Source organism: Arachis ipaensis, chromosome B10, assembly GCF_059453495.1.
Source record: "Arachis ipaensis isolate K30076 ecotype BB chromosome B10, ASM5945349v1, whole genome shotgun sequence".
In the NCBI taxonomy this organism is placed as follows: Eukaryota; Viridiplantae; Streptophyta; class Magnoliopsida; order Fabales; family Fabaceae; genus Arachis; species Arachis ipaensis.
The window spans coordinates 112,159,387-112,303,565 of NC_142435.1; the positions used below are offsets into that span (position 1 = coordinate 112,159,387).

Below are 144,179 nucleotides of genomic sequence, written 5' to 3' on the forward strand. Positions count from 1 at the left end.
TAGTTCTTATATTTACTTTTCTTGCCATTTTACTTTTCTGCACTTTATTGCTTTCTTTACATTCATGCAATTTACATTCCTTTGTTACTCATCATCCAAATCTGAATCGTCTAACTAGGATAATCAATCAACTATTGATTGCTTAATTCATTAATCTCTATGGGATTCGACCTCACTCTTTTGTGAGTTATTACTTGACGACAATTCGGTACACTTGCCGAAGGAAAATTTATTACGAGACAAGTTTTTTGCGTATCAGCTGGGCCAGCTCTTCCTTCATCCAGGTAACCTCTTCCTAGAGTCGCTTCTCCTTCTCTTGATAAAGGAGAATTCTCCCCTCCAGCTCCTCCACAACTCTTTGGGAAGAGGCCAAAGAACTGAGAGGAGTTTTGTCCAAAATATCAAGAAGAGCAGTACAGACTCCAGCAGTCCGAACCCCTCCCCTAACCAAGATTTAAAGATGATTCCAAAGGGAAGCATCATCCATAGCAATCTGGCTATGAGGGAAGGTGTGCTTCCGAACGAATTTAGGACCATCGAAGCCAGATTCCCCAGCAATAGAACTGGACTCCGAGGTCTTTCATTTCTTCTTCTCCAGTTCGGAAAAAGGTCGGGTTCGGGGGATAGGAGCAGGAGGAGGGAGAGAAGAAGCAGAGGCATAGGTTACCGTAATGGGGTGAGAAGAGGTCCCCAGATCGCGAGGAGGAAGAGGAGGAGGAGGAGGAGAAGGTGCGCCAGCAGCCCTCGCAGCATCAGCTCGGGCCTGAGCCTTCCTCTTGGCCTCCTGGACCTTCTGGTAGGCAGCACTGGATCCACTCTTCACCATTTCTGGAGAAAGAAAACAAAAATCATCAGTCTACAAGTTGGAAGAACATCACAAGTCGGAAATATTCAGAAACTACTAAAAAAAAAAAATAGACTACCTAGCTGGGTCTGTACGAAACTAGGAGAACCCAGAAGAAACCTTTTCGTGTCCAGATTAGGGGCTCTCCCCCAAGCTTCTCGGAAAAACCCTACTATGGCCTCCTCAACTTCATCCAAGTCATCCAGGCCATACTTCTCTACAGGAGAGGCCTCTAACCAATAGAGAGAAAATCAGGGGTTGGAATTTTCATCAAGAAAAAAGGGATGGTGACCCTCTATAGCTTGGACTTTGAAGAAAAAGTTTTTAAAATCATGGAAAGAACGTCAAAAATAGAAAAAACTTTCTGACCTTGAATGGCCCGAAAAGATACCCACTGCTGCTTATTATCCTGTCCACTAAATGGCTTGATCAGGTGAAAAAGATAGAAAAAGATCTTTGTGGAAGTCGGGAAGTCTAGCTCTCGGCTGACAAGTTGGTAAATTTTCATAAAACTCCAAGAATTGGGGTAGAGCTGAGTAGGAGCAACTCGGGAGTGACCCAAGACCTCTATTTCAAAAGTAGAAAAGGGAAAGAAAACCCCCAGACAGATAAAAAGACAGTCATACATAAAGAAAAAGTGAGGGTCAGAATTAGTAACCCTCCCAAAACAAACGCGGTCTTCAGGACCCGGGGCTACCAACTCATATTTTGGTTCATCAACTTCATCGCTACAAATCCTATGATGGGTACGAAGGTCGGTGATATAGTCAGTATCTACTAAAGGACTTTTCTCTAGTACTGTATCGTCTACCCATCTCGAAAGGGATTCAGGGATATGGGAAGACATCTTTCCAATAAAAGTAGGTATAAAATCAACAAGACTTACAAAGAAAAATAAAAAAACATCAAAAAGGGCTCCCCAAAGACAAAGCAGACCTTCCTCAAAAAAGCAAAATAAAAGAACCACCAACACAACAACCGACTTAAGAACATTACAAGCAAGGGAATAGTAAAAGCATGAAAAATCCTCTATCATGCAAACTAATAGTAGAGGATATAGAAAGGACTAACCTTTAGTTGTAGAAGCAAAGAGGAACAACCACAGTAGCAACGAAGCACTCTGAGAAGGAAGGCTAAAGAATTTTTCTTTGGAAAGAACAAGATATGTAAGCAAGAAAGCTTCAAAAAGACGAAAGAAAACAGAGAAAAGAGAGGAAAAGGTATTTATAACACGCTAGGGGCATGATTGTAAAACGATGCGATCATTAAAGAAACGTGCCGTTACCAATGTAACAGCTCCTAAAGTGTAAATACGAAATCCTAACGGACACGACATTTGATCAGACACGACAGTTGAAAAATTTAAAATCACGTCAGTTTTTAAAATCACGTCTGCTACAAACCCGTGTTCAATACTCGAATCCAACTCATAAGCGAAAGAGATCAGACTCGAGTAGGGGCACTGTTCATACCCTGGCCTAATACTATAGCCCAGGTCCAAATAAACTAAAAGGCCCAAAGATTGGCCTTCGTTACCCACCGACCTCCTCAGTAGAGGTCGGATTCGACATAGACTCCTTCCCAAAGAAGTTGGGTTCGATGGATAGCTGGCAGATAACTCTTATTCAAATAAGTAACTGTCCCTAAAATCTCTCAACCCACTTCCAGGAGCCATATCTCAACTACCCTAAGATAAAGGGACGGTTATCCACCTTGAAAAGTGGAACTACTACAACGGTGGTTATTAGATCACCACTATAAATACACTGACACCCCTCAGGTATCTCTAAATTTCGATACTCTCTAAAAACCTGCTTAACCCCTTGCTGACTTAGGTATCAGAGTGTCTTTGCAGGTACCACCCCCATTCTTTCACATACACAAATCGGACGGCGGCTCCCAGACACGAACCAAGTTGGAGACCACCTCCTTTTGACGCTTGGGCCAATCCTTCGAGCCCAATCCACCTATCTCAGGTTACCTACGTAACAAAAATAAACTTCGTATAAGATATAAACACAGTGCATAAAAAAGAAAAAAATAGAATTCATATGAACAAGAAATAATAAGAATACCATAAAAAAATTAATAATTTACCCGAGAGATTAGAACACTGAAAAAAATAATGTAAAAAAGGTCAATGATAAAAATAAGTAAAAAATAAAAAAGAACAAAGTTAAATAAAAATAAAAAAGACACTTTACATATTAAACATAAAGAACAGTAAATGATAAAAAAAATTCATATGAACTAAAAAACAATAAGAAATAAAAATATGAAAGAGAGTACTATACATTTTATAATTTATTTTAGTACCGTTAGTACTCTTTAATTTAGTATCATTTTGGACTATAAATTTTAATTATTTATGACTCTTTTGTTACTTATAATTAATATATAATAAAAACAAAAATAAAGTACAATAAAAAGTATAATAAAAACAAAAAACAAAAACAAAAAAATTCATACAAACATAGTATATAATAATTACAACCATCAACATATATCATATGAACAAAAAAATTATAATAAAAAATGAATAAAATTCATATGAATAAAATCAGATAAAAAAAATTTTATACACAACATAAATATAGTACAATAAAGAATAAAAAAATAATTTATATAAACAAAAAATAATAAAAATATCATAAAATTAATAAAAATAAAATTTATATCAAAATAGTTGTCATATAAATAAAAAAAATAATAAAAATATAACAATAGAAAACTAAAAAAATAACATAAGAACACTAAAAAATAATATGAAAAATATTTATCTTATAAATAAAAAAATACAATGAAAAACATAAAAATCAAAATATGAAATAAAGAATTAAAAATAATAAAAAAAATTAAAATCTTTACCTTGGCAGTGATGAAAACAAATCTGAAAGAGTTTGATGGAAAAAAAATCCGTAACAAAGAACATACAGAGAACTACGGTGAAATTATGTGGTTATGTGCATCCTTTTTATAGAAGAAATGAAGGGTATAGTTGGTAGATATGGAATAAATTTCTTACCTAATTCCTTCAACGGTAATTAACCTTCCCAACGTAAATGCAGAAGGTAGAATTTTTAGCTTCACATGAAGGTACGTTCAGAGGTGAAAGCACTTCTGGGTTAGGGGTTCTAAAAACTTGCCAAACGTAACAATGGAACGTTCAAGACGCTCAAACGGGTTTTTCTATTCCCCAACGTCAACCCCAAACACACCCTAATTTGTTGGAAAATATTACATAAAAAGCATTAAAAAATATAAGTAATAATTTTTTTAAAATTTTCACCAAATTTAATAACAGTTAATTTTAACGAGATGAAATTGACTTAAGTCTCGAAATAATTTTTAAATTTTTACACAAATTTTAAATGAGTTCGTAAATTTTTAATTACTTCAATTCAGATTGATTTTCATTCGATGATTCACGGTTAATCCTTTAATATTTTCTACTAACATGTCAATGTGACATATTAATTAATAACATGTTAAAATATGGTTCAATTACTTGTAATATGATGAAAAATATTAAAAGGACTAAAATAAAAATTTAGGAATCAAATAAAGGTAATTTAAAATTCAAACACTAAATTAAAATTTGAATAAAAATTTATAACTACTTCAAAGCTTAATTCATTCAGATGTTTAAAAAATAAGTACAAAAATAATAAAAAAATATAAATTACATGTTAGTTAAATATATGTTTGTTAGCTTCAAAATTTTATTTTTTTATTTGTTATTTGTAACATGTGAACTCTAAAATGAAAATATTTAAAAAACAATAAATATTAGTTTAAGTTTTAAATAATTGATTTTTACTTAAAATATTAATAAAAAAGGACAAACTTTATCTATATTTCTATATAACATATAATAGGGATATGAAAAATAGTTGATATCCATATTTGAATTTGAATTTGTCTATAAATTTTAATTTAATGTTTTTTTGATCTATTTTTTAATTCAACAAGTGTGATTAAAAATAAAATAATAAGCTTATAATTAATATAACATAATATTGGAATTAATTTAAAACATATATACACTTTTTAATTTCTTTAGGATGCACATGAATCGGGAGAAATTGGATTCGTCTTGACTCAGACCCGATCTTAAATGATGACCAGGTCTATTTTTGAAACTCGTACCCAACCCTAGACCCAATAAAATCACACCAAACTAACTCTTAAAATGTTCGAATTCGAGCTGGAACTTCGGGTCGAACCGAACCATGTACACCCCTATAATTTACATAGAATTGTTATCCGACCCAAATGTATCAATTCTCATTTGTTACATTTGAATATTTTTAAATCTCATTTTATTTAAATACGTAATTATCTTAAAAAATATATGGTCCAAAATTTTTTCATAATTCTAAAAAGTTTAGTTATAAAAATTTTTAAATTATCCAAAACCAAATTATAAATTTTTATTAAATGAATAATTTAAATTGGTCATCAATAAATTTTAAATCAGAGACGAATTAATTTTTTTACTATCTTCAGTAAAAAAATTTAATATGTATATAAAGTAAATAAATTTTAAATAAATTTTATTAAAAAATAATTTAAATAAAAAATTATTATAAGATAAGTTAATTTTCTACCATTTTGTTTGAACCAAAATATCGAATATAAAATCTTTCTTGAGAATAATTTATAATTTTCTGTAATTTGATTAAAAAGGCTAGAGACAATATTTTAAGTAAAATAAAAAATTAATCATATCAATTTAAATATAAAAAAATTGTTAATGATCTGATATTTTTCTTAAATAAATGAAAATTGCAGCATCTTCCACGAATTATATCCTGTCTTGATGTCTTCTCTGGGTAAAGCCTCTTTCGGCAAGTCCTCAATATCCAAATCCAAGCTCTAACTTCTATTCTGTATTTCCAAGACACTGATTTGAGCATCAAGATCCGGTTTTAAGAGCAAACCCACCTGTAAAAATTAGTTCTTTCTTCCCATAAATTCTGTTTTTGTAGGTTCCTCGCATCCCATAACCCCACCACTATGCAAATTCCACCAAAACCTTCAATTGAAGCACCAACATGTTTATCTCTGTGGCAGTGCTTTCAAATTTTCATCAAATCCCCTAAAATCAAAACCCATTAAGCCTATTTCAACTTTGCTGCAAGCCACTGAGTCAGACACAGATGCCCAAATTTCAATTCTTGTGGGTTCTACATTCGTTGTTTATATTGAAGAAGTTGTTAAAAAGGACTGGTCTATACTTGATTCTGTTGAGTCAAATTCTAATGTAGAATTCAAGAGAAGCATTGAACATATTGTATCTGCTGGGAATGTTGAAGAGGGTTCAAGGGTCTTAGTCTCAACTAGGTCTGAAGAGTTTGTGGATACATTGGTGGGTTTGTGTAAGTCTCTTTTTGTGGTGCACGATTCACTACGATTCACTTCTGATATTGGCTCTTATTAAAGAAAAATATGATAAGGTTAAGTGTTGGCAAGGAGAGATTGTGTATGTTCTAAAGAAATGGGCTCCTCTTGATGTTGCTTTTCTCTATTTTCTTCCTGCTTTGTCCTTCAAACTTGATGCAATTTTGGGGTCTTTAGCTAAGAAATGTTCACGTGGTAAATTTTTCTCTTGGAGTTGAAGTTTGTTCTTTTCCTTGTTACTTTGCATTTCTCTGCAAATTGTGTGTTTGATAATGGACTTGATTTTTATGCACCATGTTTTGCACACATTTCTTAAAAATCATTCAAAAGAATCCATTTATCTGGATGACAAAAAGTTTGATAGTGCCAAAATTGGTTAAAAGAAGGATGATAATGTGGATATAGTTTGGTTATTAATGATGTATTATGAGGTAGAAATAAAAATGTTTTGCAAAGTTAATTGTAACATCTACACTTCTTCACACATCTTGTCTTTCATCAAGCTTTGAATAATGTTTTGCCCCATTAAATGAAATTTCTCTAGAGAGAATGCTATTTGCATTCCAAGATTTCTACACCTATTACCAAAGCCTGGTTCTTAATTTGCTTGAACTGAAGTTTGGATAAGAGGATAGATTAAAAATGTCAAATTTCTAATACTCCTTAGGTACTAGTTTGGTATAGAAGCTAAAATTTTCAAGTGTATTAGAGCAGTACACCAAACATAGTAGCAAACTTGATAGATTTTCTTATTGCACATATATTTTAGCTCAATTGTTGTTCCCTCTTTTGAAACTTAGGTCAGGGCTCTGATACTTCTTATTCTTTCTGTAATTTTGGATTGACCTGTAGGTGGACGGGTGATTATCAGTCATCCGCAAGGGAGACTAGTGTTAGAACAACAACGAAAGCAGTATCCAAAAGTTGTAGTTTCAGACCTACCTGATAGGACAAGTTTGCAAATTGTTGCACGTGCTCATTCTTTTGATTTGGCTGAATTTGTAGATGAACCTGGCTTTTATTTGGCTATTCTAATTTTTCAGGAGCTTAAAAACTAGAGTAGAGATTCATAGTAGTAGATAATTTAGTTGGACTTTCTTTTTTATGGTTTTTGGCTTTATGATTCTTACCTTTGAATTTTTGGATGAAAAGTGAAACTATAAATCACTTCAATGTTGCTGGTACAAGAGGCTTCTCTTTCTTTTCTAAAATACATTGTCCATAATTTTGGAATTCTATACTTAATATATTTGTCCTTGTAAGTAACTTTGGTTTAGCACCTACCTACTGCTGCATATTAGGTTCTTAATTCTATATACTATTGGAAGAGTTTCAAGTGTATCAGAAACACCGGTGTTCCACTTATTTTAACCATTGATCTGAATTATAAAAAATATATATAATATATATTAATTGAAATCAACGGTTAAAATAACTGGAACACTAGTACACTTAAAATTTTTCCTATACTATTATGAAACTATAACTCCAAATCAGAGTATTTGCCCCCTATACACTGGCTTACTAAATTGAAAATTGAAACTAAGTAAATGACCTACAACTACCAGCTCCCCATAGGAATAGGATTGCAAACTTTGCATTCTCTTCATGTACTTAACACAATCTTGTAAGGATCTTTATTCAGCTTTTGATATTGTGCGATGATACCATGTGAACTGACATAATGTGTGGATCAGAGAAAAGAGATTGAAGAAGAGACAAGAAAGGAGAGAAAAGTTTCGTGATCATCAAGCAACTAAATTGGTTAGACATTCTACTTGAGTGCACATGTGATGGATATGTAGCATTTGTTAGCTGTTAGTAATTTTTATATATTAAAATTCTAAAATAATATAGCAATATCAACACATTTTAAATAATTGAACATTTTTCAAAATTCATAGCAATAAATTAAAAAGTTGTTCAGTTTAGAATACATATTTCTAAAAAGAGAAATACTTTTAACTTGAATCAAACAAACACTTCAATTAAAAAATATATATCCACTCAAAAATCCCGACACAACTTTCACTATGAAGACTACTTGGCTAAAAAGAATTGCGAAGGAAAAGCTTCATTAAAATTGGAGGGTGATATGATCTCACAACAAGAAAACAAAAACCTTCAAAATACCAGCACTCTTAATATTTCTCAATGTCGATGGAAAAAACATATTAGTCAATTGAACTAAGAACTAAGAACTTAATATGCAACAGTGGGCAGGTGCTAAACCAAAGTTACTTACAAGCACAAATATATAAGTATACAATTCCAAAATTATGGACAATGTATTTTAGAAAAGAAAGAGAAGCCTCTTGTACCAACAACATTGAAGTGATTTATAGTTTCACTTTTCATCCAAAAATTCAAAGGTAATAATCATAAAGCGAAAAACCGTAAAAAAGAAAGTCCAACTAAATTGTCTACTGCTATGAATCTCTACTCTAGTTTTTAAGCTCCTAGGCAAATAGAACAGCCAAATAAAAGCCAGGTTCATCTACAAATTCAGCCAAATCAAAAGAATGAGCATCTGCAACAATTTGCAAACTTGTCCTATCAGGTAGGTCTGAAACTACAACTTCCGGATAATGCTTTCGTTGCTGTTCTAACACTAGTCTCCCTTGCGGATGACTGATAATCACCCGTCCACCTACAGGTCAGATCCAAAATTACAAAAGGAATAAGAAGTATTCAGAGCTCTGACCTAAGTTTCAAAAGAGGGAACAATAATTGAGCTAAAATATATGTGCAATAAGAAAATCTATCAAGTTTGCTACTATGTTTGGTGCATTATTCTAATACACTTGAAAATTTTAGCTTATATACCAAAGTAGTACCTAAGGAGTATTAGAAATTTGACATTTTTAATCTATCCTCTGATTCAAACTTCAGTTCAAGCAAATTAAGAGCCAGGCTTTGGTAATAAGTGTAGAAATCTTGGAATGCAAATAGCATTCTCTCCAGAGAAATTTCATTTAATGGGGCAAAACATTATTCAAAGCTTGATAAAAGACAAGATGTGTGAAGAAGTGTAGATGTTACAATTAAAATTGCAAAACGTTTTAATTTCTACCTCATAATACATCATTAATAACCAAACTATATCCACACTATCATCCTTCTTTTAACCAATTTTGGCACTATCAAACTTTTCGTCATCCAGATAAATGGATTCTTTTGAATGATTTTTAAGAAATGTGTGTAAAACATGGTGCATAAAAATCAAGTCTATTTTCAAATACACAATTTGCAGAGAAATACAAAGTAACAAGGAAAAGAACAAACTTCAAACACGAGAAAAACTTACCAGGTGAACATTTCTTAGCCAAAGACGAATCTAGTTTCTCCCGATTCATGTATTTGGTAAAAAAAAAAGAAGACCAATCCGGTCCGGGTCACTGGGTTTTATGAAAATCTGTCGATTCAAACTGGATTCAACCGGATCCGTTGCACAACCAGTTTAACAAGTGGCTCGATTCGGCCAGGTGATCGGGTTTCTAGTCAAACCGGCTGGATTGAACCGGGTCTGATAACTATGGTTATAAGTGAATACATCACAAAATAATTAATATGACATGATATCTAATTATTGATTTTCTTCTCCTCAAATTTGGTAATGTAGATTATTTTAAGTTTTTAACATAGTTTGTAAAAACTATTCCGAGTTAACAAATGAAGTAAGCACAGTGATAAGGTTTACTTACATTCGTTTAGAAAATATCAATTAGAAAGAATTGTGTTATTTAGCATATTTTATATTAGGTAAACAATAACCTTAAAAGGCATTTATTTATTAGGATTAAGTAAGATTTTGGTCCCAAGGTAGAGGCCGAAAATTTATTTCGTCCCCGGCCTTTTTTTTTTGCTATAAAATGGTCTTCAAAGTTTCAGTTTGTTTTAAAATCATTATTTTTATCAATTTTATTTTTTATTACCAAATTACAATTCATTAAAAAATTATAAAATAAAAAAAAGAAAAAAAAAAGAAAGAAAGGCATCAGAGGAGAAAGAGAATCGGGGGAGGGGGGAGCGAGAAAGAGAAGGGTGGGGGGAGGGGAGGAAAGAAAGAGAATCCGGGGGAGAGGGGAGGGAAGGCCGCACCACCGCACCGCTGCACCGTCACACTGCCGCACCGCCGCCTAGATTTTTAGTTTTGAATTTTGTTGATGGTTTTGAGTTTTGATTGTTCTAATTTTCTGAGTTTTGATTTTCTGATGGTTGATGATTTTTCTTATTTTCAATTTTGTTGATAGTTCTTCTTCTTCTTCTGATGATGATGATGATGACCATGATGATAATGGTACGGTGGTGGTGGTGGGTTCTGGGCTTAGGCTTCTGTTCTGCTTGCTTCTGCTGAGTTTGGTTGATTTTGGGGGTGAAGAGAGAAGGGTATTTTTGTCCGAAGGACGATTTTAAAACAAAATGAAACTTTAGGGACAATTTTGTAGCGAAAAAGGTCGGGAACAAAATCAATTTTCAGCCTCTACGTTAGGGACCAAAATCATACTTAACCCTATTTATTATTATACCATATAAGCATGTGTTTTAATATTTATTCCTTATAATTTAAGATGTTAAACTATCACTTTGTTTTCAGAAAATTATTTGTACAGTTCTAAATTATTAATTTATTATGGTCGAAAAAGTTTCTAATTTTTTAAGGTGTCAAACGCACGTCAATTAACATGATGATTGGATTCTCATTACTTCACGGCTCACATGCTCCAATTCACTTAGATGAGTAATCACGTAAGTGAAAATGTAATACATGATGTCAACATTTATTTATCACAATTTTTTTATTTAAATTTAATATACAATGACAGTAAAATAATATTACACAAACAACTAATTGTATAGTTAATTTTTAGATTCATTAATTAAAAATTTATATAAACATATAAATTTAATTAGATGAATATGTAAAATTTTTTATTAAAATTAAATGATTTTTTATAATATTTTTTTAAATATGTGAATATAAACAAAAGATTTTATTATTAAAATAAAAATATAATAATGTGATTTTGTAAAAAATAAAATAAAACTAAAATTTGGTTATTCTAATAATGAATTATCTTATCGTAACGTTAAAATAACACACACCTATACACGCACACACCCGCCGACATCCACCGCCATGCCCTTACCCTTGTCCCTGCATCTTACCATAACATTAAAATAACAAGCACGTACATACACACACCCACCAACACTCACCGCACTGCTCTTGCCCTTGCCTTCGTCCTTGCATCTTATTCTTACCAAAACATTAAAATAACACGCACACCCACCCATTGGCACTCATCTCCTGTCCCTCGCCCCTGCATCTTACCATAACATTAAAATAACATGCATATTACCGTAACATTTAAAATAACATGCATGTACACACACACCCACCAACACCTACGCTACTGCCCTTACTCTCATCCCTACATCTTATTATAACATTAAAACAACATGCACGTATACACGCACATCCACCAACACTCACCCCACTGTTCTTGTTCTTGCCCTCGCTCCGGCATCTTACTTTTACCAAAATATTAAAATAACATGCACACACACCGACACTCATTCCTTGTCCTCGCCCCTGCATCTTACCATAACATTAAAATAACACGCACGCACTTATCATAGCATTAAAATGACATACATGTACACATACTCGCCAACACCTATCTCACTATTTTTGTTCTCACCCCCACATCTTATCATAATATTAAAATAACATACATGTACATAGTACACACGCACACCGACCACGCCCCGCCCCCGCCCCTGCGTGCGCACACACATATACATAGATTGACTTTTTATGTGTATATAGTTTTTTGTTCTTTTAATTAGTTACTAAGTATATGTAACAATTAATTGAATAAATAAAACATAACATTGTACGCAATAAGCCAACATGAATTTACTAAAATGAGAAAAAAAATAATAATGGAGCACATTTATCTTAGTGTAAAATATAGATACCCACTCTTTTTACTTTTATTTTTAATAGTATCCAAAATAACTAATATATACAAAAGCTGAAAGTGCAGTAAAATAAAGTGAAAATACTAATAATAAAGCAAAATAAAATAAGAATGTCTGAAATGGTCACCAAAATGAAATCCGTCGAAGACGGCGACCTCCCCACACTTAGAAGAAAGCATCATCCTCGATGCTACAACTCAGGCTGGGTGAGAGGGTCAACATTTGCAGCTGGCTGAGGCTGTGGCTGTGGTTGTGGCTCCACAGAAGTCTGTTGCGTCTCTGTGGGGGCCTGAGTCTGTGTAGGGGCCTCTGCCTGCTGAGCCTCCTCCTCCGCCTCAGACTGGTCGGAAGGAGTATCGGGCTAGAGGGCATGTCAACGACCAATGCTGCTATCATCCGTCTCAGGTGCTCATAACGTTGCTTGTTGCGACGTTCTATCTGGTCCATGCGCTCAAAGAAGCGCTGCACAAGACAGTAGGTTGGCTGGGATGATAATGGTGGTGCTGGCCTGGTGGATGCTGACGGTGTTGTCGAGGGTCCTGTTGCAGCAGATGAAGAAGCTGGCTCAGATGCTGCTGCTATGGCAGCTCGGTCTCTACGCTGGGCTGCTGGCCGGTCACCAACCCAAGTCCCCCATGGAATAACTTTCTCCTTACCGTGGACTGCTGTCGGTGACTCATCATCTGGTAGCCAAGGAACCCCAACTCGGTGAGCGAGCTGCGTGACCAAACACGGGAATGGAAGGTTGCCCATGGTATAGGCCCGTCACATGAATCGTCTGATGAGTCGAGGAAGGTACAACTTCTTCCCTTCAAGGACACACCAGATCAGGACAAGCATATCAACCGGAATCTCTGTGAAGTGAGTGCTAGGCATGACATAATGGGCCAGTATCTGCTACCATACCTTAGCCTCCTTCGTCAGATAATCAAACCTCATACCCTTGGGTTTCACTTTAGGGGAATCCATCTCCCAAGGTGCATCATAATCAAAGGTCATGCTATGCAACTCCTCCTCAGCCCTGTGGAAAGCATCCTTATCATTTATTTTAGGATGACAGTGGATGAGTCAAGGGTCGCTCTGAAGAAATTGCAATAGAACTCTTGGAGCCAAGACTCATTCACTCTCGCTAGCTCTCTGTCTAAGAAGGCCCAATCCATCTCCTCAATCTGGCGCTCAATATACTGCCTCAGATCGGAGGGGATAACTAGCTTATTCTCCAGAATGAGCTTCTGCTCCCCAAAGCACGAAAATCGGAGCTCACAATATAGATTGGTAAACTTCTCTGACTTGGTAGGAGGCGTGGCTTGATCCACCTTCTCCTTCTCAGAGAGATGCTTTTTAGATAGATGGGAGGTCACTGGTTCAGTAGATGACTGATATCTCTTCCTTTTGCTGGAGGTGGCCTTTACTTTCCCTTTACCCCTGTCGGACATCCTGAAAAACAAAAATTACAGGATACAGGATATTAAGCAAAGCAGAGGAATGGGAATCAAGTATATAAACAACAGACAGAAAAAAGGAAATAGAAGGGTATTGAGGTACATTCATGAAGTGAGCCAAAGAAACAAATTCTTGGAATGCAAGAAAAATAGAATTCAGACATCAATCAGAAACACAATCCAAGAATTCATGCAATGACAGTAAAGATGCTTTTTTGTTAAGAAACAACAATTATCATGCCTAAAAGAATATAAAAGAGTTAGTTTGAAAAACTAAAAAGAAAAAATAGAAAGTCAATTAAGTCAAAAGTTAGAAAAGCGGGTTAAAAATCAGTGGCATGATAATTACTAAACTTAAACAGGATAAAAAATGTTCAAAACAAGCATGCTCATATTCATGAAGACGATACAAGCCATTGATTATAAAATATGTTATGCACTATAAACGCAAAAAGAGGTGAGATCATCATCAACGAAGTTGGTCAATAAATTTGTAAAGATTAGTGTAAAAGAATTGAATATGCACTTGGTGCAACCAAAAGAGGGTTAAAAACAATTTCTATTTTGAAAGGTTTACACCAGTGGAAAGCACCAATTATTACAAACATAAGAACCTCAATTAAAAGTAGACAAGTTCAAGTCAAATGGCAAAATTACGGAAATAGCTTCATTGGTTAAAGAAGGTGAAAATTGAACTTGAACCAAGAAAATGAAAAGGTTTTGACTTAAGCTTGAAAGATTGAAAGCACAAAGAAGGTTCGCATTGCCTTGGTTAATCAAGGTCCTATTTGACACAGAAATTCATCAAATAGTTCTTTGATTCTATCAATTACAAATGCACATGAAAGAGAACCAAAAGAAATGCGGAAATGCTGACCGAATGAATCATGAATTGAACTTGACTATAATAAAATGTACCAAGGTAAAACAGCACCAAATTCAATTCACAATTTTCAACTTAATAGCATAAAAATTTTTGAAAATTTTGGCAGCATCTCGGCAGTAAATTGGACGTTCCTGGATATAAACAAGCAGCAAAACTCAGCCCATATGAATTCAGAACAATTAAGACAAAATCAGCAACCATAGTTTCATATGAACTAAGATGTATATTCAAACATGAGCAGCAATTTCAATCTATATGAACTTAGGATAGATTTAAACAAGAGCTAAAACACAATAAATTCATATGAGTTGAGCATTATTAAGCAAAACAACATAGCAATGATATACAGCTCAATTGAACCTCAAACAGAATGAACCAAAGTAGAACATTACAAGGCTCAAGTGAGTCAAATAAGAGCAGCACTTAATATCATGGCATTAAATACAACAAGTAAATTAGTGAGATCAAACACCAAAATCAAATACACGAATCAATGAAGCATGTACCATATCAGGCAGCAGAATTAGTAAACATTCAATCCTAAATCCACTACCAAACAACTGAAATTTCCTAACCACATGCAATCTATGCTAGCCTAATCAAACAGAAACTTAATTAACAACTAATACTAACATGGAAATTAATTAAAAGAAAATTAAAAACAGAAACAGAAATTAAAACAGAGGGAACTGGAACCTGGGAAGATGAACATGAGGAAAATGGAAGTGGCAAGAGAGATTGGAGACTGGAAGGGAAGAAGAGCAGTGCCGACCCAGAAACGGCGGCTACTGATGGTGGTGGTGACGTAGAACTGAGGCGCTGAATAGCGGCGCTGAACTCAGGTAGCAGGGGGACACCAGATTCCCATTCTGGTACAGAGATGGTGCAGAGAAGTGAGATGGAGAAGGAGGAGGAAGGGCGAGTGGTTGTGGTAGAGGGTGGAGATTGCCGGCGGCAATGAGTGGCCGCTGCGGTGGTTTGGTGGCAGTAAGGAGAAGGGACAGTGAAAGGGGGAAGAGAGGAAAAAAGAAAGAAAGAAGAGGGAAGAGAAGGGGTGGTCAGCCGCGGTTTGGTCGTCGGGATGATCGCCGGTAGTGAGAGGCAGAAGCTTGATGGTGGTGGTTATAGGGTTTCTGGTTCTTGGAGGGAGAAGAGAGACGTTAGGGATGAAAAGAAGAGGAAGGGTTGCGAAAATGAGAAGGGGTTTGTGCATCAGGGAGTTATCTCATTTAAATCCACACGTAGGCGTCATTGATGCGCGAGCGTGGAAGGAGGAAAAGAGGGTATGACGCGTACGCGTCCTCGGCGCGCATGCGTTAGGGGAGAGAAGGGAGGATGACGTGTATGTGTCAATCACGTGTACGCATGGAGCAAAATTGTGCTAAATGTACAATTTTAGCGCCCCTTTCACACAACTCTCTGGATTTTGTATGGAGCAGCATTGAGGCGTCGACGCGTATGCATTGGTCACGCATACGCGTGACGGCCCCTCTCTCTCTCTCTTTTAGAAACACTAAAACAGAGCTTAAAATTCTCTTAACACTCTCTACAACTCCAAACCAACCAAAATGAAAATTAACAATATTTTTTAGTTTTTGAGAATTTTTCACAAAATTTGAAAAAACTTGTAATTCAAGCAAAAACTCAAATTCAAAGAATCATCCTTATTCGAAGCATAAAACCAACAAACAACCTAGCAACCAAAATAAAACATACAAGAGAATAAAAGGAAAGAACTACCTAATGATGGCAACTCAATTCATTTATTAATTATATCTACAAGAGAAATGGAAAGAGTTTACCATGGTGGGGTGTCTCCCACCTAACACTTTTATTTAAAGTCCTTAAGTTGGATATTTTGGGAGCTCTAATCAAGGAGACTTGTGCTTGAATTCATCCTTAAACTTTCACCAATGCTTGGACTTCAAGTGGTTGCTAGAATTTCCAACCAAGCGCACCAACGTTTTGTGGAGTTTTTCACAAGCTCGGAGCTCCCACAATTGATCCTCCTGTATGCCGGGATCCCAAATCTTGTTTCTACACCCGTCATCTAATTAATCGTCATTACTCCACTCGGGTGGCAAGCACATGGAATTCTCCTTTAGGCACCAAACTCTCCTCCTAGATATTCTTAATTGAGTATTATGCCATCATTTGCACTTAGAGCTTGAAAATTCAACCATAGTGAACCTTGAATTGCAGTGCCAACCACTAACCAACTTTTTTCTTACTTGCCATTCCATAGAGAACTCTAAGTTGACAATCTGTTTCAAACAGACCATATTCAAGTGGGATAATAAAGCTTAGAGATAAGAGGTTTACCCACTTGCATGATGTAAGGAATGATGGTGACTTAGGAAGGGGGACCTCCCCACACTTTGACAATGCAAAGTCCACTCCCTTGTGTTCTTCTTTAAATTCTTCCACCTCTTGACAAGCATCTTCAATTTCAATTCCTTGTTTACCAACTTCTTCTACACATTCCTCATTGCTTAAGTTATGTATCGGAGGTTGTGCATTAGCCTCTTCAACATCAAATTCACAACACAATGAGGACGATTCGACAATCTCCAATAACACATTGGTTGGTGCAGAATTATCTTCAATAACAAAACTTATCACTTGCTCAACTTCTTCCAATCCTTCATTACTTAACCTATTCCTTGGAGGTTGCACATCTTCCTTAACATCGCTTTCTAGTCCAATGGAAGAAGGCTCAACAAGATCATCAAGGAGATTGATCAATGTGGACAAAAAATCACTAATAATGGAATCACTTCTTGATCAATTTCCCTCAACTCTTTATCCACTTCCTTAACATCAATGACCTCAACTTCCTCCTCTTGATGCAATTCTTGCTTTAACTCCTCTTCTTCACCTTGAAGCTTCAAACTCACTCCCTCACTATGATTTTTGGTTGATTCTCCACATTCATCAATGGGAGTACTTGGGATGCATAAGCTTAGGTGGGAGGCCATGTTGTTAATGGCTTCTGCCATGGTAGCAACCATGACTTCTAGCTTCTTTAGCTCCTTTTGCTTCTCTTCTTGTCTTTGGATATAAGAGCTAATATCTCTTCGTTGTTCTAGCATGAAGGCACTGAGAACTTCATCCATTGGAGGAGGTGGTGGAAGAGAGGGTTCATTGTTTGGAGGGAAGGTATCATAGTTGGAAGGTGGTTCATCTTGGTGAAAGCATGGAGGTGGTGTGTATGAAAGTTGTGGTCTTTGTGAATATTCGTATTGAAATGGTGGTGGCTCTAAATATGGATCATATGGTTGTTGGTATGGTGGGTATGGATTAGGATCATATGGAGGTGATTGGTGGTATAGGGCTTGTGAGTAAGGTTGTTGAGGTCTATGTTGAGGAAAAGAATTGTATGCATGTGGTGCTTGGGGTTGACAACCATAATTAGGGTCACCACATCCATTGGATTGGTAAGCATTAGGAGTTGGATTATACCCATAAGAAGCCGGAAGAGGTTGTTGCCAAGAAGGTTGTCTATATGCTTGAGGCTCCTCCTACCTTTGATTTCCAATTCCTTGATGCATATTGTCATTGTAGCTTCCATTCCCTACAACATAGTTAGAACCAAACTCATAGCCAAAGGGGTAAGAATTCATAGTAGCAAGAGCAAATGAAAAAAAAATCTAATAAGAAACAAAGAAAACAAACTCCTAAACCAAAACTAGCAAACAAACAAAAAGCAAACTATTCACAATATTCACATATGTACAATAACCAATAACAAGTACACATTGCAACTCTCCGACAACGGCGCCAAAAACTTGATGTGAGGATTTATACTGGTTCGGAATTTAACAAAATAATTTCATTGTGAGCATAGCCCGAACCGATAATCGATCCTCAAATCAAAGTTTAATTTTTGGTTGTCACAAGTCCAACCCAATAAAAATAACCGAGAGTATTAGTCCTGGATCGTCTTCTCGAGGAATTGCAGTGAGGTATGCATATTATTGGTTATAGTATCCAAGGGGTTGGGTTGGTAAAAGTGCAAGGAAATAAATGACAAGAAAATAAAGGTAACAACTAAAGAAAGCAATTACTAAAAAGAGGCATTCGTGGCAAGGATTGAGAATATAGGCTTTCTATCCTAATCACTAATCATAACATAATAATTAACAAGAATTTATCCTATTTAGTCAACTCCAACAATGGAAAAAGGTACAATGTTATCTTCACACGAGAGAAAGTCAAATAAGACTAGTTAATCCCAATCCAAAAGTCCTAATCAACTTACTAATTGAATTAGCAAGAGATTAGAGTCAATGGAAACAATATTAACTAACAACTCTAGATCACCAACATAAGTTGGGTATTCATGACTCAAGATCACCTAATTTCTCTTTCTAAGTCAAGAATGCTCAAAAAGCTACTCTAACATCCAACCAAGCATTTTGTCAAACAGTTGGAAGGCATAAAAGGAAAGCATGGTAAATTGCAAGGAATAATAAAATCTATCACTATCCAATGCAAGGGATTAACAATAACAACTAAGGAAAGCACATTAAACACGAAATACCTCAAAATTGTATTAAAGAGAATGAAAATTAACAAGGGTGCATGAACATAAGAGTAACCAAAATAAGAAATTGACAAGAAGAAATGGAAAAATCAAGACAATATGACAAGAAATTGTAAGAAAAACAAGATGGAAACAAGAAATTAAACCTAGATCTAAGAGAAATTAACCTAATCCTAACCTAATTCTAGAGAGAAGAGGGAGCTTCTCTCTCTAGAAACTAACTAAAGCATGGTCCTAAGCTAAACTAATTGCTCCCCCTTTGTCCAATCTTGAATTCTGCATCAAATAGCCTCAGAAATGAGTTGGATTTAAGTGAGTCACGTGCCGCTCAGAAATGGGCAGCTCAGAAATCTCCCCCAGCGAATTCACTTTAAGTGAGTCACGTGCCACTCGTCACGCGTGCGCGTAGACGACGCGTGCGCGTCGCTTGACAAAATTCCTTCTCACACGTACGCGTGGGTGACGCGTACGCGTGGGTGACGCATGCGCGTGGCCATGAACAACCTTCTCACGCGTACGCGTGGATGACGCGTGCGCATGGACTTCAATTCTCCAAATGCTCATTTCTTCATGAATTCTCCACTTTGCATGCTTTTCTCTTCATTTCTTCCATCCAATACTTGCCTTATGAATCTGAAATCACTCAACAAACATATTAAAGCATCAAATGGAATTAAGGTGAATTAAATTTAGCTATTTTAAGGTCTAAAAAGCATGTTTTTACACTTAAGCACAAATTTAGAAAGAATTACAAAACCATGCTATTTCATTGAATAAATGTGATATAAGTTGATAAAATCCCTAAATTAAGCACAAGATAAACCACAAAATTGGGGTTTATCAACAGTATCGGACAGACTTAAACCGGTTCGACCGGTTCGGCTGCCGGTTTGTGGTTTTACTCGGTTTTTCGTAGAAAATTAATTAACCGATTAATTAACGTAAAATGATAATAATTTAATTACCCAGAATAGGTTCAAAATTTTAGAATATTAATTTGAAAATATAAATATGATATTTGGACTCAGTAGATCTTTCTGAATTGAAAAATATAATTTTCTTCGGAAAATTGTGTAAAAACGCGTACCGGAAAATGTGCAAGAATAATAAAGGTACTAAGTAGAAAACTCAGTAGATCTTTCCGGTACTGTGCGAGAATAATAAAAATAATAGAAAACTTTAGAAAAATATTTAGAATTGAAAATCGGGCACTAATTTTAAAGGTTTGGCCCAACTGGCCAAAAACGCTAACGGGGTTGGACCGGGCCCGAGTTGGGCCCAAGCCCAACATTATATAAGTGCATTATGTGGCCAATTCAACCACTTTAACACAACACAAGCAGCAGCAACGTTGAATTGAAGAGAGGAGAGGTGAGGGTTTCCCTCCACTATTCATTCTCTTCTTCTTGGAGCCATATCTCCCTCTCCAGAGCTCCGATTCGCGTGCCATCAGTTGCCATGAAAAGCTCTCGTCAAGCTCTTCGATTTCATTTGAACAAAGCGGTATGAAACTTTCAATTTCTTGCCCAGTTCTTCCTTATATAACAGATTCGGTTTTGGCTATGGTGAATGAGTGATTCTTGTGATTTTGATTAATTAGGTACAATCTAGCAACGGGTACTTAGTGGGTTTTGTCTTAATCAACTGTGGGTAAGGAAAGCTCACCCTTATCCGTTGTAAAATTGAATAATTAAGAACCCTAGGTGCTAATTTGTTGTACATTAATGTGTATAGCTTGGAATATTGATTGTTGATGCTTGTTGGAGATTAATTGATGGCTTGATTGAGTTTGAGAACTTGTGGAAGCTTGGTTGGGGCCAATTTGGTGATTTAGTACATATTAGGAATCAGTCAAGGTATGGTTTTGGTTTCCTCTATGTAATATGTAAAATCTCTGGACACTTAGGCTAGTAGACCTTAGGATATGATTGAATTGGTTGGTAATGAATGTTGATATGTGATGATTTTGATGAAGGTATGATTTTGATGAATGTTGAAGTTAATTTATGATGTGGGATTGAAAATGATGAATTTGGATATTGATAATTATTTATGAAGTGTATTGATGTTGATAAATAATGAGAATAATAAAATGATGCTTTGAGTTGTAATAATTGAGAATTAGGGGCTTGAAAGTGGGGAATTTTGGATGGAAATGGGTGAAATTGTATATTAATAGGTTGAGGAATGATTTGAGAGTATATGCATATGGTTTAGGCTAAATTCGACGGATCATATCTTGAGCTACGGTTTTTGAAATTGAATAATTTTTATATCAAATTAAAGATAATTCAACAAGCTTTAAAATGGTTTAAATTTTGTGAAAATCCGAATTTTGTAGAAAAAGATATGATCATTGAAAGTTGGTGTTTGAAATCTGAATTCTGTGAATGCTGTAGAATTTGTGATTTCTGGTTTGTGTGCGCACGCACAGCCTTGTGTGTACGCACACACGGGGACATGGCTACTGATAGGAGTGCTAGCACGCTCTGTGCGCGCATACAACCAATGAAATTTTGCAAGCTGTGTGCACACAAAGCCCTGTGTGTACACACACGTTGGAAGATGCACTCTGTTGAGGGCGTTCGCACGCCCTGTGCGGATGAACAGAGTTGAAATTTTTACCCCTGTGCGTACATACACCTCTATGCATACGCACACATCTTGAAAATCCTCTTGGGCGTGCGCACGCACACCCTTGTGCGTACACACACTGCCCTGTTTTTCAATAAAAACCTTGTTTTCAACTATTTCACCTTCCAAACAAGCTTTTAAACTTCCGTGACACTTATATAAGGCTCTTTGGCTTATTTTCGGGTATCAAAACATAGAAAAAGGTTCTAGGAGATTTAATTTGGTAGTACCTTGAAAAGTTAGAGAACGGAGGCTTAGGTTTCTGGTGTACTGAGGATGGGTTTGGTTGAATGAGAAACCAGTGTATGGTTTTGATGATTATTGATAAGGAATTGTGAAAGTGGGAAACTGATGAGTTCTGAATGAATTGTGAAGGTGGTGAACTAATGAGTTCGGAATAGAAATTATGAATTGGCAGTGGTTGAAATGAGTCTGGGACTTGGAATGGAGTGATGGATCCATGATATATTGAAAAATGATTTCTGAAAACCACTGAATCACCTTTTATACTGAGATTGTTGAGACGCTATGCACTTGGCAGGGACGGTTTGGTTGGATCTCGCCTGTCGAGGTAGCGGTGGTGGCATAAGGGCGGTGGTTCATCCCGCTTACGTTGAGATGTGAGGCCCGTGATAATAGTATCTCGCTCACATCCCTTCGGATCACTAGAGTGTGGAGGCACAAAATCCTGGACGGTGTTCCGAGCACCATATCTCGGGGTTCCCATTATTATTCCGAAGAGCGACATCTCCATGGAGATGTGTCGGGTTGGCAGTTGAATCAACAATGTGATATCACAGCCTATAGGACAGGCATTCATCATGTGCATCTTTTATCTACTTGCTTGCTTTGCTGACTTGAATTGTATGCCTAATTATATAACATGCCTAATTGCCTATTTGAATTACTTGACATATATGCCTATACTTGTGTTTTATTTGCATTTTAATTAATTGTGCTTTCCACTGGGATTGAGGAGGCTTAGTAGGCGATGGCGATGAGATCGCATGACGGTTAGGCTAGTGAAGGCTGTGGGACAGCGGTGATATGATAGTTAGAAATCCCTTAGGATAGTTTACCCTATTTTATAAATGTTAAGCTTTAAAGTTATGGTTTTAATTTTAGTTATGCTTTAAGCTTGAATCTTGTGTTGATATGAAGCTCTAGGATTGCCTCTGGCGTCTCGGGATCTTATATCTCACAATACTGGGCACTGTTACCATACTGAGAACCTCCGGTTCTCATACCATATTCTATTGTTGTTTTTCAGATGCAGGTTGCAACCACCTCGGTGAGTTGCTTTGATGGTGACAGAGCGAGGATTCTGGATATATTTTTGGAGTCTTTTGATTTATTAGTACTCTCACTTTTGTATTTTACTTGCCTTAGAGTCTTACCTTATGAGAGATATTTTATATAAGTTGTTTTACCTTCAAAACTCTGTATGTCAGTATTTAACTAGTCGGCCTAAACTCCGCGAGCTGTGGCTAGTATCTTATGATTATTATACTCTTATATAACTACATATTTCTTGTTATCTCACATAGTGGATCTTGTCTCTTACGCTTGTAGCTTCGTGTGAACGTTTGCGCTTTGTAATTCCGTATTTGAGCTTATTTTCTTCATTGGGCTTCTAAAATTATTATTCCTTCTATATATATTTACGTATAAACCTTAGAATTATCGTAACCTATGATTAACCTTTGCTTTACGGCATGGGATAAGGCTTAGGGTAATTAGGGTGTTACACTATTGGTTTTGGCCCGCATTCTGGGTCCTCTTCCCACGAGTGCAATCCCTCGCAATGTGACCAGGAAAACCACAGTTGAAGCAACCACCTATTCCAATCTTGCAAGAGTCATTTAGATGAAATCGCCCACAACAAACACAAGTTAAATCCGAAGAAATCTTACTCTGGTTCCCTCTCCCTTTGGCATACTGAAACTGATCATAAGTGTTCTTTCTAAAGCCTCCTTGACCTTGAGGCGCATGTCCTCCTCTCTTAAAATTCTGACCCCTCGGCTGAAAGTACTTGCCACATCCCCGATTAGTGTTTACTCCACGAGTGTCCCTTGATGAGGCTACTATCTTTGCACATTCCTCAATAACTCTCGCCTTGTTCACAAGATCGGAGAAGATCTGAATCTCCAAAGGAGCCACAACAGTCATAATGTTATCCTTCAAGTTCCTTTGATACTTAATGCACTTCCAACTTTCATAGGTCTCCGGGGCACCCTGACACACCCTAGAGAACCTACAAAGCTCCTCAAATCAGCTAGTATAGTCCGCCACAGACAAAGAACCTTGCTTCAGCTATATAAGCTCCATCTCCTTCGCTTCCCTAGCAGATTCACGGAAAGTACTTCTTATAAAAAGTCGTCTGGAATACATCCCAAGGGATGTCGGCATTTTGAAGCTGCAGTAAGCGACATTCGCCTTGCCACCAATGCTGAGCCTCTCCCAAAAGCTGATACGTAGCAAACTCCACATTCTGGTTATTCGGAACATGCTGTGCTTGTAACGCACGCTCCATGGCCTGGAACCAATTATCTGCTTCTGTAGGATTGGTTGAACCTCTGAAACTTGGCGGATGAACCTTGAAAAAGGTAGCCAAGGTCATCGGAGCACCTCCCATGTTATTATTATTTCCTTCCGCATTATCATTCCCATTTCCATCACCATTTCCGTTTCCAACTGGTTGACCTAACCTCTGCACAGCTTGTAGAGTCGCTGCAGCATTCGCCTCCATGGTATTCGCAAGATTAGCCATTGCCTCCATGAACTTGGTATGGTTATCGGCCGATCGTTCATTTTCAGTCTCTCCTCGTGAACACGTACGACCTCGTCCGCGAGTAGCCATTAGGGTTCCTGTCTACACCAAACAAATGATATCAAGGTGATCAGTCTCAATATCAAAAGCCTAGTGCTTCAATTATTCTAAATAGGCACTCACAAACAAGCATGCTATGTAATATCAAATAGATAACCTAATAGCATCACAGAAAAAGACACAGAGTATGCATTGAAGCACAATCGGTCCATCTCTCAGGCTCACGAGGACGAACCGCTCTGATACCACTAAATGTAACACCCTAATTATCCTAAGCCTTACCTCGCATCGCAAAGCAAAGGTTAATCAAAGATTACGACAGTTCTAAAGCTTATACATATTATATAGAAATAAGTAATATATTCTAGAAGCCCGATGAAGGATACAGCTCAAAAATAGGATTTGAAAAGTGCAAAATGTACACATAAAAAGCTAAAAACTTAATGCACAAGATATAGATATAATATAACAAAATATAAGAGTATAATAGTATAAAGATCTAGCCACGGCTCGCGGAGTTTAAGCCGGCTAGTTATATACAGACAATACAGAATTCTGAAAGTTAAAACAGCTTATACAAGTTTTTCTCTCAAAGTAAGCCTCTAGGCAAAAATAAATACAAAAGTGAAAGAAACCAAACAAAATAATAAAAAAGACTTCAACACGGGATAGAGATCCTCCGCTCTGTCACCACCAAAGCAACTCACAGAGGTGGGTTGCGACCTGTATCTGAAAAATAACAACAGAATATGGTATGAGAACCAGAGGTTCTCAGTATGGTAACAGTGCCCAGTGATGTAAGATATAAGACTCTGGGACGTCAGAGGCAATCCTAGAACTTCATATCCATCATGAGATTCAACTTAAAGCATAACTAAAACATTAAAACATCACCATAATGATAAAAAGGGTAATCTAACTTAGTGGATTTTCTAAACTAACAATTCTCCGCTATCCCACAGCCTTCACCAACCTATCCTTCATGCGATCCCATTTTCACCGCCTTCCGAACCTCCTCAATCCCAGTAGAAAACACAATTAATACCAATGCAAAGAAAACACAAGTATAAGCATGTATATCAAGTAATTCAAATAGGCCATTAGGCCTGTTATACAATTAAGCAAACAATACAAGTCGGCAAAGCAAACAAACAGATAAAAGATGCACATGAGGAATGTCTGTCCTATTGGCTGTGATATCACATTGTCGGTTCAACAGCCAACCCGACACATCTCTATGGAGATGTCGCCCTTCGGAATCATAATGGGAACCCCGAGATATGGTGCTTGGAACACCGTCCAAGATTTTGTGCCTGCACAGTCTAGTGATCCGAAGGGATGCAAGCGGGATACTCTTGCCACAGACCTTACATCTCAACGTAAGTGGGATTAACCACCATCCTTACGTCGCTGCCGCAACCTCCACAGGCGGGATTAACCACCGTCCTTGCCAGGCGCATAACATCTCATAATTCTCAGTATAAAACAGTAATTCAGTGGTTTTCAGAAAAATCATTTTTATTCAGTACTCAGTAATTCACCACTTTCACAATTCATTCAGAACTCATTAGTTCACCACTTTCACATTTCATTCAGAACTTATTAGTTCATCACTTTCTCAATTCATTGTCAATAACCACCAATATACTATTCTTCTTTCTCACTCAATCAAACCCATCCTCAGTACACCAGAAACATAAGCCTCTGTTCTCTAACTTTTATCGAAAATACCGAAATAGTTCCACCCAAGACCTTCTCTATCTTTTAACTTCCAAAAACAAGCAAAAAAGTCTTAGATAGGTGTCACGGAAGTTTACAAGCTTGCCGGGAAGGTGAAATAGTTAAAAACAAGATTTTTATTGGAAAACAGGGCAGTGTGCGTACACATAGGGTTGTGCGTGCGCACGCCCAAGAGGATTTTCAAGATGTGTGCGTATGCATAGAGGTGTGCGTGCGCATAGGAGTAAAATTTTCCAATTTTGTTCGCTCGCACAAGGCGTGCGAACGCCCTCAACAGAATACACCTTCCGATGTGTGCGTGCGCAAAAGGCTGTGCGTGCGCACAGCTTGCAAAGCTTCGTTGGTTGTGTGTGCGCACAGAGCATGCTAATGCTCCCAGCAGTAGCCCTATCCTCGTGTATGCGTGCGCACAGGTTCAAAAATCCACAGGGTGTGCGCACACAAACCAGAAATCACAAATTCTGCAGCATTCACAGAATTCAGATTTTGACACCAAACTTTGAATGATTATAACTTCCTCTACAAAAATCTATTTCCTACAAACTTTCATTTTCCAACCAAAACCAAACCACCATCTCATCAAACTCCAAAACACATCAAATCTCACACTTTTCATACCTCAATTCACCACTTCACCTTATGCAATCATCAATCCCAATTATCAATTACATAACACTATATTCATTTCTCAACCAACACATTAATCAATTATCATTCCACCATTACGAACAATCATCATAATCAATCTCAATCTCAATCTTCAATACCATATTATCAAAATCAACATTACAATTCATCAAAATAACCCAAATCATCAAATCATCATACATCATCATACAACAATTCCAACGACTAATTTAATTCAATCCTATCCTATGGGTCACTAGCCTAAGTGTCCAAAAATATTATATATTACATAGAGAAAACCAAAACCATACCTTGGACGATTCCCAGTATACACTAAAACCCAAATTGTGTGCAATTCAAGCTTCCAACCACAACCAAGCCACCAATTCAACTCCAAGCTCTAAGTAAAAGCCAATAATCACAGCTTCAAGCTATAAATACACATAATTCATAACCAATCAACCTAGGGTTCATTTTACTCAAAATACACAAGGGTTCAAGATACTCTTACCTTGCCCAACAGTTTTGAAAGCAAAGCCCAATAGTAATCAAGTGCTAGAGTGTACCTAAACACCAAAAATCACAAAATTTCACTCAATACAAAATCCTAAAATTTCGAATTTTTGAAAGGAAGAAGTGCGAGGGATTTCGTAATTTTCTTACCAGTTTCTTGGGTGGGTTTTGTAGAGATCTCCACGGTGATCACGTGGCCACAAACGGTGCGGCGATCAGAGCTCCGTAGCTTAAGTTATGAGCTTGGGAAGTTGAAGATAAATAGTAACTATGGAACCCTCACTCTCTTCTCTTCTCTTCTCAGCTGGGTTATGTTTTGTTTGAGTATGGTGAATGAGCTTATGGCTCATTAATGAAGGTTTTATATATTGGGCTTGGGTCCAACTTGGGTCCGGTCTAATCCGTTAGCGTTTTTAACCTGTTTGGCCCAACTTTGGGCCAAACCTTTAAAATTAATGTCCAGTTTTCAATTTCTATTATTTTTTCTGAGGTTTTCTACTATTTTTAATTATTCTCGCACAGTACCAGACAGACTTAAACCGATTCGACCAGTTCGGTTGTCGGTTCGCGATTTTACTCGATTTTTCTCAGAAAAATCTACTGAGTCTAAAAATCATATTTAATTTTTCTAATTCTCATTCTAAATTTTCGAAACCTAATTTGGGCAATTTAATTATTTAATTAGAGACGGTTAATTAGTCTCGATTCTTACACTTATAGTTAAGCTACAAAATACAAGTGACTCTAGCAATCTAATGAACCCATGAAAATCAAAAATAAACAAATAAACAAATTATTGCTGGCAAACACCAAGACAGGAAGAAACTATATACACCACATAACAGATTGCATTGCATTTTTACATGAAATTAATAAAAAGAAATTATAGTGGAGTGAAGCTAACCTGAAGATACTCAAATATAGTGCTGAAAGGAAGCTTTAACAGGAGACTACTATCCACTGCCTACAATAGCATGATATTGTAGTAAGGCTATAATTAACAAAGTCAAAATGGAATTAAATAAAAAAAACAATGAAATGACAAAATCTTAGCTACAGATCATACATCATGATAATCTACGATAGCGGTATTCACTGCTTTAGAATAAGCCTCACGAACTGAAGTATATAACATCATTCAGCAAAATACAGAAAACCCATATGTTTGAATAAAACAGCAAAATAAGAAGAAATGAAGTGGGCATGAAAAATAAAATCATTCAAAATATCCAATTAAGTATCATTTTGAGTGGTCTTCATCTAAAGACAAGATTAAAAAGCAAAGAAGCTTCGCTGGCGGTGAGTGTGGCGGATTGGAAGAATATGGTGGTATTGGCAGTGAAGGTGACGACTTCTTCTACTCCTCGTCGCAGTCCTTGGCTCGCGTCTCCCTCATCTCCATCTCGGGCTTCCCTCAATGACGCAAAACTAACGGCGGCCCAAACGGCAGCGGTGACCTTGAAGCACGACGGGGGACGAGGCGTTGGTGGTGGGACAGCTCTGTTGCAGTCTCTGTCTCCCTCTCACGCATGTCATTCTCTTCCTCACATCTGACTCTCTCTCGGTCACCCCTCTTCCTTCACCTTCCCGGTGCCATCCCCTCCCTTGCTTCTCCTTCTTTTTCTCCATTTTCCCCTCGAGCTCCCCCTGTTTCTCGTTTCTTCCCTTTTCTTTCCTTGTGTGTGTGTGCGTTGTGTTTGATTTAGGGCATAAATTGGGAAAATTGGGATATTAGGGTTTAAATTAGAAATTTTTAGAATTAGGGTAAAATATACACAAATAATATAATAATTTTTATAAAATATTTGAGATCAAATAATAATTTAAGATTTGGATATAATATTGTAAAGATTATTTTCCAAGCATATAAAATTTTATTTACTAATATATCATTGAGTTCAAATAATTATTTCTAATTTAAATTATAAAATAAACATACTAATCACATTTTATAAAATACAGTTTAAACCCGAGAATATCAATTATTCAGATTATATGATATAATTTTTATTATTTTTCTATTACCAAAACTTTAATTTTAATTTGTATAAAATAATTAATTATAATAAAAATTGTACATAACTATTAATTGTCTTAAACTCAAAAGTATTTAAAAAATAATTTAATCATTTCTAACAAATTAATCTCTAAGAGTTCAATTTAATAAAATAAATCGTAATTTATTCATAATACAAATTTCTTAAATTAAATTACCTAACACTTTCATTACTGAATTTTAATTTCAAATTACATGAAATAACCAATTATAAAAATTATACAAGATTATTAATTAACTTAACTCCATATATTAATAAAACTAATTTAATTACTCTTAAAAGATTAGTTTATATAAATAAGGAGTTCAAAATAAAATAAGTTACAATTTATTTATAATAGGAGTTACTTAAATTAAAGTGTACAATTCTTTTTTATAAATTTAGTATTTATAGAAAAAATTATGTAAATTGGTATGATTATTTATAATTATTTTTATATGTATATTTTAATTTGTATAATTATTTAAATAATATTAGAAAATTATTGTTTGATAAACAATTGTTGTAATGGTTATAAAACCGTTCTTTAAAATAGTCAAAGAGAACGGTTTTATTTTGTTGCTATAACGTAATGAAAATTGAACTTCAACAACAACCTGTAAAAACTGTTGTCTAAGACCATCTAATAGAATGGTTTTAAAGTGTAGCATTTTGGCAACGATTTTTATGCGTTTCTTTTGTACAATTATTTAAACAACAATAAAAATTGTTGCTTAAAAACAAATCATGATAACGGTTATAAAACCGTTCTTTAAAATAGTTAAAGAGAACGGTTTTAATTTGTTGTTATAAAATAATGAAAAATTAAATTCAACAGTAACACTATAAAAAATCATTGTCTAAAATTATCTAAGAGAACGGTTTTAAGGCGTTGCAAAATTTGGCGTTGCTAAAGACCATATTTATTGTAGTGACATAGCCACTTGATTGCTAAAGCTCTCTAGAATGTCCTCACAATAAATAATAAATAAACTGATAGGAAGCAAAGAAAGTTAACCTTCCATAGCACATAGCCGCATACACCCAAAACATTAACGACATCAAAGTAAACATAGATACATATACCTTCCAATCCTTAAAATCCAATCTGATAGAAAGCAACATCCCCAGCATGAACTGCATTTGCAAGAAGGGCATTTCTGGGTGCTGTATAAATAAAGGATAATAAATTCTGTGAGAGCGATTGAGAGTGAGAATGTTAATACGAATATATTCGAAGTAACTCACACACTACTAATTGTGATCCAGCCTCGTTCACTTTTATTTCATCCCGCTCATCTTTGACTAAGAATGATAAAGTGAATAAATTCTCCACTGTTTGAGCGAAGGAGTTCCTATTCAAAATCAAATTCTCAAGCTTAACAACGCTATTTTTCCTTAAGATGTTAAACATCGTTAACATATTTTTATCTATATCAGCTTCCACTTCTCTTGGACCTCTGCCAAGCAGCAAAAAAATAAAAATAAAAATAAAAACAACAACCACAATGTGAAGGAAAAGGAAATTGTATCATAACTACATAATAAGCTTAGCATTATGAGCAGTACACACAATATTCTTAACTTTAATATTTTGACGTTCTACTTATAGATAAATGGGTGATAAAATGATAGAAAGAAACTTACTAGAAATTAAGACATGAAAAGTTGAAAATTAGAAGCTACACAAGTCTATTAGAGAATTTTTTATCTAGTTAAAACCTCTTGCTAACACAAATTTTTCTACCTTTGTCAATCAAAAACTTCATACATATTAAACCAGTTTATTACCTCTTCTGGCTGGGCCAATTTATTGGGCCTCACACGCTTCCTACTTCTACGTTTAACAGCTTTCCTCTGCATTGCTTTAGCATAGATGGGACCATTCCTGAAGGGAAAAAATATTGAAAAAATATATAGATGAGTATAGAACAAAGTCTTCTATGGATATCAAAATTATAGAACAAAGTCTTCTAAATGCATTGAAGTTATATTGTACAGCAGCCGGAACCCACTTTAAAAACATGTGATACTGATACTCCAACATCATTCCAGGCTATTGAGTTTCTGGTGCAACCTTTTATGCTAGTACTTGATCCACCCTGTCCTCCAAATTCTTCAAGAATGTGCGGTACAAATTCTGAAGAAGTGACTCCACCGTTAGCATGACCCTTCATAGACATTACCAAGGATTTCGTTATGTCCAACAGAGCCTTTGCATCAGCCACTTGTTCTCTTGGTTTTGTAACTAGAATTGGATAGAACAGCCAATCAGAATTGAGAAATTCATTTTAGTATCAAAAACTATTAAACATCACACACCATGTCAAGTAGTTACTCCTTGCAAAAACAAAACCACTAAATAATATTATATCCTTTAAATTTCATGTAGGAATAGTATACTATACTAAGACAATAAAGTTGCAAGGATGCATGATGAGCGGATAATTTATAAGTTTTTTGGCATTGTTTTTAGGTAGTTTTTAGTATGTTTTAGTTACTTTTTATTATATTTTTATTAGTTTTTAAATAAAAATCATATTTCTAGACTTTACTATGAGTTTGTGTATTTTTCTATGATTTCAGATATTTTCTGGCTGAAATTGAGGGACCTGAGCAAAAATCTGATTCAGAGGCTAAAAAAGGACTACAGATACTGTTGGATTCTGACCTCTCTGCACTCGAAATAGATTTTCTGGAGCTACAGAAACCTAATTGAGGCGATCTCAATTGCGTTGGAAAGTAGACATCCTGGGCTTTCTAGCAATATATAATAGTCCATACTTTGTCCGAGTTTTTATAGCGCAAACTTGCGTTTTAACGCCCACTTTCTACCCTATTCTAGCGTTAAACGCCAAAACTGGCATAAAAGCTGGAGTTAAACGCCCAAACTGGCACCAAAGCTGGCGTTTAACTCCAAGAAGAGTCTCTACATGTGAAAGCTTCAACGCTCAGCCCAGGCACACACCAAGTGGGCCTCGGAAGTGGATTTCTGCACTATCTGCACTTAGTTACTTATTTTTTGTAACCCTAGCTACTAGTTTAGTATAAAAACTACTTTTAGTGATTTATTTTATATCCTTGATCAGTTTTATACTATCATAGATCATTGTACACATTTGGAGGCTGGCCTCACGGTCATGCCTAGACCTTTCACTTATGTATTTTCAACGGTGGAGTTTCTACACCCCATAGATTAAGGTGTAGAGCTCTGCTGTTCCTCATGAATTAATGGAAAGTACTATTGTTTTTCTATTCAACTCAAGCTTATTCTTATTCTAAGATATTGATTCGCACACAAGAACATGATGAATGTGATGATCAAGTGACACTCATCACCATTCTCACTTATGAACGCGTGCCTGACAAACACTTCCGTTCTATATGAAAACAAGCTTGAATGCATATCTCTTAGCCTCCTAGTTCACGATCAGAGTCTTTGTGGTATAGGCTAGAATTATTGGCGGCCATTCCTGAGATCCAGAAAGTCTAAACCTTGTCTGTGGTATTCCGAGTAGGATCTGGGAAGGGATGACTATGACGAGCTTCAAACTCGCGAGTGTTGGGCGTAGTGACAGATACAAAAGGATCAATGGATCCTATTCCAACATGAGTGAGAACCGACAGATGATTAGCCGTGCAGTGATAGCGCATTTGGACCATTTTCATTGAGAGGACGGACGGTAGCCATTAACAACGGTGATCCCCCAACATACAGCTTGCCATGGAAAGGAGTATGAATGACTGAATGAAGACAGTAGGAAAGCAGAGGTTCAGAAGGAACAAAGCATCTTCATACGCTTATCTGAAATCCCACCAATGAATTACATAAGTATTTCTACCTTATTTTATATTTTATTTATATTTTAATTCTCAAAACCTCATAACCATTTAAATCTGCCTGACTGAGATTTACAAGATGACCATAGCTTGCTTCAAGCCGACAATCTCCGTGGGATCGACCCTTACTCGCGTAAAGTTTATTACTTGGATGACCTAATGCACTTGCTGGTTAGTTGTGCGGAGTTGTGAAAAAGAGTTGAGATTACGATTGTGCGCACCAAGTTTTTGGCGCCGTTTCAGAGATCACAATTTCGTGCACCAAGTTTTTGGCGCCGTTGCCTGGGATTGTTCGAGTTTGGACAACTGACGATTCATCTTGTTGCTCAGATTAGGTAATTTTATTTTAATTTTAAGCTTTTTGTTTTTATTTTTATTTTTGAAAAAATTTTCAAAAAAATTATAAATTATTCTATGTCTTCAGAATTTTTAAGAATGAATTCTAGAGTTTCATGATGATCTGTTGTGGTCTGGCTGGCTGTGAAGCCATGTCTAATCTTTTGGACCGAGGTTTCAACTTATCATCGCAAGAGCTTGTTGATTTCTATCAATCTTGCTGTTGAATGTAATGATCTACTAAAGCTTGGCTAGCCATTGGCCATGTCTAGTATTTTGGACTGAAGCTTTCTCTGAAAGCTTGGCTGGCTAGTAAGCCATGTCTAATTCCTGGACCGGAGTTTAGACTAACATTACATAATTCCTGGAATTCTCATTAAAAATTTTGAATTCCTTATTTTTTCTTTTTCCAATTAATTTTCGAAAAATACAAATTTTTTTTATAAAACCATAAAATAAAAAATAATTTGCATTTCTAGTTTGAGTCTAGTGTCACATTTTAAGTTTGGTGTCTTGCATATTTTTTAATTCTCTTGCATTTTTCGAATATATGCATTATGTTCTTCATTAATCTTCAAGTTGTTCTTGATAATTTATTTGGGTTTGATCTTTAAATTCTCTTGCTTTGTGTCTTTTGTTGTTTCTCATGTGTATTCTCAAGTTGTTAGTGTCTCTAATATGAAAAAATTTCTAAGTTTGGTGTCTCGCATGCATTGTTTATCTAATCTTAGTTTCCATGATTAGTTTCATTTTGTTGTTTTTCATCATTAAAAATTCAAAAAAAATTTCAAAATCTTGTCTTTTCAAGTCAATAATACAGAGAATTGAAGATTCAGAACATACAGCAGAGGAATCACAGAGGAAAAGCTGGGCGTTCAAAACGCCCAGTGAAGAAGCGAAACTGGAGTTTAAACGCCAGCTAGGGTACCTGGCTGTGTGTTAAACGCTCAAAAGGGTAGTATTTTGGGCGTTAAACGCCAGAATGGATACCATTCTAGGCGTTTAACGCCAGGATAACACAAGGGAGGTAAGTTAGTTTTTAATTCAAATCTTTTTCAAATTTTCATAATTTTTCAAAATCAAATCTTTTCCAAATCATGTTTTTTTTATCATATCTTTTTCAAAGTCAAATCCTTTACATTTTTCTCTCACTATTTTCAAAAATCCTTGCTACCAATTAATGATTTGATTCAAAAATTTCAAGTTTGTTAATTCTTTGTTAAGAAAGGTTCAATATTTGAATTTTAGAATCATATCTTTTAAATTTCTTGTTAGCCAAGTCATTAATTTTAAAAAATCAAATCTTTTTAAATTGTTTTTCAATCATATCTTCTCAATCATATCTTCTCAATCACATCTTTTTCAAAATAATTTTCAATCATATCTTTTTTATTGCCAATTTGAAAATCTTTTTCAAAATCACCTAACCACTTTCTCACTTTTAATTTTCGAAAAACCATTAACCATTTTTCAAAATTCTTTTTAATTAACTAATTGTTTTTAAATTTTAATTTTATTTTGTTTCATTTAAAAATTTTCAAAAATTTTCCCCCTCCTCACCCTCTTCTATTTAAGAACTAACACTTCTCCTCTATTAGCAATTCAAACTCTCTCCTTCTTTATATGTTCAAATTCTTTTCTCTCTACCTTATCCTTCTATTCCTATTTTCCTCTGACACATTAAGAAATCTCTATACTATGACATAGAGGATTCCGTACATTTTTTGTTTTCTTCTCTATCATATGAGCAGGAATAAAGATAAAGGCATTCTTGTTGAAGCTGATCCTAAACCTGAAAGGACTCTGAAGAGGAAGCTAAGAGAAGCTAAAGCACAAAACTCTAAAGAGAACCTGATAGAAATTTTTGAAAAGGAAGCAGACAAAACAAACATGGCCGAACCCAACAATAATGGTGGAGATGCAAGGAAGATGCTTGGTGACTTTATTGCACCCTCTTATGACTTCTGTGGAAGGAGCATCTCAATTCCTGCAATTGGAGCAAACAATTTTGAGCTTAAGCCTCAATTAGTTTCTCTAATGCAGCAGAATTGCAAGTATCATGGACTTCCATTGGAAGCTCCTCATCAGTTTTTAGCTGAGTTCTTGCAAATCTGTGACACTGTTAAGACTCATGGGGTTGACCCTGAGGTCTACAAACTTATGCTTTTCCCTTTTGCTGTAAGAGACAGAGCTAGGACATGGTTGGACTCACAACCTAAGGACAGCCTGAACTCTTGGGAAAAGCTGGCCAATGCCTTCTTGGCAAAGTTCTTTCCACCTCAAAAATTGAGTAAGCTTAGAGTGGAAGTCCAAACCTTCAGATAGAAGGAAGGCGAATCCCTCTATGAAGCTTGGGAAAGATACAAGCAATTGATCAGAAGGTGTCCTTCTGGTATGCTTTTAGAATGGAGCATCATATGCATATTCTATGATGGTCTGTTTGAACTGTCTAAGATGTCATTGGACAACTATGCTGGTGGATCTCTTCATCTGAAGAAGACGCCTGAAGAAGCCCAGAAACTCATTGAAATGGTTGCAAATAACCAGTTCATGTACACTTCTGAAAGAAATCCTATGAACAATGGGACAACTCAGAAGAAAGGAGTTCTTGAGATTGATACTCTGAATGCCATATTGGCTCAGAATAAAATATTAACTCAGCAAGTCAATATGATTTCTCAGAGTCTGAATAGATTGCAAGTTGCATGAAACAGTACTAAAGAAGCATCTTCTGAAGAAGAAGCTTATGATCTTGAGAACCCTGTAATGTCAGAGGCAAATTACATGGGAGAATCCTATGGAAACACCTATAATCCTTCATGGAGAAATCATCCTAATCTCTCATGGAAGGATCAACAGAAGCCTAATCAAGGCTTTAATAATAACAATGGTGGAAGAAACAGGTTTGGCAATAGCAAACCTTTCCATCATCTTCTCAGCAACAGACAAAGAATTCTGAACAGAGCTATTCTGGCTTGGCAACCATAGTCTCTGATCTATCCAAGACCACACTAAGTTTCATGAATGAAACAAGGTCTTCCATTAGAAATTTGGAAGCACAGGTGGGTCAGCTGAGTAAGAAGATTACTGAAACTCCTCCCAGTACTCTCCCAAGCAATACAGAAGAAAATCCCAAGAGAAAGTGCAAGGCCATAACCGTGACCAACATGGCCGAACCTGGAGAGAGTGAGGAGGACGTGAGTCCGAGTGAGAAAAGCCTCATGGGACGTCCTCTGGATAGAAAGGAGTTTCCCTTTGAGGAACCAAAGGAATCTGAGGCTCATACAGAGACCATAGAGATTCCATTGAACTTTCTTCTGCCATTCATGAGCTCTGATGAATATTCTTCCTCTGAAGAGGATGAAGACATCATTGAAGAGCAAGTTGCTAAATATCTAGAAGCAATCATGAAGCTGAATGCCAAGTTATTTGGTACTGAGACTTGGGATGATGAACCTTCCTTGTTCACCAATGAACTAAATGCATTAATGAGGCAGACATTACCTCAGAAGAAACCGGATCTCGGAAAATTCTACATGCCTTGTACCATAGGCACCATGACCTTTGAGAAGGCTCTATGTGACCTGAGGTAAGGGATAAACCTCATGCCACTCTCTGTAATGGAGAAACTGGGAATCTTTGAGGTACAAGCTGCAAGAATCTCACTAGAGATGGCAGACAAATCAATGAAACAGGCTTATGGACTAGTAGAGGACGTGCTAGTGAAGGTTGAAGGCCTTTATACCCCTGCTGATTTCATAATCCTAGACACCGGGAAGGATGAGGATGAATTCTTCATCCTTGGCAGACCCTTCCTAGCTGATGAACGGATAATTTATACGCTTTTTGGCATTATTTTTAGTATGTTTTTAGTATATTTTAGTTAGTTTTTATGATATTTTTATTAGTTTTTATTTAAAAATCACTTTTCTAGACTGTACAATGAGTTTGTGTGTTTTTCTGTGATTTCAGGTATTTTCTGGCTGAAATTGAAGGACCTGAGCAAAAAACTGATTCAGAGGCTGAGAAAAGACTGCAGATGCTGTTGGATTCTGACCTCCCTGCACTCAAAGTGGATTTTCTGGAGCTATTGAAGCCCAATTGGCACGCTCTCAATTGCGTTGGAAAGTCGACATCCTGGACTTTCCAGAAATATATAATAGTCCATACTTTGCCCAATATTTGATGGCCTAAATAGGCGTTCCAAGTCAGCTCAAGAATTCTGGCGTTTAACGCCGGAATTGGCACAAAAGCTGGAGTTAAACGCCCAAACTGGCATAAAAGCTAGCGTTTAACTCCAAGAAAAGTCTCTACACATAGAAGCTTTAATGCTCAGTCCAAGCACACACCAAGTGGGCCCGGAAGAAGATTTCTGCATTAATTACTGATTTCTATAAACCCTAGGCTACTAGTTCTCTATAAATAGGACCTTATACTATTGTATTTATATATATCTTTGGATCATCTTTGGACGTTTAGTCCCTAGACCTTGAGGGGCTGGCCATTCGGCCATGCTTACACCAGTATCACTTTTGTATTTTCAACGGTGGAGTTTCTACATACCATAGATTAAGGTGTGGAGCTCTGCTGTTCTTCATGAATTAATACAAGTACTATTGTTTTTCTATTCAACTCAAGTCTATTTCTTCTCCAAGATATTCATTCGCACCCAAGAACATGATGAATGTGATGATTATGTGACACTCATCACCATTCTCACCTATGAACGCGTGACTAACAACCACTTCCGTTCTACATGCAAATAAGCTTGAATACATATCTCTTGGGTTTCTAATCTAAGATTAGAACCTTCGTGGTATAGGCTAGAATTATTGGCGGTCATTCTTGAGATCCGGAAAGTCTAAACCTTGTCTGTGGTATTCCGAGTAGGATCTGGGAAGGGATGACTGTGACAAGCTTCAAACTCACGATTGTTGGGTGTGTGACAGACGCAAAAGGATCAATAGATCCTATTCCAACATGATCGAGAACCGACAGATGATTAGCCGTGCGGTGACAGCGCATTTGGAACATTTTCACTGAGAGGACGGGAAGTAGCCATTGACAACGGTGATGCCCAACATAAAGCTTGCCATGGAAAGGAGTATGAATGATTGGAAGAAGGCAATAGGAAAGCAGATGTTCAGGAGGAACAAAGCATCTTCATATGCTTATCTGAAATTCCAACCAAAGAATTACATAAGTATCTCTATCTTTATTTTATGTTTTATTTATCTTTTAATTATCAATTCTCCATCACCATCTGAATTCGCCTGACTAAGATTTACAAGGTGACCATAGCTTGCTTCAAGCCGACAGTCTCCGTGGGATCGACTCTTACTCACGTAAGGTTTATTACTTGGACGACCCAGTGCACTTGCTGGTTAGTTGTGCGGAATTGTGACAAAGTGTGATTCACGTTTAAGAGCTCCAAGTCCTTTGGCGCCATTGTTGATGATCACAATTTCGTGCACTACTAGCCACAGCAGAAGCTGTGATTGATGTTGACAGAGGAGAGTTGGTCCTTAAGTTGAATGAGGACTACCTTGTATTCAAGACTCAAGGTTCTCCTTCTGTAACCATGGACAGGAAGCATGAAGAGATTCTCTCAATACAGAGTCAAAAAAAACCCCCACATTCAAACTCTAAGTTTGGTATTGGGAGGCCACAACCAAACTCTAAGTTTGGTATTGAGAGGCCACAACCAAACTCTAAGTTTAGTGTTGAGAGGCTCCAACCCTGCTCTGATTATCTCTGAGGCTCCATGAGAGCTCACTGTCAAGCTATTGACATTAAAGAAGCGCTTATTGGGAGGCAACCCAATGTTATTTAATTATATCTATTTATTTTCCATTGTTATTTTATGTTTTCTTTAGGTTGATGATAATGTGAAGTCACAAAAATAACTGAAAATCAAAAATAGAATGAAAAATAGCATTAAAAACAGCTCACCCTGGAGGAAGAGCTTACTTGCTGGTTAGTTGTGCGGAATTGTGACAAAGTGTGATTCACGTTTAAGAGCTCCAAGTCCTTTGGCGCCATTGTTGATGATCACAATTTCGTGCACCAAGTTTTTGGCGCCGTTGCCGGGGATCGTTCGAGTTTGGACAACTGACGGTTCATCTTGTTGCTTAGATTAGGTACTTTTCTTTTTATTTTTAAGAATGAATTCTAGAGTTTCAAGGTGATGTTCTTATCATCACAAAAGCTGATTGATTCTCATCAATTTAGCTGCTGAATGTAATGTTCTGCTGAAGTTTGGCTAGCCATGTCTAATCTTTTTAGATTGAAGCTTTAGACTAACATTGCATGATTCCTAGAATTCTTATTAAAAGTTTTGAATCTCTTTATTCTCTTTTCCATATGATTTTCGAAAAATCACAAAAAAAAATTTATAAAATAAAAAAAATAAAAAATATTTTATGTATCTTAGTGTCAATTTTTAAGTTTGGTGTCTTGCATGCATTGTTTATTTGATCTTATTTGCATTTTTATTGTTTCTCATCATAAAAAATTGAAAAATATTTTTCAAAACTATGTCTTTTCAAGTCAATAATACAGAGAATTGAAGATTCAGAACATTCAGTAGAGGAATCAAACAGGAAAAGTTGGGCGTTCAAAACGGCCAGTGAAGAAGGAAAACTGGCGTTTAAACGTCAGCCAGGGTACCTGGCTGGGCATTTAACGCCCAAAAAGGTAGGATTTTGGGCGTTAAACGCCAGAATGGATGCCATTCTAGGTGCTTAACGCCAGGATGACACTAGAGGGAAGATTTTGTTTTTAATTTAGATCTTTTTCAAATTTTCATAATCAAATCTTTTTTCAAATCATATCTTTTCAATCATATTTCTTCAAAATCAATTTCTTTCCATTTTTTATTATTTTCGAAAATCCTTGCTATAATTAATGATTTACTTCAAAATTTTCAAGTTGTTACTTGCCTATTAAGAAAGGATCAAATTTTAAATTTTAGAATCATATCTTTTAATTTCTTGTTAGTCAAGTAATCAACTTTAATTTTAAAACTTTCTTTTTTTTTAAAATTGATTTTCAATCATATCTTCTCAATCACATCTTTTTCAAAATTAAATCTCAATCATATCTTTTTAATTTCTAATTTCAAAATCTTTTCAAAAATCACTTAATTTCTTTCCTAATCTTAATTTTTGAAAATCTCAATCAAATTTTCAAATTTCTTTTTAATTATTTCAAAATCTTTTACTTTAATTTCGAAAATTCTTCCCTTCTTCTCACATCCTTCTATTTAAGGAACTAACACTCCTCCTCAAGGTGCAATTCGAACTCTATCCCTCTTGATAAGTTCGAATTCTCTTCTATCTATCTTCTCCTTCTATTCTTCTTTTCCTCTGACACCTCAAGGAATCTCTATACTGTGACATAGAGGATTCCCTATTTTCTTGTTCTCTTCTCTTTCATATGAGCAGGAGCAAGGACAAAAGCATTCTTGTTGAGGCTGATCCTGAACCTGAAAGGACCTTGAAGCGAAAGCTAAGAGAAGCTAAAGTACAACTCTCTGTAGAGGACCTAACAGAGCTTTTCAAACAAGAAGAAGCCATGGCAGCCGAAAACAACAACAATGCCAACAATGCAAGGAAGGTGCTTGGTGACTTTACTGCACCTACTCCCGACTTCTATGGGAGAAGCATCTCAATTCCTGCCATTGGAGCAAACAACTTTGAGCTTAAGCCTCAATTAGTTTCTCTGATGCAACAGAATTGCAAGAGTCATGAACTTCCATTGGAAGATCCTCATCAGTTCTTAGCTGAATTCTCGCAAATCTATGACACTGTCAAGACCAATGGGGTTGACCCTGAAGTCTACAGACTTATGCTCTTCCCTTTTGCTGTAAGAGACAGAGCTAGGACATGGTTAGATTCACAACCCAAAGAAAGCATGAACTCTTGGGAAAAGCTAGTCAATGCCTTCTTGGCAAAGTTCTTTCCACCTCAAAAATTGAGCAAGCTTAGAGTGGAAGTCCAAACCTTCAGATAGAAGGAAGGAGAATCCCTCTATGAAGTATGGGAAAGATACAAGCAATTGATCAGAAGGTGTCCTTCTGACATGCTTTCTGAATGGAGCATCATAGGTATTTTCTATGATGGTCTGTCTGAACTATCCAAGATGTCATTGGATAGCTCTGCTGGAGGATCTCTTCATTTGAAGAAGACGCCTGCAGAAGCTCAGGAACTCATTGAAATGGTTGCAAATAACCAATTCATGTACACTTCTGAAAGGAACCCTGTGAATAATGGGACAACTCAGAAGAAAGGAGTTCTTGAGATTGATACTCTGAATGCCATATTGGCTCAGAACAAAATATTGACTCAGTAAGTCAATATGATTTCTCAAAGCCTGTCTGGAATGCAAGCTGCACCAGGCAGTACTAAAGAAGCTTCCCTTGAAGAAGAAGCTTATGATCCTGAGAACCCTGCAATGGAAGAGGTGAATTACATGGGAGAACCCTATAGAAACACCTATAACCCTTCATGGAGAAATCATCCAAACTTCTCATGGAAGGATCAACAGAGGCCTCAACAAGGCTTCAACAACAATAATGGTGGAAGAAATAGGTTTAGCAATGGCAAACCTTTTCCATCATCTTCTCAGCAACAGATAGAGAATTCTAAGCAATGCCACTCTGACTTAGCAACCATTGTCTCTGATCTAATCAAAACCACTCAAAGTTTCATGACTGAAACAAGGTCCTCCATTAGAAATTTGGAGGCACAAGTGGGTCAGCTGAGTAAGAAAATTACTGAACTCCCTCCTAGTACTCTCCCAAGCAATACAGAAGAGAATCCAAAGAGAGAGTGCAAGGCCATAAACACGTTTCACATGGCCGAACCTGGAGAGGAGGAAGAGGCAGTGATCTCCACTGAGGAAGACCTCAATGGACGTCCGCTGGCCTCCATGGAGTTCCCTGATGAGGAACCATGGGAATCTGAGGCTCACACAGAGACCATAGAGATTCCATTGAATTTACTTTTGTCATTCATGAGCTCTGATGAGTATTCTTCCTCTGAAGAGGATGAAGATGTTACTGAAGAGCAAGTTGCTAAGTACCTTGGAGCAATCATGAAGCTAAATGCCAGGTTATTTGGTAATGAGACTTGGGAGGATGAACCTCCATTGCTCATCAAAGAACTGGATGACTTGACTAGGCAGAGATTACCTCTGAAGAGACAAGATCCTGGAAAATTCTCAATACCTTGTACCATAGGCACCATGACCTTTGAAAAGGCTCTGTGTGACCTAGGGTCAAGTATAAACCTTATGCCTCTCTCTGTAATGGAAAAACTAGGGATCATTGAGGTACAAGCTGCTAGAATCTCACTAAAGATGGCAGACAATTCAAAGAAACAGGCTTATGGACTTGTAGAGGATATCTTGGTAAAGGTTGAAGACCATTACATCCCTGCTGACTTCATAATCCTAGAGACTGGGAAGTGTATGGATGAATCCATCATCCTTGGCAGACCCTTCCTAGCCACAGCAAAAGCTGTGATTGATGTTGACAGAGGAGAATTGATCATTCAAGTGAATGAAGACTCCCTTGTGTTTAAAGCTCAAGGATATCCCTCTGTAACCATGGAGAGGAAGAATGAAGAGCTTCTCTCAATACAGAGTCAAACAGAGCCCCCACAGTCAAACTATAAGTTTGGTGTTGAACCCCCACGTTCAAACTCCAAGTTTGGTGTTGGGAGGTTCCAACATTGCTCTAAACATTTGTGAGGCTCCATGAGAGCCACTGTCAAGCTATTGACATTAAAGAAGCGCTTGTTAGGAGGCAACCCAATCTTTAACTATCTATATTAAATTTCTATTTTCTTTTGTTATTTTATATTTTTCGTAGGTTGATGATTATGTGAAGTCATAAAAACAATTGAAAAAGGAAAAACAGAATGAAAAATAGAACACCCTGGTGGAGAAACTTACTGGCGTTTAAACGCCAGTAAGGGTAGCAGAATGGGCGTTAAACGCCCAGTCTGGCACCATTCTGAGCGTTTAACGCCAGAAATGGGCACCAGACTGGCGTTTAACGCCAGGAATGGGCAAGAAGCTGGCGTTAAACGTCAGAAATGGGTAGCAGCCTGGCGTTTAACGCCAGGATTGGCAGCAAGGGGCGTTTTGCACGCCGCATGGTGCAGGGATGAGAAATCCTTGACACCTCAGGATCTGTGGACCCCATAGGATCCCCACCTACCTCATCTCTCTCTCTCTCTTCTTCACCCATTAACCAATCACCTCAATACCTCTTCCCCAAAAATCCCTCACCTATCAAATCCAACCAAAAAACCCCTCACCTATCAAATCCCACCATTCTCTTCACCACTCACATCCATCCTTCATAAAACCCCACCTACCTCACCATTCAAATTCAAACCACTTTCCCATCCAAACCCACTCATAATGGCCGAACCATACCCCCCTCTCCACTCCTATATAAACCCATCTTCACTCCTTCATTTTCACACAACATACACACTACCTATCCCCCTTGGCCGAAATACTAAGCCCCCTCCATCTCCTCTATTTCTTCTTCTTCTACTCTCTTCTTTCTTCTTTTGCTCGAGGACGAGCAACCTTCTAAGTTTGGTATGGTAAAAGCTAAAGCTTTTTTTTTTTCCATAACCATTAATGGCACCAAAGGCCGGAGAAACCTCTAGAAAGAGAAAAAGGAAGGCAAAAGCTTCCACCTCCGAGTCATGGGAGATGGAGAGATTCCTCTCAAGGGTGCATCAAGACCACTTCTATGAAGTTGTAGCCAAGAAGAAGGTGATCTCCGAGGTCCCTTTTAAGCTCAAAAAGGGCGAATATCCGAAGATCCGACATGAGATCCGAAGAAGAGGTTGGAAAGTTCTCACCAACCCCATTCAACAAGTCGAAATCTTAATGGTTCAAGAGTTCTATGCCAATGCATGGATCGCCAAGAACCATGATCAAAGTGTGAACCCGGACCCCAAGAATTGGCTTACAATGGTCCGAGGGAAATACTTAGACTTTAGTCCAGAAAATGTAAGGTTGGCATTCAATTTGCCTATGATGCAAGGAGATGCACACCCATACACTAGAAGGGTCAACTTTGATCAAAGGTTGGACCAAGTCCTCATGGACATCTGTGAAGAGGGCTCTCAATGGAAGAGAGATTCAAGAGGGAAGCCGGTTCAACTAAGAAGGCATGACCTCAAGCCCGTGGCTAGGAGATGGTTGAAGTTCATCCAACGCTCAATCATTCCTACTAGCAACTGATCTGAAGTTACTATAGACCGGGCTATCATGATTCATAGCATCATGATTAGAGAGGAAGTAGAAGTTCATGAGGTTATATCCCAAGAACTCTACAAGGTGGCAGATAAGTCCTCTACTGTGGCAAGGTTAGCATTTCCTCACCTCATTTGTCACCTCTACAATTCAGTTGGAATTGACATAGAGGAAGACATCCTCATTGATGAGGACAAGCCCATCACTAAGAAAAGGAAGGAGCAAACAAGAGATCCCACTCATGGACAAGAGCATGAGGAAACTCTTCATCATGAAATCCCTGAGATGCCTCAAGGGATGCATTTTCCTCCACAAAACTATTTGGAGCAAATCAACACCTCCCTAGGAGAATTAAGTTCCAACATGGGACAACTAAGGGTGGAGCACCAAGAGCATTCCATCCTCCTCCATGAAATTAGAGAAGACCAAATAACTATGAGAGAGGAGCAACAAAGGTAAGGAAGAGACATTGAGGAGCTCAAGCACTCCATAAGATCTTCAAGAGGAAGAACAAGCCGCCATCACTAAGGTGGACCCGTTCTTTAATTTCCTTGTTCTTTATTTTCTGTTTTTCGAAAATTATGCCTTATGTCTATTTATGTTTGTGTCTTTATCACATGATCATTAGTGTCTAAGTGTCTATGCCTTAAAGCTATGAAAATGAATCCATCACCTCTCTTAAAATAAAAAATATTTTTAATTGAAAAAGAAAAAGAAGTGCATGAATTTCAAATTTTAAAACAGTTTAATTATTTTGATGTGGTGGCAATACTATTGTTTTTCTGAATGAATGCTTGAACAGTGCATATTTTTGAATTTGATTATTTATGAATGTTAAAATTGTTGGCTCTTGAAAGAATGATGGGAAAAGGAGAAATGTTATCTCATGATATGAAAAATCATAAAATTGGTTCTTGAAGCAAGAAAAAGCAGTGAAAAGCTTGCAGAAAAAAAAGAAAAAAGAAAGAGGCGAAAAAAAAAGAGAGAAAAGAAAAAAGAAAGAAAAAAAGAAAAGCAAGTAGAAAAAGCCAATACCCCTTTAAACCAAAAGACAAGGGTGATAAAAAGGATCCAAGGCTTTGAGCATCAGTGGATAGGAGGGCCCACAGGAATAAAATCCTGGCCTAAGCGGCTAAACCAAGCTTTCCCTAACCATGTGCTTGTGGCGTGAAGGTGTCAAGTGAAAACTTGAGACTGAGCGGTTAAAGTCGTGGTCCAAAAGCAAAAAGAGTGTGCTTAAGAGCTCTGGACACCTCTAATTGGGGACTCTAGCAAAATCTAAGTCACAATCTGAAAAGGTTCACCCAGTTATGTGTCTGTGGCATTTATGTATCCGGTGGTAATACTGGAAAATAAAATGCTTAGGGTCACGGCCAAGACTCATAAAGTAGCTGTGTTCAAGAATCAACATACTTAACTAGGAGAATCAATAACACTATCTGGATTCTGAGTTCCTATAGAAGCCAATCATTCTGAACTTCAAAGGATAAAGTGAGATGCCAAAACTGTTCAAAGGCAAAAAGCTAAAAGCTCCGCTCATCTAATTAATACTGATGTTCATAGATGTTTTTGGAATTCATTGTATATTCTCTTCTTTTTATCCTATTTAATTTTCAGTTGCTTGGGGACAAGCAACAATTTAAGTTTGGTGTTATGATGAGCAGATAATTTATACGCTTTTTGGCATTGTTTTTAGTATGTTTTTAGTATATTTTAGTTAGTTTTTATTATATTTTTATTAGTTTTTATTTAAAAATCACTTTTCTGGACTGTACTATGAGTTTGTGTATTTTTCTGTGATTTCAGGTATTTTCTGGCTGAAATTGAGGGACCTGAGCAAAAATCTGATTCAGAGGCTGAAAAAGGACTGCAGATGTTGTTGGATTCTGACCTCCCTGCACTCAAAGTGGATTTTCTGGAGCTACAAAAGCCCAATTAGTGTGCTCTCAATTGCGTTGGAAAGTAGACATCCTGGGCTTTCCAGAAATATATAATAGTATATACGTTGCCCAATATTTGATGGCCCAAACAGGCGTTCCAAGTTAGCTCAAGAATTCTGGCGTTTAACGCCGGAACTGGCACAAAAGCTGGAGTTAAACGCCCAAACTGGCACAAAAGCTGGCGTTTAACTCCAAGAAAAGTCTCTACACATAGAAGCTTCAATGCTCAGCCCAAGCACACACCAAGTAGGCCCGGAAGAAGATTTATGCATTAATTTCTGATTTCTGTAAACCCTAGGCTACTAGTTCTCTATAAATAGGACCTTATACTATTGTATTTATATATATCTTTGGATCATCTTTGGACGTTTAGTCCCTAGACCTTGGAGGGGCTGGTGGTGCACAAATTATGAATCACACTTTTCACAACTCGTACCACTGACCAGCAAGTGCACTGGGTCGTCCAAGTAATACCTCACGTGAGTAAGGGTCGAATCCCACGGAGATTGTTGGTTTGAAGCAATCTATGGTTATCTTGTCAATCTTAGTCAGGAAGTCAATTATGTTTATCAGTTGAATTGCAAATAAACAATAGAGCATGGATTAAAGGTTACTTGTTATGCAGTAATGGAGAATATGTTGGAGTTTTGGAGATGCTTTGTCTTCTGAATCTCTGCTTTCCTCTGTCTTCTTGTTCACGCACGCACGTCCTCCTATGGCAAGCTATGTGTTGGTGGATCACCGTTGTCAATGGCTACCTTCCATCCTTCCAGTGAAAACTATGCTCACGCGCTCTGTCACAGCACGGCTAATCACCGGTTGGTTCTCGATCCGGTTGGAATAGGATTTACTATCCTTTTGCGTCTGTCACTAACGCCCAGCCTTCAGGAGTTTGAAGCTCGTCACAGTCATTCAATCCTTGAATCCTACTCGGAATACCACAGACAAGGTTTAGACTTTCCAGATTCTCATGAATGCCGTCATCAGTTCTAGCTTATACCACGGAGATTCTGATTAAAGAATCTAAGAGATACCCATTCAATCGTATATAGAACGGAGGTGGTTGTCAGGCACACGTTCATGATTTGAGGAAGGTGATGAGTGTCACAGATCATCACCTCCATCACAGTTAAGCGCGAATGAACATCTTAGATAGGAACAAGCGTGTTTGAATGGAAAACAGAAATACTTGCATTAATTCATCGAGACACAGCAGAGCTCCTCACCCCCAACAATGGGGTTTAGAGACTCATGCCATCAGAGAATACAAAGTTTAGATCTAAAATGTCATGAGATACAAAATAAGTCTCTAAAAGTTGTTTAAATACTAAACTAGTAGCCTAGGGTTACAAAATATGAGTGGACTATGATGGATGATGCAGAGATCCACTTCTGGGGCCCACTTGGTGTGTGCTGGGCTGAGACTTAAGCAATTCACGTGCAGAGGCCATTTGTGGAGTTAAACGCCAGTTTTTATGCCAGTTTGGGCGTTCAACTCCAGCTTTTGATCCTTTTCTGGCGCTGGACGCCAGAATTGGGCAGAGAACTGGCGTTGAACGCCAGTTTACGTCATCTATCCTTGTGCAAAGTATGTACTATTATATATTTCTGGAAAGCCCTGGATGTCTACTTTCCAACGCAATTAGAAGCATGCCATTTTGAGTTCTGTAGCTCCATAAAATCCACTTTGAGTGCAGGGAGGTCAGAATCCAACAGCATCAGCAGTCCTTTTTCAGCCTGAATCAGATTTTTGCTCAGCTCCTTCAATTTCAGCCAGAAAAATACCTGAAATTACAGAAAAGCACACAACTCATAGTAAAGTCCAGAAATATGAATTTTTCCTAAAAACTAATAAAAATAGACTAAAAACTAACAAAAACATACTCAAAACTATATGAAATTATCCCCAAAAAGCGTATAAAATATCCGCTCATCACAACACCAAACTTAAACTGTTGCTTGTCCTCAAGCAACTAGATAAATAAAATAGAAGACTAATAGGTTGAGAAGCAATAATATCCCAGAGTTTTTGATTGAAGCTCAGATTCTAATTAGATGAGCGGGACTAGTAGCTTTTTGCTTCTGAACAGTTTTGGCATCTCACTTTATCCATTGAAGCTCAGAGTGATTGGCATCTATAGGAACTTAGAATTTAGATAGTGTTATTGATTTTCTTAGTTCAGTGTGATGATTCTTGAACACAGCTTCTTTATGAGTCTTGGCTGTGGCCCTAAGCACTTTGTTTTCCAGTATTACCACCGGATACATAAATGCCACAGACACATAACTGGGTGTACCTTTTCAGATTGTGACTCAGCTTTGCTAAAGTCCCCAATTAGAGGTGTCCAGAGTTCTTAAGCACACTCTTCTTTTTGCTTTGGACCTTGACTTTAACCGCTCAGTCTCAAGTTTTCACTTGACACCTTCACGCCACAAGCACATGGTTAGGGACAGCTTGGTTTAGCCGCTTAGACCAGGATTTTAGTCCTTTAGGCCCTCCTATCCACTGATGCTCAAAGCCTTGGGATCCTTTTCATTTGCCCTTGCCTTTTGGTTTTAAGGGTCATTGGCTTTTTCTGCTTGCTTTTTCTCTCTCTCTTTTTTTTTTTTGCAAGCTTTGTTCTTTGCTGCTTTTTCTTGCTTCAAGAATCATTTTCATGATTTTTCAGATTATCAATAACATGTCTCATGTTCATCATTCTTTCAAGAGCCAACATATTTAACAGTCTTAAACAACAAATTCAAAAGACATATGCACTGTTCAAGCATTCATTCAGAAGACAGAAAGCATTGCCACCACATTTAACTAATTAGAATTTCTCTTATTAAACTTGAAATTTTATTGCCTCTTATTCAAAAGATCTACTACTTTATTCATGTTTGCTGATGATGAGAAAAATAAACTATAGCTTAATTGGAGATAAAATCAAAATAGATACTACTTACTACTATATGACTTCTAAGGTAAACTTTTATAAGGACACTGTCACAGAGTTAAGGCAGAAATTGGAAATTAACAACCTTTATTCTGGGGGCACGGGGGTTCCTCTGATCCTTGGGGTGCTTGGTCCTACAAGAGAAGACTTTTGGCGCTTCAGTTCCCTTAAGTCACGCCCCTGCTCCTCTTGTTCTTTAAACACATAGGTCAGCATTTGACTGTGTTCCTTCTGTTCTTTTATTATTTGCTCCATAGCTTCCCGTATCTTGGTAACGGACATCTCAAGATACTCCCAGTATTCAGCTTGAGGGATCTCTGGGAGGAATTCCTGTGCTCTCTTCTTGATGGGATCCTCATGTGCTTGTTGTTTTTCCATTGATGCTTTGGTGATTGGCTTTTCAATTAGGATATATTCAATTATTCCCATCCTTACTCCAGCGTCCTTGCAGAGCAGAGAAATCACGCTTGGATAAGCCAACCTGACCTCTTTTGAATTTTTGTTAGCAATCTTGTAGAGTTCAGTTGAAATCAGCTGATGAACCTCCACTTCCTTTCCCATCATGATGCAATGGATCATCACTGCTCTTTTGACTGTGACTTCAGAATGATTGCTAGTAGGCAACAGAGAACGCCCAATGAAGTCCAGCCATCCTCTGGCGACTGGTTTGAGATCCTCCCTCTTGAGTTGATTTGGGACACCCTTTGTGTTGGTGGTCCACCTGGCTCCAGGGATACATATGTCCTCTAGAATCTTATCCAGGTCAATGTCTGCTCTCATCATCCTCCTGTTGAAGGAGTCTGGATCATCCTTTAGCTGAGGTAGCTTTAAGATCTCCCTGATCTTGTCAGGGGTGGTATGAACAATCTTCCCTCTGACCATGGTCCGAAATTCATAGAAGGCAGTTCCAGATAGTTTTTGCTTGTCAGTCTGTCACATATTAGCATAGAACTCCTGGACCATGTTCCTTCCTACTTTCGTTTCAGGATTAGCTAGGACTTCCCAGTTCCTGATTCGAATTTGCTCCTGGATCTCCGGATATTCATCTTCTTTTAGATCGAATCTAACTTCCGGGATCACTGATCTCAGACCCATTACTTTAAGATAATGGTCTGAATGTTCTTTAGATAAGAACTTCTCTTGATTCCAAAGTGGTTTTGGAACGCTCTCTTTCTTGCCTCTTGGAGTGGGTTGTTTTCCTTTAGGAGCCATGATCTTAGTGATCTCGGATAAACACACCAAACTTAGAGGTTTGCTTGTCCTCAAGCAAAAGAAAAGAAAGGAGAGGGATAGAAGGAGAGCTAGGTGCAATTGTTGATGGAGGAGGAGGGAAACCGAACCCAAATTTAAAGGGATGGGGGGGTGGGTTTTCGAAAAATTGGAAAAGATAAGATAAAAAGATTGAGTTGAAAAAGATAAGATAGAAGATATAGTTTAATTTTGAAAAGATATGATAGATTTTTGAAAAAGATAAATCTGAATTTTGAAAAAGATAATATGGAGATTTGAAAAAGATATGGATTAGTTGAAAAGATTTTAGAGTGAAAAAGATAGATTTGTTTTCAGAAAAGATTTGAAAAGAGTTGGATTGAATTTGGAAAGATGGATTTTTAGAAATTAAGGATTTTAGAAATCAGGGTTCTTGACATGTTCATGTAAAAATCATGCATTGAAGCATAAAATTTGAAATTAAAATGGAAATACGTGTGGAAAAAAATGAATTTGGCTCTTTCCTGCCTTCCGGGCGTTTGAACGCCCAAACACTGCCTGTTTTGGGCGTTCAGCGCCCAATTGCTGCTCTCCTGGGCGTTCAACGCCCAGCTGCTACCATTACTGGCATTCAACGCCCAGTGGGTGCCCCTTTCTGGCGTTGAATGCCCAGCTGCTACCATCACTGGCGTTCAGCGCCCAGTGGATGCCCATTTTGGGCGTTGAACGCCCAAAATGCACTTTTACTGGCGTTTTCTTGCCAGTGAGATCTTTTTCTCTGTTTTGTGTGCCGAGGTCTTCTGTAAATGATTATTTACCTTGTTATCAATGAACTCTATATAAATAAATAAAAATAAAAATAGAAATAGGGCAAAAAAGCTTAGAGGATTGTTGCCCCATGGCTGGGTTGCCTCCCAGCAAGCGCTTCTTTATTGTCTTTAGCTGGACCTTGCTGAGCTTTTAATCTAGCTTCAGCCTTGAGCATTCTTGCTCAACGTTTCCTTCAAGATAATGCTTGATTCTCTGTCCATTGACAATGAACTTCTTATCAGAATCAATATCTTGAAGCTCCACATAACCATATGGTGACACACTTGTAATCACGTATGGTCCCCTCCACCGGGATTTCAGTTTCCCGGGGAATAGCCTGAGTCTAGAGTTAAACAACAGGACCTTCTGTCCTGGTTCAAAGATTCTAGATGACAGCTTTCTGTCATGCCATTTTTTTTATTTTTCTTTATAAAGCTTGGCATTTTCGAAAGCTGTGAATCTGAATTCCTCTAGCTCATTTAGCTGGAGCAATCGTTTTTCTCCTGCTAATTTGGCATCAAAGTTTAGGAATCTGGTTGCCCAGTAGGCCTTATGTTCCAGTTCCACGGGCAGGTGACATGCCTTACCATACACGAGTTGGTATGGAGATGTCCCTATGGGGGTCTTGAATGCTGTCCTGTAAGCCCACAGAGCATCATCCAGGCTCCGTGCCCAATCCTTTCTACGGGTATTTACTGTCCGTTTCAGGATTCTCTTTAATTCTCTGTTAGAGACTTCAGCTTGCCCATTGGTTTGTGGATGATATGGAGTGGCCACTTTGTGGCGAATTCCATACCGAACCATGGCAGAGTAAAGCTGTTTATTACAGAAGTGAGTGCCCCCATCACTGATTAGTACTCTAAGGACACCAAACCTGCTAAAGATATATTTCTGGAGGAACTTCAGCACTGTTTTAGTATCATTGGTGGGTGTGGCAATAGCCTCAACCCATTTTGATACATAGTCAACTGCCACCAGAATATAAGTGTTTGAGTATGATGGTGGGAAAGGTCCCATGAAGTCAATTCCCCATACGTCAAACAACTCAATTTCCAAGATTCCTTGTTGAGGCATGGCGTAACCATGAGGCAGGTTACCAGCTCTTTGGCAATTGTCACAATTACGTACAAACTCTCGGGAATCTTTATAGAGTGTGGGCCAATAGAAGCCACATTGGAGGACCTTGGTGGCTGTTCGCTCACCTCCGAAATGGCCTCCATATTGAGATCCGTGGCAATGCCACAGAATCCTCTGTGCTTCTTCTCTAGGCACACACCTACGGATAATTCCGTCTGCACATCTCTTAAAGAGATAAGGTTCATCCCACAAGTAGTACTTTGCATCAGTAATTAATTTCTTCTTTTGTATCCTGTTGTACTCCTTGGGTATGAACCTTGCAGCTTTATAGTTTGCAATACCGGCAAACCATGGTGCTTCCAGAATGGCGAATAAATGCTCATCAGGAAACGTCTCAGAGATCTCAAGAGAAGGGAGGGACGTCCCTTCCACTGGCTCTATCCGGGACAGATGATCAGCCACTTGGTTCTCTGTCCCTTTTCTGTCTCTTATTTCTATATCAAACTCTTGCAGAAGCAATACCCATCTGATGAGCCTGGGTTTTGAATCCTGCTTTGTGAGTAGATATTTAAGAGCAGCATGGTCAGTATACACAATCACTTTTGATCCTACTAAGTATGATCTGAACTTGTCAATGGCGTAAACCACTGCAAGTAGTTCTTTTTCTGTGGTTGTGTAATTTTTCTGGGCATCATTTAGAACGCGACTGGCATAATAAATGACATGCAGAAGCTTGTCATGCCTCTGTCCCAATACTGCACCAATGGCATGATCACTGGCATCACACATTAGCTCAAATGGTAATGTCCAGTCTGGTGCAGAAATGACTGGTGCTGTGACCAGCTTAGCTTTCAGCATTTCAAACGCCTGCAGGCACTTTGTGTCAAACACAAATGGCGTGTCAGCAGCTAGCAGATTGCTTAGAGGTTTTGCGATTTTTGAAAAATCCTTTATAAACCTCCTATAGAATCCTGCGTGCCCCAGAAAGCTTCTGATTGCCTTAACATTGGCAGGTGGTGGTAATTTTTCAATTACCTCTATTTTTGCTTGATCCACCTCTATTCCCTTGTTTGAGATTTTATGCCCAAGAACAATTCCTTCAGTCACCATGAAGTGACACTTTTCCCAGTTTAAAACTAGGTTGGTTTCTTGGCATATTTTCAGAACAAGTTTCAGGTGATCAAGACAGGAGCTGAATGAGTCTCCATATACTGAGAAGTCATCCATGAAGACTTCCAGAAATTTTTCCACCATGTCAGAGAAAATAGAGAGCATGCATCTCTGGAAGGTTGCAGGCGCATTACATAGCCCAAAGGGCATCCTTCTATAAGCAAACACTCCGGATGGACATGTGAATGCTATTTTCTCTTGATCCTGGGGATCCACTGCAATCTGGTTATAGCCTGAATAGCCATCCAAAAAGCAGTAATAATCATGACCTACTAGTCTTTCTAGCATCTGGTCTATGAATGGTAAAGGAAAATGATCCTTTCTGGTGGCTATATTGAGCCTTCTGTAGTCAATACACATGCGCCACCCTGTAACTGTTCTTGTAGGAACCAGTTCATTTTTTTCATTATGAATCACTGTCATGCCTCCCTTTTTTGGGACGACTTGAACAGGGCTCACCCAGGGGCTATCAGAAATGGGATAAATAATTCCAGCCTCTAGTAATTTGGTGACCTCTTTCTGCACCACTTCCTTCATGGCTGGATTTAGCCGCCTCTGTGGTTGAACTACTGGTTTGGCATTATTCTCCAATAGAATTTTGTGCATGCATCTAGCTGGGCTTATGCCCTTAAGGTCACCTATGGACCACCCAAGAGCTGTCTTGTGTGTCCTTAGCACTTGAATAAGTGCTTCCTCTTCCTGTGAACTTAGAGCAGAGCTTATGATCACTGGAAAAGTATCACCTTCTCCTAGAAATGAATATTTCAAGGATGGTGGTAATGGCTTGAGCTCGGGTTTAGGAGGTTTTTCCTCTTTTAGAAGAAATTTCAGAGGCTCTTTCATGTCCTCTGAATCCTCCAAATCAGGCTGAACATCTTTAAAGATGTCTTCCAACTCTGATTCGAAACTCTCAGCCATGTTGATCTCTTCTACCAAGGAGTCAATAAGATCAACTTTCATGCAGTCTGTTGATGTGTTTGGATGCTGCATGGCTTTGACAGCGTTCAACTTGAACTCATCATCATTGACTCTCAGGGTTATTTCCCTTGTTGGACGTCAATAAGGGATCGTCCAGTTGCTAGGAAGGGTCTTCCTAGAATGAGAGTAGCACTCTTGTGCTCCTCCATTTCCAGCACAACAAAGTCAGTGGGAAAGGCGAATGGCCCAACCCTGACAATCATGTCTTCAATCACGCCTGATGGGTATTTAGTGGAGCCATCAGCAAGTTGAAGACATATCCGGGTTGGTTTAACTTCTTCAGTTAAACCAAGCTTTCTGATAGTGGATGCAGGTATTAGGTTGATGCTTGCCCCAAGATCGCATAAAGCTGTCTTGGTGCAATCACCTTCTAATATGCATGGTATCAGAAAACTCCCAGGGTCTTTAAGCTTTTCAGGAAAGCTTTTCAGAATGACTGCACTGCATTCTTCAGTGAGGAGAACTCTTTCTGTTTCTCTCCACTCCTTTTTATGACTCAAGATCTCTTTCATGAACTTGGCATAAGAAGGTATTTGCTCAAGTGCCTCTGCAAATGGAATCTTTATTTCAAGAGTCCTTAGATAATCTGCAAAGCGAGCAAATTGCTTATCCTGCTCCTCTTTCCGGAGTTTTTGAGGATAAGGTATCTTGGCTTTATATTCCTCAAGCGTAGTTGCTGCAGGTTTATTGCCTACAGAAGTGGTTGAAGAAGCCTTTTTAGAGGGGTTGTTATCAGCATTTGTGTGTGTCTGATCCCTCACTGGCAATTGAGTGCCAGAGTTAGAAACTGGAGTGGCGTTAGACGCCAACTCCTTGTCTGTTCCTGGCGTCTGAACGCCAGAATTGTGCCCATTTTGGGCGTTCAGCGCTAGATCTTGCCCAGTTTGGGCGTTCAACGCCAGATCCTTGCCCATTTCTGGCGTTGAACGCCAGTTTTGCCTTGTTTCTGGCGTTGAATGCCAGTTTTGGGCATGGTCTGGGCGTTCAGCGCCAGCCTTCCACCAATTTTCTGGCGTTTTAGTGCCAGAATTATTTTTCCCTGGGCTCTTACTGTCCTCAGGTGAATTTTGGGTGGTTTGCTCATTCCTTAGCTTTTTGCTGCCTTGAGGTGGGGTATTTAATATTTTCCCACTTCTTAATTGAACTGCTTGGCATTCTTCTGTTATTTGTCTTGACAGCTGCTGCTTTGTTTGCTTAAACTGTTCTTCCATATGTATATTAGCCATCCTTGTCTCTTGTAGTCTATCTTTGAATTCGGCTAATTGCTTTGTTAGGAAGTCCAATTGCTGATTGAATTCAGCAGCTTGTTTCACAGGACTGAGTTCAGCAGTTGCTGTTTTAACCTCTTCTTTCATGGAAGGGTCACTGCTTAGGTACAGATGCTGATTCCTGGCAACTGTATCAATGAGCTCTTGAGCCTCTTCAATTGTCTTTCTCATGTGGATAGATCCACCAGCTGAGTAGTCTAGAGACATCTGAGCTCCTTCTGCAAGCCCATAATAGAAGATGTCTAACTGAACCCACTCTGAAAACATTTCAGAGGGGCATTTTCGTAGCATCTCTCTGTATCTTTCCCAGGCATCATAAAGAGATTCATTATCTCCTTGTTTAAAGCCTTGGATATCCAGCCTTAGCTGTGTCATCCGTTTTGGGGGAAAGTACTGATTCAGGAATTTTTCTGTTAGCTGCTTCCATGTCCTTATGCTGGCCTTAGGTTGGTTATTCAACCACCTCTTAGCTTGATCTTTTACAGAAAATGGAAACAGTAACAGTCTGTAGACATCCTGATCTATTTCTTTATCATGTACTGTGTCAGCAATCTGTAGAAACTGTGCCAGAAACTCTGTAGGTTCTTCCTGTGGAAGACCGGAATACTGGCAACTTTGCTGCACCATGATAATGAGCTGAGGATTCAACTCAAAGCTACTGACTCCAATGGAGGGTATGCAGATGCTACTCCCATATGAAGCAGTAGAGGGGTTAGAATATGACCCCAGAGTCCTCCTGGACTGTTCATTTCCACTTAGATCCATGATGGAGAAAGGGAGATGATGTAAAATAAAAAATTTATTTTTATTTATTTATTTATTTATTTCAAAAATAAAATAAATTAAAATAAAATAAATAAAAATGGTTAAAAATTTTCGAAAAAATGAGGAGAGAGAAGGTGGTTAGGAAGTTTTGAAAAGGATATGATGATTTTGAAAAAAAGTTTTAAATTTTGAAATAAAATTCTAAATTTTAGAAATATATTTCGAAAATTTGTTTTTAAAATAGAGAGAAAAGATATTTTTTGATTTTTAAGAGGGAAGAGAAAAACAATGAAATAGCACAAGACTTAAAATTTTTAGATCTAATGCTCCCTATTTTCGAAAATTTTGGAGGGAAAACACCAAGGAACACCAAACTTAAAAATTTTAAGATCAAGTCACAAAGAAAACTCAAGAACACGAAGAAAGAACACCAAACTTAAAATTTTTAGAAAACCAAACCAAAATTTTTGAAAATCAAAGGGAAATCAACAAGAAAACACCAAACTTAAAGTTTGGCACAAAATTTAATAGAGAAAATATTATTTATGAAAAAGGTTTTGAAAAGAGTGTACCAAACTGCCACGGGCTTAGACTAACACTTTAGCCAATTGGGCAGTAAATGTAACACTTGTTTTAAAGAAGGATATTTTTAACCAAGAACAATAATAAGAGACTCTAAACCAAAAAGAAAAATTTTCCTAATCTAAGCAACAAAATAGTCCGTCAGTTGTTCAAACACGAACAATCCCCGGCAACGGCGCCAAAAACTTGGTGCATGAATTATGAATCACACTTTTCACAACTCGTACCACTGACCAGCAAGTGCACTGGGTCGTCCAAGTAATACCTCACGTGAGTAAGGGTCGAATCCCACAGAGATTGTTGGTTTGAAGCAATCTATGGTTATCTTGTCAATCTTAGTCAGGAAGTCAATTATGTTTATCAGTTGAATTGCAAATAAACAATAGAGCATGGATTAAAGGTTACTTGTTATGCAGTAATGGAGAATATGTTGGAGTTTTGGAGATGCTTTGTCTTCTGAATCTCTGCTTTCCTCTGTCTTCTTGTTCACGCACGCACGTCCTCCTATGGCAAGCTATGTGTTGGTGGATCACCATTGTCAATGGCTACCTTCCATCCTTCCAGTGAAAACTACGCTCACGCGCTCTGTCACAGCACGGCTAATCACCGGTTGGTTCTCGATCCGGTTGGAATAGGATTTACTATCCTTTTGCGTCTGTCACTAAAGCCCAGCCTTCAGGAGTTTGAAGCTCGTCACAGTCATTCAATCCTTGAATCCTACTCGGAATACCACAGACAAGGTTTAGACTTTCCAGATTCTCATGAATGCCATCATCAGTTCTAGCTTATACCACGGAGATTCTGATTAAAGAATTTAAGAGATACCCATTCAATCGTATATAGAATGGAGGTGGTTGTCAGGCACACGTTCATGATTTGAGGAAGGTGATGAGTGTCACAGATCATCACCTCCATCACAGTTAAGCGCGAATGAACATCTTAGATAGGAACAAGCGTGTTTGAATGGAAAACAGAAATACTTGCATTAATTCATCGAGACACAGCAGAGCTCCTCACCCCCAACAATGGGGTTTAGAGACTCATGCCATCAGAGAATACAAAGTTTAGATCTAAAATGTCATGAGATACAAAATAAGTCTCTAAAAGTTGTTTAAATACTAAACTAGTAGCCTAGGGTTACAAAATATGAGTGGACTATGATGGATGATGCAGAGATCCACTTCTGGGGCCCACTTGGTGTGTGCTGGGCTGAGACTTAAGCAATTCACGTGCAGAGGCCATTTGTGGAGTTGAACGCCAGTTTTTATGCCAGTTTGGGCGTTCAACTCCAGCTTTTGATCCTTTTCTGGCGCTGGACGCCAGAATTGGGCAGAGAACTGGCGTTAAACGCCAGTTTAAGTCGTCTATCCTTGTGCAAAGTATGGACTATTATATATTGCTGGAAAGCCCTGGATGTCTACTTTCCAACGCAATTGGAAGCATGCCATTTTGAGTTCTGTAGCTCCAGAAAATCCACTTTGAGTGCAGGGAGGTCAGAATCCAACAGCATCAGCAGTCCTTTTTCAGCCTGAATCAGATTTTTGCTCAGCTCCTTCAATTTCAGCCAGAAAAATACCTGAAATTACAGAAAAGCACACAACTCATAGTAAAGTCTAGAAATATGAATTTTTCCTAAAAACTAATAAAAATAGACTAAAAACTAACAAAAACATACTCAAAACTATATGAAATTATCCCCAAAAAGCGTATAAAATATCCGCTCATCAGCTGGCCATTCGGCCATGCTTACACCATTATCACTTTTGTATTTTCAACGGTAGAGTTTCTACACACCATAGATTAAGGTATGGAGCTCTGATGTTCTTCATGAATTAATACAAGTACTATTATTTTTCTATTCAACTCAAGTCTATTTCTTCTCCAAGATATTCATTCGCACCCAAGAACATGATGAATGTGATGATTATGTGACACTCATCACCATTCTCACCTATGAACCCGTGACTGACAACCACTTCTGTTCTACATGCAAACAAGCTTGAATGCATATCTCTTGGGTTTCTAATCTAAGATTGGAACCTTCGTGGTATAGGCTAGAATTATTGGCGGTCATTCTTGAGATCCGAAAAGTCTAAACCTTGTCTGTGATATTCCGAGTAGGATCTGGGAAGGGATGACTGTGATGAGCTTCAAACTCGCGATTGTTGGGCATGTGACAGACGCAAAAGGATCAATGGATCCTATTCCAACATGATCGAGAACCGACAGATGATTAACCGTGCGGTGACAGCGTATTCGAAACATTTTCACTGAGAGGACGGGAAGTAGCCATTGACAACGGTGATACCCAACATAAAGCTTGCCATGGAAAGGAGTATGAATGATTGGAAGAAGACAATAGGAAAGCAGAGGTTTAGGAGGAACAAAGCATCTTCATTCGCTTATCTAAAATTCCAACCAAAGAATTACATAAGTATCTCTATCTTTATTTTATGTTTTATTTATCTTTTAATTATCAATTCTCCATCACCATCTAAATTCGCCTGACTGAGATTTACAAGGTGACCATAGCTTGCTTCAAGCCGACAGTCTCCGTGGGATCGACCCTTACTCACGTAAGGTTTATTACTTGGACAACCCAGTGCACTTGCTGGTTAGTTGTGCGGAATTGTGACAAAGTGTGATTCACGTTTAAGAGCTCCAAGTCCTTTGGCGCCATTGTTGATGATCACAATTTCGTGCACCACTAGCCACAGCAGAAGCTGTGATTGATGTTGACAGAGGAGAGTTGGTCCTTAAGTTGAATGAGGACTACCTTGTATTCAAGACTCAAGGTTCTCCTTCTGTAACCATGGAGAGGAAGCATGAAGAGCTTCTCTCAATACAGAGTCAAATAAAACCCCCACATTCAAACTCTAAGTTTGGTGTTGGGAGGCCACAACCAAACTCTAAGTTTGGTATTGAGAGGCCACAACCAAACTCTAAGTTTGGTGTTGAGAGGCCCCAACCCTGCTCTGATTATCTCTGAGGCTCCATGAGAGCTCACTGTCAAGCTATTGACATTAAAGAAGCGCTTATTGGGAGGCAACCCAATGTTATTTAATTATATCTATTTATTTTCCATTGTTATTTTATATTTTCTTTAGGTTGATGATAATGTGAAGTCACAAAAACAACTGAAAAATCAAAAATAGAATGAAAAATAGCATTAAAAATAGCTCACCCTTGAGAAAGAACTTACTCGCGTTTAAACACCAGCAAGAGTAGCAGAATGGGCGTTAAACGCCCAGTTTGGCACCATTCTGGGCGTTTAACGCCAGAAATGGGCACCAGACTTGCATTTAACGCCAGAAACAGGCACCAGTCTGGCGTTTAACGCTAGAAAAGGGCACCAAGTTGGCGTTAAACGCCAAGAAAGGGAGAAAAGCTGGCGTTAAACACCAGAAACAAGCAGCAATCTGGCGTTTAACGCCAGAATTGCACTCTAAGGGCGTTTTGCACGCCTAAATGGAGCAGGGATGTTAAAGTCCTTGACCCCTCAGGATCTGTGGACCCCACAGGATCCCCACCTACCCCACCTCTTCTCTCCTCTTCATACCTTTCCATAACATTCTTCCCCAAATACCCTTCACCTATCAAATATTACCCTCTTCCTCAAATACCCTTCACCAATCACCTCATTCACTTTTCCCCAAAACACCACCTACCTTCAAATTCAAAACTCTTTTTCCCTCCCAAACCCAACCCCAAATACATGAACCAAGCCTCTCCACACTCCTATATATACCCCTCATCACTCCTTCAATTTCACACATCACAAACAACTTATACCCCCTTGGCCGAACTCACCCTCCCCCTCCATCTCCTCTATTTTCTTCTTCTTTTCCTTCATTCTCTCTTCTTTGCTCGAGGATGAGCAAACACTTTAAGTTTGGTGTGGTAAAAGCATTGCTTTTTATTTTTTCATAACCATTTATGACACCTAAGGCTGGAGAAACCTCTAGAAAGATCAAAGGGAAAGCAAAAACTTCCACCTCCGAGTAATGGGAGATGGAGAGATTCATCTCATAGGTCCATCAAGACCACTTCTATGAAGTTGTGGCCAAGAAGAAGGTGATCCCTGAGGTCCCTTTCAAGCACAAAAGGAGTGAGTATCTGGAGATCCGACATGAGATTAGAAGAAGAGGATGGGAAGTTCTCTCCAATCCTATTCAACAAGTCAGAATATTAATGGTTCAAGAGTTCTATGCAAACGCATGGATCACTAGGAACCATGATCAAAGTATGAACCCGAATCCAAAGAATTGGCTTACAATGGTTCGAGGGAAATACTTAGATTTCAGTCCGGAAAATGTAAGGTTAGCGTTCAACTTGCCAATGATGCAAGAAAATGCACGCCCCTACACTAGAAGGGTCAACTTTGATCAAAGGTTGGACCAAGTCCTCATGGACATATGTGTGGAAGGAGCTCAATGGAAAAGTGACTCAAGAGGCAAACCGGTTCAATTGAGAAGACCGGACCTTAAGCCTGTAGCTAGAGGATGGTTGGAATTCATCCAACGCTTTATCATTCCTACTAGCAATCGATCTGAAATAACTGTGGATCGGGCCATCATGATCCATAGTATCATGATTGGGGAGGAAGTGGAAGTTCATGAGATTATACCTCAAGAACTCTACAAGGTGGCGGACAAGTCCTCCACTTTGGCAACGTTAGCCTTTCCTCACCTCATTTGTCACCTCTGCAATTCGGCTGGGATTGTAATAGAGGGAGACATCCTCATTGAAGTGGACAAGCCCATCACTAAAAAGAGGATGGAGCAAACAAGAGAGCCCACTCATGGACCTCAACAAGAGCATGAGAAAATTCCTCATCATGAAATCCCTGAGATGCCTTAAGGGATGCACTTTCCTCCACAAAACTATTGGGAGCAAATTAACACCTCCCTAGGAGAATTAAGTTTCAACATGGGACAACTAAGGGTGGAGCACCAAGACACTCCATCATTCACCATGAGATTAAAGAAGATGAAAGAGCTATGAGGAAGGAACAACAAAGGCAAGGAAGAGACATAGAGGAGCTCAAGAGTACCATTGGTTCTTCAAGAGGAAGAAGACGCCACCCTCACTAAGGTGGACCCGTTCCTTAATCTCCTTGTCTATTTATTCTTTTTTTCTGTTTTTTGTTTCCTATACTTTATGTTCTATCTATGTTTGTGTCTTTATTACATGATCATTAGTGTCTTAGTGTCTATGCCTTAAAGCTATGAATGTCCTGTGAATCCATCACCTTTCTTAAATGAAAAATGTTTTTAATTGCAAAATAATAAGAAGTACATGAATTTTGAATTTTAAAGTAGTTTAATTATTTTGATGTGGTGGCAAGACTTTTTGTTTTCTGAATGAATGCTTGAACAGTGCATATTTTTAAATTTGTTGTTTATGAATGTTAAAATTGTTGGCTCTTGAAAGAATGATGAAAAAGGAGAAATTTTATTTGATAATCTAAAAAATCATAAAATTGATTCTTGAAGCAAGAAAAAGCAGTGAATACAAAGCTTGCAGAAAAAAATGGCGAAAAAAATAAAAGAAAAAGAAAAAGCAAGAAGAAAAAGCCAATAACCCTTTAAACCAAAAGGCAAGGGTAAAATAAAAAGGATCCAAGGCTTTGAGCATCAGTGGATAGGAGGGCCCACAGGAATAAAATCCTGGCCTAAGCGGCTAAACCAAGCTGTCCCTAACCATGTGCTTGTGGCGTGAAGGTGTCAAGTGAAAAGCTTGAGACTGAGCGGTTAAAGTCGTGGTCCAAGAAAAAAAGAGTGTGCTTAAGAGCTCTGGACACCTCTAATTAGGGACTCTAGCAAAATCTGAGTCACAATCTGAAAAGGTTCACCCAGTTATGTGTTTGTGGCATTTATGTATCCGGTGGTAATACTGGAAAACAAAATGCTTAGGGTCACGGCCAAGACTCATAAAGTAGCTGTGTTCAAGAATCAACATACTGAACTAGGAGAATCAATAACACTATCTGAATTCTGAGTTCCTATAGATGCCAATCATTCTGAACTTTAAGGGATAAAGTGAGATGCCAAAACTGTTCAGAAGCAAAAAGCTAATAGCCCCGCTCATCTAATTAAGACTGATCTTCATAGATGTTTTTGGAATTTATTATATATTCTCTTCTTTTTATCCTACTTTTTTTTTAGTTGCTTGGGGACAAGCAACAATTTAAGTTTGGTGTTGTGATGAGCGGATAATTTATACACTTTTTGGCATTATTTTTAGGTAGTTTTTAGTATGTTTTAGTTACTTTTTATTATATTTTTATTAATTTTTAAATAAAAATCACATTTCTAGACTTTACTATGAGTTTGTGTGTTTTTCGATGATTTCAGATATTTTCTGTCTGAAATTGAGGTACCTGAGCAAAAATCTGATTCAGAGGCTAAAAAAGGATTGCAGATGCTGTTGGATTCTGACCTCCCTGCACTCAAAATAGATTTTTTGGAGCTACAGAAACCCAATTGGCGCGCTCTCAATTGCGTTGAAAAGTAGACATCCTGGGCTTTCCAGAAATATATAATAGTCCATACTTTGCCCGATTTTTGATAGCGCAAACTGGCGTTTGAACGCCCACTTTCTACCCTATTCTGGCACCAAAGCTGGTGTTTAACTCCAAGAAGAGTCTCTACACGTGAAAGCTTCAACGCTCAGCCCAAGCACACACCAAGTGGGCCCCAAGAGTGGATTTTTGCACTATCTGCACTTAGTTACTTATTTTCTCTAACCCTAGCTACTAGTTTAGTATAAAAACTACTTTCAATGATTTATTTTATATCCTTGATCAGTTTTATACTATCATAGATCATTGTACACGTTTGGAGGCTAGCCTCACGACCATGCCTAGACCTTTCACTTATGTATTTTCAACGGTGGAGTCTCTACACCCCATAGATTAAGGTGTGGAGCTCTGCTGTTCCTCATGAATTAATGCAAAGTACTATTATTTTTCTATTCAACTCAAGCTTATTCTTATTCTAAGATATTGATTCACACACAAGAACATGATGAATGTGATGATCAAGTGACACTCATCACCATTCTCACTTATGAACGCGTGCCTGACAAACACTTCCGTTCTACATGAAAACAAGCTTGAATGCATATCTCTTAGCCTCCTTGTTCACGATCAGAGTCTTCGTGGTATAGGCTAGAATTATTGGCGGCCATTTCTGAGATCCGAAAAGTCTAAACCTTGTCTGTGGTATTCCGAGTAGGATCTAGGAAGGGATGACTGTGACGAGCTTCAAACTCGCGAGTGTTGGGCGTAGTGACAGACGCAAAAGGATCAATGGATCCTATTCCAACATGAGTGAGAACCGACAGATGATTAGCCGTGCAGTGATAGCGCATTTGGACCATTTTCACTGAGAGGACAGACGGTAGCCATTGACAACGGTGATCCCCCAACATACAGCTTGCCATGGAAAGGTGTATGAATGATTGAATGAAGACAGTAGGAAAGCTGAGGTTTAGAAGGAACAAAGCATCTTCATACGCTTATCTGAAATCCCACCAATGAATTACATAAGTATTTATATCTTATTTTATATTTTATTTATATTTTAATTCTCAAAACCTCATAACCATTTAAATATGCCTGACTGAGATTTACAAGATGACCATAGCTTGCTTCAAGCTGACAATCTCCGTGGGATCGACCCTTACTCACGTATGGTTTATTACTTGGACGACCCAGAGCACTTACTGGTTAGTTGTGCGGAGTTGTGAAAAAGAGTTGAGATTACGATTGTGCGCACCAAGTTTTTGGCGCCGTTTCAGAGATCACAATTTCGTGCACCAATGCACAAAAAAATTTGAGCATACAAATGGCAAACGGAAAACTTTCAGTATAAATTCTGTTACATATGTGCAAAATTTTTGAAAAGAACATCGTAATTATTATGATTGATTTAATAATTTTTCTACAGTTTGTTTAATTTCCGACCTTAACATTTAGTCAACTAGTACAGTGTTGATTACTATTGATTTCTTAAATGTTCAACAAGGCGGCCAAGCCAAACCTTACAATATAAATGCAGCACAAGAATGTGTTGCTAATAACAGAAAAATGGGCTTATATATCTAGTTGATGCAACCTCTCCATTTCACCAAATATCAACTCAAACTTCTCAGAATCAGCCCTTGCAATTTTGTCCCTTTCATCTATAAAAATACGTAAGCAAATAGATAAAAGTAAGCATGGAAACAAGTAACATCAACAACATTATTTTTCTTTTTCTAGATTTGAACTTGTAAGGATGCTATAACTTCAATTTACAAGTATTTGGTTTTTGTTTTGAAAAATGATCTATAAAAAATGAAACAATAGTAAAATAGAGCTAAAGGTTATAGAGATTGAGAAAATAAAGGTAGAGTTCACCTTTAATCATGTTGTTGAAGGCAAGGTAGCGAGAACGAAGACCTCGACGGGTTCGATAATTGGTGTCATCGTGAGATGGAGGGAGCTGACGACGGAGCTTGGTGTTGATTGCGGTGCTGTGGCAATCGGAGTGATTCAATTGGCACTTGGCCACGATGAGAGAGTAATAGTTGGTGGTTGTGACGAGTGATGCGACAGAGAGAATAAATAAGACAAGGAGGTAAGAAAGGTATAAATGTTTGAAAAACTGCAAGGTCTTAACTGCCGAGAGACACGCGAAACAGCATTCACATACCAGCTTGCGCGACACGCCGCTATTAATTTGTTGGAAAATATTACATAAAAAGCATTAAAAAATATAAGTAATAGTTTTTTTGAAATTTTCACCAAATTTAATAACAGTTAATTTTAACAAGATGGAATTGACTTAAGTCTCACAATATTTTTTAAATTTTTACACAAATTTTAAATGAGTTCGTAAATTTTTAATTACTTCAATTCAGATCGATTTTCATTCAATGATTCATGGTAATTCTTTTAATATTTTCTATTAACGACATGTCAATGTGACATATTAATTAATAATATGTGTTAAAATATGGTTCAATTACTTGTAATATGATGAAAAATATTAAAAAGACTAAAATAAAAATTTAGGAATCAAATAAAGGTAATTGAAAATTCAAACACTAAATTAAAATTTGAATAAAAATTTATAACTAGTTTGAAGCTTAACTCATTTAGATGTTTAAAAAATAAGTACAGAAATGATGAAGAAATATAAATTACATGTTAGTTAAATATATGTTTGTTAGCTTCAAAATTATATTTTTTTATTTGCTATTTGTAACATGTGAACTCTAAAATGAATATATTTGAAAAAAAATAAATATCAGTTTAAGTTTTAAATACTTGATTTTTATTTGAAATATTAATAAAAAAGGACAAACTTTATCTATATTTCTACATGACATATAATAGGGATATGAAAAATAGTTGATATCCATATTTGAATTTGATTTTGTCTATAAAATCTAATTTGATGCTTCTTTGATTTATTTTCTAATTCAACAAGTGTCATTAAAATAAAATAATAAGCTTATAATTAATATAACATAATATTAAAAATAATTTAAAATATATATATATATATATACATTTTTTAATTTCTTTAGGATGCACATGGGTCGGGTAAAACCGGATTCGTCTTGACAAAGACCCAGTATTAACTGATGACCAGGTCTATTTTTGAGATCCGTACCTGACCCTAGACTCGATAAAATCACACCAAACTAGCCCTTAAAATATTCGGATCGGGCCGGGCCGGACCATGTACACGCCTATAATTTACATAGAATTTTTATCCGACCTCAAATGTATCAATTCTCATTTGTTACATTTGGATATTTTTAAATCTCATTTTATTTAAATATGTCATTGTCTTAAAAAATATATGGTCCAAAATTTTTTCATAATTCTAAAAAGTTTGGTTATAAAAATTTTAAATTATCCAAGACCAAATTATAAATTTTTATTAAATGAGTAATTTAAATTGGTCTTCAATAAATTTTAAATCAGAGACAGATTAATTTTTTTACTGTTTTCAGTAAAAAAAATTTAATATGTATACAGAGTAAATAAATTTTACATAAATTTTATTACAAAATAATTTAAATAAAATTATTATAAGATAAGTTAATTTTCTACAATTTTGTTAGAACCAAAATATCGAATGTAAATTTTTCTTGAGAATGATTTATAATTTTCTGTAATTTGATTAAAAAGGCTAGAGACAATACTTTAAGTAAAATAAAGGGGTTAAATACTTTTTCGTCCTTAAGGTCTGAGGCCAAAATCAAAATTGTCTCCGACCTTTTTTTGTTATTAAAATCATCCTCAACATTACAAAACGTTATAAAATCGTTTTTTTTTCCATAAAAAAATATTTTTTGGATAATTTTACCCTCAAACAGAAATAATAAAAAAATCTCCATACCCTCATTATTAACTTCACAGCATCATCATTGCTTCGCATCTCCTCCCTCTCTCTTTCCTCACCACCATCACCACTGCCACCATAGCCATGACCCCTGCCATTATAACCAACACACCTTCTTTATTATCACCTACTCATTACTCCCAACACTTTTCTTTCAGTAACAACAATAGTCCCAAAATAAATCAACAGCAACATCCACAAAATAAATCAACAAAAATTTTAGATTAAACAATAATTCAATAATCATCAACAACAATTTCAGATCTAAAATCAGCAACAACATAAATTAAAAAAATTAAAAAGAGATGATGTTTATGTTCTTCAAAAATTAAAAAAAAATAAAAAGAAAGGAAGAATGAAGATAGAAATAGAGAACTCAAAAGAGGGGTGGTGTTGCTGCCATCCGTTGCCGTCGCAGTTGAGGAAAAGAGGAGGAACGACGTGTGGGAAGCTACTACTACTGGCGCTGTCACAGCTGTGGCTGAGGAAAGAAATGACGGTGATGGAGAACGACATGATGGCAGCGGCCAGAGCTGAAACCATTGGAGTAAGAAACCCAAATCGGTAGCCAGAGCTAAAACGACGCTGTTGAGGTCGATGCCGACATGATTGTCGTTGGTGGGTGGCTGAGAAAGGTGAGGATAACACCAATGGAGGAAGGGTTGAGGTTGGTGATGGAGAGAAAGAAGAAGGTGGCGAAGGAGGCAAGGGCGGAGATAGTAGGGTAGCAGAAAGGGAGATAAGAAGAATTGGAGTTGGGATTGGGGTTTGGGGGTTTCGAAGATAGGGGTATGAGGAAGGGGATGGGGAGAGAAGAAAGGAAATAGATCCGGGAATGGGGGTGCAGGTGGAGGGGGGAGGTTTTGTTTTTATTTTTTTAATATTATTTATATTAATTATTAAGGGTAATTTGATAAAAAAAAATTAAAGTAGAAAAGGACGATTTTATAATATTTTGTAACGTTGAGGATGATTTTAATAACAAAAAAAGGTCGGGGACGATTTTGATTTTGGCCTCAGACCTTAGGGACGAAAAAAGTTCTTAACCCTAAAATAAAAAATTAATCATATCAATTTAAATGGAAGATAAATATAAAAAAAATTATTAATGATCTGATATTTTTCTTAAATAAATGAAAATTGCAGCACCTCCCACGAATTATATCCTGTCTTGATGTCTTCTCTGAGTAAAACCTCTTTCGGCAAGTGATGAGCGGATATTTTATACGCTTTTTGGGGTTAATTTCATATAGTTTTGAGTGTGTTTTAGTTAGTTTTTACTCTATTTTCATTAGTTTTTAGGAAAAAATTCATATTTCAGGACTTTACTATGAGTTTTGTGTTTTTCTGTAATTTTAGGTATTTTTCTGGCTGAAATTGAAGGAGCTGAGCAAAAATCTGATTCAGGCTGAAAAAGGACTGCTGATGCTGTTGGATTCTGACCTCTCTGCACTCAAAGTGGATTTTATGGAGCTACCAAACTCAAAATGGCATGCTTCCAATTGCGTTAGAAAGTAGACATCCAGGGCTTTCCAGCAATATATAATAGTCCATACTTTGCACAAGGATAGATGACGTAAACTGGCGTTCAACGCCAGTTCTCTGCCCAATTCTGGCGTCCAGCGCCAGAAAAGGATCAAAAGCTGGAGTTGAACGCCCAAACTGGCATAAAAACTGGCGTTCAACTCCACAAATGGCCTCTGCATGTGAATTGCTTAAGTCTCAGCCCAACACGCACCAAGTGGGCCCCAGAAGTGGATCTCTGCATCATCCATCATAGTTTACTCATATTTTGTAAACCTAGGCCACTAGTTTAGTATTTAAACAACTTTTAGAGACTTATTTTGTACCTCATGACATTTTAGATCTAAACTTTGTATTCTCTGACGGCATGAGTCTCTAAACCCCATTGTTGGGGGTGAGGAGCTCTGCTGTGTCTCGATGAATTAATGCAAGTATTTCTGTTTTCCATTCAAACACGCTTGTTCCTATCTAAGATGTTCATTCGCGCTTAACTGTGATGGAGGTGATGATCTGTGACACTCATCACCTTCCTCAAATCATGAACGTGTGCCTGACAACCACCTTCGTTCTATATACGATTGAATGAGTATCTCTTGGATTCCTTAATCAAAATCTCCGTGGTATAAGCTAGAACTGATGGCGGCATTCATGAGAATCCGGAAAGTCTAAACCTTGTCTGTGGTATTCCGAGTAGGATTCAAGGATTGAATGACTGTGACAAGCTTCAAACTCCTGAAGGCTGGGCGTTAGTGACAGACACAAAAGGATAGTAAATCCTATTCCAACCGGATCGAGAACCAACCGGTGATTAGCCGTGCTGTGACAGAGCGCGTGAGCGTAGTTTTCACTGGAAGGATGGAAGGTAGCCATTGACAACGGTGATCCACCAACACACAGCTTGCCATAGGAGGACGTGCGTGCGTGAATCAGAAGACAGAGGAAAGCAGAGATTCAGAAGACAAAGCATCTCCAAAACTCCAACATATTCTCCATTACTGCATAACAAGTAACCTTTAATTTATGCTCTCTTGTTTATTTGCAAATCAACTGATAAACGTAATTGACTTCCTGACTAAGATTTACAAGATAACCATAGATTGCTTCAAACCAACAGTCTCCGTGGGATTCGACCCTTACTCACGTGAGGTATTACTTGGACGACCCAGTGCACTTGCTGGTCAGTGGTACGAGTTGTGAAAAGTGTGATTCATAATTCGTGCACCAGCAAGTCCTCAATATCCAAACCTAAGCTCTAACCTCTATTCTCAACTTCCAAGACACAAATTTGAGCATCAGCATCCGGTTTTAAGAGCAAACACACTTGTAAAAATAAATTCTTTCTTCCCATGAATTTTGTTTCTGTAGGTTCCTTCCACCCCATAACCCCACCACTATGCAAATTCCACCAAAACCTTCAATTGAAGCACCAACATGTTTATTTCTGTGGTAGTTGGTGCACGAAATTGTGATCTTCAATGGCGCCAACAACGTGGTATGCACAATTATAATCTCACTTCTTTTTTACAACTTCGCACAACTAACCAGCAAGTGCACTGGGTCGTCCAAGTAATAAACCTTACGTGAGTAAGGGTCGATCCCATGGAGATTGTCGGCTTGAAGCAAGCTATGGTCATCTTGTAAATCTCAGTCAGGCGGATTCAAATGGTTATGGAGAATTGATAATTAAAAGATGAATAAAATATAAGATAAGATAGAGATACTTATGTAATTCATTGGTGAGAATTTCAGATAAGCGTATGAAGATGCTTTGTTCCTCCTGAACTTCTGCTTTCCTATTGTCTTCATCCAATCATTCATACTCCTTTCCATGGCAAGCTGTATGTTGGGTATCACTGTTGTCAATGGCTACCTCCCATCCTCTCAGTGAAAATAGTCCAAATGCGCTGTCACCACACGGCTAATCAGCTGTTGGTTCTCGATCATGTTGGAATAGGATCCATTGATCCTTTTGCGTCTGTCACTACGCCGAACACTCGCGAGTTTGAAGCTTGTCACAGTCATCCCATCCCAGATCCTACTCGAAATACCATAGACAAGGTTTAGACTTTCCGGATCTCAGGAATGACCGCCAATAATTCTAGCTTATACCACGAAGACTCCGATCTTTTGGAATGGAGGCTAGGAGATACACACTCAAGCCATTGCAGATAGAACGGAAGTGGTTGTCAGGCACGCGTTCATAGGTGAGAATGATGATGAGTGTCACAGATCATCACATTCATCAGGTTGAAGTGCGAGTGAATATCTTGGAATAAGAATAAGCTTGAATTGAATAGAAAAACAATAGTACTTTGCATTAATTCATGAAGAACAGCAAAGATCCACACCTTAATCCATGGGGTGTAGAAAATCCACCGTTGAAAATAAAAAAGTAATGAAGGTCCAGGCATGGCCAAATGGCCAGCCCCCATAAAGGTCTAAGATAGCATAAGACTAATCAAAGATGAAAATACAATAGCAAAAGGTCCTATTTATAGAGAACTAGTAACCTAGGGTTTACAGAAATGAGTAAATGATGCAGAAATCCACTTCTCATTTTTTCGAAAATCTTCACCCATTTTTATTTATTTTATTTTAATTTATTTTGTTTTCTAAATAAATAAATAAATTAAATAAATAAAAATACTTTCTCTATTTTACATCATCTCCCTTTCTCCATCCTGGATCTAAGCGGAAATGAACAGTCCAGGAGGACTCTGGGGTCATATTCTAACCCCTCTACTGCTTCATATGGGAGTAGCATCTGCATACCCTCCATTGGAGTCAGTAGCTTTGAGTTGAATCCTCAGCTCATTATCATGGTGCAGCAAAGTTGCCAGTATTCCGGCCTTCCACAGGAAGAACCTACAGAGTTTCTGGCACAGTTTCTACAAATTGCTGACACAGTACATGATAAAGAAATAGATCAGGATGTCTACAGACTATTAGTATTTCCATTTGCTGTAAAAGACCAAGCTAAGAGGTGTTTGAATAACCAACCTAAGGCCAGCATAAAGACATGGAAACAGCTGACAGAAAAATTCCTGAATCAATATTTCCCTCCAAAAAGGATGACACAGCTAAGGCTGGACATCCAAGGCTTTAAACAAGGAGATAATGAATCTCTTTATGATGCCTGGGAGAGATAGATACAGAGAGATGCTACGAAAATGTCCCTCTGAAATGTTTTCAGAGTGGGTTCAGTTAGACATCTACTATGGGCTTGCAGAAGGAGCTCAGATGTCTCTAGATTACTCCGCTGGTGGATCTATCCACATGAGAAAGACAATTGAAGAGGCTCAAGAGCTCATTGATACAGTTGCCAGGAATCAGCATCTGTACCTAAGCAGCAACCCTTCCATGAATGAAGAGGTTAAAACAGTAACTGCTGAACTCAGTCCTGTAAAACAAGCTGTTGAATTCAATCAGCAATTGGATTTTCTAACAAAGCAGCTAGCCGAATTTAAGGACAGGTTACAAGAGACAAGGATAGCTAATATACATATGGACGAACAGTTTAAGCAAACAAAGCAACAGCTATCAAGGCAAATAGCAGAAGAATGCCAAGTAGTTCAATTAAGAAGTGGGAAAACATTAAATACCCCACCTCAAGGCATCAAAAAGTCAAGAAATGAGCAACCCACCAAAGATTCACCTGAGGACAGTAAGAGCCCAGGAAAAAATAATTCTGGCGCTAAAACGCCAGAAAATTGGTGGCAGGCTAGCGCTGAGTGCCCAGACCATGCCCAAAACTGGCGTTCAACGCCAGAAACAAGGCAGGATTGGCGTTCAACGCCAGAAATGGGCAAGAATCTGGCGTTGAACGCCCAAATGGGGCAGGATCCAGCGTTGAACGCCCAAAATGGGCACAGTTTTGGCGTTCAGACGCCAGGAACAGACAATGAGCTGGCATCTAACGTCACTCCAGCTTCTAACTCTGGAACTCAATTGCTAGTGAGGGATCAGACACACACAAATGCCGATAACAATCCCTCTAAAAAGGCTTCTTCAACCACTTCTATAGGCAATAAACCTGCAGCAACTAAGGTTGAAGAATATAAAGCCAAGATACCTTATCCTCAAAAACTCTAGAAAGAGGAGCAGGATAAGCAATTTGCTCGCTTTGCAGATTATCTCATGACTCTTGAAATAAAGATTCCATTTGCAGAAGCACTTGAGCAAATACCTTCTTATGCCAAGTTCATGAAAGAGATCTTGAGTCATAAGAAGGATTGGAGAGAAACAGAAAGAGTTCTCCTCACTGAAGAATGCAGTGCAGTCATTCTGAAAAGCTTTCCTGAAAAGCTTAAAGACCTTGGGAGTTTTCTGATACCATGCATATTAGAAGGTAATTGCACCAAGACAGCTTTATGCGATCTTGGGGCAAGCATCAACCTAATACCTGCATCCACTATCAGAAAGCTTGGCTTAACTGAAAAAGTTAAACCAACCCGGATATGTCTCCAACTTGCTGATGGTTCTACTAAATACCCATCAGGCGTGATTGAAGACATGATTGTTAGAGTTGGGCCATTCGCCTTTCCCACTGATTTTGTTGTGCTGGAAATGGAGGAGCACAAGAGTGCTACTCTCATTCTTGGAAGACCCTTCCTAGCAACTGGACGATCTCTCATTGACGTCCAACAGGGGGAAATAACCCTGAGAGTCAATGATGATGAGTTTAAGTTGAATGCTGTCAAAGCCATGCAGCATCCAGACACATCAACAGACTGCATGAAAGTTGATCTTATTGACTCTTTGGTAGAAGAGATCAACATGGCTGAGAGTCTCGAATCAGAGTTGGAAGACATCTTTAAAGATGTTCAGCCTGATTTGGAGGATTCAGAGGACATGAAAGAGCCTCTGAACTTTCTTCTGAAAGAGGAAAAACCTCCTAAACCCGAGCTCAAGCCATTACCACCATCCTTGAAATATGCGTTTTTGGGAGAAGGTGACACTTTTCCAGTGATCATAAGCTCTGCTTTAAATTCACAGGAAGAGGAGGCACTTATTCAAGTGCTAAGGACACACAAGACAGCTCTTGGGTGGTCCATAGGTGACCTTAAGGGTATAAGCCCAGCTAGATGCATGCACAAAATCTTATTGGAGGATAATGCCAAACCAGTGGTTCAACCACAGAGGCGGCTAAATCCAGCCATGAAAGAATTGGTGCAGAAAGAGATCACCAAATTACTGGAGGCTGGGATTATTTATCCTATTTCTGATAGCCCCTGGGTGAGCCCTGTTCAAGTCGTCCCAAAAAAGGGAGGCATGACAGTGATTCATAATGAAAAAAATGAACTGGTTCCTACAAGAACAGTTACATGGTGGCGCATGTGTATTGACTATAGAAGGCTCAATACAGCCACCAGAAAGGATCATTTTCCTTTACCATTCATAGACCAGATGCTAGAAAGACTAGCAGGTCATGATTATTACTGCTTTTTGGATGGCTACTCAGGCTATAACCAAATTGCAGTGGATCCCCAAGATCAAGAGAAAACAGCATTCACATGTCCATCTGGAGTGTTTGCTTATAGAAGTATGCCATTTGGGCTATGTAATGCGCCTGCAACCTTCCAGAGATGCATGCTCTCTATTTTCTCTGATATGGTGGAAAAATTTCTGGAAGTCTTCATGGATGACTTCTCAGTATATGGAGACTCATTCAGCTCCTGTCTTGATCACCTGAAACTTGTTCTGAAAAGATGCCAAGAGACCAACCTAGTTTTAAACTGGGAAAAGTGTCACTTCATGGTGACTGAAGGAATTGTTCTTGGGCATAAAATCTCAAACAAGAGAATAGAGGTGGATCAAGCAAAAATAGAGGTAATTGAAAAATTACCACCACCTGCCAATGTTAAGGCAATCAGAAGCATTCTAGGGCATGCAGGATTCTATAGGAGGTTTATAAAGGATTTTTCAAAAATCGCAAAACCTCTAAGCAATCTGCTAGCTGCTGACACACTATTTGTGTTAGACACAGAGTGCCTGCAGGCGTTTGAAATGCTGAAAGCTAAGCTGGTCACAGCACCAGTCATCTCTGCACCAGACTGGACATTACCATTTGAGCTAATGTGTGATGCCAGTGATCATGCCATTGGTGCAGTATTGGGACAGAGGCACGACAAGCTTCTGCATGTCATTTATTATGCCAGTCGCATTCTAAATGATGCCCAGAAAAATTACACAACCACAGAAAAAGAACTACTTGCAGTGGTTTACGCCATTGACAAGTTCAGATCATACTTAGTAGGATCAAAAGTGATTGTGTATACTGACCATGCTGCTCTTAAATATTTATTCACAAAGCAGGATTCAAAACCCAGGCTCATTAGATGGGTATTGCTTCTGCAAGAATTTGATATAGAAATAAGAGACAGAAAAGGGACAGAGAAACAAGTGGCTGATCATCTGTCTTGGATAGAGCCAGTGGAAGGGATGTCCCTCCCCTTTCTTGAGATCTCTGAGACGTTTCCTGATGAGCATTTATTTTCCATTCAGGAAGCACCATGGTTTGCCGATTTTGCAAACTATAAAGCTGCAAGGTTCATACCCAAGGAGTACAACAGGATACAAAAGAAGAAATTAATTACTGATGCAAAGTACTACTTGTGGGATGAACCTTATCTCTTTAAGAGATGTGCAGACGGAATTATCCGTAGGTGTGTGCCTAGAGAAGAAGCACAGAGGATCCTGTGGCATTGCCACGGATCTCAATATGGAGGCCATTTCGGAGGTGAGCGAACAGCCACCAAGGTCCTCCAATGTGGCTTCTATTGGCCCACACTCTATAAAGATTCCCGAGAGTTTGTACGTAATTGTGACAGTTGTCAAAGAGCTGGTAATCTGCCTCATGGTTACGCCATGCCTCAACAAGGAATCTTGGAAATTGAGTTGTTTGACGTATGGGGAATTGACTTCATGGGACCTTTCCCACCATCATACTCAAACACTTATATTCTGGTGGCAGTTGACTATGTATTAAAATGGGTTGAGGCTATTGCCACTCCCACCAATGATACTAAAACAGTGCTGAAGTTCCTCCAGAAACATATCTTTAGCAGGTTTGGTGTCCCTAGAGTACTAATCAGTGATGGGGGCACTCACTTCTGCAATAAACAGCTTTACTCTGCCATGGTTCGGTATGGAATTCGCCATAAGGTGGCTACTCCATATCATCCACAAACCAATGGGCAAGCTGAAGTCTCTAACAGAGAATTAAAGAGAATCCTGGAACGGACAGTAAATACCCGTAGAAAGGATTGGGCACGGAGCTTGGATGATGCTCTGTGGGCTTACAGAACAGCATTCAAAACCCCTATAGGGACCTCTCTATACCAACTCGTGTATGGTAAGGCATGTCACCTGCCCGTGGAACTGGAACATAAAGCCTACTGGGCGACCAGATTCCTAAACTTTGATGCCAAATTAGCAGGAGAAAAATGATTGCTCCAGCTAAATGAGCTAGAGGAATTCAGATTCACAGCTTTCGAAAATGCCAAGCTTTATAAAGAAAAATAAAAAAAATGGCATGACAGAAAGCTGTCATCTAGAATCTTTAAACCAGGACAGAAGGTCCTGTTGTTTAACTCGAGACTCAGGCTATTCCCCGGAAAACTGAAATCCCGGTGGAGGGGACCATACGTGATTACAAGTGTATCACCATATGGTTATGTGGAGCTTCAAGATATTGATTCTGATAAGAAGTTCATTGTCAATGGACAGAGAATCAAGCATTATCTTGAAGGCAACATTGAGCAAGAATGCTCAAGGCTGAAGCTAGATTAAAAGCTCAGCAAGGTCCAGCTAAAGACAATAAAGAAGTGCTTGCTGGGAGGCAACCCAGCCATGGGGCAACAATCCTCTAAGCATTTTGCCCTATTTCTATTTTTATTCTTATTTGTTTTGGCAACAAGGTAAATAATCATTTACAGAAGACCTCGACACACAAAACAGAGAAAAAGAGCTCACTGGCAAGAAAACACCAGTAAAAATATATTTTGGGCGTTCAACGCCCAAAATGGGCATCCACTGGGCGTTGAACGCCAGTAATGGTAGCAATCTGGGCGTTCAGCGCCAGAAAGGGGCACCCACTGGGCGTTGAACGCCAGTAATGGCAGCAGCTAGGCGCTGAACGCCCAGGAGAGCAGCATTTGGGCGCTGAACGCCCAAAACAGGCAGTGTTTTGGCGTTCAAACGCCAGGACAGCAGGGAGGAGCCAAATTCATTTTTCCACACGTATTTCCATTTTAATTTCAAATTTTTATGTTTCAATGCATGATTTTTACATGAACATGTTAAGAACCCTGATTTCTAAAATCCTTAATTTCTAAAAATCCCTCTTTCCAAATTCAATCCAAACTCTTTTCAAAACTTTTCTGAAAACAAATCTATCTTTTTCACTCAAAAATCTTTTCAACTAATCCATATCTTTTTCAAATCTCCATATTATCTTTTTCAAAATTCAGATTTATCTTTTTCAAAAATCTATCATATCTTTTCAAAATTAAACTATATCTTCTATCTTATCTTTTTCAACTCAATCTTTTTATCTTATCTTTTCCAATTTTTCGAAAACCCACCCCCCTCCCTTTAAATTTGGGTTCGGCCTCCCTCCTCCTCCATCAACAATTGAACCTAGCTCTCCTTCTATCCCTCTCCTTTCTTTTCTTTTGCTTGAGGACAAGCAAACCTCTAAGTTTGGTGTGTTTATCCGAGATCACTAAGATCATGGCTCCTAAAGGAAAACAACTAACTCCAAGAGGCAAGAAAGAGAGCGTTCCAAAACCACTTTGGAATCAAGGGAAGTTCTTATCTAAAGAACATTCAGACCATTATCTTAAAGTAATGGGTCTGAGATCAGTGATCCCGGAAGTTAGATTCGATCTGAAAGAAGATGAATATCCGGAGATCCAGGAGCAAATTCGAATCAGAAACTGGGAAGTCCTAGCTAATCCTGAAACGAAAGTGGGAAGGAACATGGTCTAGGAGTTCTATGCTAATATGTGGCAGACTGACAAGAAAAAACTATTTGGAACTGCCTTCTATGAATTTCGGACCATGGTCAGAGGGAAGATTGTTCATACCACCCCTGACAAGATCAGAGAGATCTTAAAGCTACCTCAGCTAAAGGATGATCCAGACTCCTTCAACAGGAGGATGATGAGAGCAGACATTGACCTGGATAAGATTCTAGAGGACATATGTATCCCTGGAGCCAGGTGGACCACCAACACAAAGGTTGTCCCAAATCAACTCAAGAGAGAGGATTTCACACCAGTCGCCAGAGGATGGCTGGACTTCATTGGGAGTTCTCTGTTGCCTACTAGCAACCGTTCTGAAGTCACAGTTAAAAGAGCAGTGATGATCCATTGCATCATGATGGGAAAGGAAGTGGAGGTTCATCAGCTAATTTCAACTGAACTCTACAAGATTGCTAACAAAAATTCAAAAGAGGCCAGGTTGGCTTATCCAAACGTGATTTCTCTGCTCTGCAAGGACGCTGGAGTAAGGATGGGAATAACTGAGTATATCCTAATTAAAAAGCCAATCACCAGAGCATCAATGGAAAAACAACAAGCACAGGAGGATCCCATCAAGAAGAGAGCACAGGAATTCCTCCCAGAGATCCCTCAAGCTGAATACTGGGAGTATCTTGAGACGTCCGTTACCAAGATACGGGAAGCCATGGAGCAAATAATAAAAGAACAGAAGGAACACAGTCAAATGCTGACCTATATGTTTAAAGAACAAGAGGAGCAAGGGCGTGACTTAAGGGAATTGAAGCGCCAAAAGTCTTCTCTTGTAGGACCAAGCACCCCAAGGATCAGAGGAACCCCCGTTCCCCCAGAATAAAGGTTGTTAATTTCCAATTTCTGCCTTAACTCTGTGACAGTGTCCTTATAGAAGTTTACCTTAGGAGTCATATAGTAGTAATTAGTATCTAATTTGATTTTATCTCCAATTAAGCTATAGTTTATTTTTCTCATCATCAGCAAACATGAATAAAGTAGTAGATCTTTTAAATAAGAGGCAATAAAATTTCGAGTTTTAATAAGAGAAATTCTAATTAGTTAAATGTGGTGGCAATGCTTTCTGTCTTCTGAATGAATGCTTGAACAGTGCATATGTCTTTTGAATTTGTTGTTTAAGACTGTTAAATATGTTGGCTCTTGAAAGAATGATGAACATGAGACATGTTATTGATAATCTGAAAAATCAAAAAAATGATTCTTGAAGCAAGAAAAAGCAGCAAAGAACAAAGCTTGCAGAAAAAAAAATAGAAAGAAAAAGAAAAAGCAAGCAGAAAAAGCCAATAACCCTTAAAACCAAAAGGCAAGGGCAAATAAAAAGGATCCCAAGGCTTTGAGCATCAGTGGATAGGAGGGCCTAAAGGAATAAAATCCTGGTCTAAGCGGCTAAACCAAGCTGTCCCTAACCATGTGCTTGTGGCGTGAAGGTGTCAAGTGAAAACTTGAGACTGAGCGGTTAAAGTCAAGGTCCAAGGCAAAAAGAAGAGTGTGCTTAAGAACTCTGGACACCTCTAATTGGGGACTTTAGCAAAGCTGAGTCACAATCTAAAAGGTTCACCCAATTATGTGTCTGTGGCATTTATGTATCCGGTGGTAATACTGGAAAACAAAGTGCTTAGGGCCACGGCCAAGACTCATAAAATAGCTATGTTCAAGAATCATCACACTGAAATAGGAGAATCAATAACACTATCTGAATTCTAAGTTCCTATAGATGCCAATCACTCTGAGCTTCAATGGATAAAGTGAGATGCCAAAACTGTTCAGAAGCAAAAAGCTACTAGTCCCGCTCATCTAATTAGAATCTGAGCTTCACTCAAAAACTCTGAGATATTATTGCTTCTCAACCTATTAGTCTTATATTTTATTTGTCTAGTTGCTTGAGGACAAGCAACAGTTTAAGTTTGGTGTTGTGATGAGCGGATATTTTATACGCCTTTTGGGGTTAATTTCATATAGTTTTGAGTGTGTTTTAGTTAGTTTTTAGTCTATTTTCATTAGTTTTTAGGAAAAAATTCATATTTCTGGAATTTACTATGAGTTGTGTGTTTTTCTGTAATTTCAAGTATTTTTCTGGCTGAAATTGAAGGAGCTGAGCAAAAATCTGATTCAGGCTGAAAAAGGACTGCTGATGCTGTTGGATTCTGACCTCCCTACACTCAAAGTAGATTTTCTGGAGCTACCAAACTCGAAATGGCATGCTTCCAATTGCGTTGGAAAGTAGACATCCAGGGCTTTCCATCAATATATAATAGTCCATGCTTTGCACAAGGATAGACGACGTAAACTGGCGTTCAATGCCAGTTCTCTGCCCAATTCTGGCGTCCAGCGCCAGAAAAGGATCAAAAGCTGGAGTTGAACGCCCAAACTGGCATAAAAACTGGCGTTCAACTCCACAAATGGCCTCTTCACGTGAATTGCTTAAGTCTCAGCCCAACACGCACCAAGTGGGCCCCAGAAGTGGATCTCTGCATCATCCATCATAATTTACTCATATTTTGTAAACCTAGGCCACTAGTTTAGTATTTAAACAACTTTTAGAGACTTATTTTGTACCTCATGACATTTTAGATCTAAACTTTGTATTCTCTGACGGCATGAGTCTCTAAACCCCATTGTTGGGGGTGAGGAGCTCTGCTGTGTCTCGATGAATTAATGCAAGTATTTCTGTTTTCCATTCAAACACGCTTGTTCCTATCTAAGATGTTCATTCGCGCTTAACTGTGATGGAGGTGATGATCTGTGACACTCATCACCTTCCTCAAATCATGAACGTGTGCCTGACAACCACCTTCATTCTATATACGATTGAATGAGTATCTCTTGGATTCCTTAATCAGAATCTCCGTGGTATAAGCTAGAACTGATGGCGGCATTCATGAGAATCCGGAAAGTCTAAACCTTGTCTGTGGTATTCCGAGTAGGATTCAAGGATTGAATGACTGTGACGAGCTTCAAACTCCTGAAGGCTGGGCGTTAGTGACAGACGCAAAAGGATAGTAAATCCTATTCCAACCGGATCGAGAACCAACCGGTGATTAGCCGTGCTGTGACAGAGCGCGTGAGCGTAGTTTTCACTGGAAGGATGGAAGGTAGCCATTGACAACGGTGATCCACCAACACACAGCTTGCCATAGGAGGACGTGCGTGCGTGAATCAGAAGACAAAGGAAAGCAGAGATTCAGAAGACAAAGCATCTCCAAAACTCCAACATATTCTCCATTACTGCATAACAAGTAACCTTTAATTTATGCTCTCTTGTTTATTTGCAAATCAACTGATAAACGTAATTGACTTCCTGACTAAGATTTACAAGATAACCATAGATTGCTTCAAACCAACAGTCTCCGTGGGATTCGACCCTTACTCACGTGAGGTATTACTTGGACGACCCAGTGCACTTGCTGGTCAGTGGTACGAGTTGTGAAAAGTGTGATTCATAATTCGTGCACCAGCAAGTCCTCAATATCCAAACCTAAGCTCTAACCTCTATTCTCAACTTCCAAGACACAAATTTGAGCATCAGCATCCGGTTTTAGGAGCAAACACACTTGTAAAAATAAATTCTTTCTTCCCATGAATTTTGTTTCTGTAGGTTCCTTCCACCCCATAACCCCACCACTATGCAAATTCCACCAAAACCTTCAATTGAAGCACCAACATGTTTATTTCTGTGGTAGTTGGTGCACGAAATTGTGATCTTCAATGGCGCCAACAACTTGGTATGCACAATTATAATCTCACTTCTTTTTTACAACTTCGCACAACTAACCAGCAAGTGCACTGGGTCGTCCAAGTAATAAACCTTACGTGAGTAAGGGTCGATCCCATGGAGATTGTCGGCTTGAAGCAAGCTATGGTCATCTTGTAAATCTCAGTCAGGTGGATTCAAATGGTTATGGAGAATTGATAATTAAAAGATGAATAAAATATAAGATAAGATAGAGATACTTATGTAATTCATTGGTGAGAATTTCAGATAAGCGTATGAAGATGCTTTGTTCCTCCTGAACTTCTGCTTTCCTATTGTCTTCATCCAATCATTCATACTCCTTTCCATGGCAAGCTGTATGTTGGGTATCACTGTTGTCAATGGCTACCTCCCATCCTCTCAGTGAAAATAGTCCAAATGCGCTGTCACCACACGGCTAATCAGCTGTTGGTTCTCGATCATGTTGGAATAGGATCCATTGATCCTTTTGCGTCTGTCACTACGCCGAACACTCGCGAGTTTGAAGCTTGTCACAGTCATCCCATCCCAGATCCTACTCGAAATACCATAGACAAGGTTTAGACTTTCCGGATCTCAGGAATGACCGCCAATAATTCTAGCTTATACCACGAAGACTCCGATCTTTTGGAATGGAGGCTAGGAGATACACACTCAAGCCATTGCAGATAGAACGGAAGTGGTTGTCAGGCACGCGTTCATAGGTGAGAATGATGATGAGTGTCACAGATCATCACATTCATCAGGTTGAAGTGCGAGTGAATATCTTGGAATAAGAATAAGCTTGAATTGAATAGAAAAACAATAGTACTTTGCATTAATTCATGAAGAACAGCAAAGATCCACACCTTAATCCATGGGGTGTAGAAAATCCACCGTTGAAAATAAAAAAGTAATGAAGGTCCAGGCATGGCCAAATGGCCAGCCCCCATAAAGGTCTAAGATAGCATAAGACTAATCAAAGATGAAAATACAATAGCAAAAGGTCCTAATTATAGAGAACTAGTAACCTAGGGTTTACAGAAATGAGTAAATGATGCAGAAATCCACTTCCAGGCCCACTTGGTGTGTGTTTGGGCTGAGCGTTGAAGCTTTCACATGTAGAGACATTTCTTGGAGTTAAACGCCAGCTTTGGTGCCAGTTTGGGCGTTTAACTCCAGCTTTTATGCCAGTTCTGGCATTTTGACGCCAGACTTTTTATGCTGACTTGGAACACCGGTTTGGGCCATCAAATCTTGAGCAAAGTATGAACTATTATATATTGTTGGAAAGCCCAGGATGTCTACTTTTTAACGCAATTGAGATCGCGCCAATTGGGCTTCTGTAGCTCCAGAAAATCCACTTCGAGTGCAGAGAGGTCAGAATCCAACAGCATCTGCAGTCCTTTTTCAGCCTCTGAATCAGATTTTTGCTCAGGTCCCTCAATTTCAGCCAGAAAATATCTGAAATCACAGAAAAATACACAAAATCATAGTAAAGTCCAGAAATGTGATTTTTATTTAAAAACTAATAAAAATTTACTAAAAAGTAATTAAAACATACTGAAAATTACCTAAAAACAATGCCAAAAAGTGTATAAATTATCCGCTCATCAGTAGTGCTTTCTGATGAGCGGATAATTTATACGCTTTTTGGCATTCTTTTTAGTATGTTTTTAGTAGGATCTAGTTACTTTTAGGGATGTTTTCATTAGTTTTTATGTTAAATTCACATTTCTAGACTTTACTATGAGTTTGTGTGTTTTTCTGTGATTTCAGGTATTTTCTGGCTGAAATTGAGGGACTTGAGCAAAAATCAGATTCAGAGGTTGAAGAAGGACTGCTGATGCTGTTGGATTCTGACCTCCCTGCACTCAAAATGGAATTTCTGGAGCTACAAAACTCGAAATGGCGCGCTTCTAAATGCGTTGGAAAGTAGACATCTAGAGCTTTCCATCAATGTATAATAGTTCATACTTTGCCCAAGTTTAGACGACGTAAACTGGCATTCAACGCCAGCTCTCTACCCAATTCTAGCGTCCAGCGCCAGAAACAAGTTGCAAAGTGGAGTTCAACGCCCAAATTGGCACCAAAACTGGCGTCTCCAGGAATGACCTCTACACGTGTAACACTCAAGCTCAGCCCAAGCACACACCAAGTGGGCCCCGGAAGTGGATTTATGCATCAATTACTTACTTCTGTAAACCCTAGTAGCTAGTTTATTATAAATAGGACTTTTTACTATTGTATTAGGCATCTTTTGAACCATCTTTGGAATCATCTTTTGATCATTTTTAGATCTCTAGACCTCCATGGGAGGTTGGCCATTCGGCCATGCTTACCCTCTATTCACTTATGTATTTTTAACGGTAGAGTTTCTACACTCCATAGATTAAGGTGTGGAGCTCTGCTGTTCCTCAAAGATTAATGCAAAGTACTACTGTTTTCTATTCAATTCATCTTATTTTGCTTCTAAGATATTCATTTGCACTTCAACCTGAATATGATGAACGTGACAATCATCATCATTCCCTATGAACGCGTGCCTGACAACCACTTCCGTTCTACATTAGATTGAATGAGTATCTCTTAGATCTCTTAATCAGAATCTTCGTGGTGTAAGCTAGAATGATGGCGGCATTCAAGAGAATCCGGAAAGTCTAAACCTTGTCTGTGGTATTCCGAGTAGGATTCAATGATTGAATGACTGTGACGAGCTTCAAACTCGCGAGTGCTGGGCGTAGTGACAGACGCAAAAGGAGGGTGAATCCTATTCCAGCATGATCGGGAACCTCAGATGATTAGCTGTGCCGTGACAGGGCATCTTGGACCATTTTCACAAGAGGAGTGGATGTAGCCGCTAACAACGGTGATGCCCTTGCATAAAGCCAGCCATGGAAAGGAGTAAGACTGATTGGATGAAGACAGCAGGAAAGCAGAGATTCAGAGGAACGAAAGCATCTCTACACGCTTATCTGAAATTCTCACCAATGATTTACATAAGTATTTCTATCCTTCTTTTATTACTATAATTTCGAAAACCCCATTACTATTTTATATCCGCCTGATTGAGATTTACAAGGTGACCATAGCTTGCTTCATACCAACAATCTCCGTGGGATTCGACCCTTACTCACGTAAGGTATTACTTGGACGACCCAGTGCACTTGCTGGTTAGTTGTGCGAAGTTGTGAACCATGGTATTGGCATCATATTTTTGGCGCCATTGCCAGGGAAAGAAAGAGCAATGAATTTTACATAATCAAAGTGTAATCACAATTTCTGCGCACCAAGTTTTTGGCGCCGTTTCCGGGGATTGTTCGAGTTTGGACAACTGACGGTTCATCTTGTTGCTCAGATTAGGTAATTTTCTTTTTTTTTCTTTTCAAAAATTTTTCAAAAATCTTTCAAAAATTTCTCCTTTGTTTTCGAAAAAAAAAATGTTTTCAAAAATATATTTTCTTTTAGAATTTTTAAGAATGAATTCTAGTGTTTCATGAAGCATGCTAAAGCCTGGCTGGCTGTAAAGCCATGTCTAAATTTATTTGGACTGAGGCTTCCAATTTGTTATCAAGAGCAAGCTAGTTGGTGCTAATCCACCTACTACTGTTCATGATCTACCTGTTACATGCTAAAGCTTGGCTGGCTATTAAGCCATGCCTGACCCTTTGATTGGAGCTTTAGACTAAAGAGCATAAGATTCCTGGAATTCATATTAAAAATTTTGGAATCCTTATTTTTTCTTTTTCAAAATGATTTTTGAAAAATTAAAAGAAAATACAAAAAATCATAAAATCATAAAAAAATCAAAAATATTTTTTGTGTTCTTGTTTGAGTCTTGAGTCATGTTATAAGTTTGGTGTCAATTGCATGTGCATCTTGCATTTTTCGAAAATAATCATGCATTCATAGTGTTCTTCATGATCTTCAAGTTGTTCTTGGTAAGTCTTCTTGTTTGATCTTTGCATTTGCATGCTTTGTGTCTTTTCTTGTTTTTCATATGCATTCCTGAATTCTTAGTGTCTAAGCATTAAAGAATTCTAAGTTTGGTGTCTTGCATGTTTTCTTTGCATTAAAAATTTTTCAAAAATATGTTCTTGATGTTCATCATGATCTTCATAGTGTTCTTGGTGTTCATCTTGACATTCATAGCATTCTTGCATGCATCACATGTTTTGATCCATAACTTTCATGCATTGCATCAATTTTCTTGTTTTTCTCTCTCATCATAAAAATTCAAAAATAAAAAAAATATCTTTCCCTTTTTCTCTCATAAATTCGAAAATTAGATTTGACTTTTTCAAAAATTTTTAAAAATCTAGTTGTTTTTATGAGTCAAATCAAATTTTCAATTTAAAAATCTCATCTTTTTCAAAATCTTTTTCATTTTTCTTAGTTATTTTCGAAAATTATAAAAATATTTTTCAAAAATCTTTTTCTTATCTTTATCACATAATTTTTGAAAATAACATCACCAATTAATGTTTTGATTCAAAAATTTCAAGTTTGTTACTTACTTGTTAAGAAAGATTCAAACTTTAAGTTCTAGAATCATATCTTGTGATTTCTTGTGAATCAAGTCATTAATTGTGATTTTAAAATCAAATCTTTTTCAAAAAAAAAAAAACTAATTTTTATCATATCTTTTCAAAAATATCTTCTCATCTTATCTTTTTCAAAAATTTGATTTCAAAATATCTTTTCTAACTTCCTAACTTCTTATCTTTTCAAAATTGTTTCAACTAACTAACTAACTTTTTGTTTGTTTCTTATCTTTTTCAAAACTACCTAACTAACTCTCTCTCTCTCTCTAATTTTCGAAAATATCTCCCTCTTTTTCAAAAATTATTTTTAATTAACTAATTATTTTAATCTTTGATTTTAAAAATTTTTTTCGAAAATTACTAACCTTTTTCAAAAACTATTTTCGAAAATCACTAACTCTTTTTCAAAAATTATTTTCGAAAATTCTCGCTCTCTCATCTTATTTATTCATCCATTAACATCTCTTCCTCACACCACTCACCAAATTCAAACCCTCTCTTCCATCTGTGTTCGAATTTCTTTTCTTCTTTTCTTCTTCCACTAACGATAAGGAACCTCTTTACTGTGACATAGAGGATTCCTCTTCTTTTCTCTTTCTCTTCTCTTTCTTATGAGCAGGGACAAAGAAAAAGGCATTCTTGTTGAAGCGGATCCAGAACCTGAAAGGACTCTGAAGAGAAAACTAAGAGAAGCTAAATTACAACAATCCAGAGACAACCTTATTGAAAATTTCGAACAAGTAAAGGAAATGGCAGCCGAACCCAACAACAATAATGCAAGGAGAATGCTTGGTGACTTTACTGCACCTAATTCCAATTTACATGGAAGAAGCATCTCCATTCCTGCCATTGGAGCAAATAATTTTGAGCTGAAACCTCAGCTAGTTTCTCTGATGCAGCAAAACTGCAAGTTTTATGGACTTCCATCTGAAGATCCTTTTCAGTTCTTAACTGAATTCTTGCAGATCTGTGATACTGTTAAGACTAATGGAGTAGATTCTGAAGTCTACAGGCTCATGCTTTTCCCTTTTGCTGTAAGAGACAGAGCTAGAATATGGTTGGACTCTCAACCCAAAGACAGCCTGAACTCTTGGGATAAGCTGGTCACGGCTTTCTTAGCTAAGTCCTTTCCTCCTCAAAAGCTGAGCAAGCTTAGAGCTGATGTTCAAACCTTCAGACAGAAAGAAGGTGAATCCCTCTATGAAGCTTGGGAAAGATACAAGCAGCTGACCAAAAAGTGTCCTTCTGACATGCTTTCAGAATGGACCATCCTGGATATATTCTATGATGGTTTATCTGAGTTATCAAAGATGTCATTGGATACTTTTGCAGGTGGATCCATTCACCAAAAGAAAACGCCTGCAGAAGCTCAAGAACTCATTGACATGGTTGCTAATAACCAGTTTATGTACACTTCTGAGAGGAATCCTGTGAGAAATGGGACGCCTATGAAGAAGGGAGTTCTTGAAATTGATACTCTGAATGCCATATTGGCTCAGAATAAAATATTGACTCAGCAAGTCAATATGATTTCTCAGAGTCTGAATGGAATGCAAGCTGCATCCAACAGTACTCAAGAGGCATCTTCTGAGGAAGAAGCTTATGATTTTGAGAACCCTGCAATAGCAGAGTTAAAATACATGGGTGAACCATATGGAAACACCTACAATCCATCATGGAGAAATCACCCAAATCTCTCATGGAAGGATCAAAAGCCTCAACAAGGCTTTAATAATGGTGGAAGAAACAGGTTTAGCAATAGCAAGCCTTTTCCATCATCCACTCAGCAACAGACAGAGAATTCTGAGCAGAATCTATCTAGCTTAGCAAATTTAGTCTCTGATCTATCTAAGGCCACTGTGAGTTTCATGAATGAAATAAGGTCTTCCATTAGAAATTTGGAAGCACAAGTAGGCCAGCTGAGTAAAAGAATCACTGAAATCCCTCCTAGTACTCTCCCAAGCAATACAGAAGAGAATCCAAAAGGAGAGTGTAAGGCCATTGACATAACCAAAATGGCCGAACCCAAAGAGGGAGAGGAGGACGTGAATCCCAAGGAGGAAGACCTCCTGGGACATCCAGTGATCAATAAGGAGCTTCCCTCTGAGGAACCAAAGGAATCTGAGGCTCATCTAGAGACCATAGAGATTCCATTGAACCTCCTTATGCCATTCATGAGCTCTGATGAGTATTCCTCTTCTGAAGAGAATGAGGATGTTACTGAAGAGCAAACTGCCAAGTTTCTTGGTGCAATCATGAAGCTGAATGCCAAATTATTTGGTATTGAAACTTGGGAAGATGAACCTCCCTTGTTCACCAATGAACTAAGTGATCTGGATCAACTGACATTGCCTCAGAAGAGACAGGATCCTGGAAAGTTCATAATACCTTGTACCATAGGCACCATGATCTTTAAGGCTCTGTGTGACCTTGGTTCAGGGATAAACCTCATGCCCCTCTCTGTAATAGAGAAACTAGGAATCTATGGGGTGCAAGCTGCTAAAATCTCATTAGAGATGGCAGACAATTCAAGAAAACAGGCTTATGGACAAGTAGAGGACGTGTTAGTAAAGGTTGAAGGCCTTTACATCCCTGCTGATTTCATAGTCCTGGATACTGGAAAGGAAGAGGATGAATCCATCATCCTAGGAAGACCTTTCCTAGCCATAGCAAGAGCTGTGATTGATGTGGACAGAGGAGAATTGATCCTTCAAATAAATGAGGACAACCTTGTGTTTACAACTCAAGGATCTCACTCGGCATCCATGGAGAGGAAGCAGAAAAAGCTTCTCTCAAAGCAGAGTCAAACAAAGCCCCCACAGTCAAACTCTAAGTTTGGTGTTGGGAGGCCACAACCAAACTCTAAGTTTGGTGTTGGGAGGTCTCAACAAAGCTCTGCACATCTGTGAGGCTCCATGAGAGCCCACTGTCAAGCTATTGACATTAAAGAAGCACTTGTTGGGAGGCAACCCAATTTTTATTTATCTAATTATATTTTTCTTAGTTATATGTCTTTATAGGTACATGATCATGTGGAGTCACAAAATAAATCAAAAAATTGAGAACGGAATCAAAAACAGCAGAAGAAAAATCACACCCTGGAGGAAGACCTTACTGGCATTTAAACGCCAGTAAGAAGCATGTTTTGGGCGTTCAACGCCAGAACAGAGCATGGTTCTGGCGCTGAACGCCAGAAATGGGCAGCATCTGGGCGTTTGAACGCCAGAAATGCACCTTGGAGAAGAGCTGGCGCTGAACGCCCAGAACAAGCATGGTTCTGGCGTTCAACGCCAGAAATGGGCCACAAATGGGCGTTCAACGCCCAGAACAAGCACCAATCTGGCGCTGAACGCCCAGAGTGTGCGCAAAGGCATTTTGCATGCCTAATTGGGTGCAGGGATGTAAATCCTTGACACCTCAGGATCTGTGGACCCCACAGGATCCCCACCTACCTCCACTCACCTCTTCTCACCCTTCTTTCACACAATCCCATAAACACTCTTCCCCAAAATCCTTCATCTATCACCTCCATCTCTCTTCCCTATTAACCCTTCACCACTCACATCCACCCACTCTTCCCCATAAACCTACCTCATAAACTCCACCTACCTTCAAAATTCAAAATCAATTTCCCACCCAACCCACCCTAAATGGCCGAACCTAACACCCTCCTCCCTTCCCTATATAAAGCCCTCCATTCTTCCTCATACTCATACAACACATCCCTCTATACCCTTCTTGGCCGAAGCACCTTCCCTTCTCCCTCTCCTCCATTTCTTCTTCGTCTTCATCTATTCTTTCTTCTCTTGCTCGAGGGCGAGCAAAAGTCTAAGTTTGGTGTGGTAAAAGCATAAGCTTTTTGTTTTTCCATTACCATTGATGGCACCTAAGACCGGAGAATCCTCTAGAAAAGGAAAAGGGAAGACAAAAGCTTCCACCTCTGAGTCATGGGAGATGGAAAGGTTCATCTCCAAAGCCCATCAAGACCACTTCTATGATGTTGTGGCCAAGAAGAAGGTGATCCCCGAGGTCCCTTTCAAACTCAAAAGAAATGAGTATCCGTAGATCCGACATGAAATTCAAAGAAGAGGTTGGGAAGTTCTAACAAATCCCATCCAACAAGTCGGCATCCTAATGGTTCAAGAGTTCTATGCCAATGCATGGATCACCAAGAACCATGATCAAAGTAAGAACCCGGATCCAAAGAACTATGTTACAATGGTTCGGGGGAAATACTTAGATTTTAGTCCGGAGAATGTAAGGTTGGCGTTCAACTTGCCAAACATGGAAGAGAATGCACGCCCCTACACAAGGAGAGTCAACTTTGATCAAAGGTTGGACCAAGTCCTTATGGACATATGTGTGGAAGGAGCTTAATGGAAGATTGACTCCAAGGGCAAGCCGGTTCAACTAAGAAGATTGGACCTCAAGCCTGTGGCTAGAGGATGGTTGGAATTCATCCAATGCTCCATCATCCCCACTAGCAACCGATCTGAAGTTACTGTGGATCGGGCCATCATGATTCATAGCATCATGATTGGAGAGGAAATAGAAGTTCATGAAGTCATCTCTAATGAACTCTACAAAATAGCCGAAAAGTCATCCCCCATGGCAAGGCTAGCTTTTCCTCATCTTATTTGCCATCTATGTTACTCAGCTGGAGCTTTCATAGAAGGAGACATTCCCATTAAGGAAGAGAAGCCCATCACTAGGAAAAAGATGGAGCAAGCAAGAGAGCCCATTCATGGAGCTCAAGAGGCGTCTGAAGCTCATCACTATGAGATCCCGGAGATGCCTCAAATGCATTTTCCTCCACAAAACTATTGGGAGCAAATCAACACCTTCCTAGGAGAATTGAGTTCCAACATGGGACAACTAAGGGTGGAACATCAAGAGCACTCCATCATCCTTCATGAAATAAGAGAAGATCAAAAAGCAATGAGGGAGGAGCAGCAAAGACAAGGAAGAGACATAGAAGAGCTCAAGGACATCATTGGTTCCTCAAGAAGGAAACGCCACCATCACTAAGGTGGATTCATTCCTTGTTCTTATTTCTTCTGTTTTTCGTTTTCTATGTTATGTGCTTATCTATGTTTGTGTCTTCATTACATGATCATTAGTAGTTAGTAACTTTGTCTTAAAGTTATGAATGTCCTATGAATCCATCACCTCTCTTAAATGAAAAATGTTTTAATTCAAAAGAACAAGAAGTACATGAGTTTTGAATTTATCCTTGAACTTAGCTTAATTATATTGATGTGGTGACAATGCTTCTTGTTTTCTGAATGTATGCTTGAACAGTGCATATGTCTTTTGAAGTTGTTGTTTAAGAATGTTAAATATGTTGGCTCTTGAAAGAATGATGACTAGGAGACATGTTATTTGATAATCTGAAAAATCATAAAAATGATTGTTGAAGCAAGAAAAAGCAGCAAAGAACAAAGCTTGCAGAAAAAAAAATAGGCGAAAAAAAAAAGCAAGCAGAAAAAGCCAAAAGCTCTTAAAACCAAGAGGCAAGAGCAAAAAGCCAATAACCCTTAAAACCAAAAGGCAAGGGCAAATAAAAAGGATCCCAAGGCTTTGAGCATCAGTGGATAGGAGGGCCTAAAGGAATAAAATCCTGGTCTAAGCGGCTAAACCGAGCTGTCCCTAACCATGTGCTTGTGGCGTGTAGGTGTCAAGTGAAAACTTGAGACTGAGCGGTTAAAGTCAAGGTCCAAAGCAAAAAAGAGTGTGCTTAAGAACCCTGGACACCTCTAATTGGGGACTTTAGCAAAGCTGAGTCACAATCTGAAAAGGTTCACCCAACTATGTGTTTGTGGCATTTATGTATCCGGTGGTAATACTGGAAAACAAAGTGCTTAGGGCCACGGCCAAGACTCATAAAATAGCTGTGTTCAAGAATCATCATACTGAACTAGGAGAGTCAATAACACTATCTAAACTCTGAGTTCCTATAGAAGCCAATCATTCTGAACTTCAATGGATAAAGTGAGATGCCAAAACTATTCAAGAGGCAAAAAGCTACAAGTCCCGCTCATCTGATTGGAGCTATGTTTCATTGATAGTTTGGAATTTATAGTATATTCTCTTCTTTTTATCCTATTTGATTTTCAGTTGCTTGGGGACAAGCAACAATTTAAGTTTGGTGTTGTGATGAGCGGATAATTTATACGCTTTTTGGCATTCTTTTTAGTATGTTTTTAGTAGGATCTAGTTACTTTTAGGGATGTTTTCATTAGTTTTTATGTTAAATTCACATTTCTAGACTTTACTATGAGTTTGTGTGTTTTTATGTGATTTCAGGTATTTTCTGGCTGAAATTGAGGGACTTGAGCAAAAATCAGATTCAGAGGTTGAAGAAGGACTGCTGATGCTGTTGGATTCTGACCTCCCTGCACTCAAAATGAAATTTATGGAGCTACAGAACTCGAAATGGCGCGCTTCTAATTGCGTTGGAAAGTAGACATCCAGAGCTTTCCAGAAATGTATAATAGTCCATAATTTGCCCAAGTTTAGACGATGCAAACTGGCGTTCAACGCCAGCTCTCTACCCAATTCTGGCGTCCAGCGCCAGAAACAAGTTGCAAAGTGGAGTTCAACGCCCAAATTGGTACCAAAACTGGCGTTCAACTCCAGAAATGACCTCTACATGTGTAACACTCAATCTCAGCCCAAGCACACACCAAGTGGGCCCCGGAAGTGGATTTATGCATCAATTACTTACTTCTGTAAACCCTAGTAGCTAGTTTATTATAAATAGGACTTTTTACTATTGTATTAGACATCTTTTGAACCATCTTTGGAATCATCTTTTGATCATTTTTAGATCTCTAGACCTCCATGGGAGGCTGGCCATTCGGCCATGCTTACCCTCTATTCACTTATGTATTTTTAACGGTAGAGTTTCTACACTCCATAGATTAAGGTGTGGAGCTCTGCTGTTCCTCAAAGATTAATGCAAAGTACTACTGTTTTCTATTCAATTCATCTTATTTCGCTTCTAAGATATTCATTCGCACTTCAACCTGAATATGATGAACGTGACAATCATCATCATTCCCTATGAACGCGTGCCTGACAACCACTTCCGTTCTACATTAGATTGAATGAGTATCTCTTAGATCTCTTAATCAGAATCTTCGTGGTGTAAGCTAGAATGATGGCGGCATTCAAGAGAATTCGGAAAGTCTAAACCTTGTCTGTGGTATTCCGAGTAGGATTCAATGATTGAATGACTGTGACGAGCTTCAAACTCGCGAGTGCTGGGCGTAGTGACAGACGCAAAAGGAGGGTGAATCCTATTCCAGCATGATCGGGAATCTCAGATGATTAGCCGTGCCGTGACAGGGCATCTTGGACCATTTTCACAAGAGGAGGGGATGTAGCCACTGACAACGGTAATGCCCTTGCATAAAGCCAGCCATGGAAAGGAGTAAGACTGATTGGATGAAGACAGCAGGAAAGCAGAGATTCAGAGGAACGAAAGCATCTCTACACGCTTATCTGAAATTCTCACCAATGATTTACATAAGTATTTCTATCCTTCTTTTATTACTATAATTTCGAAAACCCCATTACTATTTTATATCCGCCTGACTGAGATTTACAAGGTGACCATAGCTTGCTTCATACCAACAATCTCCGTGGGATTCGACCCTTACTCACGTAAGGTATTACTTGGACGACCCAGTGCACTTGCTGGTTAGTTGTGCGAAGTTGTGAACCATGGTATTGGCATCATATTTTTGGCGCCATTGCCAGGGAAAGAAAGAGCAATGATTTTACATAATCAAAGTGTAATCACAATTTCTGTGCACCACTTTCAAATTTTCATCAAATTCCCTAAAATAAAACCCATTAAGCCTATTTCAACTTTTCTGCAAGCCATTGAGTCAGACACAGATGCCCAAGTTTCAATCCCTAAGGGTTCTGCATTTGTTGTTTACATTGAAGAAGTTGTTGAAAAGGACTGGTCTATACTTGATTCTGTTGAGTTAAATTCTAATGCAGAATTCAGGAGAAGCATTGAACGTATTGTATCTGCTGGGAATTTTGAAGAGGGTTCAAGGGTCTTAGTCTCAACTGGGACTGACGAGTTTGTGGATACATTGGTGGGTTTGTGTAAGTCTCTTTTTGTGGTGCACGATTCACTTCTGATATTGGCTCTTATTAAAGAGAAATATGATAAGGTTAAGTGTTGGCAAGGAGAGATTGTGTATGTTCCAGAGAAATGGGCTCCTCTTGATGTTATTTTTCTCTATTTTCTTGCTGCTTTGCCCTTCAAACTTGATTAGATTTTGGGATCTTTGGCTAAGAAATGTTCACCTGGTAAGTTTTTCTTTTGTGGTTGAAGTTTGTTCTTTTCCTTGTTACTTTGCATTTCTCTACAAATTGTGTGGTTGAAAATGGACTTGATTTTTATGCACCATGTTTTACACACATTTCTTAAAAATCATTCAAAAGAATCTATTTATCTGGATGACAAAAAGTTTGATAGTGCCAAAATTGGTTAAAGGAAGGATGATAGTGTAGATATAGTTTGGTTATTAATCATGTATTATGAGATAGAAATTAAAACGTTTTGCAATTTTAATTGTAACATCTATACTTCTTCACACATCTTGTCTTTCATCAAGCTTTGAATAATGTTTTGCCCCATTAAATGAAATTTCTCTGGAGAGAATGCTATTTGAATTCCAAGATTTCTACACCTTTTACCAAAGCCTGGCTCTTAATTTGTTTGAACTGAAGTTTGAATAAGAGGATAGATTAAAAATGTCAAATTTCTAATACTCCTTAGGTACTACTTTAGTATAGAAGCTAAAATTTTCAAGTGTATTAGAACAGTGCACCAAACATAGTAGATAAAACTTGATAGATTTTCTTATTGCACATATATTTTAGCTTAATTATTGTTTCCTCTTTTGAAACTTAGGTTAGAGCTCTAAATACTTCTTATTCTTTCTGTAATTTTGGATCTGACCTGTAGGTGGACGGGTGATTATCAGTCATCTGCAAGGGAGACTAGTGTTAGAATAGCAACAAAAGCAATATCCGAAAGTTATAGTTTCAGACCTACCTGATAGGACAAGTTTACAAATTGTTGCAGATGCTCATTCTTTTGATTTGGCTGAATTTGTAGATGAACCTGGCTTTTATTTGGCTGTTCTAATTGCCCAGGAGCTTAAAAACTAGAGTAGAGATTCATAGCAGTAGACAATTTAGTCGGACTTTCTTTTTTATGGTTTTTGGCTTTATGATTGTTACCTTTGAATTTTTGGATGAAAAGTGAAACTATAAATCAATTCAATATTGCTAGTACAAGAGGCTTCTCTTTCTTTTCTAAAATACAATGTCAATAATTTTGAAATTGTATACTTAATATATTTGTCCTTGTAAGTAACTTTGGTTTAGCACCTACCCACTACTGCATATTAAGTTCTTAGTTCTATATACTATTATGAAACTATAACTCCAAATCAGAGTATTTGCTCCCTATACACTGGCTTACTAAATTGATGATTGAAACTAAGTAAATGAGGATCACAAAGAGGCAGAGCAAAATATGACCTACAACTAAGGTGGAAGTCATTTATTAGTGCATGAGGAGTAGGTAAAGGTCATGCGGTGTGTACTCACCACATATTTTGTCTGAGCAATCCTGGCCTCATGTTCCGATGATTTCTTTGCAGAATCTAGGTAAATAAGCCTATAGAATACCAGATCCACAATCATCAGGTACCAGTGTTGCTCCCTATACATCAGAACATATATCTGTACAAATCAAGCAAATAAGTTACGAGATACCAACATTGTTCAAAGCACATGAGAAGTCGAGTTTATCCACTTGTCTAAGATAACACTAAACTAAAGGCAAAGGACCATTGTCAATTAAAATGCATAAATATATTGTTACCCGATGCAAGTTATCTACAAAGCTCATGAAATTATTGCGGATGAATTCAAAAGTGTCAATGCTATGGTTGACAGGACTTAGCGCAATTCGCTCAACCGCCTCAGGTTTTACTAAGAGTATTGTACTCACTATGTTACGAGTGAATAAAGGTGATTGCTGTAAGAACCACAACTAATAAACCGGTTAAGTAAGTGATTATATTGCCCGAAATAGATTCCAAAAAGTTAGAATGAGAATTTGAGAATTTAATTATGATTTTTGGACTCAGTAGGTCTTTCGGAGTCAGAAAATATATTTTCTGCAAAAAATTGTAAACCGGCAATTGAACTGGTTGAACTGGTTCAAGTCTGCCCGGTACCGCTGGTGCACGAAATGTGAATCACACTTTTCACAACTCGTACCACTAACCAGCAAGTGCACTGGGTCGTCCAAGTAATACTTTATGGTGTGCGAAATCGTGATCATTCTTTCCTTGGTAACGGTGCTAAGAACTTAATACGCACGTTCATAATATTAGCTCTTTGTCACAACTTCGCACAACTAACCAGCAAGTGCACTGGGTCGTCCAAGTAATAAACCTTACGTGAGTAAAGGTCGATGCCACGGAGAATGTCGGCTTGAAGTAAGCTATGGTCACCTTGTAAATCTCAGTCAGGCGGATTCAAATATATTAAGAGATTATAGTGTACTAAAAGATAATTAAAATAGGATAGAGATACTTATGTAATTCATTGGCGAGAATTTCAAATAAGCGTATAGAGATGCTTTCGTCCCTCTGAACCTCTGCTTTCCTGCTGTCTTCATCCAATCCTTCCTACTCCTTTCCATGGCAAGCTGTATGTTGGGCATCACCGTTGTCAATGGCTACTTCCCGTCCTCTCAGTGAAAATAGTCCAAGATGCTCTGTCACGGCATGGCTATTCATTTGTCGATTCTCAATCATACTGGAATAGGATCCATTGATCCTTTTGCGTCTGTCACTACGCCCATCACTCGCGAGTTTGAAGCTCGTCACAGCCATCCCTTCCCAGATCCTACTCGGAATACCACAGACAAGGTTTAGACTTTCCGGATCTCAGGAATGGCCATCCATGGGTTCTAACTTATACCACGAAGACACTAATAACTCAGACTCGGTCCCCTGTATTAGATATCCAAGAGATATCCATTCAATCAAAGGTAGAACGGAAGTGGTTGTCAGGCACGCGTTCATAAGTTGAGAATGATGATGACTGTCATGATCATCACATCCATCATATTGAAGTGCGAATGAATATCTTAGAAGCGGAATAAGTTGAATTGAATAGAAAAACAGTAGTACTTTACATTAATCTTTGAGGAACAGCAGGGCTCCACACCTTAATCTATGGTGTGTAAAAACTCTACCGTTGAAAATACATAAGTGATAAAGGTGCAGGCATGACCGATTGGCCAGCCCCCAAACGTGATCTAAAGATGAAACTAAAGATGTAAATACAATAGTAAAAAGTCCTATTTATACTAAACTAGTTACTAGGGTTTACAGAGATAAGTAAATGATGCAGAAATCCACTTCCGGGGCCCACTTGGTGTGTGCTTGGGCTGAGCATGAAACTTTTACGTGGAGAGGTCATTCTTGGAGTTGAACGCCAGTTTGTAGCCTGTTTCTGGCGTTGAACTTCCCTTTGCAACCTGTTTCTGGCGTTTGACTCCAGTGCAGCATGGAACTGGCGTTGAACGCCAGTTTACGTCATCTAAACTCGGACAAAGTATGGACTATTATATATTGCTGGAAAGTCCTGGATGTCTACTTTTCAACGCAATTAAGAGCGCATCATTTGGAGTTCTGTAGCTCCAGAAAATCCGCTTTGAGTGTAGGGAGGTCAGAATCCAACAGCATCTACGGTCCTTCTTTAACCTCTGAATCTGATTTTTGCTCAAGTCCCTCAATTTCAGCCAGAAAATACCTGAAATCACAGAAAAGCACACAAACTCATAGTAAAGTCCAGAAATATGAATTTTATTTAAAAACTAATAAAAATATATTAAAAACTAACTAAATTATACTGAAAACTATGTAAAAACAAGGCCAAAAAGCGTATAAATTATCCACTCATCACAATACCAAACTTAAATTGTTGCTTGTCCCCAAGCAACTAAAAATCAAATAGGATAAAAAGAATAGAATATACTATAAATTCCAAAATATCAATGAAACTTAGCTCCAATCAGATGAGCGGGACTTGTAGCTTTTTGCCTCTTGAATAGTTTTGGCATCTCACTTTATCCATTGAGGTTCAGAATGATTGGCATCTATAGGAACTCAGAGTTCAGATAGTGTTATTGATTCTCCTAGTTCAGTATACTGATTCTTGAACACAGCTACTTTATGAGTCTTGGCCGTGGCCCTAAGCACTTTGTTTTCCAGTATTACCACCGGATATATAAATGCTACAGATACATAACTGGGTGAACCTTTTCAGATTGTGACTTAGCTTTGCTAAAGTCCCCAATTAGAGGTGTCCAGGGTTCTTAAGCACACTCTGTTTTTGCTTTGGACCTTGACTTTAACTGCTCAGTCTCAAGTTTTCACTTGACACCTTCACGCCACAAGCACATGGTTAGGGACAGCTTGGTTTAGCCGCTTAGGCCAGGATTTTATTCCTTTAGGCCCTCCTATCCACTGATGCTCAAGGCCTTGGATCCTTTTTTTATTACCCTTGCCTTTTGGTTTTAAGGGCTATTGGCTTTTTGCTCTTGCCTTTTGGTTTAAAGAGCTTTTGGCTTTTTCTGCTAGCTTTTTCTTTTTGTTTTTTCTCTTTTTTTTTCTGCAAGCTTTTGTATTCACTGCTTTTTCTTGCTTCAAGAATCATTTTTATGATTTTTCAGATTATCAAATAACATTTCTCCTTTTTCCTTATTCTTTAAGAGCCAACATATTTAACATTCACTAAACATCAACTTCAAAAGACATGCACTGTTCAAGCATTCATTCAGAAAACAAAAAGTATTGTCACCACATCAAAATAATTAAACTAGTTTCAAGGATGAATTCGAAACCATGTACTTCTTGTTCTTTTGTAATTAAAACAGTTTTCATTTAAGAGAGGTGATGGATTCATATTCATAACTTTAAGGCATAGACACTTAGACACTAGTGATCATATAGTAAAGACACAAACATAAATAAAACATAAAGCTCCAAAATCGAAAAACAGGAAAATAAATAGACAAGGAGATTAAGGAATGAGTCCACCTTAGTGAGGGTGGCGTCTTCCTCTTCTTGAAGAACCAATGGTGCTTTTGAGCTCCTCTATGTCTCTTTCTTGTCTTTGTTGCTCCTCCCTCATAGCTCTTTGATCTTCTCTAATTTCATGGAGGATGATGGAGTGCTCTTGGTGCTCCACCCTTAGTTGTCCCATGTTGGAACTTAATTCTTCTAGGGAAGTGTTGATTTGCTCCCAATAATTCTGTGGAGGAAAGTGCATCCCCTAAGGCATCTCAGGGATTTCATGGTGAGGAATTTCTTCATGCTCATGATCTCTTGTTTGCTCCATCCTTTTCTTAGTGATGGGCTTGTCCTCTTCAATGAGAATGTCTCTGGCCTTAGGTGCCCTAGATGGTTATGAAAAAACAAAAAGCAATGCTTTTACCACACCAAACTTAGAAGGTTTGCTCGTCCCCGAGCAAAAGAAGAAAGAAGTGAGTAGAAGAAGAAGAAAATGGAAGAGATGGAGGTATGTGAATGGTTCGGTCAAGGGGGTTTAGGTGGTTATGATGTGTGAAAAGGAAGGAGTGATGGTTTGAATTTAAGTGGGTGGGTGTAGGTGGGTTGTATGATGGTTTTGGAGGAGTAATGGAGGTGATTGGTGGAGGTTAATTGAGGAAGAGTGTTATGAAAAAGTGTGAAGATAAGAGAAAAAGTGGGTGGGGATCCTGTGGGGTCCACAGATCCTGAGGTGTTTGAGGATTTCTCATCCCTGCACCTTTTAAACGTGTAAAACGCCCTATATATGCAATCCTGGCATTTAACGCCAGACTGCAGCATGTTTTTGGCGTTAAACGCCACTTCCTTACTTGTTTTGGGCGTTCAACGCCAGTCTATAGCATGTTTCTGGCGTTGAACGCCAGTATGGTGCATGTTTCTGGCGTTAAACGCCAGTCAGATGCTTGTTTCTGGCGTTTAATGCCAGCTTTCCTCTGGGTGCAATCTTGGCGTTTAAACGCCAGACTGCTGCTTGTTTCTGGCGTTTAACGCCAGTTTCATGCTCTGTTCTGGCATTAAACGCTAGCCAGATGCTCCTTACTGGCGTTTAAACGCCAGTAAGCCCTTCTTCCAGGGTGTGCTGTTTTCAATGCTGTTTTTCATTCTGTTTGCTATTTTTTAGTAGTTTTTGTGACTCCACATGATCATCAACCTAATAAAACATGAAATAACAAAGAGAAAATAAAATAAAAATGATTAAATAACATTGGGTTGCCTCCCAACAAGTGCTTCTTTAATGTCAATAGCTTGACAATGAGCTCTCATGGAGCCTCACAGATAATCAGAGCAAGGTTGGGACCTCCCAACACCAAACTTAGAGTTTGGTTATGGGGGTTCAACACCAAACTTAGAGTTTGGTTGTGGCCTCCCAACACCAAACTTAGAGTTTGACTGTGGGGGCTTTGGTTGATTCTGCAGTGAGAGAAGCTTTTCATGCTTCCTCTCCATGGTTACAGAAGGAGATCCTTGAGTTTTAAACACAAGGTAGTCCTCATTCAGTTGAAGGACCAACTCTCCTCTGTCCACATCAATCACAGCTCTTGCTGTGGCTAGGAAGGGTCTTCCAAGGATGATGGATTCATCCTCATCTTTCCCAGTGTCTAGGATTATGAAATCAGCAGGGATGTAAAGGTCTTCAACCTTTACTAACACGTCCTCTACTAGTCCATAAGCCTGTTTTCTTGAGTTGTCTGCCATCTCTAATGAGATTCTGGCAGCTTGCACCTCAAAGATTCCCAGTTTCTCTATTACAGAGAGGGGCATAAGGTTTATCCCTGATCCAAGGTCACATAGAGCCTTCTCAAAGGTCATGGTGCCTATGGTACAAGGTATTAAGAACTTTCCAGGATCTGTTTCTTCTAAGGCAATCTCAGTTGATCCAGATCACTCAGTTTATTGGTGAGTAAGGGAGGTTCATCTTCCCAAGTCTCATTACCAAATAATTTGACATTCAGCTTCATGATTGCACCAAGGTACTTGTCAACTTGCTCTTTAGTAACATCTTCATTCTCTTCAGAAGAATAATATTCATCAGAGCTCATGAATGGCATAAGGAGGTTTAATGGATGCTCTATGGTCTCCAAATGAGCCTCATAGTCCTTTGGTTCCTTAGAGGGAAACTCCTTATTGATATCTGGACGTCCCAAGAGGTCTTCCTCACTAGGATTCACGTCCTCCTCCTCCCTTGTAGGTTCGGCCATGGTGATTAAATCTATGGCTTTGCACTCTCTCTTTGGATTTTCTTCTGTTTTGCTTGGGAGAGTACTAGGAGGAGTTTCAGTGACTCTTTTACTCAGCTGGCCTACTTGTGCCTCCAAATTTTTAATGGAGGACCTTGTTTCATTCATGAAACTTATAGTGGCCTTAGATAGATCAGAGACTATATTTGCTAAGCTAGATGGATTCTGCTCAGAATTCTCTGTCTGTTGCTGAGTGGATGATAGAAAAGGCTTGCTATTGCTAAACCTATTCCTTCCACCATTACTAAAGCCTTCTTGAGGCTTTTGTTGATCCTTCCATGAGAGATTTGGATGATTTCTCCATGAAGGATTATAGGTGTTTCCATAGGGTTCACCCATGTAATTCACCTCTGCTATTGCAAGGTTCTCAAGATCATAAGCTTCTTCTTCAGAAGATGCCTCTTGAGAACTATTGGATGCAGCATGCATTCCATTCAGACTCTGAGAGATCATATTGACTTGCTGAGTTAATATTTTATTCTGAGCCAATATGGCATTCAGAGTATCAATTTCAAGAACTCCCTTCCTCATAGGCATCCCATTATTCACAGGATTCCTTTCAGAAGTGTACATGAACTGGTTATTTGCAACCATGTCAATGAGTTCTTGAGCTTCTGTAGGCATTTTCTTTAGGTGAATGGATCCACCTGCAGAATGGTCCAGTGACATCTTTGATAGCTCAGACAGACCATCATAGAATATATCCAGGATGGTCCATTCTGAAAGCATGTCAGAAGGACACTTTTTGGTCAGTTGCTTATATCTCTCCCAAGCTTCATAAAGGGATTCACCTTCTTTCTGTCTAAAGGTTTGAACATCCACTCTAAGCTTACTAAGCTTTTGAGGAGGAAAGAACTTGGCTAAGAAAGTCGTGACCAGCTTATCCCAAGAGTTCAGGCTATCTTTAGGTTGAGAGTCCAACCATATTCTAGCTCTATCTCTTACAGCAAACGAGAAAAGCATGAGCCTGTAGACTTCAGGATCAACCCCATTGGTCTTAACAGTATCACAGATCTGCAAGAACTCAGTTAAAAACTGAAAAAGATCATCAGATGGAAGTCCATGAAACTTGAAGTTCTATTGTATCAGAGAAACTAATTGAGGTTTAAGCTCAAAATTGTTTGCTCCAATGGCAGGGATTAAGATGCTTCTTCCATGTAAATTGGAATTAGGTGCAGTGAAGTCACCAAGCATCCTCCTTGCGTTGTTATTATTTTCGGCCATATCTTCTTCTTTTTCGAAAATTTTTGTCAGATTTTCTCCAGAGAGTTGTGCTTTCGCTTCCCTTAGCTTCCTCTTCAGAGTCCTTTCAGGTTCAGGATCAGCTTCAACAAGAATGTCCTTATCCTTGTTCCTTCTCATATGAAAAAGAAGAGAACAGAAAATAATAGGGATCCTCTTTGTCACAGTAGAGAGGTTCCTTTATGTGAGTAGAAGAAGAGAAGAATATAAGAAAGAGAAGAGGAAAAATTCGAACTCAGAGAGGGAGATGGGGTTCGAATTTTGGGTGGAAGAGAAGTGTTAGTAGATGAATAAATAAATAGAAGGAGATTAGAGATAAGAAAGGAATTTGAAAATTAAACAAAATAAAATAAGAATATTTTAAAATTAAATTTAAAATTCGAAAATTAAAATTGAAATTGAATTAAATTAAAAATTAAAACAATTAGTTAATAAAAAGAAAGAATTTTGAAAAAGAGAGAAGGAATTTTCAAAAATTAGAGAGAGAGAGTTAGTTAGGTAGTTTTGAAAAAGATATGATTGAAACAAAAAGATATGATTGATTAAAAAAGAATTGAAAATCAATTAAAAAGATAAGTGGTTAGAAAAGATTTTGAAATTGATTTTGAAAAGATGTGATTGAAATAGAAAAAGATATGATTGAAATTTAATTTGAAAAAGATTTAGAGAGGAAATTAAAAAAGATTTGATTTTGAAACTTAAAGTTGATTACTTGACTAACAAGAAACTAAAAGATATGATTTTAAATTTTAAAGATTGAACCTTTCTTAATAGGCAAGTAACAACTTTGAAAAATTTTGAATCAAAACATTAACTGCTAATAAAATTTTCAAAAATTAAGAAATAAAATAAGAAAAAGATTTTGAAAATTAATTTGAATATTTTTGAAAAAATGAAAAATATTTTGAAAAATTTTAAAAAGGAATTCGAAAATATGAAAAGAAATTGAAAAAGACTTGATTTTGAAAAATATTTTGAAAAAGATAAGATTTTTAAATTGAAAATTTGATTTGACTCATAAAAACAACTGGATTTTAAAAATTTTTGAAAAAGTCAATTCAAATTTTCGAATTTGATGAGAAGAAAAAGGGAAAGATATTTTTTTGATTTTTGAATTTTTAATGATGAAAGAGAAAAACAACAAAAAGACTCAAAATATGAAGATTATGGATCAAAACATATGATGCATGCAAGAACACTATGAATGTCAAGTGAACACCAAGAACACTTTGAAGATTAGGATGAACATCAAGATTTTATTTTTGAAGAATTTTTAAGAAAAGAAAACATGCAAGACACCAAACTTAAAGATTTTTAATTTTTAGACACTAAGAATTCAAGAATGCATATGAAAAACAAGAAAAGACATAAAACAAGAAAATAAGAGGATCAAACAAGAAGACTTGCCAGGAACAACTTGAAGATCATGAAGAACATATGATGAAATTTTGAAAATTCTTGAGAAAAACAAATACATGAAAGACACCAAACTTAAAAATTGACTCTAGACTCAAATAAGAAATAGAAAAATATTTTTGATTTTATGATTTTATAAATTTTTTAGATTTTTCTCGAAAATTATTTTGGAAAACGAAAAAGAAGAAAAATTTTTTTTTTGTATTTTTCGAAAATAAGAAATAAAAATCTTAAAATTAAAATAAAATTACCTAATCTGAGCAACAAGATGAAGCGTCAGTTGTCCAAACTCGAACAATCCCCGGCAACGGCGCCAAAAACTTGGTGTGCGAAATCATGATCATTCTTTCCTTGGTAACGGCGCTAAAAACTCAATACGCACGTTCATAATATTAGCTCTTTGTCACAACTTCGCACAACTAACCAGCAAGTGCACTGGGTCGTCCAAGTAATAAACCTTACGTGAGTAAGGGTCGATCCCACGGAGATTGTCGGCTTGAAGTAAGCTATGGTCACCTTGTAAATCTCAGTCAGGAGGATTCAAATGTATTAAGAGATTATAGTGTACTAAAAGATAATTAAAATAGGATAGAGATACTTATGTAATTCATTGGTGAGAATTTCAGATAAGCGTATAGAGATGCTTTCGTCCCTCTGAACCTCTGCTTTCCTGCTGTCTTCATCCAATCCTTCCTACTCCTTTCCATGGCAAGCTGTATGTTGGGCATCATCGTTGTCAATGGCTACTTCCCGTCCTCTCAGTGAAAATGGTCCAAGATGCTCTGTCACGGCATGGCTATTCATTTGTCGGTTCTCGATCATACTGGAATAGGATCCATTGATCCTTTTGCGTCTGTCACTACGCCCAGCACTCGCGAGTTTGAAGCTCGTCACAGCCATCCCTTCCCAGATCCTACTCGGAATACCACAGACAAGGTTTAGACTTTCCGGATCTCAGGAATGGCCATCCATGGGTTCTAACTTATACCACGAAGACACTAATAACTCGGACTCGGTCCCCTGTATTAGATATCCAAGAGATATCCATTCAATCTAAGGTAGAACGGAAGTGGTTGTCAGGCACGCGTTCATAAGTTGAGAATGATGATGACTGTCACGATCATCATATCCATCATATTGAAGTGCGAATGAATATCTTAGAAGCGGAATAAGTTGAATTGAATAGAAAAACAGTAGTACTTTGCATTAATCTTTGAGGAACAGCAGAGCTCCACACCTTAATCTATGGTGTGTAGAAACTCTACCGTTGAAAATACATAAGTGATAAAGGTCCAGGCATGGCCGAATGGCCAGCCCCCAAACGTGATCTAAAGATGAAACTAAAGATGTAAATACAATAGTAAAAAGTCCTATTTATACTAAACTAGTTACTAGGGTTTACAGAGATATGTAAATGATGCAGAAATCCACTTCCAGGGCCCACTTGGTTTGTGCTTGGGCTAAGCATGAAACTTTTACTTGGAGAGGTCATTCTTTGAGTTGAACGCCAGTTTGTAGCCTGTTTCTGGCATTGAACTCCACTTTGCAACCTGTTTCTGGTGTTTGACTCCAGAATGCAGCATGGAACTGGCGTTGAACGCCAGTTTACGTCATCTAAACTCGGGCAAAGTATGGACTATTATATATTGCTCGAAAGCCCTGGATGTCTACTTTCCAACGCAATTGAGAGCGTACCATTTGGAGTTTTGTAGCTCCATAAAATCCACTTTGAGTGCAGGGAGGTCAGAATCTAACAGCATCTGCAGTCCTTCTTCAACCTCTGAATCTGATTTTTGCTCAATTTCAGCTAGAAAATACCTGAAATCATAGAAAAACACACAAACTCATAGTAAAGTCTAGAAATGTGAATTTTATTTAAAAACTAATAAAAATATATTAAAAACTAACTAAATTATACTGAAAACTATGTAAAAACAATGCCAAAAAGCGAATAAATTATCCGCTCATCACCTTACGTGAGTAAGGGTTGAATCCCACAGAGATTGTTGGCTTGAAGCAATCTATGGTTATCTTGTAACTCTTAGTTAGGATATCAATTATAATTATCAGTTTGAATTGCGAAGAATAAAAGAGCATGAAATAAATACTTGTTATGCAGTAATGGAGAATATGTTGGAGTTTTGGAGATGCTTTATCTTCTGAATCTCTGCTTTCCTACTGTCATCTTCTTCACGCACGCAATTTTCCTCCTATGGCAAGCTGTATGTTGGTGGATCACCTTTGTCAATGGCTACCATCCGTCCTCTCAGTGAAAATGGTCCAGGTGTGCTGTCACCACACGGCTAATCATCTGTCGGTTCTCACTCATGTTGGAATAGGATCATTGATCCTTTTGCGTCTGTCACTACGCCCAACCCTTGTGAGTTTGAAGCTCGTCACAGTCATTCAATCCCTGAATCCTACTCGGAATACCACAGACAAGGTTTAAACTTTCCGGATTCTCAAGAATGCTGCCAATGGATTCTAGCTTATACCACGAAGATTCTGATTAAGGAATCCAAGAGATACTCATTCAATCGAAGGTAGAATGGAGGTGGTTGTCAGGCATGCGTTCATAGGTTGAGAATGGTGATGAGTGTCACGGATCATCACATCCATCATATTGAAGTGCGAATGAACATCTTAGATAGAAACAAGCGTGTTTGAATAGAAAACAGAAATAACTGCATTAATTCATCGAGACACAGCAGAGCTCCTCAACCCCAACAATAGAGTTTAGAGACTCATGCCGTCAAAGAGTACAAAGTTCAGATCTAAAAATGTCATGAGATACAAAATAAATCTCTGAAAGTTGTTTAAATACTAAACTAGTAACCTAGGTTTACAGAAAATAAGTAAACTATGATAGATAGTGCAGAAATTCACTTCTGGGGCCCACTTGGTGTGTGCTGGGGCTGAGACTTGAGCTTTACACGTGCCTAGGCTATTTCTAGAGTTAAACGCCAGGTTGTGACCTGTTTCTGGCGTTTAACTCCAACTTGTAACCTGTTTCTGGCGTTTAACGCCAGAATGCAACATGGAACTGGCGTTTAATGCCAGTTTAAGTCATCTATCCTTGAGAAAAGTATGGACTATTATATATTGCTGGAAATTCCTGGATGTCTACTTTCCAACGCATTTGAGAGTGCGCCAATTGGACTCTTGTAGCTCCACAAAATCCATTCCGAGTGCAGGGAGGTCAGAATCCAACAGCATCAGCAGTCCTTTTTCAGCCTGAATCAGATTTTTGCTCAGCTCCCTCAATTTCAGCCAGAAAATACTTGAAATTACAGAAAAATACACAAACTCATAGTAAAGTCCAGAAATATGAATTTTTCCTAGAAACTAATAAAATATACTAAAAACTAACTAAAACATACTAAAAACTACATGAAATTAACCCCAAAAAGCGTATAAAATATCCGCTCATCACAACACCAAACTTAAACTGTTGCTTGTCCCCAAGCAACTAGACAAATAAAATAGAATACAAAGAAATCAAGAAGCAATAATATCTCAGAGTTTTAAGTGAAGCTCAGATCCTAGTTAGATGAGCGGGACTAGTAGCTTTTTGCTTCCGAACAGTTTTAGCATCTCACTTTATCCTTTGAAATTCAGAATGATTGGCATCCATAGGAACTCAGAATTCAGATAGTATTTTTGATTCTCCTAGTTTAGTATGTTGATTCTTAAACACAGCTACTTTATGAGTCTTGGCCGTGGCCCTAAGCACTTTGTTTTCCAGTATTACCACCGGATACATAAATGCCACAGACACATAATTGGGTGAACCTTTTCAGATTGTGACTCAGCTTTGCTAAAGTCCCCAATTAGAGGTGTCCAAGGTTCTTAAGCACACTCTGTTTTTGCTTTGGATCTTGACTTTAACCGCTCAGTCTCAAGTTTTCACTTGACACCTTCACGCCACAAGCACATGGTTAGGGACAACTTGGTTTAGCCACTTAGGCCAGGATTTTATTCCTTTAGGCTCTCCTATCCACTGATGCTCAAAGCCTTGGATCCTTTTTATTACCTTTGCCTTTTGGTTTTAAGGGCTATTGGCTTTTTCTGCTTACTTTTTCTCTCTCTTTTCTCTTTTTTTTTTCGCAAGATTTTGTATTCACTACTTTTTCTTGCTTCAAGAATCAATTTTATGATTTTTCAGATTATCAATAACATTTCTCTTGTTCATCATTCTTTCAGGAGCCAACAATTTTAACATTCATAAAATTCAATATCAAAAACATGCACTGTTCAGGCATTCATTCAGAAGACAAAAAGCATTGCCACCACATATAAATAATGAGAATTTTCCTTATTAAAAACTCAAAAAAATATTGCCTCCTTATTCTAAAAATATGCTATTTTATTCATGTTTGATGATGATGAGAAAAATAAATTATAGCTTAATTGGAGATAAAATTAAAATAGAGATACTAATTATTACTACTCATATATGACTTCTAAGATAAATTGCTAATAAGAATAATTATCACAGAGTTAAGGCTAAGATTAGAACTCAAGAACCTTGAATTTGGGAGGTGGATGCCTCTTTAGTCTGTGGAGTGCTTGGCCCTTCAAAAGATAGCTTCTGGCGCTTCAATTCTTTCAGTTCACGCCCTTGCTCTTCTTGTTCTCTAAGCAGTTTGCAGAGCATGCTGTTTTGATTTTGCTGTTCTTCTTTCAGTTGATCCACAGCTTCTTGTAACTTGGTGACAGATGCTTCTAGGCGCTCCCAGTATTCAATTTGAGGGATTTCCGGGAGGAACTCCTGTGCTCTCCTCTTGATGGGGTCGTCCTGCACTTGTTGTCCTTCTATAGACTTTTTGGTGATTGGTTGCTCGACTGAGATATACTCATCTACTCCCATTTTTACCCTAGCATCTTTACATAATAGAGAGACCAAGCTTGGATAAGCCAATCTGTCATCTTTGGAGTTCTTGTTTACAATTTTGTAGAGCTCACAAGCAATCAGCTGATGAACTTCCACTTTTTTTTCCAGCATAATGCAATGAATCATTACTGCTCTTCTGATGGTGACCTTAGAGCAGTTGCTAGTGGGCAGTATAGAGCGCCCAATGAAGTCCAGCCAGCCTCTGGCGACTGGTTTGAGATCTTTTTTGAGTTGGTTTAGGGCACCTTTTGTGTTGGTTGTCCATTTGGCTCCAGGGAGGCATATGTCCTCTAGGATTTTGTCCAAGCTCAGGTTTGATCTCATCATTCTCCTATTAAAGGAATCTGGGTCATCTTGCAGTTGAGGCAGCTTGAAGATCTCCCTTATTTTGTCAGGGTGGGTGTGAACAATCTTCCCTCTGACCAGAGTTCTATAGTCATAGAATGCGGTTCCAGCTATTCTCTGCCTGTCCGTCTGCCACAGATTTACGTAGAATTCCTGAACCATGTTTCTTCCCACCTTTCTTTCAGAATTAGCTAGGACTTCCCAGCTCCTGTTTCGAATTTGCTCTTGGATCTCCGGATATTCGTCTTCTTTTAGATTGAATTTAACTTCCGAGATCACTGACCTTAGACCCATTGTTTTGTAGTAATGGTCTGAATGTTCTTTGGTTAAGAACTTCCCTTGATTCCAAAGTGGTTTTGGAATATTCTCTTTCTTGCCTCTTGAGTTGGTTTGTTTTCCCTTAGGAGCCATGATCTTAGTAGGTATTGGCTTAGTGATCACGGATAAACACACCAAACTTAGAAGTTTGCTTGTCCTCAAGCAAAAGAAAGGAAAGAAGAGGGGTATGAGGAGAGCCAAGTCCGAATGGTGAAGGTGAGGGGGAGGCCGAACTAGAATTTAAAGGGAAGGGGGGTGGGTTTCAAAAATTTTGAAGAAGATATGATAGAAGATATGATTTGTAAAAGATAAGTATGATAGGAAAAAGATGCACTTTAAAATTTTAAAAGATATGAATAATATGAAAGATATTTAAAAAAAGATAGCTTGGTTTTGAAAAAGATATTGTGAAGATTTGAAAAAGATATTGATGAGTTAAAAAGATTTTAGAGGGAAAAGAGATAGATTTGTTTTGAAAAGGATTTGAAAAGAATTTGAAAAGGATTAAAGAAAAAGGGTTTATGAATTAAGATACATTTGATATCTTTTGAAAAAGGATTTGAAAAATTAGGATTTGTAATACGTTTATGCAAGAAATCATGAGTTGAAACATGAAAAATGGAAAAAAATTTGAAGTGAAAACGAAATTACCTACTCCCCACAATCCTGGCGTTAAACGCCCAACTGCTGCATGTTTTGGGCGTTTAATGCCCAATTGGTGCTTGGTCTGGGCATTTAACGCTCATCTGTTGCTTCTAGCTGGCGTTAAACGCCAGAAACTCCTTTGTCACTGGGCGTTTTTCTGAACGCACAGGATGCTGTAAATTTGGTGTTAAATGCCCAGAAGCTGCTTTCTTTCTGGCATTTAACGCCCAGATGGCTATCTCTACTGGCGTTAAACGCCTAGTAGATGCTCCTTTTGGGCATTTAATGCCCAAAATAGCTCTTACTGACTTTTTCGCACCAGTGAGCTTCTTTTTGCTGTTTTGTATTCTGAATCCTTCTGCAACCCTGTGAACTTATGCAATTGATTCTTTACCTTAAAGATTATTTTTATTTAAACCTGTATAAAAAAGTATATAAAATAAAATAAAAAGAAATTAATAAGAAAACGTTTTGCTAATGGCTGGGTTGCCTCCCAGCAAGCGCTTCTTTATTGTCTTTAGCTGGACCTTGCTGAGCTTTTAATCTAGCCTCAGCTTTGAGTACTCTTGCTCAACATTGCCTTCAAGATAATGCTTGGTTCTCTGTCCATTAACAATGAACTTCTTATTAGAATCAGTGTCTTGAAGCTCCACATAGCCATATGGTGATACACTTGTAATCACATATGGTCCCCTCCACCGGGATTTCAGTTTCCCAGGGAATAGCCGGAGCCTAGAGTTAAACAGCAGAACCTTCTGTCCTGGTTCAAAGACTCTAGATGACAGCTTTTTGTCATGCCACCTTTTTGCTTTCTCTTTGTAAAGCTTGGCATTTTCGAAAGCAGTGAGTCTGAATTCCTCTAGCTCATTTAACTGGAGTAATCTTTTTTCTCCAGCTAATCTGGCATCAAAGTTTAAGAATCTGGTTGCCCAGTGGGCCTTATGCTCCAGTTCCACGGGCAGATGACAGGCCTTACCATACACAAGCTGGTATGGAGAGGTCCCTATAGGAGTCTTGAATGCTGTTCTGTAAGCCCACAGAGCATCATCCAAGCTTCTCGCCCAATCCTTTCTACGGGTACTTACTGTCCGTTCCAGGATTCTTTTTAGTTCTCTATTAGAGACTTCAGCTTGCCCATTTGTCTGTGGATGATATGGAGTTGCCACCTTGTGGCTAATTCCATACCAGACCATGGCAGAGTAAAGCTGTTTGTTGCAGAAGTGGGTGCCCCCATCACTGATTAGTACTCTAGGGACACCAAACCTACTGAAGATATGTTTCTGGAGGAACTTCAGCACTATCTTAGTATCATTAGTGGGTGTGGCAACAGCCTCTATCTATTTGGATACATAGTCCACTGCAACCAGAATATAAGTGTTTGAGTATGATGGTGGGAAAGGCCCTATGAAGTCAATACCCCATACATCAAATAACTCAATCTCCAAGATTCTTTATTGAGGCATGGCGTAACCATGAGGCAGATTACCAGCTCTCTGGCAACTATCACAGTTACGTACAAACTCTCGGGAATCTCTATAAAGGGTAGGCCAGTAGAAGCCACATTGGAGGACCTTGGTGGCTGTTCGCTCACCTCTGAAGTGGCCTCCATATTGTGACCCATGGCAATTCCATAAGATCTTCTGTGCTTCTTCTCTAGGCACACACCTTCGGATTATTTCGTCTGCACATCTCTTAAAGAGATAGGGTTCATCCCACAAGTAGTACTTTGCATCAGTAACTAATTTTTTCTTTTGTTGTTTGCTGTACTCCTTGGGTATGAACCTTGCAGCTTTATAGTTTGCAATGTCTGCAAACCATGGTGTTTTCTGAATGGCGAACAAATGCTCATCCGGAAAGGTTTCAGAGATCTCAATAGAGGGAAAGGACACCCCTTCTACTGGCTCTATCCGGGACAGATGATCAGCCACTTGGTTTTCTATCCCTTTTCTGTCTCTTATTTCTATATCAAACTCTTGCAGAAGCAACACCAATCTTATGAGCCTGGGTTTTGAATCCTGCTTTGTAAGTAGATATTTAAGAGCAGCATGGTCAGTGTACACAATCACTTTTGATCCTACTAAGTATGATCTAAACTTGTCAATGGCATAAACCACTGCAAGCAATTCTTTTTCTGTGGTTGTGTAATTTTTCTGGGCATCATTTAAAACACGGCTAGCATAATAAATAACATGCAGAAGCTTGTCATGCCTCTGCCCCAATACTGCACCAATGGCATGGTCACTAGCATCACACATTAGTTCGAATGGTAATGTCCAGTCTGGTGCAGAAATAACTGGTGCTGTGACCAGCTTAGCTTTCAGAGTTTCAAACGCCTGCAGACACTCTGTGTCAAACACAAATGGCGTGTCAGCAGCTAGCAGATTGCTCAGAGGTTTTGTAATTTTTGAAAAATCCTTTATAAACCTCCTATAGAATCCTGCATGCCCCAGAAAGCTTCTGATTTCCTTAACATTAGCAGGTGGTGGTAATTTTTCAATTACCTCTACCATAGCTTGATCCACCTCTATTCCCTTGTTCGAAATCTTGTGCCCAAGGACAATCTCTTCAGTCACCATAAAGTGACATTTTTCCCAGTTTAAAACCAGGTTAGTCTCTTGGCATCTTTTCAGAACCAGTGTCAGGTGATCAAGACCGGAGCTAAATGAGTCTCCATATACTGAGAAGTCATCCATGAAGACTTTCAGAAAATTTTTCACCATATCAGAGAAAATAGAGAACATGCATCTCTGAAAGGTTGCAGGTGCATTACACAGCCCAAATGGCATCCTTCTGTAGGCAAATACTCCAGATGGGCATGTGAATGCTGTTTTTTCTTGATCCTGGAGATCTACCGCAATTTGGTTGTAGCCTAAATAGCCATCCAAAAAACAGTAATAATCATGACCTGCTAGTCTTTCTAGCATCTGGTCTATGAATGGTAAAGAAAAATGATCCTTTCTGGTGGCTGTATTGAGCCTTTTGTAGTCAATACACATGCGCCATCCTGTAACTGTTCTTGTGGGAACCAGTTCATTTTTTTCATTATGAACCACTGTCATGCCTCCCTTTTTGGGGACAACTTAGACAGGGCTCACCCAGGGGCTATCAGAAATAGGATAAATAATCCCAGCCTCCAGTAACTTGGTGACCTCTTTCTGCACCACTTCCTTCATGGCTGGATTTAGCCGCCTCTGTGGTTAAACCACTGGCTCAGCATCATCCTCCAATAGGATCTTGTGCATGCATCTAGCTGGGCTTATGCCCTTAAGGTCACTTATGGACCACCCAAGAGTTGTCTTTTGTGTCCTTAGCACTTGAATTAGTGCTTTCTCTTCCTGTGGATTTAAAGCAGAGCTTATGATCACTGGAAAAGTGTCACCTTCTCCCAGGAATGCATATTTCAGGGATGGTGGTAATGGTTTGAGCTCGAGTTTAGGAGGTTTTTCCTCTTCCTGAGGAAGTTTCAGAGGCTCTTTCAATTCCTCTGAATCCTCCAGATCAGGCTGAACATCTTTAAAGATGTCTTCCAGCTCTGATTCGAGACTCTCATCCATGTTGATCTCCTCTACTAAAGAGTCAATGAGATCAACTTTCATGCAGTCTTTTGGTGTGTCTGGATGCTGCATGGCTTTGACAGCATTCAACTTAAACTCATCCTCATTGACTCTCAGGGTTACTTCCCCCTTTTGGACATCAATAAGAGTTTGTCCAGTTGCTAGGAAAGGTCTTCCTAGAATGAGAGTAGCACTCTTGTGCTCCTCCATTTCCAGCACTACAAAGTCAGTGGGAAAGGCGAATGGCCCAACCCTGACGATCATGTCTTCAATCACGCCTGATGGGTATTTAATGGAGCCATCAGCAAGTTGGAGACATATCCGGGTTGGTTTGACTTCTTCAGTTAAACCAAGCTTTCTGATAGTGGATGCAGGTATTAGGTTGATGCTTGCCCCAAGATCACATAAAGCTGTCTTGGTGCAATCACCCTCCATTATGCATGGTATCATAAAGCTCCCGGGATCTTTAAGCTTTTCTAGGAAGCTTTTTAGAATGACTGCACTGCATTCCTCAGTGAGGAGAACTCTTTCAGTTTCTCTCCAATACTTCTTATGACTCAAGATCTCTTTCATGAACTTGGCATAATAGGGTATTTGCTCAAGTGCCTCTGCAAATGGAATCTTTATTTCAAGAGTCCTGAGGTAGTCTGCAAAGCAAGTAAATTGCTTATCCTGCTCCTCTTGGCAGAGTTTTTGAGGATAAGGTATCTTGGCTTTGTATTCCTCAACCTTAGTTGCTGCAGGTTTATTTCCTACAGAGATGGTTGGAGAAGCCTTTTTAGAGGGGTTGCTATAAGCACTTGTGTGTGTCTGATCCCTCAATGGCATTTGGATGCCAGGGTTAGAAGCTTGATTGGCATTGGACGCCAGCTTCTTACCTGTTTTTGGTGTTTGAACGCCAGAACTGAGCTTCCATTGGGCGTTTAACGCCAGCTCCTTGCCTGTTTCTGGCATTTGAATGCCAGAATTGTTCCTCTCTGGGCTCTTACTGTCCTCAGAGGGATTTTGGATGATATTTTGCTCATCCTCTGTCAGTTGTTCTTTTTTTGGCTTTCTGCTGCTCTGAAGTGAGGTATTTAATGTTTTCCCACTTCTTAATTGAACTGCCTGGCACTCCTCTGTTATCTACTTTGATAATTGCTGTTTTGTCTGATTCAATTGTGCCTCCATATTTTTATTAGAATTTTTAGTGTCTTGTAGCATCTCCTTGAATTCTGCTAGCTGTTTTGTTAGAAAACACAATTGTTGATTGAGTTCAGCAACTTGTTCTGGAGGACCAAGTTCAGTAGACACTGCTTTGGCTTCTTCTTTTATGGAGGACTCACTGCTTATGTACAGATGCTGATTTCTGGCAACTATATCAATAAGCTCTTGAGCCTCTTCAATAGTTTTCCTCATGTGCATAGATCCACCAGCTGAGTGGTCTAAGGACACCTGAGCTCCTTCTGTAAGCCCATAGTAGAAGATGTCTAATTGCACCCATTCTGAAAATATTTTAGAGGGGCATTTCCTTAGCATCCCTCTGTACCTCTCCCAGGCATTATAAAGGGATTCATCATCCTCTTGTTTAAAGCCTTGGATATCCAGCATTAGCTGTGTCATTCTTTTTGGAGGGAAATATTGATTCAGAAATTTGTCTGATAACTGTTTCTATGTCCTTATGCTTGCTGTGGGTTGGTTATTTAACCACCTTTTGCCTTGATCTTTTACAGCAAACGAAAACAGTAACAGCCTGTATACATCCTGATCTACCTCCTTGTCACGTACTGTGTCAGCAATTTGCAAGAATTGTGCCAGAAACTCTGTAGGTTCTTCCTGTGGAAGACCGGAATACTAGCAGTTTTGTTGCACCATGACAATGAGCTGAGGATTTAGCTCAAAACTGCCTGCTTTGATGGAGGGTATACAGATACTACTCCCATATGCAGCAGTAGTGGGATTAGCATATGATCCCAGAGTCCTTCTGGACTGTTCATTTCCACTTAGATCCATGATGGATAAAATGGAATTGATATGAATTGTAAAGAAGATATATTTTTGTTTTTATTTTATTGAAGTAGAACAAATCAAATTATTAAGATAAATAAAAGTAATAAGATAAAATAGAATAAAATAATTAGAAATTTAAAATGTAATTCTCGAAAACCAAGGAAAAAATAAATTTGAAAATGAGAATAATTGCTTAATTGAGAAGATTTGAAAAACTCTGTATATGATTTTTGAAAAAGATTTTGAATTTTTGAAAGGATTTGATTTTAAAATAAAAATCTGAATTTTTAAAAGTAATTTTTGAAAATTAAATTTAAAATAAAGAGAAAAGATATTTTTGAATTTAATGAGGAAAGAGAAAAACAATAAAATGACAAGGACTTAAAGTTTTTAGATCTAATGCTCCTTATTTTCAAAAATTTTGGAGGGAAAACACTAAGGAACACTAAACTTAAAAATTTTAAGATCAAAACATAAGGAAGACTCAAGAACACTCTGAAGACTCACAAGAACAACAAGAACATGAAGAAAGGACACCAAACTTGAAATTTTTAGAAAACCAAAATAAAATTTTTGAAAACTAAAGAAAAGTTAACAGGAGAACACCAAACTTAAAGTTTGGCACAAGATTTATTTAAAGAAAAATTACTTTTGAAAAAGTTTTCTAAAAAAAATAGCCAATTACCAAGAACATAAGCACAACGCTCTAGCCAATTGAGCTATAAATTTAACGTGTTTTAACAAGGTATTTAATAAATAAAATTTTTTTTTGAAACTAAAAATTCGAAAAAGCACAAGAAAAACAAGAAAAGACACAAAACAAGACAAACCAAAGATCAAACAAGGAAAATAAACAATAATAACTTGAAAATTAAGAAAGAACAATGAACACAAATTCGAAAACTTAAAAGAAAATAAAATAAAATAAAATAAAATAAGAAAAAATGCAATTGACACCAAGCTTAAAATATGAAACTAAACTCAAGCAGAAAAACTCAATTATTAGTTTATAAAATTTTTGAAAAATTTAAAAAGAAAAAATAAGGATTTAAAAAAAGAAATTTCAACCAAAAAAATAATAGAAGACTCTAAACCAAAAAGAAAAATTTTTCCTAATCTAAGCAGCAAAATAAACCGTCAGTTGTCCAAACTCGAACAATCCCCGGCAACGGCGCCAAAAACTTGGTGCACGAAATGTGAATCACACTTTTCACAACTCGTACCACTAACCAGCAAGTGCACTGGGTCGTCCAAGTAATACCTTACGTGAGTAAGGGTCGAATCCCACGGAGATTGTTGGCTTGAAGCAATCTATGGTTATCTTGTAACTCTTAGTCAGGATATCAATTATAATTATCAGTTTGAATTGCGAAGAATAAAAGAGATGAAATAAATACTTGTTATGCAGTAATGGAGAATATGTTAGAGTTTTGTAGATGCTTTATCTTCTGAATCTCTGCTTTCCTACTGTCATCTTCTTCACGCATGCAAGTTTACTCCTATGGCAAGCTGTATGTTGGTGGATCACCGTTGTCAATGGCTACCATCCGTCCTCTCAGTGAAAATGGTCCAGGTGCGCTGTCACCGCACGGCTAATCATCTGTCGGTTCTCACTCATGTTGGAATAAGATCCATTAATCCTTTTGCGCCTGTCACTACGCCCAACCCTTGTGAGTTTGAAGCTCGTCACAGTCATTCAATCCTTGAATCCTACAAGGAATACCACAGACAAGGTTTAGACTTTTCGGATTCTCAAGAATGCTGCCAATGGATTATAGCTTATACCACGAAGATTCTGATTAAGGAATCCAAGAGATACTCATTCAATCGAAGGTAGAACGGAGATGGTTGTCAGGCACGCGTTCATAGGTTGAGAATGGTGATGAGTGTCACGGATCATCACATCCATCATATTGAAGTGCGAATGAACATCTTAGATAGAAACAAGCGTGTTTGAATAGAAAACAGAAATAACTGCATTAATTCATCGAGACACAGCAGAGCTCCTCACCCCCAACAATGTAGTTTAGAGACTCATGCCGTCAAAGAGTACAAAGTTTAGATCTAAAAATGTCATGAGATACAAAATAAATCTCTAAAAGTTGTTTAAATACTAAACTAGTAACCTAGGTTTACAGAAAATAAGTAAACTATGATAGATAGTGCAGAAATCCACTTCTGGGGCCCACTTGGTATGTGCTGGAGCTGAGACTTGAGCTTTACACGTGCCTAGGCTGTTTCTAGAGTTAAATGCCAGGTTGTGACCTGTTTCTGGTGTTTAACTCCAACTTGTAACCTGTTTCTGGCGTTTAACGCCAGAATGCAACATGGAACTGGCGTTGAATGCCAGTTTACATCGTCTATCTTTGAGCAAAGTATGGACTATTATAAATTTCTGGAAAGCCCTGGATGTCTACTTTCCAACACAATTGAGATCGCGCGAATTGGACTCCTGTAGCTCCAAAAAATCCATTCCGAGTGCAGGGAGGTCAAAATCCAATAGCGTCAGCAGTCCTTTTTCAGCCTGAATCAGATTTTTGCTCAGCTCCCTCAATTTCAGCCAGAAAATACCTGAAATTACAGAAAAATACACAAACTCATAGTAAAGTCCATAAATATGAATTTTTCCTAGAAACTAATAAAAATATACTAAAAACTAACTAAAATATACTAAAAACTACATGAAATTAACCCCAAAAAGCATATAAAATATCCGCTCATCAACTGCATGAGGAAAAGCAAAAACCGTCAAAAACCTCAGAAAAATATTAGAAGTTGAAAACCGGGCATTAATTTTAAAGGTTTGGCCTGAAGTTGGGACAAACGGGCTAAAAACGCTAATGGGTTGGATCGGGCCCAAGCCCAACATATAAAAGGGTTCATTAAGTGAACCCATCAGCCACAACACACTCACTAACACACACCACCAGCAGAGAAGAGAAGGAGAAGAGAACCCCATGAACACTATTCACTTCCATCTTCTCAAGCTCATATCTTGAGCTATAGAGCTCCGATTGTCGCACCGTTTGTGGCTACGCGTTCCTTGTGAAGAGCTCTACAAAACCCACCCAAGAAACTGGTAAGAAAAGCTCGAATCCCTCTCAGTTCTTCTCCTCAAAGTTTCGAGTTTTAGGGTTTTTGGCTAAGTGAAGTTTTGTGATTTTTGGGTGTTTAGGTACACTCTAGCCTTTGATTGATGTTGGTTTTGGCTTCCAAAACTGTTGGGCAAGGTATGAAGCATTGAAACTCTTGTGAAATTTTAATTATAATGAGCCCTAGGTTGATTTTTGGTGAGTTTGGAGCTTGTTGAGGATTGTTGACGCTTGTGGGAGATTTTTGGTGGCTTAGATTGTGATTGAAAGCTTATCTTGGGCTTAACTTGGGGTTTTGTTGCATATTGGGGATCGACCAAGGTATGGTTTCGATTTTCTCTATGTAGTATATAATATTCATGGACACTTAAGCTAGTGACCCATAAGATAGGTTTGAATTTAAATGGTTTTTGAGTTGTTAAATGATGATATGTGACAATGTATGATGAATTGATGATTGTTGGTTTTGATTATGATGATTGATAGTGATATGATGAAGGTGAATGAATTGTGAAATTGAGAAGTGAATTGGGTGGTGTATGTTATATTGATGTTGATGAATTAGAAATATAGTTGGAAAAATGTTACTGAGGTTTGATATATGTGATATATTGATGTTGAGAATGAGGATGAGTAAAGGTAAAGGAAGATGTGGTAAGTTTGGTTTAGTATGACATAGAGGGCTAATTTTGATGAAAAATGGAGTTTGAATGGGTTGGTATGGTTTGGAATGTGTATGGTAAGAAATTGTAGGAATTATGAACGTGGGTAAAAATTGATTTTTGGTGAACTTTGTTCGATAATAACTTTTGCCTCAATTTTCAAAACTGATTGGAATTTATTTGAAATGAAAGCTTATTGAAATCCCTTCAATTTGATATAAAGTTTGTAAAATTTGGGTTTTTGTAGAGGAAGTTATGATCATTCAAAGTTGGTGTTAAAAATCTGAAATTCTGCAAAGTTGCAGAATTTTATGATTTCTGATGTGTGCGCACGCACAGCCTTGTGCGCGCATACAACCCTGCGAAAATCTAACTCTGTATGGACGCACACACCTGTGCGCACGCACAGGCAGGGAAGTGCCTACTGGTTGCAGCGCTAGCACAACTGGTGCGCGCACACATCAATAGAGAATTGCGACCTGTGCAGATGCACACACCCTGTGCGAGTGAACATATCTTATGGATTTCAGTATCTGTGCACACGCACACTTTTAAAATCTCTTGGGCGTGCGCACGCACACTCCTATGCGGCCGCACACGTCCAGTTTCTTAAATTTTACTTTGTTTTCAACTATTCTACCTTCCCAACAAGGTTGTAAGCTTCTATAACATCATTTTAAGACTCTTGGGCTTAGTTTTGGACATTTAAAACATGGGAAAGAAATTAATGGATTTGGATGATATTATTTGGAAAACTTAGAAGATGGAGGTCTTGGTTTCAGGTGTACTGGGATGGTTTGATGGTATGTGACGAACGGTTGATGTATGAGATGAGAATTGGGGAACTGATGAGTTCGAAATGGAAATGTGAATTTACAATGGTTGGGATGAGTCGAGGACTCGAAAGGGTGATGAGGAATCATTGATGTACTAAAATTATTTTCTAAAAACCACTGATGTATCATTTTGATATTGAGAATATGAGACGCTATGCGTCCGACAGGGGCTGCGGTTGGATCCCACCTGTCGAGGTAGCGGCAGCGGCGTAAGGACGGTAGTTCGTCCTGCTTGCGCTTAGATGCGAGGTCGGTGGCAAGAGTATCCCGCTCGCATCCCTTCGGATCCATAGAGCATGCAGGCGCCGGTACCTGGACAATGATTTGAGCACTATATCTCGGGGGTTCCCATATGAGAATTCCGAAGGGCGACGCTCCATGGAGATGTGTCGTGTTGGCAGTTGAACCGACAATGTGATATCACAGCCAGTAGGGCAGGCATTCATCATATGTATTTTCTATCTGTTTGTATGCTTTGACTACTTGAATTGGCTTGCCTATTTGTATAACATGCTTATTTGCTATTTGAATTACTTGCCATATATGCTTCTACTTGTGATTTACTTGTCTTGTATATAATTGTGAATTCTGCTGGGACTGAGGATGTTCGGAAGGCGGTGGCGATGGGATCACATGAAGGATCGGTTGACAAAGGCTGTGGGACAGCGGTGTTTGGTTAGAATAGAAATCCCCTAAGATAGATTACCTGGTTTATTTATGTTAAGGTTTACATAATTATGCTTATCTGTTTTAGTATGCCTTAAGATTGAATCTTGTGATGGATATGGAGCTTAGGATTGCCTATGGCGTCCCGGGGTCTTATATCCTACATCACTGGGAACTGTTACCATACTGAGAACCTCCGGTTCTCATACCATATCTCTATTGTGTTTTTCAGATGCAGGTCGCAACCCACCTCGGTGAGTTGTCTGATTGGTGACAGAAGCGGAGAACCGGATACTTTTTTTGAGTCTTTTGATTTATTTTGTATATGACTCTCTCTTTTGTATTTTGTTTTGCCTAGAGGCTTGTATTTGAGAGAAAAAAACTTGTATAAGCTATTTTTACTGTCTGGTTTCTGTATAACTGTATATGGCTAGCCGGCTTAAACTCTGCGAGCCGTAGCTAGACTCTTATGATATTATACTATGATATTTGTTATATTGTAATTATTTCTTGTGTCTTAAGTTAGAAGCTTTGTTAGTACGTTTTGTGCTTTTCAAATCCTGTCTTTGAGCTATATTCTTCATCGAACTTCTAGATTATACTATTCTTTCTATATATATTATATGTATGAACTTAGAACTATCGTAATCTCTGATTAACCTTTGCTTTACGATGCGAGGTAAAGCTTAGGCTAATTAGAGTGTTACATTTAGTGGTATCAGAGCGGTTCATCCTCGTGAAACTGAGGGATAGACCGATTGTGCTTCATTGCATACTCTGGGTCATTTTTCTTTCATGCTATTTAGGTTATCTACTTGATATTTCATAGCATGCTTGTTTGTGAGTGCCTGTTTGGGGATAATTGAAACACTAGGCTTTTGATATTGAGACTGATCACCTTGATATCGACTGTTTGGTGTAGACAGGAAACCAAATGGCCACTCGCGTACGAGGTCGAGCATGTACACGATAAAGTAGGAATGAGCAACCAACTAATAACCATACCGAGTTCATGGCGGCGATGACGAATCTGGCAAACACCATGGAAGTGAATGCTGCTGCAACTCTACAAGTTGTGCAGAGGTTAGCCCGACTGGCCGAACGTGGAAACGAACATGGGGAGGGTACTGAGGACAACTTGAGAGGTGTTCCGAGAACTCTAGCTGCTTCTCAAAAAGCCGACCCGCCGGTTTTCACTGGTTCAACAAACCATACTGAAGCAAACAACTGGTTTCAAGCGGCGGAGCGTGCATTGCTAACTTAACATGTACCGTATGACCAGTTCGTGGAGCATGCGGCTTATCAACTAGTGGGAGAAGCTCAGCAATGGTGGTGAGGAGAATGCCGCCTACTACACCAACAGAACGTGAACATTACCTGGGCGTTATTCGAGGAAGCTTTCTACAAGAAGTATTTTCTTGAGTCAATAAAGGATGCCAGAGAGTTGGAGTTCTTACAACTGAAGTAAGGGTCCATGACTATAGCAGAATACACCAGCAAGTTCGAGGAACTCTGTAGGTTCTCAAGGATAAGTCAGGGTACTCCTAAATCTTATGAGGGATGGAAATGCGTCAAATACGAAGTGGGGCTGAGGGAAGATATCAGGCGTATTGTGGCTCCATTGGATAATTAGGAGATTATCTGAATTGGTGGACAAGGCGAGGGTTGTCAAAGAATATGCAAGGACGGTAGCCTCGTCAAGGGACACTCATGAAGGAAACTCTAGTAGGAAACGCGATAATTACCTCAGACCATGGGGACAGAACTTCAAAAAAGATGGACATACTCCTCAGCATCTGCAAGGTCAAGAGAACCTCAGAAGGGACAACAAAGCCCAGTTTCACCAGGCGAAGGGAAATGGTCGATGCTATGCTTGTGGGAAACGTGGACATATATCTAAGTATTGACGCCGCAGGAGGAACTGAGATGAGGGTCAGAATCAACAGTCAGGCTGTGTGCTTACCTTGCGTGCACGTGGTGTGACAGTGTCGGAGTCTCTGACGAGAGGTAAGCGTATGCTTTGAAGTATTCTATATTTCCTAGATCTGGGGTAGTTTAGTTCAATCCTTTTGGGAAATCATCGTTAGGATTGTAAGAGCTTAGATTTTTGTTAAAGGGACCAACTGAGAAGGAGGTTTGGATGCATGTAGCTGAGTGACTTAGATTCTTAATGACGATAAATCAAGTGGACGTGCCAGAATAGGTATCGGGCATCACTAGAAATCTCGTCGGCTCCCTGTAAGGATGATGGGTGTGATTTAGCACTAGTGGCAACGGAAATACCGATTGACGCCTTGCGGTTATTAACTATGATTTTTGCGGTTTTAAGGTTTAAAATGATTTTCAAATCTGGTTTGGAGCTTTGGTTAAATAATTCGGTTTTGAAACTAGGATTGGAACTTTGATCAAATGATACGATTTAAAAAGGAAGGTGAGTCCTAAGATTTTGTTAACTTGCGATTTTGGTCTGCAAAATTTAACTTATCTAAAACAGGATTCAAATGGAAAGGTTTTGATTTAAGGGTTTCAATAAATTTAGGAAAATTATGCTTTAAGATGATTGATTTACAAATAAAATGTTTTTGACTCTTTTAATAAGGTTTTAACAATGGACTCATTTAGATTGAACTTGTTTTAAAGGTTTTGAAAAATACTACAAATCGGTACTTGGTTTTAGGAAAAATCTTCGGATTCTTAACAACAATAATCAGAGTGACGCAGTGGAAGGCGAGAGAGTTTTCAGACTTTGAAGCAGAAGTTAACTTCAGCACCAGTTTTAATCTTGCCGAAACCGCATGAACCATTCGAAATGTACTGTGATGCTTCTCTGAAGGATTTGGGTTGCGCGTTGATGCAACACCGGAACGTGGTAGTGGACGCATTGAGTCGAAGGTCCTTGACAATTGCTTGGATGAGGATAAAGGAGGAGGAGTTAGTGGATAAGTTTATGGATCTTACATTGGATAATGGTGGAGTCACCGGAGGAGCTTGTTTGAATTAGTTGTAAATTTCAAGTACGTTTAAGATAGAGATTCATAAGGCTCAGTAAGATGAGCAGAAGCTTCAGCAATTATTCCAACCAGTTGGTGAAAAGAGGCTTGGAGATTACACCAAGGATGATGAAGGGTTGTGGAGATACAAGGGGAGAATTTGCATACCGGATGTCTGGAATTTGAGGCAAGACTTTTGTCGGAGGCTCACATCAGTGGGTTTTCTTTTCATCCAGGAAGCACGAAGATGTTTTAAGACTTAAAGAAGATGTTTTGGTGGCCTGGGATAAAAGGTGGTGTAGCTTCAACGGTATCCAAGTGTTTGACGTGTCAGAAGGTGAAGGTAGAGCATCAAAAATCGTCGGGGATGCTACAGTCTCTTGGAATTCCTCAATGGAAGTGGGAAGGAATCTCAATGGATTTTGTGACCGGTTTACCGAGGACTAGGTCAAAATTTGATGCGGTTTGGGTGATCGTGGGTCGCTTAACCAAAATCCGCTCATTTTTTGCCTATCCGAGTGAACTGTTCTATGGAAGAGTTAGTGAGGTTGTATATAAAGGAGAAAGTAAGGTTGCATAGTGTGCCGTCGAGCATAGTATCGGACCGTGATCCCCGATTCACTTTAAGGTTTTGGGGAGCTTTCCAAAGAGTTTTTGGTACGAGGCTATGTCTCAGTACCGCATATCATCCGCAAACAGATGGATAGTCGGAAAGGACCATTCAGACGTTGGAAGATATGCTGAGAGCATGTGTTCAGATCAATCTGGAAGTTAGGATCAATACATGCCATTAGTGGAGTTTGCGTACAACAACAACTTTCATGCGAGCATTGAGATGGCTCCGTATGAGACCTTGTATGGACAGAAGTGCCAATCTCCACTCTGTTAGTATAAATCCGGTGAAGCAAACATTTTGGGTTCTGAGTTGATAGCGGAGACTACTGAAAAGGTTAAGAAGATACGAAAAAGGATTTGGACTGCTTAGATTCGACAGAAAAGTTATGCTGACCAGAGGAGGAAACCATTAAAGTTTAAAGTGGGGGAGCACGTATTCCTTAGGGTTACACCAACAACTGGGATTGGAAGAGCATTCAAAACCAAGAAGTTGAACCCAAGATATATAGGACCATTTGAGATTCTGAAGAGATTCGGGCCGGTGGCATATCAAATAGCTTTGCCACCTCATCTGTCTAACTTGCATGACGTATTCCATGTGTCACAACTTCGTAAATACACGTCGGATGCGGCTCATGTGTTGGAGCCTAAATCGGTCGAGTTGAAAGAGAACTTGACTTTCCCAGTGACGCTAGGGAGAATCGACGACACTAGTGTGAAAAAGCTGTGAGGAAAGGAAGTTCAGTTGGTTAAAGTTGCTTGGAAGTGAGCAGGAGTTGAAGAGCACACTTGGGAATTGGAGTCTGAGATGCGAAAGGATTATCCTGAGCTATTCTCAGATAATTCGAATTTTGAGGGCAAAATTTCTTATTTGGTGGGGAGAATGTAAGAACCGCAACTAATCAACCGGTTAAATAAGTGATTATATTGCCCAAAATAGATTCCGAAAAGTTAGAGTGAGAATTTGAGGATTTAATTATGATTTATGGACTCAGTAGGTCTTTCTGAGTCAGAAAATGTGTTTTCTGCGAAAAATCGTAAAAAACTGTGAACCGACAGTTAAACCGGTTGAACCGGTTAAAGTCTGCCCGGTACCGCACGAGAAAAAGTAAAAACCGTCAAAAACCTCAAAAAATATTAGAAGTTGGGAATCAGGCGTTAATTTAAAGGTTTGGCCCGAAGCTGGGTCAAACGGGCAAAAAATACTAACAGGTTAGACCGGGCCCAAGTTGGGCCCAAGCCCAACATATAAAAGGGTTCATTAAGTGAACCCATCAGCCACAACACACTCACTAACACACACCACCAGCTGAGAAGAGAAGGAGAAGAGAACCCCATGAACACTATTCACTTCCATCTTCTCAAGCTCATATCTTGAGCTATAGAGCTCCGATCGCCGCACCGTTTGCGGCTACGCGTTCCTTGTGAAGACTCTACAAAATCCATCCAAGAAATTGGTAAGAAAAGCTCGAATCCCTCTCAGTTCTTCTCCTCAAAGTTTCGAGTTTTAGGGTTTTTGGCTAAGTGAAGTTTTGTGATTTTTTGGTGTTTAGGTACACTCTAGCCTTTGATTGATGTTGGTTTTGGCTTCCAAAACTGTTGGGCAAGGTAAGAGGCATTGAAACTCTTGTGAAATTTCAATTATAATGAGCCCTAGGTTGATTATATATATATAAATATATATATATATAGAGCTTGATTATGGTGAGTTTGTAGCTTGTTGAGGATTGTTGACGCTTGTGGGAGATTCTTGGTGGTTTAGATTGTGATTGAAAGCTTATCTTGGGCTCAACTTGGGGTTTTGGTGCATATTGGGGATCGGCCAAGGTATGGTTTCGGTTTTCTCTATGTAGTATATAATATTCATGGACACTTAGGCTAGTGACCCATAGGATAGATTTGAATTTAAATGGTTATTGAGTTATTAAATGATGATATATGACGATGTATGATGAATTGATGATTGTTGATTTTGATTATGATGATTGATAGTGATATGATGAGGGTGAATGAATTGTGAAATTGAGAAGTGAATTGGGTGGTGTATGTTATATTGATGTTGATGAATTGGAAATATAGTTGGAAAATGTTAATGAGGTTTGATATATGTGATATATTGATGTTGAGAATGAGGATGAGTAAAGGTAAAGGCAGATGTGGTAAGTTTGGTGTAGTATGACATAGAGGGCTGATTTTGATGAAAAATAGAGTTTGAATGGGTTGGTATGGTTTGGAATGTGTATGGTAAGAAATTGTGGGAATTATGAACTTGGGTAAAAATTTATTTTTGGTGAACTATGTTCGATCATAACTGATGGTTTTCAGTGGCTAAGAGAAGGGGAGTTGAATCTTAGCCCCCTTTTTGCTCAGTAACACTTGCTGGTCTTTGAAATAACTTCAGGAGACTTTTTGATTTTTTTCTCGTCCCTAGCCACGAGACTTTTATTTTTGTCTCGTCACTTGGCACAAGATATTTTTTCAGTTTTAGCTCCTGTGCAGTAGAAATAGAAATGGAGTAGAGAAGAGAGAAAATTACACCCAGATATATCCTGGTTCAGCTACTAAGTGCAGTGCAGCCTACATCCAGTCTCCATCACAACCATGATGGAATTTCACTATAATCTTCTTGATTACAGACTGTAAAGTGCTAACCCAACTTACAAGGGGATTTCCACAGAATCATGAAATACAACATAGATGAACAAAGGAACTCTAAGGACATCTATGGCATTTTCTTTTAATTTTTCACTCTCTGCCTTTTTCCGCTCTATGGCTTTTTCATACAAACCTCACCGTTTTGTCTTTTTCCATTAGACTCAAGACATGACAAAATTAAACAGAAAAATACAAAATAGAATACATTGAAGGAGAAGAAAATCTGTTAGCTCAGGTAGCTCTGAGAACCCTGTGCCTTGCACTCTCACACTTTCTCCTTACTCCAAACCGTGGCTGTTCTCTCTTTTTATAGAAGAGGGAAGCCTCCACATTTGAAGTCAAAAACCAAGCCAACTTCTTCTTCTCCAAGAACAAAACCGGTTCGGCCAAAGAGAGAGAAGAGATAACCCATGCAAAACCCAACATGCAATTACCTCTAGTCCTTCCTTGGTCATTACTCTTCATCAATCCGAGCGCTCCATCCTTGGCTTGCTCTCCAAGATGGATTTCTGGACTTTGATGCTTCATGATGATGATGGCTTCTTCTGCTCCACTTTTGCTTCCTCCCTCACGTAGCCACCCTAGCTACCTTCTGTGATGAGTGAACCCAAAAGCAGTGACAAGCCATCCCTCCAAGGATCTTCTCCTTGCTGGCCGAATCTCCTTCAACCATTTTTGGTATGAAGAAGCCAAGATCTCATCACCATATCTTTCCTTTCATAGTTACAAATCTTAGCCACTATATTTTTTATGTTTTCTTGCCATCATTTCGATGGTCTTGATGCATGTAGCTTCTTCTTCCTTTTGGTAGCTCAACTTAGCTTCCATAGTTTCCTGTGACATGACCGAAGGGAAGAAAGAAGACATGAGAGAGAAGAAAGAAAAAATAACTAAAGGATTTTGATAAAGCAAGATTAAATGTCCACTTCCCTTTCACTGAGCAACGTGTAGCTTAGTGATATCCATCAAATCAATGACCAACTCTCTCTCATGTTTCCAATACATGTATTAATTCTTCTCAATAAAATTTGAGTTCCATCACATGCTTAAAGAAGAGATCCGTTGAAGGCATAAAGCAATAATAACATTTGCTTTCCTGATTAATTGTTTTCGGATCATGCATTAGGTGTATAGCAAAAATGATTAACTTGGGCTTGTGGCAATAATAGTTCAATTTTGGCCCAACAAAGCAAAACAATTCAACCACATTTCCTTGATTATTTTTGAACCAATGCTAAACAAAAATTCACACTTGGGCTTGCAATATTTTATCTTTTATTTTCGGCCCAATTAGTAAACCTGCATCACAAAATTATTAATTAATATAGTTTCATGAAAATCAGAATTAATAATTTTGCAATTAATTATTTCAATAATATTTGTTCATCATCAAATTTAAATTAGAGTTTTCCAAACTCATCAATCTCTCCCTTAATGACAAACATTATTAAAATTGAAATGGAAAGAAATTTAGAGATTAAAGTATAAGGTACTCCCTTTGAAAATTTGAATTTCTCCCCCTTTCAAATTGTCACAAGACTCCCCCTTAATATGTGCTATTTTACCAAGGGAAGCTCCAACCTGTAACAATTTTATCAAGCTAAGGCAGCAATGTTATTCAACATATTCAATGTAAGATGTTGAATGGCTTGATTTATGAGCAGATTTGAATGATATACAAAACTCATTTGTTATCAATAATTTGATTGTCTGCTCAAACATTACACACATCAATTGAGTACATAAAAATTTCTGTTCAAATGATTTTCAAATATTTTCCAGTCAAGAAATCAGAGCAATATAATTATGGTAAGGAAAATACTTTGAATCACACATGATCATCTCAAAACATGGTAGCTGTTAGATTTTATTTACATATCACAGCTTAAAGAAACTGCCAAAAATAAAGTATCAAGATGAATCAGAATATTCCTATTCCACTAGTAGCAAGCATATTCATCTAGATAAATCCATCACAGGAAAACATGTTAACACCCAATAATCAGCCAAACAATCATATACTCAAAACAAGTACCTCATAATTATAATCAACCAAGCATTATTAGTATTCATTATCAAACATCAGGTGTATCCTTTTAACAAGGGTGATCATGAACTTTCAAAAAGAAAATTTTATCCCCTGTTTTCCAGATTCAATTTTTAGCACTTTCTCCCCCTTTTGTCATCAAAGGGGCACCTGCAAAAAGATTTATCATAGAAAACAGAGTATGCAAAATATAACCCAAAATATAACCCAAAAGTGTCCACAAAGTATCACAGAGTTATAGTACTAACAGTAACAAGCCAAAACAGAGTATCAAATTGAGCCTAAGTGTGCCAATATCAAATAGTAAACAGAAGTTTAATCATCAGAGAGATGAAAGTCAGATTCCTCGGCCCCTGCCTCACTACCCACTTCATCTTCAAGGCTTTCCAGCATCAGACCGACCCTATCTTTGCATTTCTTCCAAGCCGACTCATTTTTATAGGCTAATTTGCGTGCCGACTTATGAAATTGCACCATGAGTTCGGACATGTTTGAAAATTCTGTGAGAATGTCTCTGATAGATTCGGTTGCCTTGGAGGATTCTGGCCGACTTTCAAAATCATCATTAGAAGCCACATATTTCTTTCCCTTTTTAACAGCGCCGCCTCCTTTTATCATTGACACTTTGTTTTCTACATCCTCATTTGTTAAATCTATCTTAAAGTACTCAAAAATACACGTGAGAAACATTCCATAAGGTAAATTAGCCTTTTTGGTACTTTTTACAGACTCCCACATATGTCTAATCATGAGATAACCAAATGAAATAGGAGATGAAGTAACGAGAGCAAAGATTATGAGAGAATCAAATACTGTTACCCTGTTATGAGAGCCACTCTGTGGGTTAGAATGTGAGTTATAATGCGATGCAGTAGTGAGTTGGTTGCTCCAAGAGCTTTGTGGGTAGGAACGGTGCCGTCTAGTCCAGACATATTTTCACAAATATGTTGAAGAACTTGCTTGTATGTGACCCCAACATGTGCATCCCATTTATCAGTGATGTATACCCTCGGTCCTTCATCCGTGTATCCAAGGGCAGAGCCGATGGTCTCAGCATTCAGAGTGATATGCACACGCTTCACGTAGGAGTGAAGACTACCATCAATCAATCTTAGATTAGCATAAAATTGTCTTACCAACCCTGGGTAATCCATTTTGTGAATGAGAAGCAATGGGGACCATTTGAGATTGTCAAACAGAGGATGTAAATTGATCCCTTTGGCAGCCAGAGAATCAAGATTCACCAAGTATGAGGGACACAGATGCCGCTTTTCCAATACCTCCTGGTGGAATTCATAGAATGCACATGTGGAAAACCTTGAAGGATCATAATGAGAATGTGGTTTATGAAATTTGTTCTTGAAATCCAATGATCCAAGGTTTGTGGGTTCCCTGGTCTCGTGAAACATGAAACCTTTGGTCTTCTGAGAGCTTTTTCCAGATGCATGTAGAATGGACTTCTTCGGTGGTGATGGAGGGGGTGATGTATGAGATTCCTCTTCCTCTTCTTCCATGCTTGGTTCCTTGTTCTTGTCACTTTTCCTCCTTCCAGAAGATTTCTGGGCTATTACTTTGCATCTCATTGATTTGGGTTGCTTGGTGGGAGGTGAGGGAGAAGATGAAGAAGTGGAGTAAATGTGTATGTGTGTGTGAGTTTGGGGAGTGGAAGGCTTTTGAGAGAGACGAATTCTTTCGCTCTTTTTAAGTGCAGTTTTCTTTTTCATTATGAAGAAGATGAATGGTGATGGAAGTTGAAGAGAAGACCGAAGGGTGAGGTGAGTGGAGGGAGGTTAGAGAGACATTAAATGCTGATTGGAAAGAGATAGTAGAGGGAGTTAATGACCATCAAGGGCGCGGTTATTAACCAAGGAGGTTTCTAAAACTGAAAAAGGAGTTTCCTTGAATCAAGGGATTAGTTAGAAGGAAAGATTTGATTTGACACCATGCTTCTTCCAACAAGATTTGATGAGACAACCAAGAGATTGTGATTTTCAAAAAATGAGGAACTAACAAAACTGTCATGGTAGGGTCAAAGAGATTTGGTAGGGCCCATGAAAATTAAATTTTACGCAGCCTCCCCCTTGATCACAGCCCTTTCAACACTTTTATTTTTATCTCGTCCATTCCTACGAGATAAAACTGAGCAGAATCAATATTTCACAAGTTATCAATAGAGCTTAAATCAAACATTCCCAAACTTTTTCTTAAAGAGCAGAATCTGTCTTCACAGAGGGGTTTTGTAAAAATATCAGCAAGTTGGTCTTCAGATTTTACAAATTGAATATCAATAGTACCCTTTTGCACATGTTCTCTAATGAAATGATATTTTATCTCAATGTGCTTGGTTCTTGAGTGCAGAACATGATTTTTTTGAAATGTTTACAGCACTCATATTATCACAAAATAAGGGTATACTATTGATCTTTAATTTGTAATCTTCCAACTGCGTTTTTAACCAAATTAATTGTGAACAACATGCAGATGCAGAAATATATTCAGCTTCAGCCGTGGATAGAGCCACTGTGGCTTGCTTTTTGCTTGACCACATGTTGAGTGAGCTTCCAAGGAAGCAACACATGCCGGATGTACTCCGTCTATCCACCCTATCTCCCGCATAATCTGCATCACAAAACCCTACTGCACAAAAGTCATCAGATTTAGGATACCATAAACCATAATCACTATTCCCCTTAATTTATCTAATGATGCGCTTAACGGCCGTAAGATGGGATTCTTTTGGGCGAGATTGAAACCTTGAACATACACCCACACTTTGAACAATATCCGGTCTAGAGGAGGTAAGGTACATAAGTGAACCTATCATTCCTCTATACCTTGTTTCATCCACATCTTGGCCATCATTATCTTTTTCAAGTTTTGTGTTAGGATGCATTGGTGTTCCCATTGGTTTGGAACTTTCAAGGCCAAATTTTTTGATAAGTTCTTTTGCATACTTTCCTTGGTGAATAAAGGTACCACTAGGATTTTGTTTAATTTGGAGGCCAAGAAAGAAAGTAAGCTCTCCCATTAAACTCATCTCAAACTCACTAGTCATGAGTTTTCCAAACTCTTCACACAAGGACTCATTGGGCGAACCAAATACAATGTCATCCACATAAACTTGAACTAGGAGAATATCATCATTAGATGCTTTAATAAATAAAGTTGTGTCGGTGGTTCCCCTTTGAAATTGATTTTCCAACAAGAAGGCACTAAGCCTTTCATACCAAGCTCTTGGAGCTTGTCTAAGACCATAAAGAGCCTTAGATAGTTTAAAAACATGATTTGGGAAATCTTTATGTTCGAAACCGGGGGGTTGTGCCACATACACTTCTCTATTAATAAATCCATTAAGAAAAGCACATTTAACATCCATTTGAAACATTTTGAAACCCTTATGGGCAGCATAGGCAAGAAGTAACCTAATTGCTTCCATTCTAGCTACCGGAGCAAAAGACTCATTAAAATCTATACCCTCTTCTTGATCGTAACCTTGGGCCACTAATCTAGCCTTGTTACGAATAACTTGTCCATCCTCACCAAGTTTATTTTTAAATACCCACTTAGTACCCGTAACTTTCTTACCATCTGGATGGGGTACTAATGTCCAAATCTCATTCTTGTCGAATTGAGCAAGCTCTTATTGCATGCTTTGACCCATGATGGATCTGCAAGAGCTTGTTTGACATTGTTGGGCTCCATTTGTGACAAGAGGGCAAAATTGCTTGGTTCGGATTGCCTTTTGGTTGAGGATCTTGTTGTTACACCTTGAGAGGGATCACCAATTATAAAGTCATGAGGATAACCCCTCATAGACCTCTATTCTCTAGGCTTCCGAAGTGGTGTTGAGCTTTGATGAGTTTCTGATGGTCTCACTGTTTCAGTTTCTCGTGTCTGCTCAGGAGACAAAATGGAAATGTCTCCTTCAATCTGACGAGACAAAACTGGACTGGCAGATTCTCCATTTTGAGCAGATTTGGGATTTTCTTTACTTGTTCCAGCTTCTTCACCATCTGAATCATTATCTATCACAACACTGGGAATTAAATTAGAATCACAAAAAGTAACATGTATGGATTTGGTGCACGAAATTGTGATTCATACTTTTCACAACTCCGCACAACTAACCAGCAAGTGCACTGGGTCGTCCAAGTAATACTTTACGTGAGTAAAGGTCGATCACGGAGATTGTTGGCTTGAAGCAATCTATGGTTACCTTGTAAATCTTAGTCAGGAGATTAATTATGATTATCAGTTTGAATTACGAAAAATAAAAGAGCATGAAATAAATACTTGTTATGCAGTAATGGAGAATATGTTGGAGTTTTGGAGATGCTTTGTCTTCTGAATCTCTGCTTTCCCCCTGTCTTCTTCTTCACGCACGCAAGGTTCCTCCTATGGCAAGCTGTGTGTTGGTGGATCACCGTTGTCAATGGCTACCATCTGTCCTCTCAGTGAAAATGGTCCAGGTGCGCTGTCATCGCACGGCTAATTGTCGGTTCTCACTCATGCTGGAATAGGATCCATTGATCCTTTTGCGTCTGTCACTATGCCCAACCCTTATGAGTTTGAAGCTCATCATAGTCATTCAATCCCTGAATCCTACTTGGAATACCACAGACAAGGTTTAGACTTTCCGGATTTTCAAGAATGCTGCCAATGGATTCTAGCTTATACCATGATGATTCTGATTAAGGAATCCAAGAGATACTCATTCAATTGAAGGTAGAACGAAAGTGGTTGTCAGGCACGCGTTCATAGATTGAGAATGGTGATGAGTGTCACGGATCATCACATTCATCATATTGAAGTGCGAATGAACATCTTAGATAGAAACAAGCGTGTTTGAATAGAAAACAGAAATAATTGCATTAATTCATCGAGACACAGCAGAGCTCCTCACCCCCAACAATGGAGTTTAGAGACTCATGCCGTTAAAGAGTACAAAGTTCAGATCTAAAAATGTCACGAGGTGCAAAATAAATCTCTAAAAGTTGTTTAAATATTAAACTAGTAACCTAGGTTTACAGAAAATGAGTAAACTAAGATAGATAGTGCAGAAATCCACTTCTAGGGCCCACTTGGTGTGTGCTGGGGCTGAGCCTTGAGCTTTACACGTGCTTAGGCTGTTTTCAGAGTCAAACGCCAGGTTGTAACCTGTTTCTAGCGTTTAACGCCAGAATGCAACATGAAACTGGCGTTGAACGCCAGTTTACATCATTTATCCTTGAGCAAAGTATGGACTATTATATATTGCTGGAAAGCCCTGAATGTCTACTTTCCAACGCAATTGAGAGTGTACCATTTGAACTTCTATAGCTCCAGAAAATCTATTTCGAGTGCAAGGAGGTCAGAATCCAACAGCATCTGCAGTCCTTTTTCAGCCTGAATCAGATTTTTGCTCAGCTCCCTCAATTTCAGCCAGAAAATACCTGAAATCACAGAAAAACACACAAACTCATACTAAAGTCTAGAAATATGAATTTTGCCTACAAACTAATAAAAATATACTAAAAACTAACTAAAACATGCTAAAAACTACATGAAATTACCCCCAAAAAGCGTATAAAATATCCGCTCATCACAACACCAAACTTAAACTGTTGCTTGTCCCCAAGCAACTAGACAAATAAAATAGGATAAATCGAGAAGCAATAATATCTCAGAGTTTTAAGTGAAGCTCAGATTCTAATTAGATGAGCGGGACTAGTAGCTTTTTGCTTCTAACAGCTTTGGCATCTCACTTTATCCTTTGAAATTCAGAATGATTGGCGTCCCTAGGAACTCAGAATTCAGATAGTATTATTGATTCTCCTAGTTTAGTATGTTGATTCTTGAACACAGCTACTTTATGAGTCTTGGTCGTGGCCCTAAGCACTTTGTTTTCCAGTATTACCACCAGATATATAAATGCCACAGACACATAACTGGGTGAACCTTTTCAGATTGTGACTCAGCTTTGCTAAAGTCCCCAATTAGAGGTGTCCAGGGTTCTTAAGCACACTCTTTTTTTGCTTTGGACCTCGACTTTAACCGCTCAGTCTCAAGTTTTCACTTGACACCTTCACGCCACAAGCACATGGTTAGGGACAGCTTAGTTTAGCCGCTTAGGCTAGGATTTTATTCCTTTTAGACCCTCCTATCCATTAATGCTCAAAGCCTTGGATCCTTTCTACCCTTGCCTTTTGGTTTTAAGGGCTACTGGATCTTTCTACTGCTCCTTCTTCTTCTTTCTTTCTTTTTTTTTTTTGCTGCTTTTTCTTGCTTCAAGAATCAATTTCATGTATTTTCAGATCATCAATAACATTTCTCTTGTTCATCATTCTTTCAGGAGCCAACAATTTTAACATTCATAAAATTCAATATCAAAAACATGCACTGTTCAGGCATTCATTCAGAAGACACAAAGCATTGCCACCACATATAGATAATTAGAATTTTCGTTATTAAGAACTCAAAAAAAAAATATTGCCTCCTTATTCTAAAAATCTACTATTTTATTCATGTTTGATGATGATGAGAAAAATAAATTATAGCTTAATTTGAGATAAAATAAAAATAGAGATACTAATTACTACTACTCATATATAACTTCTAAGGTAAATTTCTAATAAGAACAATTATCACAGAGTTAAGGCTAAAATTAGAACTCAACAACCTTGAATTTGGGAGGTGGATGCCTCTTTAGTCTGTGGAGTGCTTGGCCCTTCAAGAGATAGCTTCTGGCGCTTCAGTTCCTTCAGTTCACGCCCTTGCTCTTCTTGTTCTCTAAGCGGTTTGCAGAGCATGCTGTTTTGATTTTGCTGTTCTTCCTTCAATTGATCCACAACTTCTTGCAACTTGGTGACAGAAGTTTCTAGGCACTCCCAGTATTCAATTTGAGGGATTTCCGGGAGGAACTCCTGTGCTCTCCTCTTGATGGGTTCGTCCTGCACTTGTTGTCCTTCCATAGACTTTTTGGTGATTGGTGGCTCAACTGGGATGTACTCATCTACTCCTATTTTTATCCCAGCATCTTTACATAACAGAGAGACCAAGCTTGGATAAGCCAATCTGGCATCTTTGGAGTTCTTGTTTGCAATCTTGTAAAGCTCACAAGCAATCAGCTGATGAACTTCCACATCTTTTTCCAACATAATACAATGAATCATCATGGCTCTTCTGACGGTGACCTCAGAGTGGTTGCTAGTGGGCAATATAGAGCGCCCAATGAAGTCCAGCCAGCCTCTGGCGACTGGTTTGAGATCTCCTCTTTTGAGTTGGTTCGAGGCACCCTTTGTGTTGGTTGTCCATTTAGCTCCAGGGAGACATATGTCCTCTAGGATCTTGTCCATGTTCAGGTTTGATCTCATCATTCTCCTACTAAAGGAGTCTGGGTCATCTTGCAGTTGAGGCAGCTTGAAGATCTCCCTTATTTTGTCAGGGTGGGTGTGAACAATCTACCCTCTGACCAGAGTTCTATAGTCATAGAATGCGGTTCCCACTATTCTCTGCCTGTCCGTCTGCCACAGATTTACGTAGAATTCCTGAACCATGTTTCTTCCCACCTTTGTCTTAGGATTAGCTAGGACTTCCCAGCTCCTGTTTTGAATTTGCTTTTGGATCTCTGGATATTCGTCTTCTTTCAAATCGAATTTAACTTCCGGGATCACTGACCTTAGACCCATTATTTTGTAGTAATGGTCTGAATGTTCTTTGGTTAAGAACTTCCCTTGATTCCAAAGTGGTTTTGGAATATTCTTTTTCTTGCCTCTTGAGTTGGTTTCTTTTCCCTTAGGAGCCATGATCTTGGTGGGTATTGGCTTAGTGATCACGGATAAACACACCAAACTTAGAGGTTTGCTTGTCCTCAAGCAAAAGAAAAGAAAGGAGAGGGATATGAGGAGAGCCAAGTCCGAATTGTGGAGGTGGGGGGGAGGCCAAACTAGGATTTAAAGGGAAGGGGGGTGGGTTTTCAAAAATTTTGAAGAAGATATGATAAAAGATATGATTTGTAAAAGATAAGTATGATAGGAAAAGGATGCACTTTAAAATTTAAAAGATATGAATAATATGGAAGATATTTGAAAAAGATAGCTTTGTTTTGAAAAAGATATTGTGAAGATTTGAAAAAGATATTGATGAGTTGAAAAGATTGTAGAAGGAAAAGACATAGATTTGTTTTGAAAAGGGTTTGAAAATAATTTGAAGAGGATAAAAAAAGGGTTTATGAGTTAAGATACATTTGATATCTTTTGAAAAAGGATTTGAAAAATTAGGATTTGTAACATGTTTGTGCAAAAAATCATGAATTGAAACATAAAAAATATAAAAAATTTGAATTGAAAATGAAATTGCCTACTCCCTACAATCCTGGCGTTAAACGCCCAACTGCTGCATGTTTTGGGCGTTTAACGCCCAATTGGTGCTTGGTCTGGGCGTTTAACGCCCAGCTGTTGCTTCCAGCTGGCGTTAAACGCCAGAAACTCCTTTGTCACTGGGCGTTTTTCTGAACGCCCAAGATGCTGTAAATTTGGCGTTAAACGCCCAGAAGCTGCTTCTTTCTGGCGTTTAACGCCCAGATGGCTATCTCTACTGGCGTTAAACGCCCAGTAGATGCTCCTTTTGGGCGTTTAACGCCCAATTCTGCCTCTTACTGGCATTTTCTTAACAATGAGCTCTTTTTCCTGTTTTGTGCTCTGAATCCTTCTGTAGCCCTGTGAACTTATGCAATTGATTCTTTACCTTGTTAATATTGAACTTATATGCTTTAAAAATAAATAAAATGAAGAATAGAGTAAAATAAAATAAAATAACAGAAAGAGTTTTGCTAATGACTGGGTTGCCTCCCAGCAAGCGCTTCTTTATTGTCTGTAGCTGGACCTTGCTGAGCTTTTTAATCTAGCCTCAGCCTTGAGCATTCTTGCTCAACATTGCCTTCAAGATAATGTTTGATTCTCTGTCCATTAACAATGAACTTCTTATTAGAATCAATGTCTTGAAGTTCCACATAGCCATATGGTGACACACTTGTAATCACATATGGTCCCTCCACTGGGATTTCAGTTTCCCGGGGAATAGTCTGAGCCTAGAGTTAAACAGCAGAACCTTCTGTTCTGGTTCAAAGACTCTAGATGACAGCTTTTTATCATGCCACCTTTTTGCTTTCTCTTTGTAAAGCTTGGCATTTTCGAAAGCAGTGAGTCTGAATTCCTCTAGCTCATTCAGCTGGAGCAATCTTTTTTCTCCAGCTAATTTGGCATCAAAGTTTAGGAATCTGGTTGCCCAGTAGGCTTTGTATTCCAGTTCCACGGGCAGATGACAGGCCTTACCATACACAAGCTGGTATGGAGAGGTCCCTATAGGAGTCTTGAATGCTGTTCTGTAAGCCCACAGAGCATCATCCAAGTTTCTTGCCCAATCCTTTCTACGGGTACTTACAGTCCGTTCTAGGATTCTTTTTAGTTCTCTGTTAGAGACTTCAGCTTGCCCATTTGCCTGTGGATGATATGGAGTTGTCACTTTGTGGCTAATTTCATATCGGACCATGGCAGAGTAAAGTTGTTTATTGCAGAAGTGAGTGCCCCCATCATTGATTAGTACTCTAGGGACACCAAACCTGCTGAAGATATGTTTCTGGAGGAACTTCAGCACTGTCTTAGTATCATTAGTGAGTGTGGCAATGGCCTCTACCCATTTAGTTACATAATCGACTACAACCAGAATATAAGTGTTTGAGTATGATGGTGGGAAAGGCCCCATGAAGTCAATACCCCATACATCAAATAACTCTATCTCCAAGATTCTTTGTTGAGGCATGGCATAACCATGAGGCAGATTACCAGCTCTCTGGCAACTGTCACAGTTACGTACAAACTCTCGGGAATCTCTATAGAGGGTAGGCCAGTAGAAGCCACATTGGAGGACCTTGGTGGCTGTTCGCTCACCTCCAAAATGTCCTCCATATTGTGACCCATGGCAATGCCATAAGATCTTTTGTGCTTCTTCTCTAGGCACACACCTTCTGATTATTCTGTCTGCGCACCTCTTAAAGAGATAGGGTTCATCCCACAAGTAATACTTTGCATCAGTAATTAATTTTTTTCTTTTGTTGCTTGCTGTACTCCTTGGGTATGAACCTTGCAGCTTTATAGTTTGCAATGTCTGCAAACCATGGTGTTTCCTGAATGGCAAACAAATGCTCATCCGGAAAGGTTTCAGAGATTTCAATAGAGGGAAAGGACGCCCCTTCTACTGGCTCTATCCGGGACAGATGATCAGCCACTTGGTTTTCTGTCCCTTTTCTGTCTCTTATTTCTATATCAAACTCTTGCAGAAGCAACACCCATCTTATGAGCCTGGGTTTTGAATCCTGCTTTGTAAGTAGATATTTAAGAGCAGCATGGTCAGTGTACACAATCACTTTTGATCCTACTAAGTATGATCTAACCTTGTTAATGGCATAAACCACTGCAAGCAATTCCTTTTCTGTGGTTGTGTAATTTTTCTGGGCATCATTTAAAACACAGCTAGCATAATAAATGACATGCAGGAGCTTGTCGTGCCTTTGCCCCAATACTGCACCAATGGCTTGGTCACTGGCATCACACATTAATTCGAATGGTAATGTCCAGTCTGGTACAGAAATAACTGGTGCTGTGACCAGCTTAGCTTTCAGGGTTTCAAACGCCTGCAGACACTCTGTGTCAAACACAAATGGCGTGTCAGCAGCTAGCAGATTGCTCAGAAGTTTTGCGATTTTTGAAAAATCCTTTATAAACCTCCTATAGAATCCTGCATGCCCCAGAAAGCTTCTAATTGCCTTAACATTGGCAGGTGGTGGTAATTTTTCAATTACTTCCACTTTAGCTTGATCTACCTCTATTCCCTTGTTTGAAATTTTATGCCCAAGGACAATCCCTTCAGTCACCATAAAGTGACATTTTTCCCAGTTTAAAACCAGGTTAGTCTCTTGGCATCTTTTCAGAACTAGTGTTAGGTGATCAAGACAGGAGCTGAATGAGTCTCCATATACTGAGAAGTCATTCATGAAGACTTCCAGAAATTTTTCTACCATATCAGAGAAGATCGAGAGCATGCATCTCTGAAAGGTTGCAGGTGCATTACACAGTCCAAATGGCATCCTTCTGTAGGCAAATACTCCAGATGGACATGTAAATGCAGTTTTCTCTTGATCCTGGGGATCTACTGCAATTTAGTTGTAACCTGAATAGCCATCCAAAAATCAGTAAAAATCATGACCTGCTAGTCTCTCTAGCATCTGGTCTATGAATGGTAAAGGAAAATGATCCTTTCTGATGGCTGTATTGAGCCTTCTGTAGTCAATACACATGTGCCACCCGGTAACTGTTCTTGTAGGAACCAGTTCATTTTTTTCATTATGAACCACTGTCATGCCTCCCTTTTTGGGACAACTTGAACAGGGCTCACCCAGGGGCTATCAGAAATAGGATAAATAATCCCAGCCTCCAGTAACTTGGTGACCTCTTTCTGCACTACTTCCTTTATGGCTGGATTTAACCGCCTCTGTGGTTGAACCACTAGCTTAGCATCATCCTCCAATAGGATCTTGTGCATGCATCTAGCTGGGCTTATGCCCTTAAGGTCACTTATGGACCACCCAAGAGCTGTCTTATGTGTCCTTAACACTTGAAGTAGTGCTTCCTCTTCATGTGAATTCAAAGCAGAGCTTATGATCACTGGAAAAGTGTCACCTTCTCCCAGAAATGCATATTTCAGGGATGGTGGTAATGGTTTGAGCTCGGGTTTAGGAGGTTTTTCCTCTTCCTGAGGAATTTCCAGAGGCTCTTTCAATTCCTCTGAATCCTCCAGATCAGGCTGAACATCCTAAAAGATGTCTTCCAGCTCTGATTCGAGACTCGCAGCCATGTTGATCTCCTCTACTAAAGAGTCAATAAGATCAACTTTCATGCAGTCTTTTGGTGTGTCTGGATGCTGCATGGCTTTGACAGCATTCAACTTAAACTCATCCTCATTAACTCTCAAGGTTACTTCCCCCTTTTGGACATCAATAAGAGTTCGTCCAGTTGCTAGGAAAGGTCTTCATAGAATGAGAGTAGCACTCTTGTGCTCCTCCATTTCCAGCACTACAAAGTCAGTGGGAAAGGCGAATGGCCCAACCCTGACAATCATGTCTTCAATCACGCCTGATGGGTATTTAATGGAGCCATCAGCAAGTTGGAGACATATTCGGGTTGGTTTGACTTCTTCAGTTAAACCAAGCTTTCTGATAGTGGATGCAGGTATTAAATTGATACTTGCCCCAAGATCACATAAAGCTGTCTTAGTGCAATTACCCTCTAATGTGCATGGTATCATGAAGCTCCCGGGATCTTTAAGCTTTTCTGGGAAGCTTTTCAGAATGACTGCACTGCATTCTTCAGTGAGGAGAACTCTTTCAGTTTCTCTCCAATCCTTCTTATGACTCAAGATCTCTTTCATGAACTTGGCATAAGAAGGTATTTGCTCAAGTGCCTCTGCAAACAGAATCTTTATTTCAAGAGTCCTGAGATAGTCTGCAAAGCGAGCAAATTGCCTATCCTGCTCCTCTTGGCAGAGTTTTTGAGGATAAGGCATTTTGGCTTTGTATTCTTCAACCTTGGTTGCTGCAGGTTTATTTCCTACAGAGGTGGTTGGAGAAGCCTTTTTAGAGGGGTTGTTATCAGTACTTGTGTGTGTCTGATCCCTCACTGGCATTTGAATGCCAGGGGTGGAAGCTGGATTGGCATTGGACGCCAACTCCTTACCTGTTCCTGGCATTTGAACACCAGAACTGAGCTTCCTTTGGGCGTTTAATGCCAACTCCTTGCCTATTTGTGGCGTTTGAACGCCAGAACTGAGCATGGGTTGGGCGTTTAACACCAGATCTCCATCCTTTTTTGGCGTTTGAGTGCCAGAATCATTCCTCTCTGTGCTCTTACCGTCGTCAGAGGGATTTTGGATGATATTTTACTCATCCTCTGTCAGTTGTTCTTTCCTTGGCTTTTTGCTGCTCTGAAGTGAGGTATTTAATATTTTTCCACTTCTTAATTGAACTGCCTGGCACTCTTCTGTTATCTGCTTTGATAACTGCTGTTTTGTCTGATTCAATTGTGCCTCCATATTTTTATTAGCATTTTTAGTGTCTTGTAGCATCTCCTTGAATTCTGCTAGCTGTTTTGTTAGAAAGCACAATTGTTGATTAAGTTCAGCAACTTGTTCTGGAGGATCAAGTTCAGTAGATACTGCTTTGGCTTCTTCTTTTATGGAGGACCCATTACTTATGTACAGATGCTGGTTTCTGGCAACTATATCAATAAGCTCTTGAGCCTCTTCAATAGTTTTCCTCATGTGTATAGATCCACCAGCTGAGTGGTCTAGGGACATCTGAGCTCCTTCTATAAGCCCATAGTAGAAGATGTCTAACTGCACCCACTCTGAAAATATTTCAGAGGGAAATTTCCTTAGCATCCCTCTGTACCTTTCTCAGGCATTATAAAGGGATTCATCATCCTCTTGTTTAAAGCCTTGGATATCCAGCCTTAGCTGTGTCATCCTTTTTGGAGGGAAATATTGATTCAGGAATTTGTCTGATAACTATTTCCATGTCCTTATGCTTGCTGTGGGTTGGTTATTTAACCACCTTTTAGCTTGATCTTTTATAACAAATGGAAACAGTAACAGTCTATATACATCCTGATCTACCTCCTTGTCACGTACTGTGTCAGTAATTTGCAAGAATTGTGCCAGAAACTCAGTAGGTTCTTCCTGTGGAAGACTAGAATACTGGCAGTTTTGCTGCACCATGACAATGAGCTGAGGATTTAGCTCAAAACTGCCTGCTTTGATGGAGGGTGTTCCGAGGGTTACCTGAAACTGGAGGTCGATCTCAGATGAGATCTTCTGTATTGGT

At 38.4% G+C, this 144,179-nt stretch overlaps 2 non-coding genes and 3 pseudogenes across 2 annotated transcripts; 3 read left to right on the forward strand and 2 right to left on the reverse strand.

Annotated features, from left to right (window-relative positions):
- Nucleotides 1-2,100: 2,100 nt before the first annotated feature.
- On the forward strand, nucleotides 2,101-7,305 carry LOC107621052 (uncharacterized; annotated as a pseudogene).
- Nucleotides 7,306-30,585: 23,280 nt separating this feature from the next.
- On the reverse strand, nucleotides 30,586-68,629 carry LOC107621051 (non-structural maintenance of chromosomes element 4 homolog B-like; annotated as a pseudogene).
- A 62-nt stretch (nucleotides 68,630-68,691) lies between these two features.
- Nucleotides 68,692-96,120, forward strand: LOC107621050 (uncharacterized; annotated as a pseudogene).
- Nucleotides 88,047-88,154, reverse strand: LOC148581328 (small nucleolar RNA R71). Its single transcript, XR_015896346.1, has one exon. It is a non-coding gene; the product is annotated as a small nucleolar RNA R71 (small nucleolar RNA).
- A 6,904-nt stretch (nucleotides 96,121-103,024) lies between the features above and the next one.
- LOC148581329 (small nucleolar RNA R71) lies at nucleotides 103,025-103,132 on the forward strand. Its single transcript, XR_015895952.1, has one exon. It is a non-coding gene; the product is annotated as a small nucleolar RNA R71 (small nucleolar RNA).
- The last annotated feature ends 41,047 nt before the right edge of the window (nucleotides 103,133-144,179 follow it).